This window comes from Coffea eugenioides, chromosome 9 (genome assembly GCF_003713205.1).
Source record: "Coffea eugenioides isolate CCC68of chromosome 9, Ceug_1.0, whole genome shotgun sequence".
NCBI lineage: Eukaryota > Viridiplantae > Streptophyta > Magnoliopsida > Gentianales > Rubiaceae > Coffea > Coffea eugenioides.
Genome location: NC_040043.1, coordinates 7,904,366 through 8,008,203, shown reverse-complemented (window position 1 = coordinate 8,008,203; position 103,838 = coordinate 7,904,366). Strand labels below are relative to the sequence as shown.

The window sequence follows — 103,838 nt, the reverse complement described above, 5'->3', positions numbered from 1 at the left end:
TAACTTGAAAGCTGAATTTCAGGTGAGCTGCAAAGATAATTGGGGGAAAAAAAAGATCACAACCTAAAAAGGTAAATCTATCTCTTCTTGTGGATTTTTCTTGCGTTTTCCCTCAATCTACTAAACAGAAATCAAAATATGACATAAATGGAAAATAAGACTATTAGCAGCAGCAAAACTAAATAACTAAACAAGAAATTAAAACATATAATCTTCAATGGAAAAGCCAAAAAAAAAAAAGAAGGAAGCAGAAACTTGAAGGTCTAGTTTAGCGTAAAATAAAATTAGAAAAATGGCTGGAAAATAAACTACAGAAAAATTCAAACCTTGAAAAGCTAAATCTTTTTTTCTTCTTCTTGTCGACTTTTTTTCCATTTTTCCCTCAATCTATTAGAAGAAAAACGAGATCCCTATCTATCCAATATATAGTAGAAATGAGATCATTAACAGCAGCAAAACTAAAGCACTAAACAAGAGATCAGAAATCAGAAACTTTTCTTACAAAAATTTGAAGGTACAATCTAGAGTAAAAATGGAAAAAAGATTGAAAAATAAATTAAAGAAAATAGCACAACCTGGAAAGTTGATTCTTTTTCTCCTTCTCGTGGACTTTCAATCCATTGTCCTCAATCTATGAGAAGCAAAATGTGATTGTGAGTAACTGCAAGTTCAAGAAAACAAAGAAAGAAACAAAAACTAAACAAAAAACATCAAAATAAGCAAAATATCGAACCCATTTCGGAGAAAATATGAAGAAGAGGAAGAGAGGATGAGGGCTTTCTAAATAAAGAAGCAGAGGATGGGCGAGAGATTGAGAAAGGGGAAAGGACGGTTCTGTGAAGCATTGAACCCAACGGAAGTCTCACCAACTCTGAGTCTCTGACAGTATGTCCATCTGTTGCACGTGGAAGGAAACAAATGCAAGGAAAGGAAAGCGTAAAGGCCAAGGGAAACAGCCTGAGGGTGTGGACGAAAAGGGAAAAAGAAGCGGGCAGAAAGCAACACAGCAGTAGCAAAAACAAGCGAAAGGAAAGACGAACGAAGAAGAGAACAGTGGGAAAATCAGGTGCGACCAAGATAAAATTTGGAGTGGAAACAACACCAATATGTGGCGGAGAAAAAAAGAAAGAAGCAAGTTGGAGTTGGTAGAGAGGAGCCTGAACAGCGGGCAGAGAGGCAGCTGACGACCCCAACCGAACACCTGCAGACAAAAACAGTAGCACTAAACAGGCGGAAGGAAAGACAGGACGAGGAACGAAGGGGAGAAAAAATCAGGTGCAACAAGCACACTTGGCAACCAATCACTTCGCGCCACGTCACCATCCAGCCAATCCCGCCTCGCCACGGGGAGGACGACCACGTCTGACGTGGATACCGGGCTTCCGTCCTTAGTCTATATGGTTAATGAGTTAACCAAAGGGCATTGATGTCCTTTTATTGCACCAATGAAGGTTCCTAGAACTACGTAAATTTTAAGAAAAACTCAATAAAATTGTTAGAAATCTCAAAGAGATTTTTGAGAATATGCCGTTAGTAAAGAGAATGCGCCGTTAGTAAAGAGGCTCAAACGATCAACTTGGAACAACTTTATGAACAGATGACTAAATTGAGAATTTTTCAATTTAAGAGATCAAATTGGGAGTTTGTGCTACTTTGGAAGATCAAAATGATTTTTGTTTAGTCTGAGGGCCAAATTGACTTGTTTGCTACTTTGGAGGTGAGATTTTTTTTCAATTAAAGGGATCCAAATTGAGATTTTGAATTAGTTTGAAGGACCAAAAATGAAATAAACCTTTAACTACTCAGGGGAGAGACAGGCCAGGTGATTGAGGGAGAAAGTGCAAGTGAGAGATTTCGAATACGAACCCTCTTGCTTACACTTAAAAGAAAATCCCTCAACTACTCAAATTTGAAGGACAATATGAATTGCACATTGCACAACTTCTAGGTATATAAAGCATTGAGTAGTATATAAACGGTCTCATCGAACAGGATAAGAATTTTTATTTTGGAGAAAAAGAAGCATCTCCAGACTGTTAAATCCTCACTAATAAGAGCTTTCAGATTAAAATCGAGATGTTATTGTGCAACCCTTTTGCAAGTAATATATGTAATTTTTCAAATATATAATGTTATACAACTAATCTAACGGATCCAAATTGCTCGTTATCGTAACATTAAACTCCAAATATGTGTGTAATTAATCAGATGGATCCAAATGTTTTTCTATTATGGAACATTTTCTCATCATTCGGTTGATTTGTTGATTTGGACAATCAAATGGTGAAATCCATCCTTCATTGCGTGCTATGTGATGTCGCCCTCCAGACTCCAGTCTCCATCCCTAAACTATTGAATTTCACCATAGACATGCCCTTAATTTGTTCAAACAATTAATTCCCTCGGCAAAGACAGCGTGGGAAACTTCACCCCAGACATCAAGGTTTCCTGTTTATCTTGCCCTCTTCTAAGCTTGCTTCTCTTTTTCAAGAATTCAAGCAACAAAAAGAAATTAAGCACCATGCTGATGCTTATCTCCAATCCGCCTTTCCCCATTATCTCTTTCTTATGTTCTTGATTAGAGGACCAAGGTTCAAATGCACAAACAGATGAAACGACTACAAGTATCCCTGTGTAAAACCGAACTCCCAACCAATACTGTCAAATATCTGCTACTATCTTCATCAAGCAGTTTATATTGATCTACGTATCAAAATCATGTCAATAATAGTCATTTTTTACTAATTCGGGCAACCTGATGCAAAGATATATGATCAATAAACTAAAGCTAAAGGTATGCGGTCCAATTTTGTGTTTGTCATCATCAACTGCACAACTTGCTCTTGTACCTCCTGCTGTTGAATAATTGCACCCCTAAATAATGCTTAATTTTCTTTGCATCAAAGTTACTCTCACTACTTTTTGTTTTGGAAGACTCAATTATTTCCCCTTTACATTGATTAGGTCTAACTTGGCTCCATTCGTAAAAGCCACCCATCATAATGAGCACACTACTTAATTATTTCCTCAAAAGATGTTCTTTCACCTTTCAACATTGGAACATATTCCCATTGCTGCATATCAAGCATGAGCTTAATGTTTCACAGTTATGCCTGAAAAGTCAGCATATTCGGGTTCTAACACCTTGCATGTTTCAGAAAATTACCATTTTATCATACACTAGATATATCATAAGGGTAGGATCAACTGATCATTATTTTAGGAGATTGACTTGACACTTTTCCAAACATAGATCACTAATACAAAGCAAAATTAGCTAGTCTCCAAGCGAGACAAACATCAAACATAACAACTGACACACATACCAATAAATAATAAGGGGGTAAGAAGTATTAATCCACAAATAGCAGTGGTACACTAGGCAAAAGCTTGGGTGGTGGGACGGGGGCTAAGACAGTGATGTATTTCTGCCGTTGCTGAAGATTAATATAAGCATTTTGCTTACACTTGCATACGTTGATGTTTTTCTATCAAGGGTTGGTACCTAACTAAGCACCCCATTAAGCCTGCACGGTTCCTTGAATCCATCACGCCAAGCCTAATCTTACCTGCCCTACCCAATAGTTTACAAATTGGGCGCAGGAATGGTTGTTTAGTGTCCTATTTTATCCGGTTATTGTGAGTGTTATGATTTTTGGTGTACAATTACATTATGTTGTTGTATCGAATATATGTAAACTTTTGTTGACATACATCCACTTTTCATAAACACAACAGTATAATGTGATTATACGCTAAACAATGTAGCAATTACAATAATCGCATAGAACCGTATGAAAGCACCACCATAATTGACGCAAATTTGTAGCTAAATGGAATATCGAGGAAGTTTGCAGGGTGTCGAGAGTCCAGTTTGCAAGTCCACGCTTAAAAATGAAGCATCCTGCAAAGGAAGGTGCTGTTCTGCTGCAGTCTCTGCTATAATCCCAAACCATGGCTGGTGACGGCATTCGTAGATACCACAAAACGTTTGGACAAAAAGCAGCAGCACCACAAACACAGGCCAAATTCGCCAAAGCAAGAACCCATTTCTTTATCCAGTTACAGGCCTTGACTGCTGGGTGATTATCGTAATCTTGATTCGTATATTTGCCAAAAGCATCGATGAATATGGACTTCTTACCTAGCTTTTCCATGGATGTCTTCATTGACTTGAATAGCTTGACTATATCTTCATCTTTCAATTGCGTTTCTATGACCTTGGCATCCTTCAGCAACTGCACATCTTTTACATTTCTTACAATAGCACACATTAGACCCATATGATCTCTAACTTCTGATGATGGTCACCTTGTAAACTCCACATATGATGCTTCAAACGCGACCAAATTTCTCAATATGACTTCTGAAAACTAATTCAGAGTCATGATTGGGAGGTAGACTTTTTTGTTAGTTTTGTCAAAATCAATGTTACCGAAACCACATCCGACTGGAAGGGCATGAATGGTTATGTTAGGAATATCGTGAAGTTCTGAAACAGAATGAACTTCATCGAATACAGTTTCCGGCTTCTTATGATCAGTGAAGCTCACAGCCTTCACAACACCTTGTACAGTCTTGTCCAACCATTCTGGCACTTAGAGACCTCCAGCTTTTGCAGCTGCGGTTGCAGAGTTTATTTCCCCAATTGCCTGGATGAAAAACTCTCTGGCTTGCTTCCCAGCGTGTATCAGAGATTCCCCTGTCTGCTGCAATAAGTTAGATCCTGTAGATTCAGGGCTTATTTCCCCGATCAATCCTGGGAGTTTATTACCATGTTGTGACATTGCAGCAAGCTTCCTGCCCACAACCAAATTATACATAAAACGCTGCAAATGTTGTGGAGGACCTCAGATCTTTCTCATATGTTCCCTGTCATCGTTGGTCAATTTCACTGGCGAAAATCTGCTAATGGAATTATAAGCAATGTCGAATAGAATGTTCACCACCTTAAAGAACCCCTTTTTCAGGATTACAATGCTGTAACACTGGTAGAATCATAGCGATTGGGATTTGGTTCTCCAGCATCATTAAATCAGGTATCATCAAACTAAATTCCTCCTGCACCTTCTTTGGACTTTCCTTGTAGCTCTCCAGATCTTGGAGGAGCTGAAGCAAGCATATGGAGTCAACAATCACAATCAGCATCAAGGTCTCCTCACAAAAATCAAGGTAGTTGCCATAACATGAGTAGATTCTCTCTTCAAAAGGCCTTTGGAAAACTTTTCAGAAATTTCACGATTTCGTCCACTTTGACATTGCGAGCAGCGAGTACTAAACGCTTTAACACCATCGACGACTCAGGTAAGTCGGGACGACAATGATGAATCGGTCCGAAGCCTAAACCTCGAGGAGTATAAGCCTCAGGTTTGGTGTCTTTCAGAATTTTGGAAATTTCTGAAATGCTTGGACTACTTGGCATTTCTTCAAGGGGAGTTTTGTAAGTTAGTGCCATGTACTTTCTCCAGTTCTTCTCACTCTCTTTCGAAGGGAAGAATCTACTGGACAACATCTTTGCCATGGTTCTGTACCTTGAAGCAAACTGATCATTGCCAGTCTTGCACTTCTCATAATGATGACGGAAAATGGAAGGATTTCATACGGTCCTGGAAGTCTTTCCTGAAATCTTCTTAATCCAGCCCATATGCATCAATAATGGAGTGCCGATGACAATTTTGTAATCAAAAGTATTTGGATGAACATGATTCAAAGATGGCGGCTTAATAACAAAAAATGATTCACATTGGTCAGTTGCTTTCTTTTGCATTTCATAGATTCCATACTCAATGACTTGGAGCTGGCTAAGTCATATACTACTAACCAACCACTGGCCTTAATTGTTTATGTTGTAGTAATTACTAATTTATTGGTTGTGATCTGTCTAGGTGATTTCGAGATCTGCATGATTAATATTTTTTTAAAAAAAAAAGTTGTTTATATCATTTGTTTAGGATAATGCTTTCTTTTTAATAAGATTTGGTTCCTATTGAAGTGATGGAGTATACAACTTGAAAATTACAAATGGAACAATGCTTTTTCGAAGACACCAATCTTTTTTTTTTCTTTTTTGCTATGGTGGGGTACTTTGGTTGGTGTAACAATCCCTCCATTGTCAAATACTTGAGTTAATTTAATTTTAAAAAAATAAAAAGCATAAAATTGGAACAAACAGGTACTTAATCATAAAATGTTCTTCATGACAAAAACTATTTTAGGAGTTTAACACTCTCAACCTGAGTATGTTAATTTATCTTAAATAGATGAGAATTCTGGAATTTGATTTTTCGTAAGTCGACCCTAAACTTTTCTGAAAAACAAAGCATCGAAGAGCAAGGAAATACTTTTGATTTATGGGTTAATTTAATTTGTTCATTCAAAGGGGTTCAAAATCTCAATTTGCTCCGTTAAACCAGAAAAATCTCACTACCAAAGTAGCAAAATATGTCAATTTGGTCCCTTAAACTAAAAAATCCCTCATTTGGGTCTTCCAAAGTAGCAAAAAAGCTCGATTTGATCCTTTAACCAAAAAATTCTCAACTTGGTCCAAGATGATCAATTAAGCCAATTTTAGTAAAAGCATTAAAAATTGGTTTTGTAAAATAATTTAATCGGCAAAAGAAGGAAAATAAACTAGTTTTATTAATTGTTCAACAAGAAATATTGTGAACTTAATTTTCCGATGACGAAGGGCAATCTTTTGTTGGTTACTTTTGATTCTGTCAAGCAGCAATTTAGGTTAGAGGTTTTGTAAAGGAAAAAAGTTACAGAGTCTCTACAAAAGAAGGTTATCTTTTGGGAAAAATACGTGGAACTTCATTGTGATTTGCAAGAAAGTCAAGCCACCTTCTATGGTTCGAAAATATCCACAGTAACTCCAATTCTTATTTTCCTTCTTCTATCGCATTTTGTAATCAAACATCGAGATGTCTTTGCTAGAACTATCAATTATTGTGCATCATTCGAAACCACAAGAGGGTCTTATGCATATTTTTGAACCATAGGGAAGTGGATTGACTTTTGCAAACCACATGGAGGTTTCACTTATATTATCCTAATTTTTTTAAATTGAAATAAGCAAAGCAAGAAAACTTTACTAGAATAATAAAATAATCATTCTTAGTTTTTATCTTTAATAGTTTGATGTCTCTGTCTTTATTTATAATAGGTTTGGAACTAAAACTATTTTCTTAAATTGAAGATCCAAAATGAGATTGTTTTGTTTTTTAAATTTGAGGGAGAAATTGAGGCTTTGTACTATTTTGGAGGACCAAAGTGAGGCTTCCTCAATTTGAGGGACCAAATGAATATAGTTTACCACTTTAAGGAACAAACTGAGAATTATTCATTTTGAGGACCAAAATCGGATTTTTGATCAACTTGGAGGACCAGAAATTGACCCTTAAGTAATTGATTGGTAGAACAAGTTCCCACTTGTTAGAATAAATAAGGATTAATTTCATTTTGGTCCTCCATAAAAATTTCAATTTTGTCCCTTATATTAAAAAGCTCTCAATTTGGTCCTTTGAAATACCCAAACATCTCAATTTCATCCCTCAAACAAAAAACCTCAATTTGATCCTCTTATTGAAAAAAATTATTCCAAATTGATCATCCTATAATATTAAAGGTATTAGAGGCTTGCTGATTATATGAAAAATTAAACTACAAGATAGGAAGTTGTTTTAATAGTTCTACAAGTCTAATAAGCATTTTGCAACCTAGTGTTTTGCTGACAATGATGCAATCTTTTGCAGGTTATTTATGATATAATATTGAACAATTTAGAGATTAAAAAAGTGTGCAAAAAATTAATTCAATAAAAGAAGGCACTTTTCATTGAATTTGGTAAAATTGGAAAAACTTTTTAATAGTGTAATAAATCTTTCTTAGTTTTGTTTATTACCACTTGATTCTTCGAGAGTTATTGAACCACTAATGTAATAATGGAGAACCAAGGTGGTACTTTCTCAATTTGGAAGACCAAATTGAGAATTTTTTTTATTTAAGAGACCATATTGAGATTTTGTGCTACTTTACTAAAATGAAACTTTTCTAGTTAGAGGTATCAAATTGAGACGTTTTGCTACTTTGGAGGACCAAATCAAGATCCTTTTAGCTAGAGAGAACAAATTGAGATATTTAACCACTTTAGAGGCCAAAATGATATTAACCCCATCTATAAGAACTTTTCTTCTTCTCTTTCAATACAATTACATCAATCCTACTCAGGCCATAGCTGTTAAATCCTCATTAAGAAGAGCTTTCAAGACTTAACGTCGAAATGTTATTGTCTAACCCTTCTACAAGTAATATGTAATTTTCCAAATATATAATATTCTACAACTAATCAAATGGATCCAAATTGCTCAATATAGTGACATTAAACTCCAAAAATGTGTACTAATCAAATGGATCCAAATGTTTTTATATTGTGGAACAGTTTCTCATCATTCTGTTGATTTGGAAAATGTACTGGTGAATCCATCCTCAATTGTGTGCAGTATACATCACCTCTATTCAAACAATTGATTCTCTCGTCAAAGACAGCGTGGAAAACTTCTCCCTGGACATCCAGGTTTCTTGTTTATCTTGCCCTCTTCTGAGCTTGTTTCTCTTGTGCTCATCTCCAATCTGTCTTTCCCCATTTTCTCTTCCTTCTGTTTCTTGAAAAATCGACAATGACTTAAAGTCCATTGGGACGTTGTAAATTAAGTGATCGTGAGATTCTCAGTTGAATTACAAACTTTTCTTTTGAACCAAAAAGAAGTAATGGAATAATTATTCTAGTATTTTTTATGACGTAATGTATGTGAAATAAAATAATAATTAGAAATATAGAAAGATGAATTAAAAAATACGTTTATGATGTAAATAAAATAATATTTCAAATAATTTTGTATCCGAACACATCTGGAATTAGCGTATTGATCAGCAGCATCGAGCTATGACTTTCCAAGGATTTTTGTTGACAGGTTTTATACTTTTCTCTAGAAGTTTATTCTTAGGAGAAATATATATGTTTCTCTTAGTCTTAGCGAACTTAAATGGAAAGACCCTTTAAGAATGATTTATTTAAGGGTCAATGAATTGAAGACATCATGCGTTCTCTTGGGATGGTTAGTTGATTAGTAAAAATGGTCTGTTTATGGTTTTTTCACCTTTTACATTTTCCCTATCAAATTTATGATTGCCAATCGGGAAGACAACTTGGCCCGTTTGAGACATTTGTGACAGGTTGTCGAGCCTGTGCAATAATAAATACCTACTCAAACAAAATATAATTTCTGTAGATAGTGATAAGCAGGGTCGAATCCATAGGGATTGAGGTTATTTGTCTCTTTTCAAATTCAAATTAACAAAGAGGGGTTTTTTGGTAATAATTAAATGGTTCAAATAAAAATAAATGGCCAACTAAAAATTAAATGACAAATTATTAAAACCAAATTAATAATAACTACGCTCTAATCAAGAAACAACCTTGGCAATGGTTTGTAGCCCACTTTGCAACGCTAGACGGCTCAAAGCCAATGTAGTGAGGAATTTGCGCCTTTTTATCACTTTTTGTTCCAACTCCTTGCGAACAGCACAAATTCCCAAAAGTAAATAAAATCTACTAGTTAACGCACATTTGGTAGTATAATGCGAAGGAATTAATTATAAAATATATAACAAAATTGCGACCTATCAATTTGTTTTCAAAAAAAAAAAAGAGAACTCTGTAAGGATGGGATTTTCCAGAAATTAGATTACTTGTTTCAGTCAAATATTTGCTATTTTTGCAGTTGTTTTGGGAGAGAAGATAAAAGTGATATTTTTGCCCGTGTAATTTTAAAAAAAAAATGGATGCCAAGAGAGAGAGAGAAGTGAGATTTAAAAAAAGAGGAAGAGGAAAGGAGATTTGAATCCAAGACTTTAGAGATCTCAACATAATTGATTTCTAGACTAAGACCTCCTTGACTTTTGCCCATATAATTATCTTCCTTTCTTTCTTTTGTTTATTTCTTTGGGTTAATCACAATTAAAAAACTTCACCTAGAAATGCAATTACAAATTCAAAATAAAATTTTCCGTTGAGATGGAGTTTTTATTGGAAATGATGGAAGTAAGAAGAAAGAGAAAAAATAAATAAAAGAGGGGAAAAAGGTGAAAGGGAAAAAGATAAATGAAAAATCAAACTAATGGAAAGGTAATTTTGTGCTACAGGAAGTTAAGTGACAAAAATTAAAAGTTAGGGGATAAAGCGAGAAATAGGGTACACCTTCAGTGGATTAATTGTAATTAACCTTTTTTTAATGTTTCACAAAAACTATATATGCATCAAACCTTTATTCTCTTGTGAAAAGTGTCCATGTAATAATTAACAAGCTAACTTGGAGTTAATCAAAATCGTATCTTGATTTGCAGACACTGCAACAATCAGATGAGAGTTGAACTAAACTTTTAATGATGAGTTTAAAATTAAACATTCATTTTTAATCACCATTTCACCATTTTTTTATTTATGCCAACAAGAGAGCATGAGGAAACATTAACCAAAAATTCTTGGCAAAGGAGACGAATTTCATTTTAAAAAAATGAAAACTGTAAATATGTTCAAGTCAAAAGAAAAAACAAAGGCAAGCTAACAACTAGCTAAGAGATCTGAAATTCTAGACCAAAAAACAAAAAACCCTGTCTAGTTTTCAGAAACCTACACCAAAGTAATACTTTATCAACTGAATAATCCCAAGAAGAATCTCCTGACACAAAAAAAAAGTTTAACAAAAGAATTAATTCATCTCTAAGTGTACCTTAAGCTTAATGGATCCAACATCTAATTTTTTTTTTTTAGAATTTAATTGTGTTCTGGTTCAACTAATACTTTTTTAATTTAAACTGTATGGAAAAAAATACAAAAACTATAGAAGTAGATCACAAAAAAAAAAAAGAAAAAGGGTTAGAAAAACTATGAAAGGACATATGCTTTTTAGCTGTGTTGCATTGACATGCAGGATTAAATAATCTAAATTCAGATATTTATACAAATATTTAATTAAGTGGTCCAATTAATGAATTAATTAATTAGATATTTAATTTACTCCTAATAGAATTTGGTACGTAATGGGACACCATGTCACACCCACTAAGACCACGTGAGTGCCAGTCCACTCGAATCTCCAGGTGATCTGTCTCCGATATTTCCGCGGAAATCGAGATATATTTTAATTTTTGTTTAATCGTTTCAAATGTCTGTCGTTTTCTGATTTACTGTTTGATTTATAATTTTGTCAGCAGAAATTGAAAGAAACTAAAATGTTATATTACAGCAGGTCCATATTTTGAGTAATAGCTGTTAAAGAAACTGTTAATCTTACTTCAACTGTTAAATTTTTAAACAAGTAAGATTAATTAGTTGTTGCTATATGTAAAAATTTAATGAGTAAAATGTAAAAGAAACTGTTAAATTTTTAAAAAAGTATGATTAATTAGGAAATCACTCATAAAAATGTACTTCAGTGTTAAATCAATATTATGACAACTAATATGACAATTTGAGTAATAGTTGTAATAACATAGTAGCACTAAACCGCGAACATAAGTTGATTCAATTGGTAAAAACGAATCACTTTCTCACAAAATTCCGTTGTTGATATGAAAGTTGTATTGGTGAGCGATTTGTAAGAGTATATGTGAATGATCTGTGATCCCAGAAACATATCCTTCCTCGTGATAGTGATAGTGATCGAAATCGAATTCATTTTAACTCTTTTTACAAAATATAAAAAGAAAAAAGAGTAGCATTAAACTTGATAATTCAAAACAAAAACTTTTAGATGAATGCCCATTGTTACCGTTGTAAATCTTTAGTTGGAACCTTTCTCCCCCGTTAAAAATGAAGGGTTATCCTAATATGTGTCCAACCTACCATGCATTTATACGCTTTTCTTAATTAATTTTACTTTTTAAAAAATTTATCAGTTGAAGTACATTTCAATGAGTGGCTAATGAGCACCTTTAACCTGACTCAAAAATGAAATAGGTGTTGCTATTTGTAATTTTTTAGAAAAAAGTGTTATTATGTTTCGATTCTAGTTGATAATATGATTCCCAACTTTAGATCACAATTTAACACATCATGGATCTATTTGTTTGTTCTCTTATATATGATTGGTTGAAAATTAACTATAGCTCTTAGGTATTCATGAAAACGTGATAGGTTTTCCTGTTTGATATCCCAACGCGAGTTACACCAAATCGTGTACACACAGTGGCTGATTTAAGGTGGGGGCACGGGCAATACTTGTAAAATTTTGATATAATTTTAAATATGTTTCCAAAGCTTTTTTTTATGACGGAAGTAAAAGAATTATGTGATTTTCTAAATTGGTTTATGAACTAATATTTTAAAAAAATATGTGGGTCACGAAATTCCATTTAAAGTAAACTGAAAAAAAGACTTTTTATTTCAACTTATTGGTGAATTTTTTTTTACTTAAAAAACTAAAAAATGAGTAGGTAAAAAATTTTAACGTTACTTTTACTCCTACCGACAACTTTTTCTGGCTCCGCAAGCCACTGTGTACACATAAAGAAAGAGGTAGATCCGTTGTTTAAAAATTCTAAGATTATCGCTACAGTTTTGAATTGCATTTTTTGATGAAAAAAGTGATACTGGACAATTTTTTTTGGTGCATCTTTTAAAACACTAAATAGAGAAACCCTTTTGTGACGTAGTATGATATGGCTCATAATGTACCAACCTTTTAGTCGTTCTCGATGGTTCCTGATGTTGACGTATCGTACTTTGACACGAAGAAGCCCAGTATGATGAATCAACGTTATGACTAGAATGTACCAATGGATGTCTGTTCCATCGTTGTTGTCATATTTTTATTTTATTAATATTTTAAAATTAACATATACTTTTTAATCATATCATTTAAAAAAGTAATTTTTAAAATTTTCAATACATATTTATTAAGAGAATATTTTAAATACAAAGGATATATATATCAATTTATCAATGCCACATCATCTAGATATCATATTTTTATAAAAAGTTGAATTTCTGAAAAACGGCTCTAATATTGGAACGGGGAAAATATATGAGTAGGGCACTTTTGATGCAATTGTTGGCAAAAGTTGGCCATCTGATTGAGAATTTTTGTTTTGGGTGTCAATAAAATTACCACTAAGTTCCTTCAAAAAAAAAAGTTACCACTAAGTGAAATGGATATGTACAAATAAATAATAGAGTAATTTTTTTACATTATTAGTGTATATATTTTTTAAAAGTAATAGATTTATATCATATCACATAATATGCATTTGAATTTAAAAGTTAAATCATGAAGATGTAGCATACATTTATAACTATTAACATAAAAAAAATTACTACACTATCAAACGTATAAAAAGTTTAATCCTAAATAATGTTCCAACAAACCTAAATTTAACCATAAAATAGAAAAATAAACACTAACGTATACTATAGTTCAACTGGATTCACATATAGTAAAAATGTGACAATTGTATTTTTTTTGGATTAATCTTGTATACACTGTCAGTGTATACACTATCACCGTTTGATATATGACATATGTGTAATATTTGAATTTGAATTTCAAATTTTGCTCATGTGTCAATTTTGCTCATGTGTTTTTCATTAAATCGTAGTAGTGTATATACTGACAGTGCATATAAGATTTACTTTTTTTTTTTTTTTTGGAAGAAGACAATTGTATTCAGTACCTCTATTTGTATCTCACAAAGAATTCACAGTCTAGCAGTGGTTATAGCTCAAAATGTATCCTTATCTTGAGCGAAGAACTCCTCCCTAGATGGCCGCGTTCTCCTTATGTACTTATTAATCTTCCTTCTGTATGACAATTTAACTAAAACGTGTAATACCAGTTAATGTCTTTTTAAAGTGTTAACTATTTCTTCCGCGGTGTCACTTCAAAAAAAAAAAAAAAAATCTACTACAATGTAATACTATCAATTGAAAAAATATACTATTTTCAAAAAATAAATGTAGTAAGTACTATTATTTCCATTAGCCTAATAATTGAGCTCTATCAATGTGCAACTAATGATTGATTTCTTGAATTAAAAGATGGGTTTAATGGGCACTCGTTAACATAATTAAAATTCACTTAACTTACCATATATATAGATATATACTGATAATTATTATTCTCTTTTATATTTATATACATATTTTAATGAATATTTGTTAACATATCTAATATTTTTACCTAACTTATCATCTATGTACACATATTAATAATTATTAGCCTCTTATATATATACATACTTTCTTTATTTAATTTTATCTAACATCTTTTATATCTATTTATTTTCTTTAATTAATCTTGTATAATTTTTTAATTTAATTTTATCTACTATCCCTTGTCTTTGCTATGTCAGCTTTAAGACAGACCCTTAAAAGATTAGGCAAGGACTCTAATTCAATTAATGCCTACACAAATATGTAAGATATTCTTCAAGCCCATATAACGGCCATATAGCCGCTTATATGGCAGTATAGCAGTCCCATGGGATTCTGAGTCTGACACCATCTTTTACAAAACTACCCCTTCTCCTCTTCAGCTCTCTATTATTTATGTTCGGCTTTTCCTGTCACTTTCAGCTTCAGCATTTGCTCGTCCTCTTACTCCTCTCCACTCTCCTCTCTGACTCTTGAGGTACCTCCCTCCAATCCCTGTTTCAGGAATTTTATATTATGCTTTCTTCTACATTGCTTTCTTGGTGCTTATTATGGATAATTATTCTGAATTTAATTGCTTCAAGAATCAATATTTCAAGGAATTTATGTTCTGGGCTTTTGATGTGTTGTTTTTCTTGAAGATTTCTGTTTTTTTTTTTTGGGTAGCAAGTTTTTTAGCTTTATCATTTGGGTTTTTGTGTATTCTGTTTTGCTTGCATGCATGGGCTGTTCTTTTGCAAAATTTTTTTCATTCTTGAGATTTAGACGTGTTCTGCACAATAGATCTGAAGATATACTAGGCCTTTAGTTTAATTTAATATCTTTAAGTGTACAATTGTTTGTTTTGGTTTGTAAAATCGTTTTACCTGTTAACTCTTTTTAGTCCGTGGTTTCTTTGACTCGTGTGTTTTCTGGATCTGTGAACTGAATTCTGCTTTTGGAGTAAAAATGTGAATGATTAGAATTGAGGGCTGAAAGCTTTTTTTTTTTTTTCTTTTCTTTTTTGGTAGTTCACAATGCATTTTCAAATCTGAAGTGAAGAACCCTTTTGATGGTAAAAGGGTGAAGTGGAATATACTGTAAGAAGAATGTGGTTGTCCTTGTTTGTGATCACTGACAAGTGAATGCTCATGTGATGTTTGCTTAGCAAAATAAGGGTAAAAAGCAAAACTTTTTAATGGATCTGTATAGAATTAGCTTCAGATTTTGATGCCCTCTTTTAGCTGTAAATATTAAAATAATACATGGCACCCATGAGAAAGATAAATAAAAGGATCAATATTGCGAAAACTTTTTGTTGCAAAGGCACGTGACTGTACAAAATTGAACAATTTCTGGTGATTGGGGCCCCGTGGTAGTTAAATCAGCGAATTTGTACCTGTTAGGTGATTTTTGAACGATCTTCTTATTTGTTTGGTACTAAATCATTACTGCAAAAAGAACACTTTGAAAACATTAGATATCATCCTGTAGGAACTGTGCTTTTACCGTCCTATGGTAGATTGTACAGATTCCATTCATTGATTGTCTCAATGTATTCTTCTGTGCGTGAATGGTGCAGAATCTATAAGTTCTAGGAGAACAAGTCAAGGTGTAAAATCTCTAAACGTCTGACTTCAGCACAGTCTCTCGTTTTCTTACTTCTGCATTTTTGTTTTTCATTGAGTTGCTATGTTAGAAACTGTTTTCAGACTTTTCATGCCTCTTGTGGCTAGTTAAAACAGTTTTAGGTAGGACAATGTGGTTCTGGCATGAAACAATTTTATGGCCATTTTTAAAATATATTTGGTGCTTACGGTTACATCTGTATCCTTTTGAGCTGTTTGTCACGATAGTTTCTTTGGAGTTATCATTTCTGACATATGTGAACTGGAATGTTGCTTGTCAATAAGTAATTAGCTGGCTATCTGGTAAAATGTCTCATTTGATAACTGCAAGTTTCTTCTGTTTATGCCATTGTAGCAGATTTTGAGTCTAAAGTGCATGGTGTATGTTTTATCTGTAAACTAAAGAATTCTGATTTTCATTTTTTTAGGGTGTAGCTATATACATTCATTCACCAATATGTCAGATCTTGAGGCCCCTCTTCGCCCCAAGAGGAAGAAGGGCTTGGTGGACTACTTTGTCCAGTTTCGGTGGATCATTGTTATCTTTGTTGTTTTGCCTATCTCATTCACGATGTACTTCCTGCACTATCTGGGGGATGTGCGGTCTGAGTGTAAATCCTTCAAGCAGCGTCAAAAAGAGCATGATGAAAATGTTAAGAAAGTTGTGAAGCGGCTCAAAGAAAGGAATCCATCAAAGGATGGTCTTGTTTGCACAGCGCGGAAGCCATGGATAGCTGTTGGAATGCGCAATGTTGACTATAAGCGTGCTCGGCATTTTGAGGTTGATCTTTCTGCTTTCAGAAACGTACTTGATGTTGACAAGGAGAGAATGATTGCTAGAGTTGAGCCTCTTGTCAATATGGGTCATATATCTAGGGTTACCGTCCCAATGAATCTAGCCATAGCAGTTGTTGCTGAGCTTGATGACCTGACTGTTGGTGGGCTCATTAATGGCTATGGGATTGAAGGGAGCTCCCATATTTATGGCCTATTCTCTGATACCGTCGTAGCCTATGAAATTATATTAGCAGATGGGCAGTTAGTTAGAGCTACCAAGGACAATGAATACTCTGACCTTTTCTATGCTATCCCATGGTCTCAGGGAACACTGGGGCTTCTCGTTGCTGCTGAGATCAAGCTTATTCCTGTCAAAGAGTATATGAGAGTAACTTACAAACCAGTTGTTGGCAATCTCCAAGAGCTTGCACAGGGATATATTGATTCTTTTTGCCCCAGGGATGGGGATCAGGATAATCCTAACAAGGTTCCAGATTTTGTAGAAACCATGATTTACTCTCCTACAGAAGCTGTTTGCATGACTGGTAGATATGCTTCAAAAGAAGAGGCCAAACAGAAGGGAAATAAGATTAACAGGGTTTGTTGGTGGTTCAAGACATGGTTTTATCAGCATGCTCAAACAGCTCTAAAGAAAGGTGAGTTTGTGGAGTACATCCCTACAAGGGAGTATTACCACAGACACACAAGGTGTTTGTATTGGGAAGGGAAGCTCATTCTTCCATTTGCTGATCAATGGTGGTTCAGGTTTCTCCTTGGTTGGATGATGCCACCCAAGGTATCTCTGCTTAAAGCTACTCAAGGTGACGCTATTAGGAACTATTATCATGAGATGCATGTCATTCAGGATATGCTTGTTCCTCTTTACAAGGTTGGAGATGCTCTCGAGTGGGTCCACCGTGAAATGGAGGTATGATGATAATTTCTTTTCTTCAAAACAACGGTACACATACCCGGAGCTTTGTTGCCGGTCCTTATTATCCATTTAAGTTGCTAATTAGAATTTACTGCTTGCCTTCCTATTATTATATATATATATATTCTGTTTGATCTCTGAATGGTTGTTTTATGTTTCTTTAGTTGTATCCAATTTGGATGTGCCCACACCGAATGTATAAACTACCAGTGAAAACCATGATTTATCCTGAGCCAGGATTTGAGCAACAGCACAGGCAGGGTGATACACATTATGCTCAGATGTACACTGATGTTGGAATCTACTATGCCCCTGGACCAGTCTTGAGAGGTGAGGTATTTGATGGGGCTGATGCTGTCCGTAGAATGGAGAACTGGTTGATTGAAAACCATGGATTCCAGCCACAGTATGCTGTGTCAGAGCTGACAGAGAAGAACTTCTGGAGGATGTTCGACGCTGACCTCTATGAGGAGTGCAGGAGGAAATACAGAGCTATTGGAACTTTCATGAGCGTGTACTACAAGTCAAAGAAGGGGAGGAAGACAGAGAAGGAAGTGCAGGAAGCTGAGCAAGCTATTCTTGAGACTCCTTATGCTGAAACTGCTTAACTTTTTTTTAGGTTGAAACTGAGATTTCTGTAGGACTGGATCCGTTTTACAATTCTTGCAGTTGTGTTGGTTGTATTGTCTTCATCAGGTGTTGTAGTTCATACTTTATTGGACATGCGAGTTTTCTTATTGAGCTGGTTTGGACCATGTTGCGCTCTAAATCGTCTATCTATTAGGATTGCAAATAGACCTGCTTAATATCTAAACTATATATAATAAAGAGAAAGGAAGGGTTTGGGGTAAACATCTTTATACTCACAAAAATTAAATTTTATCTTAACTATCCAATTCCAATTATATATAGGATTAATCTTTCCTACACTAGCAGTGTATACATTGTCAGCATTGAATGAATGATAATTATGTAAAATTTGAATTTGAAATTCAATTTTTACACACATGTCATGAATTTAACGGTGATAGTGTATATAAAATTATTCTTATATATAACCAACATAATTTTCATCGCAATTACCAATAGGTTTAAATATCCAAATTTTTTCGTATCAAACAAAAAGGTCTAACAACCAAGATAACTATCAATGGGCATAATTATCAAGATGGCTATCAATTCATTAAAGAAAATTTTATAAAAATTAACTTCTTCTTAAATTATACACACATGGGCGTGCCCTCAACATAGTTTTGTTTACCCGAGTGATGCATGCAAATGGAACAGGCCCTTTAACTCTTCATTTGATTTAGGACTGCGTTTTGTGTCATTTTGTTTTCTTTCTTCTTCCTTTTGTTGCTTACTGTTGCTTCATGAATTACCAGCATTAAGCAACAATACAAACACATTCACTGATATATACAGTCATCCAGAAACAAATCAATCCCAAATAAGCTTGATTTTAAGTCAAGTACAGAAATTACTATTAGTCAAGTACAGAAAAACTTAACTCGTTAGTTTGGGATACACTTGATTATATATATATATATATATGAAATTAAATATATATTTCTAATATTTTATTATTTGCTAAGAAAAATTACTATTTTATTTATTTTTTAAATAAAATAATTATTTTTTTAAACTAGAGTAGGCTCGCACTTGAGTTTGACTCAATTCGAATTTGAGGTCAATCTCGAGTTTTACATTAAGAGCTTGTCAAGTTTAGATTCAATAAAATTGAGTCAAAACTCGACTCAATAAGGTCAAAACCGAATTCGTCTGGCCCCGTTTTCAACCCTACTCACAAATCAATTAGATCTCACAAACTTATTAAATTATTAGGTTCTCTAACACTACGCCGTACTAAAGAGAAAGCACTGAATATTTGCAATCATGAAATAAATGACTCAGATTAGATTATATCATTGGTCTAATACGAGCTATTGCTTTCAATATAACAAAAAAAAAAAGTTGATATAAATGATCTAACTTGGACGAAAATGATATGACCAAATTAGAGTATTAATGGCAACGTACAACCATAAAGGTCCAAATAGATAGAGTACTGTTGTAAAATGGTACCAAATCAAAGTGGTACCGAAGGATTTAAATAGGTTAATTAATCAGGTGAAAGTGGTAGGTCCCAAAAAAGAAAGTGGTGAGCCTGGTAGGCATTGCTACATATTGTATTGCAAACAATTACGTGATGTGATATGCAATGAGGATGTCTCGACAAGCATCTAATTAAAAAGTTAAATACGAAGATGACAATTTGTACTTATTCATGGTACAACTCCTGCCTTGTAGGTGTTACAATTAGTAGTAGCCTTACAATTAGTAGTAATTTAGTAACACCTACAATTAGGTGTTACAATTACTAATAGTAGTACCTTTGAAATGGTGAGGTAAAAAAAAAGTGACGAGAGATGAAGATAAGGGTGTTGAGGGACATGTGAGAAATGAGAGAAGATACGCTACTACTGGTCTACTGCTACACCAATATACTTATTTCCCTTCTTTTCTTCAACATAGTCTCCTCATGTCCCTCTCTCCACTTTTGTCTTTACCTTTTTCCCACCACCTCCGACCTCCTCCCAGACCTCCTTCTCGTCTCCTCACTTTCACACTCACACATGCACTCACCTTCATCTCACTTTCGTCCCTCCGCATTTTTACTTGTCCCTACAACTTTTCCATTTTTAAAAATTTTTTAATATAAAAGTTCAAAAGATTTTTAAATTTTTTTAAGAATCTATAAGTAGTACAGTATTAATAGGACAAGTATTACGAAAAAAAGAAAAAAAAAACAAAAAGAAGAAGAAGCTACCGACTGCCACAGTACTACTCCGTCCCACCACTACTGATATTACAACCTGCATCTACATCAATGTTTTGAAACCGGACCGGACCGGCCGATTTGATCGGTTAAACCGCGAACCGGCCATGGCACCGGTCCGGTTCAATGCCATAGTTGACTTTGACAGAAAATCGGTCGAACCGTGAAACCCGCCATTGAACCGGATTGAACCGGTTTTCAACCTTCCCTTTTTTAAAAAAAAAAAAAAAATTTTGCAAAATGCAACTATCAAGATTCGAACTCAAAACCTTTGTAATAGAAGACCAATGTATTAACCGTTACACCATCACATCTTATTAATTTTTTTGGATAACTTATTTATATAAAACAAACACTCATATTTCTTTTTTCCATTTTTCTTACAAAATCTCATCCTCTCATGGCTCTTTCTTTTTAATTTTCAACTCTCTCTCTCTCTCTATCCTCTTTTCTTTTGTCACTCCCTTTTTAATCAAATCTCTTTATTTTTAATTTATTGATGTTTTCTTCCATCTTTTAATTTTGTTTTTATCCATTAAATTGAAAAAAGTTAAAAAAGAATTATTTTTTTAACCCAAATTATTTAATGCCACAACCACTCACTTTTATCTCATTTTTTGTTTCTTATCAAGTTTACATTTTTATTTTCGATTTTCTTGACTTCCTTCGAACTCCAAACTTCTTTTTTTAAATTGCAATCTCTAAATCTCAAAACGTAAATTAAAATTTAAGTTCACAATATCTAAATTCTCACAGACGTGAATTTTGTATAATTTCAAAATATTGTGATATTTTTGGGTTGGATTTAGATATAATTGAAATTGAGATGAAATTTATTTGTTTTAACTTATAATTTAAAAAATTTATTTTTAAAAATCGAAGTTATTAAAAAATAGTAAACTTTTCATCATATAAAGTATTAAATTAGTCCATTACATGTCTTATTTTGTACATATATATATTTATATAAATTATTTTTAAAAAAATTCATTGAACCGAGGTTGAACCGGTCCGACCGGTTGAATCTCGACCCTTTCATTTCACCGGTTCAATTAACGGTCTGATTTTTAAAACATTGATCTACATGTGAGTTTCTCGAAAAAAAAAAAAAAGGGGATGAATGTTTGTAGTTTGTACTCGGTTGTTTGCCATGCATTGGGCCCATTTTTTTTTCACTTTTGATGCCCGCCAGATTTTTTGGAAATTTATCATGGCTGCAGACTTACTTGAAGTTTTTTTTTTATATATTTTTAAAAGCTGTGTCAGCCCGACAGCCAAATATTTATCAAAAAAAAAAAAATTTCTCTCACTTGTAGTTTTGTACCAGAATTCCGTTAGAACATTATTGTTGCAATTTTTTTTCGGACAATAATCAGAGGAATTAGCCACTAATTAGCTCACAAACTACACTTCAACGGTCTAGGCCTTAATTCCATTTGACATCACTAATACTAGCAACTAGTTTGGGAGTTAAGATTTGACAAGAAAAGAAAATGAAGAGAGAGAAAGAGAGGTGGATTTTCAGCCATTTAGGAGATGCATTTTCAATATATAAAAAAAGGAATGATGTGTTAGGTGCTACATTAAAAAAATTTTCCACCCATACAGGGTGAAAAATGAAGAAAAGTCGGAAGCTCAATAAATTTTTTAAAAAATTGCCAATTTTTTTAAATGGCTATTGAATAAAGTTTTATCAACATACATATCTAAAATCATAACCATCTTTATCAAACTCTTAAGCAGCATGCATTTTTGGATTGCATTTTTTTGCAGAAATATTTTTTAGATTTCTCTAAGAATATTTCTTCTCACATTTTTAATTATCTTTTTACCTTATGTATCTCCTTTAAAAAAACAAAAACAAAGTGTGTATTTCTCTAAGAACTCTAAAAAAAATGCAATCCGAACGGAGTAATGCATAAGATTGCCAACAAACTGCATCCCGTATGTAATTTTTTTCCCTTAAAAAAAAAGGGGGACACATCATGTCCAAACGCCCAAATCACGTCCTTTTTCCAACGTTCATTTTTCTTGATGCCAGAGTGTCTCCACCTTGGTGGGTACAAGAAAAGTATCCGTTACAAACTTGAACGTTAAGCCCTGCCCTGCCAGGCTGCCCCATTAACATCCCCTTCCAATCTCAAGAACTTTCTCACATTGTTAACTAGAAAACCTGGAAACATCCAGCCAGGCATCAACCAAAGATCCATCCTATTAATTCTACCCCCACCACCACCTCCTCCAGCACAACCAAGGCTTCACAAATTCATCAATCAAAGTCCTAGAAGAAGAAAAAAAAAATGGGTATGGTGGTGGTGATCTCCCTTCCATTTATCTTGTTCTCAATTTTACTGGGATTTGGATGTTATTTCCTGGGAAGAGCTAAAGGGAGGCAAGATTTAAGGAACAATGCTCAGGTCTTCGGGGTCCCTGCTCCGCCACCTGGTTCTGGTACCGGTACTGCAGCATCTGGCGCAAATGCTGCAAATTCTTCTTATTTTTCTCCTCAGAGTACTCCTCCTCATCAACCATTTTCTTCAAAATCGGATAAATTGAGCGATATGGTCTGAGGAAGGTTGATTTGAAGATGGAATTGGGGATTCTCCTGGCTTGTGTTGGGCTTTGAAGTCTACAGAACTTTGCTATAGTTTTTTCTTGATTGCTTGTATATTACTTGTACAATGTGATTTAAGTGTTTATTTGGACTTGAGCTCTCATTCTTTGATACTTAATCATATAAGGATTGGCATGAAGAGATTGATTAATTTGTACGACTTGTATTATGAATTAATCAATAAAATTGATATGCACTATCCATATTTACTTCTATTTTCTTTACTCGGGAGTTGCTTGTTTCTAGGGGGTTACAATACCAAAGAAAAAACTTTTTATTTGTCATTCAAAAAATGAAAGGTACTGCTACATTTATCTTTATCCATGGCTAGAACAAGAAATGAAATTCTATCTGTCTGGAATCAGTTGCAACCTTAGTGGGTTTGGGTTGCACAGAACAAAATTCTTGATAAGAGCACTCAAAGCTACTGGCAAGCTGGGGACAAGTCTCTTGCAGTAAGTCAATACGAATCATTCAAGACTAAAAGGGCCTGGAGTTCAAAATGTTTTACAATGCAAAATGTTTTCCATTTTTGTATTTTTCCCCCCTTGTTTTCTGTTGGGGGTTTAGGTCCAGAGTAATTCTACGATAGATGTTCTTTGTTGCACACTTTGTGTAGGAAGTGTATTTTATATATATATATATATATAAAGCAAATGGGCATTCATAGGTAACATCAATGGATGCATTGGTGGAGCTCTCTCGGAACCTGCCTTCTTTTGGCTTCAGTAAGAAGAGATCCATCGACCTGATGGCTTAATCAAATTCGTCATAACGCTCATAATGATCAACTTCACGAAGATCCTATTATATTCCGAACACCATTTGTTGCTCAAACCGTAGCAAATGCTACTCGTACAGTAGTAGATCAAGGTATGCAATGAACAGAAGTCATGATAAAAGATTCCGGTTTCAGGAGAGACATAACGCTTCGAGCTATTCATAGAGATTAAGATTTTTTTTTTTTCACTACCTCAGAACCTCCTTTTCTCTTAAAACTAAAATAAAGCATTCATATATATATATATATATGTGTGCGCGCGCGCGCGTGCCTGAAGAGATTCATATATATACACACACATACCTGAAGAGATTATACAAATAGTGGGGAAGCTGGGAAAACAATTTTCAGTGGGAAAAAAAGTAACACTAAAATTGTTTATGTGTACCTTTTTATTTAAAAAATATAAAATATCAAAACTCACATAACTGGCAGAACTAATGCATTTATGATATGAAAAATGCAAAATATATATATATATATTCTACTATTAAATAGTCATTTTACTTGAAAAAGCATGTAAAGCCATTTTCAATTGCTTACAGCTGGTCTGCATGTTTCGACAATGATTTACAACCATTTCATTTAAAACTCCATGAAATATATATTTTTTTAATGTAACCAACTAAATAATCATTTATTCAAAATTTTTAAATGAATGAGTTACAAATTACACCAAGTTCCAAGAGAGCCATAAATTACAGCAACTTCCAAGAAAATCAAATGGCTAGACCATAAACTCTAGACTTAGAAATTTTTGGGTTATTTAGCATCCATTTTCATCAAACTACAAAAGCAGTCTCATGTATATTTCACTTCTTAACATTTTAGTGTGTACAAATAATAAAATTTCTCTAAATTAGCTAAGTACTAAGACAAAGTCTGGTGGACCCCAATGCCCCCACTTTGGATTCATCTCTAGATATTTTTTTTTTTTTTTTTTTGTGAATGAAAAGTTTGGATGAGTTTGGTTTTGATCACTACCACGAGACATAATATGCCTTCGGAACCATAGATCGCTTATAGAAGTTGTTACAGATTGTCCATCAACATAACCCTCGTATTGATATTGGGATTCGAACACATAATTTTTTGTAACGAAGTAGTCTGTCTTTGCCAACTGACCCAACTTGTATTGGTCTAGATAAAATTCTCTACAAGGTGGGATTTCAGGGAATGTGTAAATATGTAGCATACATCTTTTTGGCAAGTATAGGTCCTGGAGGATGGTTTTTCTAGATATTGTTTGGCAAATGTAATATAATGTGCATTTTTTTTTTGGGTCAAAAAAAGCCTTATGGTCATCACATTGCCATTACACATAAACAAGGGGGTGTAAATTAATCAAACTACTTAATTTGAGTTTGTGAGTAGTTCGGTCAAAGGCTTGACTCAAATTTAGCATTGATTGAGTTTGAGCAACTTGATAACGTAATCGAGTCAAGTTTGAATCGAAAAAACTCAAATTCGAGTACTCGTTAAGCCTTATCAAGTAGTATATTTATAATATAATTATAAATTATTTATTATAAAATTATGTATTTTACTGAAAAGTAAAAACTGAGTTTGAAAACTAAATCGAAGCAAAATGACTCCTACTTGTTGGTTCAAACTTATTTTAGCCAAGTAATTAGTGCAAGAATTATCTCTCGCCAATAATGGCATAGAGTAACGAGTACATTGCAACTCCCCAATCTTCCATTTCCAAATTGAAAAACTTGTATAAATCATACACCAACTCGAAAAGGAACATACAATTATGAGCACTCAATAATCATTCTCAGTATTCCCGAAATGGGCTGCTACGCTTGGGCTTGGGTCGTGTTAGAGGCTGGGGACTATTAGGATTAGACAAGTTCAGACCACGTGGAAAATTGCAGTCTAAATTCTGGGGACTCTGCTGTTGTGACAAAATTGATACTCCCTCCGACCCGTTTTGTTAGTCTTGTTTTCCTTTTTCGTCTGTCCCAAATTGTAGTCCACTTTTCCATTAAGAAATGTAGTAATCTTTCAAATTGTCTAAAATACCCTTATTAAATATCTTGTTATTAATACATTGTTATTAAATACTAACCCACTACATTGAATACATTGAGCTTTTCCAATACATAGATAAATGAAAAGTCTATCTTTGTTATTCTTTGAAATTTATTTATATCAGGAGGGAAACAAATAATGCCATCATTATTTACAAAATCATGAGTGAAAATTTGAAAAACCATCCATATTCTCACAATTGATATTTATTGGCACTATTGGCGGTAATTAAAACAATCAGGGTGCATTATTGGCGGTAACTGATATTTATTGGCACCATTAGCTGTAACTGATATTAATTGGCACTCTTCGTGATTAGCATAAGGGTATTTTAGGAAATTATTAATCTAAATTTATGTTTCCAACCAAATTAATTACACTTTCTTAATCTGTGTGAAAAAAAAACCAAGACTAACAAAATGGGACGAAGGGAGTATCATCGGTTATTTGAATATTTACCAATTGGCTGGACATGTAAGCTTTGTGGGTCCCCCTTAGGTTACCTCTTAGGTCCTCTTAGCTTTAACTCTCAGTCAAATTTAATTAGTTGGGTGTGTGTGTCTTATGTCGTATTCGATAAAAAAAAAAAAGGTTATTTGAATATTTGTTCTTAATGCTATACCCTTTTCTAACTCTCTTATTTCTTCTCACGTACTTGTCACTCCTAACTGTCAAGCGCAGTATTCAAACTCTCGACTTGTTAGCGGAAAAGATTCTAAAAGTCCTCCTTAATTACTTGGGTTTTCACCGCTATACAAAAGAAAGATTACAAAAGGAATGTATTGGGTAGAGTTTGGAAAGCACAAGCATTGCAATATGCAAGTAAGATTGTTAATTACTTAAATTTCTTCCAATAACACTATTATAATGTGATGATCAACCTCCCTGCAAATGTATCGACAGGTGATAATACTAGAACGAAAGAGTAGGAGCTAAAACAAATTTTTGATTTAAAAGGGGAAAAAAAACTTCGCTAAGTGAAGACTTGCTCTGGTTCCTATATTTTGAGCTTGCAATATTTTGTATCACCAACTAAAAATAATATGCAGGCGTAAAAAGATAAATAAATGTGAAAACCAAATATCAGTGGCCAAAAGTGACATCATTGGTAATACATATGTACAAATTTTTTTTAGAGATTCTCTAGCATAGTAAGAAAACCATGATGCATTTCAAGTAATGAGAACCAAGTAAAAGTTTTGTCGAATTCCACGTGTTTTCTTTTCGGACCAGGCCAAAAAGTTGTCAATAAAAAACGTTTAGGTCAGTTTTATTTCATTTCCGCGTGATGTAGCTTACTTTGTTTACGTATAACTCACTTTCGACAATTTGTAAATATATATAACAAAATTTTGTGAATTCAATACATGATATTAAACCAACTTCCTCTAGAGGAATTGGCCATCACATTAATTGTAGAGTGGGAGGTCAAAGTTCAAATCTTACCTCCCATCAATATGTCTCTATATAAGGATTTATTTTTTAGCTAGATCATGGTCATCAATCTTTGCGGATAGTGTTAACTACAACCGCGGTAGCAACCGTCCTTACCATAACTCCTTTTCCTAGTGTCACAAGCCACTTGTAGGCCTGGCAATGGTTCCGGACTCGGACCGGATCCATCAAATTATTCCGAGTATGGGTAGGGATTTAATTTCGTATCCGGATCCAGACCCCGGATCCGTTTTGCCAAAAAAAAAAGGATTGGATACGGAATATAGTATTCCGACCCGGATCCGGATATAAATGGATTAATAATTTAAAATATACATATTTATCAATATAATTTGATTAGGGTGATGTATTTGAGTAAGATCAATTTGATTTATTTTCTTATTTGGTTTTTTTTGTATTAGTTAGAAATTATTTTACAAATATATTTTTTTTTCTCATTTTTGTTAGAAATTGTAAGCTGTGATAGATTTTTTTCGGGTAGACCTGACCAGGCTCCGAGATCCGTCGGAACTGAATCCGGATCCGAAACATAGTGCAAAAGACCTGTCGAATAAATGGATCGGATCCAAATCCGATATAGTATGCTGGGTTTGGGTTCGGAATAATGAATTTCGTTCCAGATCCGGTCCGTTGACAGGCATACCACTTGTTCGATTGATAGAGCTCAAACATATGTCAGAAAAACCAAGCAAGTTCATCTTTATTCCCAGTACCATGTCGGTGAAAGTCATCATTTTGTCTAGTGTCAAGTTCACCTTTTATTAAGGTTGTTTGCCTAACCTCAAGTACCAATTTCAACCATACAAGTACATGAAATGAATCGTTACAGCTGTAATTCTTGGTGCCATAATGTTTTTGATGTCAATTCTTGCACTTATCTTTCTTGCCAGCCTTCTCAGCTTTAGATTAAAATTGGCATGTCAAGATCACGTGAAAAGATTCATTGCAACACAAAAAATTGTAACTGTTTATTGGTACTCAAAATGGGGTGAGCACAGTTGTTAGTACAATATTTTTCGTACGATATAACAATTCTTAAATACGTTATATAACTAATAGCAAAATGGATGTATACTTTTACATAAGTTAATTCTTAAATACATTATATAACAATTCTAGTAAGGTTTGTGTACCTGTTAACTTCAAATACAATCTCTTTAGGCTCTCTCTTCCTTGTAATTTATATAATAGATATATTATATAATAATTATCGTTTGAAAAAAATATATACTATATATTTTTACGACAAAAAATGTCAATACATGTAAATACTAGCCATGCGACCTTACATGTTTGTTATATTAGAGTTACTTGATGTCATCATTGTTCGAGGCAGTAGAGGGCCCGTAGGGACCCCACCTCCACTAAATGTTAAAAATCTTTCTTAACTACTATAAATGTTTATGATTTTTGTGTATAGTTCTTCTCTTTTCTCCCCACAATAATGATCTAATAGGAAAACCACCCCACCCCTTGTATTCAACATTTATATGTTACCCCCCCCCGGGCGCAAGCCAAGGAATTTCAACTTTATCAACCTATATAGTAAAAGCGCGAATGAGTTTTGGCAAAAGAGTGGTCGTCTGCTGATGTGTCAAGCTCTCATTGGTTCAAATGTGGTCGTCCTCCTCATGCCAAAATCACGTGCCCAGCTAGAAATATTGGAGAGTTTTCTTGTTCCCTTATCTGCTCCTTGGTTGGAACGACAAATGGGGTGGGCTCGAGATTCCTATTCCCATTAAGTGTCTCCCGTCTCCCATCAAGTGTTTCTCTCTCATCGTTGTTTTCTCCTCTCATACTCAAACCACCGGACCACCACGGCTACTGTACCCCTTGATAAGAGTTTATTTTACGTATTTTTTAGTGTGTTTTATTAGTTAATTTTGGTTTGATTATTTAGTTTTATAACTAGAATAACTAAGGTTTTGGTAAAAAACTACATTTTATGTTAAAGTGGCTAAACATTGCATTTTATGGATTTTTATGGTAAAAACTTCATATTTTGTAGGTTTAATGATTCAATCATCAAATGAAGTGCATTGAGAATATATTTGGATTATTGATGATGGATTAAAGTTGTGAAAATAAAATATGAAGTGTAAAAGGAAGAAATGCAATTTGAGGACAAAAATCAAGAAAAGTCAGCTTTCACAACTCAGACACATTTTCGTATTTTGACTATATCAGGAGCTACAATGATCGGATCAAGGTGATCTTGGTACCATTTTGAAGCTAAGAGATATATCTACATTTGGTATGAAGACATCAAAGTCCAATTCAGCCGTTTTCTTGGTCAAAAGGTCGAAACACAGAAACTTATCTGGATGGTCGAAAGCTGAAGCCAGAATTGACCAGTCTATGGTATTTTGACCATATCTCAGTCCACCGATCTCCAAATTAGATGATTCTTGAAGCATTGGAACTCTAATTCAAAGGGCTACAACTTTTGTGTTTTGCACAAAAGCCAGTTCGGCCTTCATCATGGAGAAAAATGCAGTTGAAGTGAGGTCAAAAGTAAAAACGTGTATGGCAGCCGAATTTCTGTAATTTGCTCAGCCATTTTTCTCATCTTCACACTACTTTCCAGCTAGAGTTGGAGAGAAAACGTAGGCTGCACATGCTTCAGAAGACATAAGGAAGAGATATAGCCAAGGTTCCAAGTCAAAAGCCATTATTTTTGACTCCCTTAACAAATCCAGATTTGGAGAATCAAAGTGGAGAGTCATAGCAGAAATTTATGACTGGTAAGGGAAGACTTTTCATCAGCTTATATGTAGAGACATTTGAGGTCTATGATAGGGAGGAATCATACGGAAAAAAGCTTGGAGTCTGCAAAAATGTAGCTTTTCCATTCTCTTATTGTTAGATTAGTTTAGTATAGAGTAGTAGTTCATCCTTCTTGTTTATTAGCTAGGCAAAGATGAAAAGGAGATGAAGAAGCAAGGAAAGAGCTCATGTGACAAGGGTTATTTTTCTTTCCAACTCTTTATCTTTTGTATTTGATTCCAAGTTTAGCTAATATACAAGTTCTGGATTTTATTTTTAATATGTGTTTTTAAAGTTTTATACCTTGGGTTTGGTTGAACTTCCTATGATTGTTAGTGTTTATTATTTGGCTATTTGATTGCTAGTATTGAGCAAGTTATTTAGCACTTGGGCTCTTGAAATCATGATTAATCTGGTACCATTAATTCTGATTATCTAAGGTGTTATTTCTGCAATGAAAATTAGATTTAACATTAGTTCAAGAAGTGCTAAACATAGGGAGTACACTCACGAAAGTAGAGGTGCACCTATGTGGTTTTTAGTGATTCATTTCATGTAATTTCACTGAAGAAATGAACTTGTAGCTAATTTCATAACCATGAGAATAGGTATGGATTAGTTATAAGTATAATTGATTCACTGCGAAAGTAGGATTCAAATGCATAAGGAAATTACACCATAATTAGCCTAGATGTAGTATTCAATGATCCAAATATAATACTTGCATGAGTAGTTAGGGATACCACAACCTAAGGAGCTTTTATTTGTTAATTTCTTGTATAAGTGCAGTAGGTTAAATTTCTTATTATTCATTGATAGTCTAAATAATAAAGAAACTTTAGTAATACCGGTAATTGTTCACTCTTCCTTGTGGGATCGACCCGATATATACCCTAAACTACTAGTTGATCTGTATACTTGCAGTGAACGGGTGTAATTCGGTAGTTTTTAGCTTGCACGTATGTAAAATACCCGTCACCCCTTGTTCTTTTTTTTCTGACGTATTCTGCCGAGATGGGACTAGCGCATGGCTCGATACATCACAATTAAGAAGGGTTCTCTTTCTCCCTTGTTCATCGCTATTCTCCTCTCTCTCTCTCTCTCTCTCTAAGACCATCTCTCTCTTTTCTTCTTCATTTTCCTCGACACCCCCAAATCCCTTCTATGGAGAAATGACAGCTGGCGGAGGCGACGACACTACGAGAGGAGGAGATGAAGGTACAGGGGGCGGGGATGATGTTGGAGTTGGAGTTGGAGGTGGATTGGTGGTAGGGGGAGGTGAAGCTGTGGGAGTAGGAGGAGCAGGGGGAGCTGTGGTGGGTGCAGTGGGAGTAGGAGGAGAGGGAGTAGTGGTGGGTGGGCTGGGCGGAGCTTGGCCACCGACGCCGGCGACGATAACGCAGATGAAACCTAAGAGGAGAACACCTCGTGGCTCCATGAAAACACGGTGAGGGAACGGCAAAATGGGAAATAAATTGTAGTGATGTTGTCTTGCGCACTTATATTCTCAGCAGAAGACCACCGCACTCCCACTGTGTGAGCATGCGAGATGGAAGGACAGTGATGCGAAGACAGGGGAAAGCCAAAGGCCAGGGACTGCTCTATATAGGCGGGTTTCGTTTTACATCACCATGCCCAGGTATTTTTTTTCGTTGCAATGGCGGTATATGGAGGCATGGCATATATAGCAGGTAATTTGAAGAAAGTTGGCAGGTCTGTATTGTCTCTTAAACCTTGCAAGTATTTGGCAGTTGTGTACTGGTTCTTTGATAGTGATGGACTAATAGTATAGTATTGTGTGATTTTATTTATGTGAGTACCAAACTGACGTTAGATCTCCGGTGGCTGTGTCTAGCGTCTGATTACGGAATGCCAGATATGTTGCATGTACATGTAGGATCCCACGGGATCTCTGTGTCTATAGTTAAGGATATCTCTCTTATTCTCCATGACCGGCAACATCAGGACCAAAACAGATGGTTGGTATTTTTTTCTTTCCCTCCCTGATTTTCTCTAGCCTTCTATTTTTCTTTTTTGGTTTAGTTGTCTGAACTAATCTAATTCGTATTTATTTGTGATATTGCAGGTGAAAATTTTGGAAACTCTTCCAGCATTCTTGTGAGACTCTGTAAGATTTTTTTCTCTGTTTTTAAAATTGTGTTCTAAAACACGTGGTTAGTTTTGCTCTTCCCCCCCCCTTTTGCCTGGTATTCTTCCTTCTCTTGCCGTATTTGTATCTCAATTTTGTTCTTGGCCAAAAAGTATTAAAAAGGATTTAACAAATCTGAGAAAGTTTTTTGGAACTTTTCCCGATCTAATGCCTTTATAAGAAATTTTTCCTGGTTTCTTTTTTCCTAATTTACGTTTTTTTTTTATATTTCATGTCAAAGTTTGGGAAAATTCTTCAATTCTTTTTCGAAATAATCTAGGTTATGTAGTGAGGGATTATTTTCCAGCCTTTTGTATGTAATAGTAAGCGAATATATATATATATATATATTTTGGGTAGGTTATAGTAAATGAATATTTGACTGTATCTATTTCATTGCCATTTGTACCCTAAACATCATCTTGCATTTTTTTTCCTTGCAGAAGAGGTTATCCTTGATTTTGTCACATTACAGGTTTTTTGCTCTGTCCTTTTGTAAATTTTTTTTTATTTTCCCTTGAATTGTTGATTTATTTATGATTATAACCTATTAGGTGTAAGTTTTGATATTGGTTATCATGGATTAGTTGGCCTTCAAAAGATTAGGTTGTGGCATGTTTCCTAAACCTTTGAAACATGAAAGTTGATATAATGTTACTAGAATTTGTAGTCATTTGAGTATTTTATAGATGTCATTTGAGAATTTTTTTAATTCTAAATTTCTGTAATAATGCAATGATATTTATATGAAATCAAGTGTTTGACAAAATGCCAAAACTATTAATTTGTTTGTAGTAGGTAAAACTGGAAAGCAAGAAAGTTTACATGGACCTAAAATCAGAATTTTGTATTTATCTTATTGAGTTTGTTGATTCCATAGAATATCTCCATTTCTGCATGAGAGAAAATATGAACTAGATGATTATTGACTCCACCGTGTTTCTATGCAACACAGCTGATGCTTAGCAATTACTAGGTAGACATGACAAAACCAAAAAAATTGAACATAGTCAGACCAAAGCTTCATAGTAACGTTTTAAATAGAGAGTATATTTCTAAGTTGTGTGAGATGGTTCTGTTCCCCCCTCCCCTCTCTCTCTCTCTCTCTCTCAGGCCTAAAAGGTATGGAATACTACTGTAGCACTATATATTATGATCCGAGTCTAACCAATTTTTTCTGTATTTTACGTGCAGTGGTTTAAGCTTATGCAATATTCTAGGGACTAAATATATGGGACTGCCAATGTCGTGATAGTAACTGGTGCTGGTCGTTGATAGATCATACAAACTTCATCTACCCAGCTTCCTCTTACCTTGTTCGGGAGAGATATCTTGCTGGCTCGAGGCAGTCGACGAACGATTAAGAACTAATGATAGTGAATGGGCTTTGTTCCGCATGATGCTGTCCACTGGCGGAAATGCAGTGGCTCGGAGAGGTGAAGACGAAGCCAAGGGTGCCTTCTTGTGTATGTGGTTCCGTCAGTCTGGTGGTTAGCATGAACCACCCCACGCAGTCTGGGCTTCGTGAGGCTCATTCAGAGTACTTGGGACTTCTGCAAATAGGAGACGGAAAGAGGATGTACCACACTTTCCTGGATGGACTCCTGACGTGTACGGTCATCGAGAAATTCCTGCCTCTATCTCTGAGGAGTCCTTTCGAAAATTAAAACATTTTAGGTTTCACATTGAGTCAGTCGTCGTCTAAGAGTTGCTATATGCACATCGAAGGCAATTAAGAAGTTCGATGCTACTGTCTCCTTGGAAGAAAAAAAAAGGCTGAATGGTTTTGTAGATGTGATTTCAATTTCTGTGTTCCAGATTAGTTCATAAGATTAACGGATAAGGATCACGTAAATTTGAAATGGTGAGAAGGGATAAGGATTAGCTAAACATGCATAGCAATTGGAAATCGAGAAAAGTTACCCATTTATTTGCTCACGCTTTCGCTTATTTAAAAGTTTAATCATTTTATAACGAAATAACTTAAATGCAATGCATCCAAATCATGATATCTCCACTTATGAATTTGGGCATTTTCTGGGCAACATGAAATTAACACCGCGCATCGCGCGGTGATTCCCTCCTAGTCTAACTAAGTCTAGCTAAGGCTCTATTTAATAATTCAATTCAACATTTAAATTTAATAGATTCAGATTTTAATATATTTAGATCATTTGCTAATTAAAAATTGAATATCTTAATTAATTAAGTAACATCGAATTTTCTAGGTAAAACTTGCTTCCGAAATTAAGTAATAAACTATTCACTTATCACTGAGTGTGATATGTGCTCAAATGTATTAGATTTAATACTTAACAATTCAATAACTTAATAGATTTAAACTTCAGATTTCAGTTTTTAGACTCAATTTTATTAAACGCACCCTAAGTACGATTAGAGTAGTTAGTTATCAAGAGAATTTCCTCAAAAAATTCACTAGCAAATGTAGAGGCACGCGTTTGATTTGATGGCAGTTCAATCCTTTCGGGACTCTCTATTGATTTTTTTAGATCCATCCTCTCTCTTTAATATAGGTGTAACATAAAAAGGATCGTGTCAAAACAAAAAAAACTTTGTCAACTCGTCTAGCCCATTTACCATTTGAACTGTCACTGCCGTAACAGACAGGTGGAGGCTGATAGAACGTGCCACAGTGTCTCACCCAAAAACAGAAGTACTCTCAAACCCTTGCGTCATAGCCGTTGGACTCACTCCCCGCAAAATTCCAAACCACCAAAGAATAATTTTAAATCCCACGGCAGATTTAGATTAGCTTGCGGGATTCTGCTGTCCCTCCGCTCCAAAATCAATCAAATCATACTCTCCTCTTTTCTAGATCTGTTTTCTCCTTATTTAGGGGCTTGTTTTTGTGTTTTGAGCTAAATTATTTAATGGCGTCGTCTTCCTCTCGACCGCCTCCTGGAAAAGTGGAAACCGGCGGATGCAGCAGCAGCGGCGGCGGAGGAGGAGGAGGGGAAACGTCTGAAGCTGTAGCTGCTGCTGCTACTGGTGCAGTGATGGTGGGACCCATACCGGGAGGAGGCGGCGCCGGCGATGAGCTGGCAATGTATAGAGGGCTGAAGAAAGCTAAGAAAGAGAGAGGATGTACTGCTAAAGAACGCATCAGCAAAATGCCCCCTTGCACAGCCGGCAAACGTAGCTCTATTTATCGCGGCGTGACTAGGTACTATGTAGTATCAACTAGTGTTGAGTTACTCCATGATGGTGTGTGTTCTATATCTGTATCTAGGGAAATGCTAGTTTTTATGGATTTTTTCGCTGTAGGTTTATATTTGAATTTGTAGAGCTTATTGTTAAGTTTGTTTGATTATAAGAAGTATAAAAAAAGGGTTATTTTTATTCTAGGAAGCTACTAAAGTCTCTGGAAATCTTTCTATTAGTAAAATAAAAAAAAAAAAAGTGACAGTTAGACAATTTTTGGTGGGGGGGGGGGGGGTGGAATAGGAATTTGTCGTGTTAACTAAAATTATTCGAGTTGGTTAAGATTTGATTTTGTAGATTTCAGAAACTTACCGGTAGTATTAATGACATAAGTAGTTAGTAGCCAACTAAGTCAATGACAGTGCAGTACTTTACCTTGTTGTAACTATTCTTTGGCTAAGGATGAGCTGAAAATGATATCAATCTCTGTGTTAAGTTTGTATGTCTATTTCCTGATGAGTAGTATGCGCTGTTGTTTAGCTTTTTGAGATGCATTTCACATAGAGAAGGTAGCTTGAAATTAAGCATTGTTAGAAAACAATTGGGCGCCAATCATGGGGTGATCTGACTCAAGCAGGTATTTGAAGTTAAAGAAAAAATGATGAAGCAATCTTGTGTAACTCCTACTTTAAGGAAGGAAACTTTCATCTCCTCTCTTTATTAACATCAAAAAGAAACCATGAATTCCTTACTTTAGCTGTAGGTGTGAATGCCGACTTTTTGTTTCCATACATCTGTATCTTAATGGAATATGAAGTAAATGGACAACAAATTCATATTCAATAATACTACTATAATTGAAAAAAACATAAATTTGGTGCAAGTGATCCATTATCTTTTAAACTTAGTTAAGTTCTTTTGACACCTAAATTAAAAAGAGAACTTCAGTAACCCACATATGATCTCATTTTCATGAGGTCCAGATAAGAATTTGGATTATAAATTTTCTATCTTTGTCTGGTTCTTCTTTCTCATCTCTCAATAGTACCTCAATGGCCCGTATACTCTTATCTCATTTCTAGTTTTTTCTGGCTCTCCTTTTTCATCTCTCCATTTAGTCCATTAAAACAATGATAAAGAGTTTGGATTGTGGAATCTTTTGGTAGGATTTGTAGTTGGAGATATGACATGAATCTATAGAGGGATGAAGCATGTGATTCAGCCTTAGCAAAAGTCTACAAACAGTTTTATAATTCAATTTAGTATTGAATGAAGTAATCTCATAATGTTGTACAATGATTTTATGATACAACATGTTTTATGTGGACAATAAAGGCACAGCTTGTTGGCAACCTAATATTGGAATATACTCTTTAATAAAAGCTTTGGTCAAAGGGAGCTATACATTTTCGTTTCTTGTAGCTTCCAGCATCTACTGTTGGCTACAAGTCTTTTAATGATCTTTGATATCTTTTGTTGAGTTTAGGATACTAAGGATGTTTTTGTAACTTTATTAAATAGGAATGTGAATAAGTTGTTTGAATCACCATATAGAATACCATGGCAGTGAGCATATGCATATATCTTGCATTTGAGTATTGCATTTTCCATGGGATCTACAGCTGGTTCAATGAACACAATCTATTTGCAGAAATTGCTTTTAGAATAGCCACAGCCAAAAGGCCACAGTGGATGCTCAGCATCTGTTAAGATAGCAGTTGGCTCCTTCCATAACTTGTTTTTGCCGTTGCCTATGACTGAGATGTGAGGGTGGGGAATATACGTCTTTTTGTTAGTGTAAAGTCTTGCCCATCTCGGAGGGGTTTATTATACACAATTTAGTAAATGGGCATCCTTGAAGATGTTGGGCAGTTTGAAGCATGTGCATTTGTGGTTACCACACCTTAAAGTAGACCAGATAACCAGGTTTGTCACAAGCTGTTAAACCTCATATGCCATTTTAATTTTCTATATGTTTGAAAAGCAATACTGTTGCCATTTCCACGATGCAATGTCAGTAGCATCTTATTCAGTGAGCACTCTGTTGGTACAATCCTTGGCACCGCATTTGCTAATCAATTTTTTCTATTTAAAATACAGAGTGGATCTTGCATATTGCGAATCATTAATTCATGTCTAAGATGATTGTGAGTTGACAAAATCTAGTAGCTTCATGCCTTTTCTGCACTATCTGGAGAGATTCTGTGGGAAATGGATGGGTGGAGTTGATCTCCTTATTGCATACGCATTCCCCCCCCTCCCCCCCCAAAAAAAAAACCAAAAAAAAAAAAAATTTTTTTTGAGCTCATACTGTTTCAAACCTTGGCTTATGGATGAAATTCTACACTTAACGAGTCAACTTTTCCTGAAAGCTAATATATTTAGTTTTTGTCTTTGTTATTTGGTGCATGTACGTGGATTTTTTCCAATCATGATGGCATTATGAATTAATCTAAAATCTTCAATAGAGGAACATGTTGTAGGTTTTGGATGTTAAAAATCAAAATATGCTGATATTGGATTGTTCAGCAAAAGTTATCTCAAGTAATAAACTTTACATTGAATAATACTGCTGTAATCATCCTAAAAGTTAGAATCCTCATGACAGTCTGCAAAAGCTCTGCAGGTGCAATTGTAGATTTTGTTCTCTCTTAGCTTTTCTGTTCTGAAGATCCTTGAATCAGTTGATTGTGTTTCTTTATTTATATTCTTACATTTGTGAGGTTGTCTTTGTTATTCTCATAGGCATAGATGGACAGGACGATATGAAGCTCATCTTTGGGATAAAAGCACCTGGAATCAAAACCAAAATAAAAAGGGAAAGCAAGGTTTTTATTTTCTGCTTATCTATATAGATGTACATGTAGATTTGTTTCTATTAGCATTTAAAAAATCACTATCTGAACCTCTCATTTAAATTCTGACCTGACCTTTTGTCCAACTCTTCTGTTGCATGGAAATATGGATACTGGTTGGTGATTGATTCTCATGGGCAGTTTACCTGGGTATGCAGTTTCACTGGTAGTCTTTGTCTTTTTAAAGTTCAAACTGAATGTGATATCCACCTCTATTAACTTTAACAAATATGATGCCTATAGGTGCATATGATGATGAGGAGGCAGCAGCCAGAGCATATGATCTTGCTGCCTTGAAATACTGGGGCCCTGGAACACTCATTAATTTTCCAGTATGATGCCACGGACTAGTTTTCTTATAAATGAATGTAAAAGGAAAATCCCCATCTCCCAAAAGAAAAGGAAGAATAGTTTTACTCTTCTTTTCCTGTCAAATCTGATAGTGTACATTTAGAGACCTTCATTTAAGAGCACAATATCATGTACTGCTGGAGTTATTCTTGTGAGAATCATTCCTATTCATATGCTGTATAGGTTACTGACTATACAAGGGACCTTGAAGAGATGCAAAATTTCTCAAGAGAAGACTATCTCGCATCCCTTCGAAGGTTTGTATACCTTGTATATGTTATACTAGAATAATTGTAATGTTCCTTATGACATGCTCCTTATGACATGCTTTTCTGCAGAAAGAGTAGTGGCTTCTCAAGAGGAGTCTCCAAATATCGTCCTCTTTCAAGGTACAAATGCATAAACTAGATTTTTGACATTGGCTTTTATTTAGTATTATGTGAGCCATAAGTTACTGTTTTTTAGCTTGAGGCAAATGTATTGTCTGAAAGCTTATGTTATCAGAGATTGCCATCATTGGTTTCTCAGTGGTGTATATAATATATATTTGTGTGTGTGTATTTACTCATGTTTGGATGTGTTTTTAATGTTGTTTTCCTTCTGTTTTATTGTTTGTTTGTGTATGCAGCCGATGGGATCCACAATTTGGTCAGTTTTCTGGGGCTGATTACTTCACCAGCATTCGATATGGTGACTAAATTTAGACATTGGAGAAAAAAATTTTCGGGTTACTAGGAAAAAATCTTCTACAGATCTATAGGTTTCATAGTGTTCTGCCTACCTAAACTTCTTAGGTTTTAGTTTGTGGTTTGGTTACCAAATTATTGGCATTCCTCTCCTCTATCAGGTGCAGCTGATGATGCAACAGCAGAAAATGAATATATTGGTGGCTTTTGCATTGATAGGAAGTTTGATTTGACCACTTATATCAAGTGGTGGGGGACCAATAAACCACGTCAAGTAGATCCACACGCTAAATCATCAGAGGAAACATCATATCGCCCTGGTGAAGACATGAGCAGTGAACTTAAATCTGTAGAACTGACAGCTAAGCCCACTGAACCCTATGAGATGCCACGATTGGGTGTGCCTCAAGAAGGAAAACACCGAAAAGGTGCTGTGTCTGCTATGAGCATTTTGTCACAATCCGCAGCATTTAAGAGCTTACAAGAAAAAGGATTGAAGAAGAAAGCAATAGATGAGAATGATGAAAATGAAGATAAAAATGTTATTAACAAAAAGGACTACGGCAAGGGGGTTGAAAAATGTAGTCATGATGGTGGAAATGAGAGAGTTGGAGCTGGACTTGGGATGACTGGAGGATTACCCGTTCCAAGAAATGTTTACCCACTAACTCCCTTACTGACTGCTCCACTTGTGACCAACTACAACTCTATTGATTCCTTAAATGATCCTGTTCTTTGGACCAGTCTTGTTTCAGTTCTTCCCTGTGGGATGGCTTCCAATTCAACTAGCACGCGCCTGAGGGTTGGTTTTCATTTGCTGGAAGGCTTTGCATCTTCTTTACATTCTAGAATATTGGGCGTGAGGTTACGTAAACTCCATGGTCTCAACCTGGGTTGTAGTTATAGTTGGGTTCCATTGCCCATATTCCAAATAGCGGTGTTTTTAATTTTTAACTTTTTGGTTTTGGATATGTGAAAAAGATTCTAATTAAAGCACTAAGGTTATGTAATGCAATTACAACAGAATACCTCTAGGTGAACTGCTGTATCCATAATTCTTTTTATGCCTGCCGGAGCGCGATGCCTCTTCAGCAAGGGAAACTAAACTGAAGAGGGAACCACACTGTGTGTGTAAAGTTTTGCTATTTGACTTCGATACACCAGTAACTGGAAATATAGCACTTGTTCCCACTTATGAAGATTAGGCAAGAACTTGGAAGAACTAGGCATTTTGAGGGCCGTTTACTTATTGAGTTGCAAGAACTAGGATTCTTTAGCAGCTTGTTTTTGAAAAACTTTTGGCTGTAGCAGAGGTTTTAGAGTATATTTTGGAATATTTTTTAGAAAATATTTTTGGGATATTTAAGCCGTAAGAAAGAATTTCCCTAGAATATATTTTGAGATATTTTTTAAAATTTTAAAAAATTTTAAACTAATTTTTAGATTACCTTTTAGAGTACTTTTTAAAAATTTTTATTGTATTTGAAAAACTAGTTTTTGAAAAACACTCCCATCCAAACAGAGCATAGGATTTTGAGGCAATTACTTATTTGAGTTGCACTTGACGTAATATATTTAGGGAAACAGTTCAGTTTTTGAAACACATTCCTTTTCTATAGAATGTTCATGTTTTATTAGACAATGAATAGAATGTGTGGGTTGTGTTTAGCTAGGCAAGTATCCTTTCTTAGCTTGATGACAATTCATACCTGATACAAAAGGTGGTTTAGCCTTAGAATTTAGGCTTACTAGCACTTTCTGCAGCATGCTTGAAATATTCATTTTTCTCATTCTATTTATCATTCAGGCTTGATCTTCATAAGAGTCAGACTCTAGAAATTAATTTTTCTTGAACCAGCATGGTAAAATCTCTTTCCATATGTATTTTGTTGGAAATCTGCACCCTGGCAGTTGTTGCTTATTGTGGTGACGAGCTAAAGGGGATCTTCTCCTGAATGGTTACTTGTAGGAAACAGTTTCAGGTTTACAATGGTTACAATTGTATACTGATAGCATCAGTGTGCTGCCTGTCTGAACCGTAGGATGTTCACTCAGTGCTTTTTTTTTTTTTGGTGGCTGAGGTATAAATTTCATTTGATTGTTTCCTGTTTATGTAAGCAAATGAGTTTATGTAAGCAAATGAAACTAAGGAAAATGCTTCTTTAATTCATTTAGCTAATCAAGGATGCATTAATGACATGCAGGTTGCAAAGAACGAGTCTAGCTCAGAATACAATTTGTTCCAGCAAGAAGGCTGAAATTTAATCTTGTCCTTGCAGCATTGTCAAAGCTGATGCCTTGGGGTCTCCAGTAATTTGCGGGTTTTCTGTGTACAGATATTTCAGTTAACTAACTGGGAGAAAAGAGGTATTTCTGATAGTTATAGTTATTAAGTAATTTGTAGTTTCATTTAAAAAAAAAAAACCACGTGTTTTCTGTACAGGTATACATAGTGTTGGATAGTTGAAGTGTGATAGGTTCTACACTAAAACGTGTATTTGTAAAAGAAATAGTTATTACTTTATTTTGAGTCTCTGCCTCTGTCTTTTGCGGTCTCTTTGATTGGAAAATGGAAGTCTATGGTGACCTTAATCTTTCTTAATAACAAGTTAAAACACAATTTTCTTAGCCAGTGAAGAAAAATTTTTACTTTGATGCAAATTGTCCCTGTTTGGCAAATAAGGGTTTTTGGGTATTTGTCTGAAACTTTACTGTAACTTACTGTAAAAGTTGTAGGAAAATTTTTTTAAGTGTGTAAATTTCTAGATATTTTGAAATGTGTAGTTTAAAAATTTTGATAAGTTTTTTGACATTATTATAGCTAAAGTTTTAAAAAAACTTGTAGTAGACAAATTTGGCTAAAAACTTATTTGCCAAACAGGCCTGAAGTTTGTCCATTTTGGTCTTTTGAGTGATGCCTGGCTGCTTGGAACTGACAATTAGGTGGAGTTCCGCGAATGGAACTGACAATTAGGTGGAGTTCCGCGAACAGGTCATAGACTAATAGTAGTTGTGCATTTCATTCATCACTGAAAATGAAGACACGTCACCAATTGTCATCAGAAAAAATGGACGAATGGAAATAAATTCCGTCAAGATTGAGACCACACAATTCAACACTTAAGGAGGGAAATCAGAATGGAGGAAGGGGGGAACGAATATGGTGAAGAAGAAGTAAAACTTCCCTTAAAATTCAATTGATTCATTTTGCAACTTTTTCAGTATTCGAGATCAGCCCCTTCTTGCAAATGCTTTCAAATTAGTTACATTTTCGGATAGGTGATTATTTGGATTTTTTTTTTTGAAACAATTAATGTAGTAAGTACATTTTGTGATGTGATATATTCGAAATTAAAAAAAAAAAAGATAGTTAAAGAGATAGAAAAAGGGATTGGAAAGCACTATCCAACCAAGCCATATACAGCATTTCAATGCTTCAATTATCCCTCTTCGAAAATAAATGGTCTAGTATTAAGAAACAGTAACAGGTGTTCCTACAAGGTACAATTCCTAAAACGTCGTATCACAACTTATTTGTAAATCAGTTTGGGGCAAAAGATAAAGAGATATTCTTATCGACCTATTTATAAAACAATTTGGGACAAAAGATAAACAAATATTCTTATCGAAGAATTTGGTTCTACATTTAAAATTTTTTTTACTCAATGCCATTGTTATTATACTTAAATCACACTTAACATAGTATCTATTATGTAAATGCATGCACCAACAATTGTTTTAGAGCATAAGATGGTTTTTTTTTCAAACAATAACAGCACTTTATTGATAAAAACTCAGAAAAAAAAACAATTACACAGTTGAAGCCACTGTTCCTACATCTTTCATGGATAAACTGCTTAGTCAAGCAAGAAAAGATTCTTTCCAATCTAAATCACCAATTAATGTTGTGGCAAATTTTGCCAAGTTCTGACTAACTACATTTTCATCCCTTCTAATGAAAGAAAATTGGCAACTGCTAAATTCCTTGCTCAGATTGGATTGGAAATGTTTTCCAGTAATGCGCCAATCATCGGATCCCCATTGTTTTCTTCAACCAGCTTCTCAACCAGATTCTTGCAATCAGATTGTATAATTATGCGTCTCCATCCCCTCTGCATTGGCTTCCTGAGAGCATTTCTTATAGCATTTGCTTTCTCAAACACTTCCAGCCCAGTCTCCTACCAAGTCACCATTTTCATTCCTATCAACTGCCCCCCAACTTGCTCTCCCCTTCTGAATATCCAGTGCAGCATCAGTGTTCACACAGGTAAAACCTTTAGGTGGTCTGGTCCCTTCATTCCTTCCCTTTACTTGATCATTTCCTGACATTTCTGTCCCCTTGTCCTTTGAGCATATCTCACTGTATTCCAGCCATTCCTTTACTGCTTTCTTGTTGGTTTTCCCAAGGCATTTCCTTTCTCCTTGAAACTGCATCTGGTTCCTTGACTTCCATATTTGCCATAATATGTTTATAGTCAGAGCCATGTGGTCTAACCCCTCAGTTCTACTTTTTGCCTTCATTATGCCATTCCACCATCACCAAAAATTGTTTCTGAACTCATTTAAATCATTCCACTGAATTGGGGGTGCTTTCCAAATCTGTTCTGCCTGTTCACAAAAGAAAAACATATGCTCTAATGTTTTAGTGCTCTCCCCACAGCAAACACATCTATCATCCCCCTTTTCAAATTTGCTTCTAACCACTGCATTTACGGGCAATATACCATGTAGACATTTCTAGATAAAGTGCTTGTGTTTAAGGTTCAGATTCTAGATGAATTTCCAAACTCCAGCATCACCACCTCTTTTACTACACTCCTCCTCTTTTGTTGAACTTTCATCTTCTCCTTCTGCATCTCTCTAGCAAGCATATATCCAGTTTTGACACTATACTCTCCTGTTGCAGAATATGGCCACACAAGCCTATCTTTACACCCCATTATACTGAGAGGAATATTTTTGATCCTCCTACAGTCCTCTGCAGTAAACATTGAGCTTAGTATTTCGGCATTCCACTTCCTATCATAAATCAACTCAGAAACTTTACTCACCTTACAGTTTGGTGATTTCCTAGTTCTAACCTTTCCAGCCCCTTGATCGTCAATCTACCTGTCCTTCCAAATATTAATGGTTTGCCAATCCCCTACTCTTTTTCTAACCCCTCTCTCTAACAAGTCCCTTGCACTTAAAATGTTTCTCCACATTCATGAATCCCCACTTTTCTGTCTCATGGTCCAAATGGACTCCCCTCTAAAATACTTTCCCCTAAAATCCTTACTCGCCATGAGATTTGCCTTGGTTATTGTCTCCACAGCTATTTAGCTAGCATAGCTGTATTGAAGTCTAACAAATCCTTGAATGCCAACCCCCCTTTACCTTTAATTTCAGACATTTTCTTCCATCCAAGCCAGTGAATCTTCTTTTTATCCTCATTGCTTCTCCACCAAAAATTTGCCATCTCTTTACATATATCCTTACACAGAGTCTTTGGCAATTTGCCACAAACCATTGCATAAGTAGGCATTGCTAATACCACTGATTTCAGAAGAACTTTCTTTCCAGCATTACTTAGAAATTTTTCTTTCCGCCCTCTTAGCTTGCTTGACATTTTTTCCCTGATATAATTAAACACTTATCTCTTTATCCTCTCAATTACCATAGGTAAGCCCAAATATTTGCTTTGTCTAACCTGATTCATCCCCCCTAGTATGCTCAGTATCTCACTCCTGCAGCCCTCCCCTGTGTTCTTGCTGAAAAAGATAGAAGATTTTTCTATATTAATAACCTGTCCAGACACTTTCCCATACCATTTCAATATCTACATGGCTGCACTTGCTTCCTCCTTGGTAGCTGTTGAAGATATGTGATCTGATATTATGGAAAGATTTGATATTGTAAATATTAGGAAAGATATGATTATAGTATCATATGATTATAGTATCATATATTAATTAGGTATCATATGATTATAGTATCATATATTAATTAAGTAGTAGATTGATTTAGATTAACATGATTTTAGGATCTAAATTAGGTTACACTTGTGTATATATATTTGTATATTGTGTAGTCCAAAAATATGAAAAAGAGTATTTTCTCTCCCGTTTTCTTAGTTTTCATGGTATCAGAGCTTCAGGCTCTGTTATCAGTTTATCTTTTGACGTGATCCTATTGAGTCACTTTTAGGTCTTTCTTGTGTGAATTATAATGGCAAATATGAAAGGTAATAGTAGAGAGATGAAAACAGTAATTTCTGATGTTATTCCTACAACATTAAAAATTACTAAACACAAATTGAGTGGAAAAATTTTTTGGATTGGAGTAAAATTATTCGAAAATATCTGCGCAGCATCGATAGAGATGATCATCTCACTGATGACCCACCCATTGATGGGGAAGAAAAGAAGGTTTGGCTAAGGGAAGATGCAAAACTATTTTTCAAGTGGAGAGAACAAAGCATATTGAAATTGATTGTCACTTTGTTCGTGAAAAAATCCAGCAAAACTTGATCTCAACCAGCCATATAAGAATTGGAGAACAGTTAGCTGATATTTTCACTAAACCTCTAAATTGTCCGAGAATTGATTACATTTGTGGCAAGATGGGCATGATTAACATTTATACTCCATCTTGAAGGGGAGTGTTGAAGATATGTGATCTGATATTATGGAAAGATTTGATATTGTAAATATTAGGAAAGATTTGATTATAGTATTATATGATTATAGTATCATATATTAATTAGGTATCATATGATTATAGTATCATATATTAATTAGGTAGTAGATTGATTTAGATTAGCATGATTTTAGGATCTAAATTAGGTTACACTTGTGTATACATATTTGTATATTGTGTAGTCCAAAAATATGAAGAAGAGTAGTTTCTCTCCCTTTTTCTTAGTTTACAGTAGCCTTACAAAAAATGAGAGTATCATTTGCAAAAAAACAGATGGGCAACAGCTAGACTAGAAGGGGCAATTTTAAGACCAAAAATTCTATGACCCTACATAGCCTTTCTAAAAAGGTTTGAAAGTGCATCAGACACCAGTAAGAACAGATAAGGGGACAAGGATCCCCTTGTCTAATCCTTCTAATAGGCTTGAGATAACCTCTTCTCTCCCTATTAATGTTAAAAGAATAAGACACTGAGGACATGCATTTGAAAATCCAGTGAATCCATTTCGTATGAAAACCCATTTTCTCCATGATGCTAGTCACAAAAGACCACTCAACTCTATCATAGGCCTTTGACATATCAAGTTTTAAAGCCATATAAGCATTAGATCCATTTCTTTTCCTACTTAAGCAATGCATAAATTCATGAGCAATCATAATATTATCCATGATTTGTCTTCCAGATATAAAGGCTGATTGGTTGGGACTTATGCAGTGTTTAAGCAAAGGTTGCAACCTGTTTGACAAGACTTTAGCAACGACTCTATACACCACATTACATAAATTTATGGGCCTGAATTGAAACACAAGAGTGGGGGATTCAATTTTAGGAATCAGAGTTATGATGGTCTTATTTGTAGCTTTGAGCAGGTTTCCAGAATGAATGAAACTAGAAATAACATCAGTCAAGTTTTTTTTTTAATAACATTCCAGAATCTTTGAAAGAAGATAGGGGTCATACCATAACTTCCTATGGCTTTGTCTGGATGCATTGAAAAAACAATCTTTCTGATATTCATTTCTATCACAGGTTTGATGAGCTTGGAATTCGTTTGTCTAGTAATAACTCGAGGAATACCATCTGTAGACACCAAATTTTTGGTTTCGAATTTTATTTTTTAAATTAGTTTAATTTTGGATTTATTTGTTCAATTTTAGATTTATTTTGGTTGATTCCTGTCTCGTGTCTCTTATTGTATTTTAATTAGTTGTTTTTATTCAAATTCAATGTTTTCTTAAAAAAAAGGGAAAAAATGAAAAATGATGAAAAATGAAAAATGATGAAAAGGAAAGAGAAAAAATGAAAAATTGCAATTTTGCTGTTTATCATTTCTAGTTTATTCATTTTTATCCGATGTTAATTAAATTATTGGTTTTTATTTAATTTTATTACCATTTTGTTAAATTACTTGAAAAAAAAAAAAAAAAAAGAGGGCCGCGGCATGCAAGCTGCATATTTTTGCAGCTTGCAAAGGACAATCACACATGCCCCATCGGAGGGCTGGATTCTAAGGCAAGGACAAGCCTTTCATCCTCACCATTGGGGTGAGGGTTTAGGAACCTTGGGTTCCATATAAAAGAGCAGCAGCCGCAAAGAGGAGAGGGGGAGACGGCTAAGAAAAGAAAAAACCAGAGATTGAGGGGCTAGTTGGGGCGGAAAAAGAAAACAGAAGGAGAGGGGATCCGGAAGATAGAAAACATCAAGGGGAGAAGTGAGTGACGGCTGGGGAAGGCTTTCTGGGAGAGCAAGAAACCAAACGAGGCCAAAAAGAAAACCAGCAAGAGGTTGACGGAGGGGAGACGGCTAGAGGAAAAAACAGCGGGAGAGCTGAGCGAAAGAAAACCAGAAGAGAGAAAGCTGAAAAGGACGGCTGAAATATACTGAATAAGATAGAAGGGGGCGGCGGTTAAAGGGATAGCAAGGAGGTAGAAGAAAACAGCAGCGAGAAAAAAAAAAAAGGAAAAGAGAGGGCTCGGCTGGAAAAGAAACAGTGGCGGCAGAGTTGGAGAAAAACGGAGGAAAAGAGGGGGAAGCCTGAGAAAGGGCGGCTAGGGTTTTAGATGAAAAAGGGGAAAAGACAGCGGCTAGAAGAACTGGAGAGCTTCGGCAAGGAGAGCAGAACGAAAACAAGAAAAACAGGGCTGGAAAAAGGAAAAATTGAAGGAAGAGGCTACGGGCTGGTGGCAGGTTCGGAGGAAGAAATGGCTGCTGAGAAGGGCGGTGAGCAGAGACTGGAGGAAACAAAAACAACAACGGGGGAGAGCAAGAAAATCCTGGTGGTGGTTAGGTTTTGAGGGTTGAGAGAAAGAAAAACGCATCTTTGAAGTGGAAGGAAGAAGACAACGGCTAGGGAAGGAAACCAGAGAGGAGGGCTTCAGCAAGAGCGGAGAGAAATCTGGAAATTGGAGGGGTTTCCTTCGGAGGATTCGAACGAAATCCATAGCAAGGAAAGGTCATAGCCACTACCACCACCAGAATTGTCCACCGCCACCACTGCAATTTGCCATCGCCGTCTGAAAAATCCTCGCCAAGGATGCACTATTGACTTCGCTGGTGCGGGTTCGAAGCCGCAACGGAGCAATCTCAGCAGCTCTTTCATGGCGGTTCTTGTCCTAATTTTGATTCAAAAAGCTCCCTCAGGTACCCTCTTAAACTGATGCTTCAGCTTTTTCCGTTCCCTTTGTTGCCGATCTATGTTTTTACATTAGTTTTTGTTTGTTTTTTTTTTTGTCTGTTTTGTCGCTGCCGCTGCTGATATTTGCTTGCTGTGTTATGTATTTTTCCTTGTCTCTGTTGCCTTAATCTAGCTTATGAAGTGTTTTATCATTATTAAGATGAGAGGTCGGAATTCTTGGTTGAATGAATCTGGAAAGTTGCTAGCTGTGTTTGGGTTGAGGTTTAAGCATGAAAGTTTGTTGCAATAGGGTCGAAACTCTCCGCCTTGTTTTAGCAGTGCGACCAGACTTTGTTTTTCTTTCTCTTAGGTGCATTTCTCTAGTTCGGGTCTTAGGCTATTAGGCTGTTTTCTTAGGTTGTTCAGGTTCGGGTCTTTGGCCGTTTTATTGATTGGTTTAGCTGTTGCCCTTCCTGATCAGAAGCTGATTGCGTTATTCTGTTCTCGCGTTTCTCATCTGGTTTTCTGTGTCTGATCTTCACTAGCTTGGTGTTCATGCTTGATTTGTGTTAATCCACATGCTCAGTTGTTAAGAGGTATTGAGTGATGGTTTCGCTGGCTGTTGTTTCGCACGAAACCTCTGCATCCGAATTGCAGACGCTTTGTGGCGGAAGAAGAAAGCTTCTTCTAAGTGATCTTGCATGCATGTTTCAAAGAAAAATTGCATTCCAACCTCTCAAGTCTCCCCTTGATTCACTAAGGCCCAATTACATTCCAATTTCTTGCAATTAAGTCCTAAATTGATTGCAACTTGAACCGTTATTTGGCCTCCTATTATTTTTGGGACTTTCGAGGTGCTTAAATGTTCTAATTGGACTCACATGACTGATTAATGTTTGCAATTGGATCCCTTTTATATGATAATTTACCTTGATATGTTTTCACGTGAATTGTGGACAAATTTCAATGGATTTCTAGGATAAAATCATGAAAGCTTAATAACTTGGAAGAATTTATAGTCTTGGTTTCGTTTGATTTAATTTTTCTTAGTTAATTTTGTTATTTAACCATAATAAATAATTTTCCATTCGTTTTTTGTGATTTTTGCATTTGATTGTGATGGATTCCACTTTGAGCCATTCAATTTAGTACTCCATTTTAGACTCTTGAAACTCTTTATCTGGGACCGAGTTTTGCCTACACATGCATGGTTTATTCCATATTTAATTTTCATTTCGTGCTTAATTTCCATTTTTGTGTTTAATTTTTGTTTCATGTGATTATTTGATGATTAAAGTGGTACCTTGACCTTTTTATTATTTTGGAGGGTAAATTAGTAAGTTCACTTCGTTAGGGCATCGATTCAAGGGAGGTACACTCTATCCCTTATTTTGACCTTATTTGACTCTATGTGATCCAATGTGCTAAGTGAAAATTGCATGTCTACTTCGCTTTCCTTGCCTTTCCTTAATTTCTTTCATTTACTTTTGCTTTTATTTAAGTTATTCTTTATGGGGTATGTGTACACCTCTTGGCTTGTAATAGATAGGGCCTGGCGAGCATTTTGTCCATTTTTCCCCTTCCCCTTTTGTTTTAGTTAGCAAATGTAATAGGTTTATTGCTTGCTTTTGTTGCTACGTGTTTAATCGCTTTATTAGGCCCTTGCATCTAGTCGAGCATGCTAAGTGTTATGTGCTACGTGTCTATAGATGATTTGCATGCCTACTTGCTTTCTATAGTCATAAATGAACTTGATGGATGAATGTACGTCCACACACTAGTCCAACGCTAGTTGTGGCTCATCGTCCCGTATTCCACTAGTCCAACGCTAGTAGGAATTCATAGAAAGGGCTAGTCCAATGCTAGACCCAATAGGCCGTCCCCCCTCGTTAGTTCATACTTGCACGTTTCACTACATTTCATGCATTTTTCTTAGCATTTGACATGACCCTCCAACCCTTCCCCCTTCATCTTAGGCTTTTGAATCTTCATGTTAGTTATAGGGTACATTTTGCTTGAGAGTCCCCTTTCGATAAGGGAAACGAGCGAGTGTGGCTACAAAATAGCCTTAGCACGCTAGTTCTTCCTTCTAATCAAAGGGAAAATTAAAGTCGTGAAATTAGGAGTCATTCCCGTACCCGACTTGATGCATTCCTCTAGGTTCATGCACCACCATTTGCATATCACTTTTCTCATTTTTATCTACATTTTACTTATATTTTTCGCAATCCACATGCCATGTCCACACACTTTCCCTCTCACTTATTTATTTTTCTACCTCACAAATTGCACCCAATTGCACTTATATGTATCTACTATCATATTTTCATCCATTTGCACACAAACACCTTTATTTTCTCAATTTGTACACATGCACTTGCCTTACATTTGCACACATGCACGCTTTCTTACATTTTCACACTTGCACTCATATTTGAGTCTTCGTTTGCATCATTCGCGACCTCTATGAGGACTTTCCTTATTGGCCACCACAACTCATGTGGTTGGGACCAAAAAGTCTCATACGAGACATTTTAGATTTAGGATTGCATCTTTTTTCATATCCATTAGTCATATCTAACATGCAAAACATACTTTGGGTAGAAAAATTAGGAGAAGAGGGGCTAAGTCACGCAACTAGCTTTGGCTAGGGTAAGGGAGTGCCTTAGGCTTTGCCTTTGCCTTCTCCCTTATCAAATGTGACCCCCGATCCCTTTTTTTGGTTACGTAGACCTAAAGTTCTTTAAAAAGGGTTTGTTTACTTTCCTTTCCAAAAATCACTTTTTGGGTGATTTGGTACACCCTAACTCTATACCAAGTGGCGACTCCATTTTCCCTTACAAAAACCCTTTTTGAACTTTGTTTGGCCAAATCGTCGCATTTTCAAGTCCCATGGCCTTTTATTTTCATTTGTGCACACGTTCACATACATATTCCACACACTTTCACAACACATCAAAAAGTGGGGCGCGACACCATCCAATATTTCTTCTGATAGCTTTGGATTTGTAGAAGTAAAAAGGACTTTGAAATAGCCACTTATAACCCCTTCTATTTCCTCCACTGACTTACACTAGCTTTCCTCTTTTTTTCATCAAAGTAGATATATTGTTCCTCTTCTTTCTCCTTTCCATACTAGCATGAAAAATTTTAGTATTGTTATCACCTTCCATCAACCACTTAATTCTTGACTTCTGAGCTTAAAACACCTCTTCCCTTTTATAAGCATCATTTAACTCCCTTTTTAACTTTGAGATTCTTTCAATTCTATCAGGTTAGTGACCCCCCTCCCCTCAAAATAATCTTCTCAATTTCAAGTTTCAAGTCCTTTATTTGTTTTCTCGCATTAGCCTTTATCCCCTTATTCCAATTTGATAGATTCACTTTGCATTCCTTCATTTTATGCTGCAGTTTGTATAGTCTAGATCCATCTGCTGTTTCCCCCAGGCCTTTGCTACAATGTCCCCCACCTCCCCAAAGTTCAGCAAATTCTTATCAAAATAGAACCTCTTTTTCCATCATTTCCCTCTAGGCTCAGTATCTAGCCATAACATACAGTGATCAGAAGCCTCATTTTGGATATGTATGCATTTTGCCTTATCATCTTCACTTCTCCATTCCGTATTGCAAAGAACTCTATTCAGTCTTTCTTTTACTTCCCCCTCTTTATCCCACTGATTACTATAAGTCCATGGAACTTCCTCAAACCCAATGTCAATAAGCTGATTATTCTCTACAAACTCTCTAAACACCTTAAAACTCTCCTCAGGTCTCCTTACCCCACCCCACTTTTCTCCATTAGATAAAATGTCATTCATGTCCCCTGCCAGCACCCAATTCTGTCCTCATATATTTTTCCTCCTCTCAATAATCTTGCATTGCTCTTCTCTGACTATGTCCTTTGAATTAGCATAGATACAAATACACCACCATTTAGTCTTCTTCTCCTGCTTGTCTATCAATAATTCTATAGTGAAGTCTGTATTCATAGTTCTGTAAATTTTAAGATCCTTCCTCCACAGCACTGCTAAACCCCCAGGTTTCCCCACTGGATCAACTACAACCATATTCTCATAACCCAAACTATTCCTAATCTTATTTACCACACATTCTTTATTTTTTGTTTCAGACAAGAAAACTAGTTCTGGGGAGTGGAATTTTATAGCCTTCTCAAGTGAGGGATCTATCAAGGGGCTCTCAACACCTCGACAGTTCCACCTTCAGTAGTTTTTCCAAAATATCATCCTCCTTCATAATCTTACATTTCTTGTTTTCTCCTTCAACAAGCTCTTAGCAGCTTCCATTCTCTTTATTGCAGTCTTGTTTCCTTTTTCCAGATTCTTTTGTCACCAGTCTATCCCTATTTACTTATGAGAAATGCACTCTTTTCCTCACTTCCTGAACCAATCCTTTCCATCCCCTACACCCTTTGTACTTCCCTCTACCTCTACCCTTATTCTTTTGGCTTCTTTTCTGCTTTTGACCTCCTTCATTAATTACCAACTTTTCATTCATACCTTCATCCCTCACCCCCTCATCCTTTTCACCAGAACTAGCAATCCACATAACATTCCATTCCTCTTTCTCACTCAACTCATCCATATTTCCATATTTCCCTCTCAGATCCCTATCTTTGCAATTATTTTCCTCAATAGTTATTTCCATATATGTAACTGTATTTTCCTTACTATTGTTCCCAACCTTTTCCCCATTCCCTTTATGAGAGCTCTCTGTGCTGAAACCTGATTCTCCTCTTTGCCCCATTGCCTTATTGTCCTCCCTAATGTCTTTATCCTTTCTCGCTCCATTACCATCTCTTATCTCCCTGGTACTCCATTCCGTATCATTCCAAGTTAACAAAAGTTGCTCTGTACCTACATCTCTCTACTGCATTTGTTGTTCCTCTTCCTTAGTAATCTCCTCCCTCTATTTAGTCATATTGTGTTTCTTAACAGGACTCCTAGAATTGCTTACTCTTAACCAGGCTCCATACTAAGTTTGTCTATTAAGGTTTGCTCCTTTACTCTGACAAGTTTTTTCATTATGCCCCATTAAGCCACAGCAATAATAGAAATCAGGACATTTCTCATAATGAAAATCAATCCATTTCATGATACCATTCATCTTAACCATAGTACTTTGTAACAATGATTGCTTCAAATCAATTTCCACCAAAATTTTAAGGTGTTTTCCATCTTTTCCTCCCCTCGTAGGAATAATCATTTCCTTTATTGCATTAAAAACTCCCCCAATTTTCTTCCCCGTATCCTTTGTTATCCAACGCATTGGTAAACTCTAGATCTGAACCTAGATCCAAGTTCTACTAAAAACATCCTCATCAGATTCAATTCCTTCTTTCTAAGGTAAGATAACAAAAGGCAAATTATCATAGATCCAAGGTCTTCCACTTAACAATCTATACCTATCATGTAGATTTGCAAATACAGTCTGAAACGTATTCATCCCTATCTCAATAACTTTGATATTCTTAGCAAAACCCCACATATTATTAACAAAACTCTTGATACCTACTATATGTGCAATTTTCTCGCCCATAACCTTGCCTATAATGCTCATCTTACATTCAGCTAGCTCCTGCAGCACATGTCTCCCCCATCGATCTGACACTTCCTTCTCTGATAGAGCGAACTTTCTCAGCATTTCCTCCAACTCCTTTGCCATGCAGATTAAAGGCCGAATAGATTCCTCAATGCTTTCTGGACAAATAAACTTTAGCTCCTCCTATTTCAGAACTCAAACTTAGAAGAACAATTTTCTCTACGATCCTGACCAAACTTAGTAGAAAACAGGAATTAGTAAGACTCAAAGACAAGTTACGAACACAAACAATGAAGAAAGGATAGAAAACAAATATGAAAAACAAATCAAAATGCAAGTTGAGCTAAATCAAGTCAATCTGAGCTAAACACTTTGAATGGAGAATGGTGAAGACCCTGTATGAATTCGAATGTTATATGCTTTATTCCATCTATATAGGCGAAGAATTTGATAATTGCTTGCTGAAATGAGTCAGATCTTTTGCTTTGATGGCCCTTTAAATTTTTGTTTAAATTTTGGAAAAGGTGAAAGAATGGGAAATTTGAAAAGTAGTTTCACGTACTCACACACACACGGAAAAAAGTAGGGAGGGGAATGGGAGCGGGCACTCGTCCCACAGGAGGTCATTGGGGCGGGGGTTGGGACAGGGATGGGGGGCATTTTTTTCCCGTTTGGAAAATATATATATATATATACATAATTATATATATAATGATATTATCAATTATACTACTAATTATATATGTCTATTAATAAAAATTATTAATTATTTATATTAAATTTATTAATACATTTATGTTAAATATCTAACTACACTTAATACAATAACACTTTTTTCTAAAAAAAAATAATAACAATTTAGTGATTGTATTTGTATCAAAAGTGAAAACTTGATTATTTTAGTTATATTTGTTTTATCATATTAGATTATATTCAAATAACCTTTGTTTAATTATTTTTATGAGTTTCAATTGTGAAGTTACAATGAATAATAATTTGATGATGTGTTGATATTTTAGTACTTGTTTATTTGCTTAAATTTAATTATATAATAAAATTTTTTTAACCCTACGGATGCTTTCACCGGAAAAGCTGAGCGGGACGAGGGCGGGGGGAATTAAAATGCAACGGGGCGAGGGTTGGGGGAGGTGTCCCCCGCCCCACCCTCGCCCCATTGCCACCACTAGGGAAAAGGTTCTCTATTTAGAGAGAAAAAAAACTCTCATGAGACAGAGATGCTGCGTAAGATGGTTTAGAAAATATAGAAATTATTTGCCCAAAAATATGAGCTTGCCATGTATTGAAATGGGGAATAAGAAAAAAAATATTTTAATTTACCTAAAGGAACAAAAAAATGAAAAAGAAACCAAAATGGCAAAAAAAAAAGAAAAAGAAAAGAAAAACTGAACTTCTTCTTCTTAGTTCTTACTTTCTTCCCCACTCTACCTTTCCTCTTCTAAAGCTACAAGTCAATCCAGCTTCCTACTGCTTCTCTTCATCTGCCATGGCCAACCCCAAATCCAAATCAAAACCCGAACCCAAGTACCGACCCGTAATTGAACCCGTCGCCCACTTCGTCTTCACCCCCACAACCACCCACCAACACGTCTTCCCAGCTCCCACCGCCATCAAAGCCCTCGCAATCTCAACCACTTCCTCCGACACTCGGCAGTCTTTAATCTACATCGGAACCCTCACCGGAGCTATCTACTTACTCTCCTTAAATCCCGCCGCCGACGAGAACGACCGTGTCTCGGTGATCAAACACACCCTCATCGGAAATGGGTCGGCGATAGTTTCCATCCTCGTGGTTGAAAATCTGAAAAGGATCATTGTCCTTTCTGGCGATGGTTTTTTGTATTTATTAGACTCGTTTTTGCTGGAAGCTCCAAAAAAAGTTAGTGTTATTAAAGGTGGAGTCACTGCTTTTGCCCGTAGATTTTTCAGTAAGAACTACAGTAATTCTGATAGAATTTTGCCGAAATTGAATGGTGTAAAAAGTAAAGAAGATGGTAGTTCTAGTATTAGCAGCAGCAGCAGTGGTGGTGGTAGTTTCTTCGTGGCTGCCACAGGTAAAAAGTTGGTGCTGGCGGAGTTGGTTTCGAGTGGTTCAGTTGTGCTTTTGAAGGAAATTTTGGGGGTTTTTGAGGGAATGATCAGGGATTTGGCATGGGTAGATGATTCGATAATATTTGGGAATAAAAGTGGGTATTTTTTGTATTCCTGTATTAGTGGGCAATGTGGGTTGATATTTTCGTTGCCCGAGTTGTCGGGGCAGCCGCAGTTGAAGTTGTTAGTGAGGGAATGTAGAGTGTTATTGCTGGTGGACAATGTGGGTGTGACTGTGGATACTGAAGGACAGCCGGTGGGAGGGAGCTTGGTGTTTCGGGGAGTTCCGGATTCGATTGGGGAGATAGGATCACATGTTGTTGCAGTGAAGAATGGGAAGATGGAATTGTATTATAAGAAATCAGGAAATTGCGTGCAAGTAGTGATGCTATCGAGTGATGCGGGCGGGGGAACGTGTGTCGTGGCAAGTCAGGAGGATGTAAGTGGGGAATTTGTAGCTGTCTCGATGAGTTCAAAGGTATACGGCATTGTCTTATATGTAAATATGTTTGGTTTTACCATATTACTCGTAAAGTGTGCTTATCTAATCAACTAACATCAAATGTTTGACGTCTTCTTTCTTCAGCTTTAGTAGTTCTAGTTATTTGTGCTTTAACATTATGTAGGACAAATATGCTCTGACTTTTTCATCTGTATAGGTGCTGCACTTGTAAATGTGGTATGTTTGAGTCATGATATTATTGCAAGGAAAGATATGCTTTTTCCTGCTGTTGAGCATGAGAAGTTTTTTCCTCTGTTGCTGTTCAAAGTAGGGAGAAGTAATGTACGTTAAGCTGAATAATTTTAGAACTTGGCTGAATGAATTTTTCCATCTAGATTGCATATGTTTTCCCTCATATTAAGTTCTAACAAATTGTCAAAATATTGGGTGTTAACAGAATGGTAACCTTTCCTAAATCAAGTGTCCTTGCATAGCTAAGCAATACATCAGCTGGCTGATTATATTTTTCCATATCAGAGAATGAACTTATATTGATTGAATTTTGAAGGAGTCTCTGCAATCCCTTCCATAATTAGTTTTTTTGGCCTAGGAGAAGTCAGGCTTGCAAAGAGCATTGTAAGTGATCGTGAAACAGTTTTAATAAATTAAGCATTTCAATGAATTTAGATTGGTCACCCCTAGAAGTGGATCTTAGATTAGCGCAGCTAAGGTAGTGCCTAAATGCCTATTTCTGTATAGAAGCCTTTTGAAAGTTTGTTTGTGTTTGTTTCTGAAACACCGGCAACCCCCACTGAAGTGTTATTCCTAGCTACGCTGAAGTTGAGTTTAATCATCAATGTCGCAAGGAGATGATGCTAGTAAAATACAGTAGATCATCGTCAACTAGGCTATGTTGCTGCAGTTGCTGATTGACAACATGAAGCAGAGATTGTTAGGATAGCCATCAGATTTTTACAGCTTTAAGGTTTCATTCTGAGTAGCATCGTTATGTCCAGCTTTCTCAGAAATGAGCCAGCAGAGCTGATTACTGAAGCTCTTAACTATAAATCTTGTCTAGAAAAGATAAAAAAGCAGTTATAAGATGATAAGATTTAACCTCATATAGCATCAAACTATTGAGAATCTATGAAGTACTTCACAAGTTGAAAATGTGTGTTCAACAGTTGCTTCCCCATTGCCAAGTAGGGTAAATTAGGCTACTTGAACAACTCTTTGGTGGAATGGGAAGTTTAGTGATCATTTTCTTCACTATTACTTGCGGAGTTGGAGTTGGAGTTGGAAATCGGTGCCGAGTCTTGATGCTTACTATTTGAGAGTGAAGTGGTTCCTAACTTGAGAATCGCTGTTATAGATAATTTAATGAGACTCTTGGTTGCTTTTATGCAATTTGTAGGTGATAGAATAGTGCACACTGGGTATCTAATGTCTTATTACTTAAACTTTATTTTTTAATGCAAGGTCATTAACTGCTATTAATGATCAATCTTTGGAGTTCTTAAGGTTTTTGTTTCAATGTCAGGTTATTTTCTATCGAAAAGTACCTTGGGAAGAACAAATTAAAGACCTACTACGGAAGAAATGCTTTAAAGAAGCCATCTCCTTGGTTGAAGAGCTTCAGAGTGAAGGTGAATTGACCAAGGAAACATTATCATTTATTCATGCTCAAGTAGGATTCCTCTTGCTGTTTGACTTGCAATTTGAGGAGGCAGTCAATCATTTCTTGCTTTCAGAAACAATGCAGCCTTCTGAACTTTTCCCTTTCATCATGCGGGACCCAAATCCCTGGTCACTTCTGGTATTAGCTGATACTTTTTGTTATGATGTTTTTGGTATATCATTGTACCTGTAATTCTGCTTAAGCCTTGAGAAGGCATTCCAGCTCCTTATGTAAACTGTTCTGAAAAACTGATTAGCGAAACTTGATGAGCGGACTAGATATCTTCTTAAGAATTTGTATAGCCATTGTTTAGATAGAGGAGATAGCATGTGGGCAATCCACTTTGAATATAACAATGCCTGCTGGTGGGAATGCCTCGGGTTGTCTTCATCAAGGGGTTGGATTGAAGAAATTTCTGCAAAATTATTATCTGGACTAAACTTATTGGCATGGAACTTTGGGAAGAGAAGAAACAATGATAAATAGTGTTAGTTGTTTATGAATTTGTTTATAAAAGCCCACTTTCTGAAGATCTAGCTGGAAAAGCTGATGTTGGGTTAGATAGCAGATAGTTTTGGTGATGATTCTGGTGTTTTGAGAGCATGACTGGTTAGGTGATCCTAGTTTGGATGGTCCAAGAACATACTTGACTATACTTTTCAATTGGTAAAAATTGTCTTACGTAATTCGTTAAATGAATATCAGAAAGATTAACTACCTTTGGTGTAAACTAAGATTTTGATTCTTAACATATTGATAGCAATGATGGTTGTTATACTTAAAAGGGCATGTCACATGTTTTGGTGTGCATATGATACTTTCTTCGTCTTTGTAATTCAGTTAGTCAGTGTATGTTGAGTGAACGGATAAAATACAGATCTTAGTACTGTCGACTTGGTGCAGCTTGTTGCACAAGTTTCTACTGCTATGTTCAGAGAAATTTTTTTTCCTTGCAGGTTCCAAGGAACCGGTATTGGGGCCTGCATCCTCCACCAACACCTCTTGAAAATGTTGTTGATGATGGATTAAAGACTATTCAAAGAGCTATATTTCTAAAAAAAGCAGGCATTGAGACTGCAGTAGATGATGAGTTTATTGTAAATCCACCAACTAGAGCTGACTTATTGGAGGCTGCAATTGAAAACTTCATCAGGTGTTCATGATTTTCTGTTGGTAATTACTTTTCATTTCCATTACTTGATTTCTTGTTTATGTGGATAAGATTACACTTGCCTATCTGTGGGCTTTTGTTTGAGAGGTTTATGTGGATGTTATATCATGGCTCAGGTTGTCTATAATTCCTGTTAGACCTATTGCTTCACCAAGAAATATTGTAACTTCTTGTGAGTTTGTTATTAAAGATAGTCTCACTTTCTTAACTACCATAGGTATATGCAAGCGTCTCGTCATAAAGATTTGACTCCTTCAGTGAGGGAGGGAGTTGACACTCTCTTGATGTACCTATATAGAGCCCTCAATCATGTCGATGATATGGAAAGGCTTGCATCTTCTGAGAACAGCTGTATAGTGGTATTTATGCTTCGAACCATTTGGCTCCTTTGTGCTTTTGTTATCGTGCATTATGATGAATGGAATCTTAACAGTATTTGTGAAGGGATTTAGCTAAGAGTTGAGGTATCATAGCATCATTGGATCATGCAGTTGCGATTCTTTTGTGGTTTCAAACTTCGAGCTTCTGTATAAAGCTAATTGATTTAGCAGTTTCTATCTCTGGCTTTATTCTTTGGACAATCACATCATGGGCAAAAGAGGAAACAGGAAAACATGAAAGCAGAAATCACAAATCATATAAAATATTAGAGGCATTTTAAATGCATTTTTACTGTTAGAAGGCATCTCTATCACCTTCCAGGCGTATTATGACTTAATTTTGGTGATTTAATGGATCCTGCATTAGTGTTTAGGGTAGGGCTGGGATGCCCTAGAGTATTGGTGCTTGTCTTGCAATGGATTGTACATATAGTCAGCAGTTATCAGACAATCAACCTTAATGCTGATAATTGTAAATTCTCCAGACTAGATTTGGAGGTTTCAGAAATGTTTGATGGGCTGAACCTAGAGATTAAAACAATGCTGGTTCCTTCTTTTGCTGAAATTGAGCAGGATTTTAAGTGCTTGTATAGATCACTTTTTTCTGCTAAACGGTATTTGAGGAAGCAAGGATTTGACTGGAATTTGGAGTTAAATGAGATGTAGACTTGATGCTTTCATAATTTACACAGCCTTTATGAGTTTTGGTTTTGTAAATTAACTGTTTTAATCATGAGTAACTTGACTATCTTTGGAGTGTTTCATGTCTGACATTTATGGTGGAGAATGTCACCCCAACAGTAAGTTGTTGGAGATGTCGCTCCGGTCAAGTTATTTTAGGCTGAAGCTGTGCTTAGGGTTCCACATGCAAAATTTGATGGTGGTCTGAGCTTTACATTCTCTGGCTGGGTTTTGCGTTAAAAATGTTGTAGTTGTTTCTTCAGCTAAATTTGGCATGCTTGTGCTGATAAGTTCTTGTGGACTGGAAACTTTTCAAGTATCTTTTAGGCCTTGGGCCCATTTAAAGGTTGAACATGCTATTTTGATTGGCAGTGCAGGAGGAATTAGAGATGTTATTGAATGACTCTGGGCATCTACGTACACTTGCATTTCTTTATGCTAGTAAGGGAATGAGCTCTAAAGCTCTTGCTATTTGGCGTGTATTGGCGAAGGTTACCTCTGGTCAGGAAACTGCTGTCGCAGAGGCTTCAAATATTCTTGAAGAGTCATCTGACCAGGATTTGGTATTACAGCATCTGGGATGGGTATGTAGATATATTATTGCATGTCTTATGCTCAACGTATCTTTTTATTAATGGCTTTTACTTTTGGTATTAGATTGCAGACATCAACCCGGTGCTTGCTGTTCAAGTTTTAATATCTGATAAAAGAAGCAATGTGCTCCCTCCAGGTAAGCTGTGATATGATCATAAGTTTTTGCACTACAATTTGTTATTTGCTTCTATGCATATTTAATTTCTAAAGCAAGCGGGTCTTAGAATTTCTCAGACTTTGAAGGGGAGGATGTCTATTTTTGTAAATAAACTTTGTGTTCTGGAAAAGAGGAAGAGTTGATTCTTACCTTGGTTAATAATTTAATGGAAGGAAAAGAGAGAGAAATTAAAAAGGAATAAAGGAAGAATAAAAAAAGAAATCAAGTTGGTACACGATTGTCTTAGGGAATGTGAAATTTTAGTTCACAAGTGTTGCAGATCCCAATTTTTCAATGTTGAAACTGTTCCATTGCAAATAAAGGCTGCTTTGATGAAACATTTTGGATGATATTCTTGACTTCCTCCCCGCCCCTTCCCTCCCCACCCCCCACCCCCTTCAAAAAAAAAAACCAAAGAAACAACTATGCATGCACACAAACTAACTCATGCAAATAGTGTTCTTGAATGCTTTATTTCCAGAATGTTTTTAGTTTATTCCAATTCCAGTTGACGGTTTGTTGTTATTGTAGAGCTAGCTTGCATGTTGTGGTGCATAATAGTTGTAAAATGTTATACTGAGACTCATCTCCTTTTGTTGGATTGATGGGTTGCTAGTTTTTATTGGAGTATAAGTTCTGTCCTTAGATGTCTCTCTCTGACACTAAACCTTCTTTTCACAGATGAGGTAATAGCAGCAATTGATCCCAAAAAAGTGGATATTCTTCAAAGGTACTCTTTTATTTTTCTGATATTGCATTAAGCTCGGTGAATATAAGGTCTTCAAAAATTTAAAAGTTTCCTGTAGTCATTTTAATTCACTGTTCCTAATCTTTGTTGGAATCATCTCTTTCCCTTCCTCTTTTTTTTTGGATATTATGCTACATGTTTGCTTCTCTCTTGTTATGTTTCTGTATCTGACATTCCATTTCATGTATTGAATTTCTGCCATTCTCTCTCTCAAATGTATGTGATCTGTGCTTGATTACAATTTGTCTTGTAAGTTGTTTCTTCACGCATAATATTCAAATGTTGGTTACTGGAGATTTAGAAATCTAGCAGTCATTGAGACAAAGGCTTAGGACCAGGATCAGGAGGCTTAGGAAGCGAGACCAGATATGGACTATTCTATTAAGATGATAGAAGTTGATTCTAAGAAACATCCACTTAATTCACACAGTTGCAAGTAGTTTGATTTGTGCATATTTTTATTGAAGATAAGCTTCAATTCGAACTGAACAAGACTCAGTTTCTCTGTTTAGTGCTTTTTATGTGTTTATTGGGAAACGGATTTTATTGTTGGATGAGTAATTGTCTTCATTTTCAGAAAAATATTGTCCTTTGAGCTACCCTCTTGGGCATCCATATCCTAGTTGTGCACTATCCTGTTCTTTTTTTATTTGCCTCAAGCAAAGCCAATGACAAAATCATTATTCATGAAAGAATTGATCGCGAAAAGAAATTATTTTGCTAAATTATCTGAATTCATCAGCAACATGTATAATATACGCTACAACTTCCTCCTTTCTTGAGTTTCCTCTGTATCCTATCTTTGGCTGATGCTGCATGATAATTTTACGCAATAATGCTTGCCTTATCCATGACAGATATCTCCAATGGTTGATAGAGGATCAAGATTCTGATGACATTCAGTTCCATACAATGTATGCACTCTTGCTTGCTAAGTCAGCGCTGGAAAGTTATGAAATTGAACATGGATCTCAAAATTCAGAAGCTGGAACTTCAAAGGAGCTGAATGTTTCTCATCATGGATCAAATTCAATATTTGACAGCCCTCTTAGAGAAAGATTGCAGATCTTTTTGCAGTCTTCAGACTTGTATGACCCAGAAGAGGTCCTTGACTTGATTGAAGGATCCGAATTGTGGCTGGAAAAGGTCTTAGAATACTTCTTTTGATGCTTAAGTTCTTCCCTCTTACAAAGCATACTAAGTCTTGCTGGGAATCTCGGAGTTATTGTACTTTTCCTTTTTGGAGAGTATTCTGTTCAGCAAGTGATGTGTTTCTAGTGTTTCAACCATTTGCTCTGTATGTATCTCTTACATCTGATCGTGTTTTTGTGGTTTCTTACTCAGGCTATTCTTTACAGGAAGCTTGGTCAAGAAACATTAGTGCTCCAAATATTGGCCTTGTGAGTTGATAGTTCTGTATATTACAATACATATTTACGACCTTGTGTGGGGAAAGAAGGGGGGGGGGGGGTTGGGGAATGGCTGCCTTGTGATGATTTCTTCAATTCCAAACTGCACCTCAATTTTCTGATTGCATTATTCATGCCCTGCAATCCTTTGTGAACTGGGCAACTTCGTTTCTGAGATGCTCTCAGCAATGTGCTAAGAAATCAGTTTTACCATTGGTAGAAACTACTAAAATTTCTTATCACAAATATCGTGGTGTCAGTAATTAATTAAATTCTATGAATATATTGTCATCCTTAAATCTTTCTTGAACTCTGATACATATGTTGATTGGTTGTATATAAACTGTTCAAAGACATGTCTGGTAGTAAATTGTCATTTTTTAATGGGGTTAAGGTTGTATATCTAATGCAGTTCAATTTCTTTTTTCAAACTGTTAAGTATACCTATTCAATCTATTCAATTGATTGCTTTCTTTAATGTAAATTTTAAACATGAACAGGGGCTTTTAGGACTTTGGCAAGGAGAAGATTTAGGGTTGATTTGTGATTAAAGGAAAGTTTAAGAGGGCTAAAATGGATGTAATCCAAGGGACAGTTAAGTGTGTTTGGATAATAAGTTATTTGAGAATTTTTTTGGTTGAAACACGGTTTCCAATCAACTTTTTATATTTTCAACCACCTTTTTATCTTACATTCATTACATCGCAAAAAGTGGGACAGTAATATTTAAAAAATTTTTTCCAAATATTCTTCAATCCAAAACAGACGCTATAATATTTCGTATGTAGCTTTATTTCTAGGATGTGCTGATATTTTGACACTGAAATCATCAGTCTTTTGTTTGTATTATGTGTTAATAGTGAAGTGTATTAGGTCATTTGAATTATGTGCAGTAGGCTGAGCTTCTTGATACGAACTTTCAGTTTACATTCTGTAGAAATGAAATTCTACAGAAATATCTGCAGGTGTAACATACCAGACCAAATTACATGTTTAATTAGTACTTAGCTATGAAAAATGTTGGTTATAAGTTCCTAATTGTTGAATGAAAACTTTAAGGTGATTTATTCTCTGATTCTGGTCCTTAAATATGTATTGTGTAATTTCCTGGCGGTTCAGGAAGCTGGAGGACTGTGAAGCTGCAGAACAATATTGTGCAGAAATTGGTAGACCAGATGCCTACATGCAGTAAGTCTTACTTTGTCTCACTTAAGAGTCTCAAGTTAACTTCCTTTAGTTTTCTCAAATCTGGCCTTTCTCCTAGACTGCTTGAGATGTATTTGGATCCGAAGGATGGCAAAGAGCCCATGTTTAAGGCTGCTGTCCGCCTTCTCCACAATCATGGAGAAGCACTTGACCCTTTACAAGTCTTGGAGGTATTTCCTCTTGAGTATATGCAATCTGCGTGTCTATACTAACATTTCATTTGAGCATGCTTTTGGATTTCAACGTGTCATTTATGGAGTCTAATAGACCTCAAGTAGTGAGGAAATATGGAGATAGATGAGGAACCATTTTCCAATTTTCTGCTCTTTGATACTGTAATTTTGAACACTTGCTATTGTGTTGAGGTCTCGCTAAATGTAAGGTACCTTGCATGTTTTCTGTTATATGTCTGCTTTCTCTCTCTATCCTAATTAAAGAAGGGAGGGACTGTATTTCATGTAGATTATATACCAACATTGTCCTTTTGTGGGACCCTCCCTACTTTCTTTTTATGTCATAAAACCAAGAGAAAAAGGGGCCTGGGGAAAGAGAGAGAGGGGGGGGGGGAGGGTTGGGGGCATGTGGAGGGATTCTTCACATGGATTTAGGAGTTGCATCAGAGAATTGAAACTTGTGTATTTTGTTCTACTTCTGTAATAGCAGCTGTAAAAGGAAACTGTTGTTCGCTGACATGATATTTGGTGATTAATTTGTGACAAATATCACAAAGGTTCCACGGACCTAAGATACTGTTGCATCATTATCTTTTTTTTTTGAACCTCTCTGTTGTTGTTAGGAGTGTTATTGATTCAGTAATCACGAGTCTTTCGCCTGTTGCATAGCTGGGCATTTCTCCAGGTAAACCCAATTTCAAGAAGTTGGAACATAAAAATATAGGTCTTAGTTAGAAACTGATAGTTGAAAGTTGCTTGAGATGAGTTCTAAATAATGGGTCTAATATCATCTAGTTCCACAGAGGGTAATGCCTCTGATCCTCTTTATGCCTTTTGCTATATCTGATGCTGAAATAGGGTTCTTTTTTTCCCTCCTTTTTGTAGAGGTTGTCCCCTGACATGCCCCTCCAGCTTGCTTCGGATACTATATTGAGAATGCTGAGGGCGCGGCTTCATCATCATTGGCAAGGGCAAGTAAGTTGATGCTTGATTGATGAAAATCAGATATGACTTTTATCAAAAATTTGTTTCTGTACCATTTCATTTCCTGAGTGTCAAGAAACAATGTATTAGACTGTTAGTTTTGGGTTGTTCTTGAAGTCTTTTGATGATCAGATATCTGGGTAGAGAGAGAGAGAGAGAGAGATTTGTGCCAGTTACCAAAGGCCATGGGAAGCTAAATGTGGGTTGTCCTGCTTGCAGCTTTGTTGCATTATTATCAGTCTCATGAGATTTATATCCTTCCACTGTGATCTTGATTAGTATGTGCAGACTAAAACTGGAGTTGTAGATATTGGTGTGGAAGATGACAAATTTGAGTCTCCACTGAAGCATATTGCATTATTCAAGCTGTTACCCTTGAGGCCTTTGTATCTTGTTCTCCTTGGAAGCCTATTATCTTGACATGGATGAATAAATATGAACTCTGTGTATTGTTGATGCATGGATTTTACAAATTATTGCATGAAGTGGTCTCTTAAGTTATCTATTGCTTTTGGGCCATAAAAAATTTATTGTTGATGTCAACCAAAATCAAACGCAAGCTTTCTCCCACCCCATGGAAAAAGGAGTTGGGATTGAATAGTCTCCAATCTGCCTACTAGTTTAACTTCAGTATGAACCATTTCTTATTGGTTGTTTCCAAACATACATGTGATCTTACATTGACCACTACCAATGGCCAAGATAAGCTTGTTTGCTTTCTTTTGTGCTGGCTTGACCAGTTTTAAAGTTTGCAGTTTCATTGTTTGTTCTGTACATGAATCTTTCCCTCCTGGGTGTGAGACATGATAATCTGGTAACTTTCTTCAGATTGTCCATAATCTATCCCGTGCTTTAGATGTCGATGCGAGCTTGGCACGATTGGAGGAAAGGTCACGCCACGTGCTGATCAATGATGAGAGTGTTTGTGATTCTTGTCATGCTCGGCTTGGAACCAAATTATTTGCAATGTACCCAGATGACACAATTGTCTGCTATAAGGTGAGTAATTTGGCTTTCTCCTTTTATTTGTTTAGTTTTTAGTAAGTTTTAAATTTGTCTCCTATGCCTTATTGGCATACCATCAAGCCACTTAGTATTTAACTTTCTATGGTCATAGGAGCATTCCTCATTCTCTAAGCATTTTCCGCATCCTTACCCACCGAAACCAACCCAAGGTTCTAGCAAATGTAGTTGTGATTTCAAACATATCCTCCATTCAGAATCTAAGGTACCATAGCTGTGCCCCCGTATTATTAGATATCTGGCACATGTGCATGTACGTCACTCAGCATTGGCACCCAAGTCCATGTAACATAGTTATATATGCTTTGACCTGTGGGAGTGCTCAGGTGAAGTAATATGCTCCAAAACGTAGTTGGGAACATAGCATATGCTGATAATTGTCTAACATAATATATGTCGCCTTGTAAAAAGTCCATATGAGGTCTAAATATTCAAGAGACTGAGCATGATCCCACAAAACATGTAATGATTGAACAAGAGCTTGGATTTGAGATGTTAATTCATCACTTGGTACAGCGAGCTGTCAGAGAGATCTAAGGCTAGGCGCCTGACACGTTAAATAAGTTGGCTGGAATTGAGCTAATATCCATATTATGGTTCAAAAAAAAAAAGTCTTATTTGAAGAGTTAATCACCATAGCATATAGAATGAATGGTATATATTGTATCATTGCAGTGAAGGATAAGCCTTTCAGATTGTTGGTTTCTGTTGGGATTGGGAGATAGTAATTGCATCTATTGCCTAGATAGAGGGTTTAAAATATTTTCAGTTTGTTGAACTGGCAGTAACTAATCAAGAATAATATTCTATACAGTGTTTTCGTCGTCAAGGTGAATCCACCTCTGTCACAGGTCGTAATTTCAAGGAAGATGTTTTATATAAACCAGGCTGGTTGGTAACACGGTGACCATGGAAAAGCAGATGATCTTCTATGTCTTGAGCTGGCTGCATGGCATGATCAAGAACTCCGGTTGCATATGCAATTGCCAAAGAGGCCACCTAATGGGTCAAATGTTGTTTCATTCCATATTGCAGTCAGGTAATTTTTGGCACAATGCCCTCTGGCCTTTCAAAGGAGAATACTGCTTTCTTTGGAGTAGCATGCTCCCTGTTGATAGGACGTAATTTATTTACTTGGGTTGAAGAAGACTCCAGAGTAAGGGCAAAATCTTGCCGAGACTTATTTGTGTAGCAGGACTCCAGAAGAGGGCTCTAGTATTCTTTGGTTAAATCTGAACAGAAAGGTGGAAGTGTAGGTAACTCTTGCTGGCGGCTAAAGTTTTGTCTGATTGTAATGTATCAAATTCTTGTAACCATATTAATAGGTGTTCAGAATGGAAATTTTATATAGATGGCATTCTTTTCTCCTTCAATGCAATTTTTTCTTCTGTTGAAAATAAAGTTTACCTTTAAAATTGGTGTTCAATCTACTGAATGGATTTCTGCAGATTGTTATGCATGATTCAGTTTTCACGTTGAAATGAATGTTCGTGGAAGAATAGGAAACCAGCCATGTGTCTGAATGTCGATTATGTTTTCCCTACTGTGCATTATTTTCACTTCTTAGCATGAAAGATAACAGGATGCATGATTTTGATGGGAAATTGCAAATATCATTCGTGAAGTATATGAAAATCTTAAGTTAGTCTGACGAATCAGATGTCATCCGGTTAATGTAACAACCAAGTTGAAACGTTTGGCCCTGTTGCCATTCCAATTCTCTGCCCTGATTTGAACGTTCCATTCAAGAGAATCATGTGCCCATTTCTGTAACCTTCATCAAGATTCAAGCTCTAAGAATGATGAAAGTACAATCCATCACAAACTTCAAGTGGCAATAAAGAAAATGATTCACCGGAAAGTAACATGTTGGATATCTGGGATATGGAAATTTGTCTGATTTTCGTTTTGAGATTGTCATTCTCACGTCCTTCACCTATTTCATATCCCAGTAATGTCTCCACATCCCAATTCACCATAAATAGAACTTCTTGTTACGTTGAAAACCAGGCAACAACAGCAGCCCTTGTGTTTGAAGTTCACTAGTAGATTGAGCCCAGTAAACCTTAGGAGGAACTTCTATTTATTTTTTTTTAAATTTATTTTGGTAAGTATTGATATCGCAAAATACAATTCATGCAAGTTTCATGGCTGAGACTAAACAGAAAAATCCTAAGTATTTACAAATAGTTCAAGTATACTATACCACACTCAATTCTAGTGAAGATGCATTAATCAAATTCCCCCGAGACCACACTAATTTGCCAATTCAGCCGAGTATTGGGCATCTATCTCCAGCCAGCAAAAGACTGTTTTTCTTCATAAAAATCCTCTGACTCCTCTCGTTCTAGAGCAGGTATAGAGCTACTCCAACGGTAGCAAGCTTCCTGATCAATTGATTTACAAAGTCACCTTGCTCAAGGTAAATTCCAACCAGGCCTAAAAAGTTGGGATTACTCGCCGAGAAACTCTTAGATTTCTTGATGATGAACAGCCATGCGCTTGCAGATGGGGCAGACATTCTTCACTTGCAACCATCTCTTGATACAATCTGCATGAAACTCGTGTCTGCAGCCTAGAGTTCCCAACATCTCTCCACTTTTGAATTCATCCTGGCATATTACACAAAGTTCATCAACCTCATCTTCATCTTCATCTTGCTTAGCAAGTTTTTGATACTTCAGAGTTTGCAGATGTTCCGCGATTATTTCTTGGGACAGATTACTTCGTTGGTCCAATAATACATCAAAACCTAGAATTACAGCGAGTTCATTCCCAAACGTGACGATCTCCCCATTCAGTTCGGCCAGTTCTCCAAGTATATCAACAAACTCATCATCAGATTCACCATCGTCATCGTACTCATCATATACTTGAGGAATGTCCCAGTGGCCACCATATTGAATGCTGTTCGGTGGCGGAATATTTTCCGGCTGATCCTCATCCTCCTCCCAAGATTCTTGAATGCTTTGAGGTTGATACTGGTCCTCCGGACCTGGGATGAAGTTTTCCGGGTGATCTTCGTCATCCCAAGGCGAAACAAAGTTTGCCGGTAGAGCTATTGCTTGCATATATTGTTGTTGTGACTCCATAAGATCACTGCTGTTAAAAGGGTCCGCAGCTGTGTCAACGAAACTATAAACTGCTGCCATTCCGACGATCTTAAATTCTTATGGGCTTGCTCTGGTTTCTTGAAGATGATCTTACTTTTTTTTTCTCTCTTGAAGATGGATGACTACGAATGAGATTGCAGTGGTTGTATGCACTTATATAGGTTTGGAGATATCCAAGTTTGGAAAGGAAAAGATTCAAGATTTTGGTAATAATGTAGCTGAGTTCAGGTAGGACACAAGTTCGATAGATTTCTGTTGTTTTGGTAACAATGTGATAAAACGGTGTTACAAATATGGTAAATTTAAAAAATAAATCAAAGAGCTCTACAGTATTTATTAGACTATGAAAATTATTTTTGATTGTTTACTGGGATATTAATTCCTTGGCTTTGGAAATGGTCTGCATTGACTATGTTCCTAATTATTTATGTGAATATTATTTCTGTCTTTTCCTCTTTTTTGGTTTTATATTATTATCTCATAAATTGACTAATTCTTTATATTACATTTCTACGTATTTTTTCGTCGTACTAATATTAACTCACATGGTTTCCACATAATTATATCCTTACAAAATATAACAATTAAATACTAAAATGTATGATTTAAAAATAACCACATAATCTCTTTTACTGTCACGCAAAGTCAAAAGTGAAAAAATGAAAAAAAATGCACATATCATTCCAAAAAAAAAACTAAAGAAGTAAGTAAAGGTAGCGTTATTATGCATACCATTTGAAATATTGATGCTTATGTCAATGCTTTTAGTATTGTTGTCAAAAAATTTTTTTTTTTGGTGAATTGCTAATTTTACTGGGAAGTCCATCATGAATCTACTTTCAAATTGACGAAAACATATTCTGACTCAGGCAAGTTAATGATTTTGTAAACCAAATTTGAGGGTAGGGGAAGGAGGGGATTGGTCTATTAGGATAACAAAATGACTTGAAAGGGTAGAAACAGAATAAGAGAATTCATTTATCCTAATACCACTCTAAAATGTGATAATACATCTTACACCTTGACTTTACTAATTTTAATTGATAAATTTTATTTGTTGCTCCCACTTTTGACAAGTACATTTATTTTTTCGCTTAATAACATGATAGGTTGAAATTTTATCATTAATTTTATGATTATTTTCCTATTTTATTTTACTAAACATTGCGTTAATTGGTGGATTCTACTTATTTTTGGTAATTATGATTGGTTATAGGGATTTGGAGCAAAAAGGGATTAAAGACGTGATTTTCATTGAATTTTTATGCTAATCAGCGTGGTCACGTCAAATTCAAAACTTAGCACGTTCAAGAGTTAGAGAGTTGAAGTGTGATATGTAGCTACGAAGTGAAGTCTCAAGAGTGGGGTCACAATGTTTTACCAGAAGATTGTTGTTGGTTTTTCCTTTTCGGATAGGTTGGAATTCGTTGGACAATTCGATTTGAAATAGTAGTAGTAATTTAGAAGTAATAGGAGACTAGTCAATAGTGTAATTTCCTTTCTTTTCGGCCAGAGAGACTAGTCAAGTAGTCAATAGGTTTTCTTATCTTTTCTTCGCCGGCCGTAAGAGACTAGTAGTCATTGGATATCTCTTCTTAGGAGCCGCGTGTCTTTGGCTCTTTTCCATAACATCGCGTTGGGATTTTTCTCAACAATGAAGAACTAATTTCCTTTTCTAATCGAAGGTTAACTTGAAGATACGGTTTCAAATATCTGTGAGATCGAATTAGTTTACTTATTTCTTTTATTTATTAGTATTCGTATGTTTTCTAGTTTAACTTCTTTGATTATTGTGTTATTTGAATATCACGGGCCCGATATTTGAATTAACCTAATAATCTATTGTCAGATTAATTGATTGAATCCGTAATTATTTGATCGATTAATACTAGTAGCGACTAGCGTGATTGATCCCATGTTAGAGAAACGTATGATCTAATTTAAATAAATTCTCATAGCGAGTTTGTTGGTTAGGGTTGAACTTTTTTAATTCTTAATGCAATTGAGGAATTAAATCCACGATCGCACCTAGGGTTGTTTCATGGTTAGGGGAATAGTTGACGGTCGTACCTTGACTATCGATAAAGTAAGGAAAAGTTGATTGTCGGAACATGTTGATGACTATAATTAATCTATTAGTGGGTAATTGAATTATCTTTACATCAATGATCAGCTGAGTGATCCGTATCTGAAAAGTTGTACCTTTGGCTAGAATCATATTTGTTATTGATTTAATTCCTATTTATTTCCGTTAGTTATTTTATTAGTTGGTTAATTAGTTATTTTTGTATTTTCCAAAAATCCCCCAAGACTTTGAATTCTAAAAGAAACGAATTTTTTCCAATCCCTGTGGATTCGACCCTACTCACTGTTATATACAAAATTTATATTTTAATGGAGTAGGTATTTATTTTTGCACAGGTTCGACACCTGTTATAACATTTGTTTGGATAGGTATTATTTGTAATAATTACTGTAACACTTTTTATGATGTGATGTATATGAGATAAAAAGATGGTTGGGAATATAAAAAGATGGGTTGAAAAATGTGTCGAAATATTATTTGAAATCATAAGATATCCAAACAAAAATATTGATGTATATACAAAATTTCAATGTGATGATTTAAATATACAATATACTGAATACACAACAACTTTAGTAAAACATGATATTATCAAACATTGATGTGTTATACTTTGAGTTATATATTATCTAAATGGCTAAAAAGAAAGTTCATATAATGGTTACACTTTTTATGATGTGATGTATGTGAGATAAAAAGGTGGTTGGGAATATAAAAAAATGGGTTAAAAAACATGTTTATGATGCAAGCGAAATATTATTTGAAATCATGAGATATCCAAACAAAAATATTGATGTATTTACAAAATTTCAATGTGATGATCTAAATATACAATATACTGAATACACAACAACTTTAGTAAAACATCATATTATCAAACATTGATGTGTTATACTTTGAGTTATATATTATCTAAATAGCTAAAAAGAAAGTTCATACAATGGTTGCCTTATGATTTCAAATTAATCCTCATGGAAATGTTAACCACGTAGGTTGCTTTCAGTCTCTTTCTATTTAAAATATTGTTTTTAAAAACAACTGGTTAAAAAATATGGAACTATATAATACTATAACCGCGTGCAAAGTACGTGACCGTCTAATACTTCTCATTAATCGTGGGCATTTCATAAAATTCGACAAAGAACAAATAGAAATTTCCAATTGTCAACAAAGGGTATTATTGATTGGATCCGATTGATTAAGCTTATATTGATTAACGGACTTGATAGAAAACAGCTGCTGGATATCTCACTCAAACCATACTCTATTTGGATGATCTGTTTTTTGGACGTAGGTATAAAACTTTACTGTAACTTACCATAGAATTTGAAGAAAAACTTTTGTAATTTTCTTTTCCTTTTTTTCCTCTCTTCTTCCTTCTTCTTGTCACTGCTGCTACCCCAAGCACCGGTTAAGCGATCTGAAATCTAGACCAGCTGAATTTGGCCTAGATCTGGTAAGGGAGGAGGGGCAGGGGTGGTCAAAAAGGATAGAGGGAGGGGGACGAGGAAGGAGGAGAAGGGGGAGGAGAAGTGGAAGTGGTGGGACGAGGGGGGAGGGTAGGAAGGAGGAGGATGGGAGGAGAGGAGAGGAGGAGGGAGGGTAATAGATTTGGTTTAGATCTGGCAGGGGAGGAGAGGCGGAGTAACAGGGGATGGATGGGAAGGGGGAAAGGGAGGGAGAGGGAGAGAGAGAGAGAGAAGAGAGAAGTGGAAGCCGGCGGTGTTGGACGGTAATGGACTGATGTGGGGCAACAGTCATGGAAGTGGAAATGGTTTGAGCGTGATGATAGAAGAGAGAAATGAGTGTATAGTTTTATGTATTTTGATATTTGTATTTTAAAATTTTATAGTGTTTTTGAGAGTTACTATTGATATATTTTTTTTTAACTTGACGTAAGATCTCCTACTTATAATTTCTCATATCTTACCAACTTATGCAATCCTTTCCCTGTGGACAAAATAGTTAAAAAACTTATCTAATAAAAACATGCCAAAAAACTGGGGTGCCAAGCTAGCAAACACTACACATTGAACATTCGTCCTTTTGGGAACATATTTATCATTTGATGTTGTAACGTACTAAGGTTCTTTTGCTAATCAAGGAAGTGATATACTAAGATTCTTGGTTTAGAAAATATGAGATCATGTTGAAAATTTTAAAATCATGTAGTACGCAATATTTTTAGGCCAAATAAACAAACAAAGATTTTGAAATTTTAAAACAAAAAATTATATAAAATAAAGCCTTGATATTTGTTTCTTTATTCTTCTTCAAAGAATCCAATAATGTTTGGATTTTATACCAAATGTAATGGATTTCATGATTGGAAATGAATCAACATTTTGGCCAATAATTTTTGAATTTTTTTAATGTTGGACATGATAGTTAAGAAATGAACTGGCATATAGAAAATGTAATTTGGTTTAGATCTATTAAAATCTAACATGACATGTTTTATGTGTTATACCGCATTTGTTTCCTGTAATGCGTGTTTACGCTAATTAGATGGTAGCTAAAAATTGTTTAATATTTCAAAGGCTAAGTTTTTATTTATTAAATTTCTGTGTTATATATTTCTATAACTATTTATTTATTTTTTTCATAACATTCTTCATAGCCGTGCTATGCACGGGCTTTTAGACTAGTCCATATAAATTGCACAAGGTGTTTTTTAGTCTGGTGAAGTTATAACACTTCCAACTCCCCATCTTTTTTTCCCTTGGAATTTTGATTTTTTTTAATTTTTAGAAATCCATTCAGGCCTTATGATTAGTTAGTTTTCAATGATTTTGAATTTTTTAAAAAAAAGTAAGAAATGGTTCCACTAATAAAGCCTAAATTTTAGGATTGATCATGCAAGAGCGTGTAAATGCATACCGCAAATATAACACCATTATCATAACCCTTAAATTTAAAGAGGAAAGGAGGACGAGGATGAAGGAGAGGAGAGAGGGAAGAAGGAGAGAGGGAAGAGAAGATAGGGAGGAGGAGAGGGTGGGAGAGAGAGAGAGAGAGAGAGAGAGAGAGAGAGAGGAGGCAGCCGACTGGGGATGACGGAAGTGGATGCTGGCATTAGCGATAGTGAGGAAAGAGGGAGGAGGAAGAGCAAGTGTAGGAAGGACGAAGAAAGAGAAAAGAAAGGGAAAAAAAAAGAAAGAAAGAAAAAAAAAGGAAAAAAGAAGAAACCTTATTTTTTAAATTTTTTAAATCATAAATATACAAATTTTTTCTACAATTTCTACAGTAAGTTACAGTAAAATTTTATATAAACACCTAAAAGACACATCTTTCAAATGGACTCTCAATTTTAATTCGTCATTATGTGCACTACACGTGCATATTTCTAGTATTTAATTTTAATTCATGTTTGATCAGCACTACATCTGATTTTCTATCCTTTTAATCAATGAGCTCAATTTCTTCTTTAAAGCATCTAAACTTTAAATGCCAAATCACGAAAGTTAACAATTTCTACATACTGCATGACCTACATACACAGGAGAAAGATAAAGCATAGAAGTGTTACAGTAGAACTAAGAAGCTTTCAAATGTTATGGAAAATCAGGTCCTACTAACCTTTTTTAGAACTAAATTCCAGTTTCTGAAACAACTCAAACACTCCCAAGCCATTTAATTTAGGCTCTCTTTTATCTAATTTACTAATTTATTGTCTCATTTTCTAATTTGCAATTTATTGTTTAAAAAATAGAGAAACAAAAACCGAAAACAAAAACAAATAAATAGATACAAAAAAGGAAAAAAATAAAGAAACAAGATTGAATAAAATTAATGAAAAAAAGGGCAAGAACTTGCATGAGAATTTCAAATGTGGACGTCAATCTTGAAGACTTGACCAGATGTTGCCAGCATTGAATAGTTTGGAGTCGTCGGCGGCAAAGATTGACTGTAAAGATCTGCGGCAAAAAGGTGTAAATGGAGGCGGAGCGAGAGATTTAGGTTGGAGTAAACCGATGGACTCTGGAAGGTCGAAACTGGAAAACATCAATTGAATTGGATGAATGTGAAATTGGGAATCGGTGAACAAAAGGTCAGCAAAAGCCAAATTGAAAAAACTCAGTTCTCATTGGTTCTGGTAGTTCATGGCTCAACCCAAATTTTGAATAAATTTGACCGAATTTTGAAGAGAAAGGGTTTTTAAGACAACTAGGATTGGATGAATGACTGGTTCCGATTTGACATGATTTGACCGATTAAATCGATCGATCTGATCCGAGTTTAACAATATTAAGCAGAGGTATGTATGTTCTAAAGTATGTCATTTGTCTATTAATTCTATGCTATGAATTATGCCAAACAATTAGTTTTTCTAAGGTATATCATTTTGTGAAGATATAAACATAACCTATTCTGTTTGACAAATGTAAAATGTATGTTACTGGCAGAATGACAAGTACATATGATACATCTTAAAAAAAAAAAAAAGCAATATGCCTCCATCAAGAAAGGAACTCCTAATCATTGTTTAATTACTTTTTTCTTTTTAAATGTAATTCATTGTTTCATGTAAGTTTAGAAGTAAAACAAAGTCTATTTAACATTTAATAATCTCATTTTCACTCTTGGTACAAGTGTTTCTTCTTTTATATATTTGCTTAATATGCCCATAATTAGTCGACAAAGGAACAACTAATTATTACAATTTCAATTTTATATAGACCCTATCAAAGTCATCAGTCTAAGACCAGACCATTCATAGAGGAAACTTAAGGTCTGCTTGGGAAGGGTGATATTTAGGGTGCTTTTAATAGTTTTTTTTTAAAAATAAATTTGTCTATAGGAATCTCTAAAATTATCCCAAAATTTTAAACTAAACACTCCAAAATATCCAAAAACATAATAAAGTTTTTTCTTATTTGTCCTTTTTCTTCTTTCTTCTCCTCACCTCACCCAACTGGCGTTTCTGTCGACATCTCTTCTGGTGCTGGCATCACCTTCTTGTCCTTTCTTCCCTTTATTTTTCCTTCTCCCTGCCTCTTTCTCTTCTTGTTCTCTCTCCTTCTTTCTCCTCTACTCCCCCTGCACTCGCCACATTCTCTCCCTTTACCCTAAACCTCTTCTCCCTCCTCTGCGACAAATGGTCGCATGATCGCCTTTGGTCGCAAGGATGGGGAAAGGGAGGGGGACTTGGGTGAAGGGAGAAGGTGGAAGGGGTGGCAAGGGAAGGTGGGAAGGAGAGAGAGAGAGAGAGAGAGGCCGTCGACCGGTGGTGACGAAAGTAAGGGTTGGCAATGGCGATAGTGAGGAAAGGGAGAGGAGGAAGAGCAAGTGTGGGGAGGAAGAAGAAAGAGGAAAGAAAGGAGAAAAAAAAGAATGAAAAAAGGAAAGGAAAAATGAAGAAACTTTTTTAAAAAAAATGTTTTCTAAACTATAAATATACAAAAAAATTTCTATGTTTTTTTACAGTAAATTATAGTAAAATTTTATACAATTATCCAAAAAAACACATCTTCCAAATGGACTCTCAATTTTAATTCGTCATTACGTGCGCTCTCAATTTTAATTCGTCATTACGTGCAGCGCACGTGCATATTTCTAGTATTTATAATGTGCAGCTATGTAATTCGATTTTGGATGGCTACATTGGTGTTATAAATGCTAATTTTGGATTTTGTACTTGCTTTTATCTCTACATTTTGATTTTCGTTTCTGTACCATGCCAACTTAAATTTCAAGCTTGAGATGGAATCGAATTGATGGATTGCCAAGATATCGAAGGATTTATGATCAAGTTGGTTTAATGCAATAACGCCACCTAGAAAAATGCTTACTGATGATTTGAAAAAGACATAATTATACATTTTATATTAACCAAACTAGAATTTACATCTGAAGAAAGTGAGATGTATCCTTGGGACTTGAAAAACTAGAGAACTCAGGAATTTAAAAAAAAAAAAACAATTCAAACTACGCACCTAGGAAGGTGACAAGATATTTATTTAGATTTAGCAATAAAATCAAAAGAATGAGGTATTACAAAAGGAAATTGTGCACCTGGATCTTGTTATTTTTTGTTTGTGGGGAGTTCTAGGCTCCTGTTTGATGAGAGAACCTGGGGCGCAACTGTGTCACGTATGCTTTTTTTTTTTTTAATAATTGATAGCTCGGAGGAAGAGCCATTAATATTGAGACTTTAAGCTTCTGAATCCTACTGGGTTTTAGACTTGCAAGCCTTTGTTTCACAATCATATTGCTATTTGATTTACATAAATTATAGGGGCTTTATCAGGAGACTGGTTTTAGTTTTAATTTTGACATGATCTATTTCCAGGGAGCTGGTGATGAGTGGAACTTGGAATGAAGTAGAGACTTATTTGTCAAGCTTTGTTTGAATTGTGTCTTGATTTTGCTTTGGCTCTAGATATCGTTTTGAAAGATATAAACTTGGACAACTTCAAGGTTCTTTGTTCTATGTAGCAAATCTGTATCCCAACAGCAGACTTTGGAATAATATTCAATAACCTGAGTCATTTGTGAATATTGAGCACCGGCTGATTGTTGGATGATGAGAGCTTTTCTAACATAAGAGATCTACCCTAATGAGGCAGTTTATCCAGATGGGGAGCATCTCGACTAGAGAATAAAAATTGTCATGTTGCTGAGGAGGTGTTGGTGCAAATTGGGAGCTTCAGCAACTCCAGGTGCAATATGCGATGGACCATTCAATCGGAAGATCAAAATCATTTCATAATGATAAAGTTGAATCAAGCACTATATATTATTTCTGCTGCTAATACTACTAGAATGCTACAAAATGCACAAGTAATGCACATGTTTTATGTCAAATATCTATATCTTTCCATTATGGAGCATTTCTCCATCGTTAATTCATTTTTTAATTAGTAATTAGATAGAATTAACTTTTAGTGTATAGCTCTAATAGATTAAAGAACAATTGGTCAGGACTGATTCATCTGTCTTTACATAGCTATGCCTATGCCCTTAACATAAGAAAAAAAAAAGGAGAGGGGGGGGGATAGATCTACTCTATGTGCTAATCAACTTTTTCTTCTCAACCAATACCAGGTAATTTTAGTGTATAGTTTCAAAAAAGAAAATTTTACTAATTAGAAGTAATTCAAGTGCTCGTTCATTTTCCTAGTATATTAGGAATTACTTGCTCTGGCAAGAAAAGGTTCATGGAGCTTAATTGTCATTTGTATTAAAATGTATAGCTTTTTTTTTTAAAAAAAAAAATTTATAGTTGTTGGTATTTGGGGAAAATAAATAGCAAATCCAAAACATATGTGCAAAACATTTAACGTAAACAAATTTTTATAGTTGTTGGAATTTCAGGAAAATTCCTGTTATTTTCTAGTATCTGATCTAATGGAAAGAAAAAGCAGCAGCGTTTGTCAATTGAGCTTGATTAGATGACCTATTTGCGTGAACTCTTGCAAAGATATAGATTTGTTTGCGTGCATTATTTGTGCATTATCGTGTGGAATTCTAATATTATTAGTGGCAGAAGTAATTTATAGTGCTTCATTCTACTTATGTAGTCACCAAGTGCTAGAGTTTAATTAAATAGGTCATTTAATCAAGCTCAATCGACACACATCGATGCTTTTTCATTCCATCAGATCAGATACAAGATAATAACAGGTTTTTTTTCGAGACTCTAATCAAGTTCCTTACCTCAAAATGGTGATCGGGGAGGCGAAATATTTTACTTTTCTCCTTTAATGTTTATCGAACTGAATTTGAAAATTTATTTGGTATTTCTTGAAGGGGTGGATAACAATGAAGACAAACCCTATTTTAGAAGAGAATGCCAAACACAATGAGATATGTTGACTAATACTTGGAATGAAATAGTGTCCAGGAACAATCTATGAGAAACTTAGATTGTGCAACTGTAGGCAGTTCAAGTTAGGGGAATTTTATCATTTTAAGAATATTATATGTACTTTAACTTTTTTTTTTTCCAAAACTCCATTTTGCACTTCTATCTTCCACCTTAATCCAAAATGACTAAAATGGATGTTTTTGTTAAATTTATTTTTTGTTGTGGACAAAGCGATTTACCTAGTTGTATATGAATTATAAAGAAATTCAACAAATTTTTCCTTTTCTGTCCTCTATCTCCTAAGGTTCAGCAATTCATCTTTGCTATCTCAATCACAATTGTTCGAGATGAGTGTGTTAGTATTCTTTCTTTTTTTTTGTCATAAATATTTCTAAGCATAACTTTTTGTTCAGTGGACATCTCATCCATTGCACGAGGATAGAGCTAGTTAGAACTAATAAACGTGGGATTGAGATCCTCTCCATTACTTTTCTCTCTATTTATTTATTTATTTATCTATTTTTATTATATTTATGTGTGAGAACCCGTATTTTTCCTTAATGTTTTTCCTAGGGTTTTTCCCCTTTAATTTCATGTTTTCTGCATTTTCTGGCTTAGGAATATTTTCTTGGTGGATTTTATGGGTACTTATAGTTTTGAGATGATTTTTCTAGCATTGGGTAGTTTTTGAAAAATTACGGATATAGAAAGGACGTGGGACCCACTAGTGGAAAAAAATTCGGCCAATAAGGTTAAGTTTCGGATACTGTGAAAAATTTATCGGGTGTTAAGAGATAAGTAGAGTGTGTGAAATGATTGATGTGAGAGAGAAAAGAAAGATAAGAATGCATTTATGGAGGTGACAAGTGTCACCTTCTCATTGGGTGGACTTTAAGAATTACTATTCACTTTCTTGACTTTTTGACCAAAGGATTAAATATCTCAAAAATTCACAAAATTCACCATTTTTCTCCTCCTTGTGGCCGGCTCTCTCCCTTGCAAAGAAGAAGGAAATTCTTCAACTCTCAAGCTTCCATTTCACTCAATCTTCCACAACCAATTCCATAGACTAGATTTCACTCCATAAAAACCTTTCTTCAAGTGCTAGTAAGTGTTGTAGTGAAGCTTGTTTGAAGAGTTAAGGTGTCCATCATCTCCCTCTCTCTTGATTTCTTGGTAAGTGATGCTTGAACACCCTACTACACCTAATGATGTTTATGTTATGCTTAGAAGTAGCTTGAGTGATGGTATATGTGATTTATTTCTTGATTTGAAGAGTTTTGGTGAAGTTTTCCATTTTATGATGAATTTTCTGGTTTCATATGATCTTGATGGTGTGGTTGTTTTGATGATTTGTAACAAGGGGCTTTGACTCTAGTAGGTGTGAATTGATGATAAATGCAATCAATTTTGGATTTGGAATGAAATGTGAAAAGTTAGGGTTCATGAACCCCTAATCTGTCCGAAATTTTAGGTCATAGATAAAGGCCGAATTGGACTTTGCTCAAAACATGAAAGTTGTAGGTATTGATGAGTTTGTAGTGCCTACAAAATTTCAGGACATTTGGAGTTGTGTAGAGTGAGTTATGCCGTTTTTACTGTTGCTGTTTTTGGTGAACAGAATGTCTGAACTGCGATAGTAATTGTCTGTTTTGACTGGAATTGGTTTGGATTTTGAAGTTGGTGTCTTCTGATGAAATGTTTCTGGATGTCTTAGCTAACATATTCCTTTGGAATTTCGGCATTTGGACTTGTATAGACTGATTTCTAGTAATTACAGTTTTGTGTGTTTTGCAAACCTGTTTTGGGAATTCTGGTATAGTATTTTGCATATTTGACCTAGTTGTGTTAGGAACTGGATTGAGTGACCTTCTACATTGTTGTATCTCTGTTTCTTGGCTTCGAAATGGTGGGTCTTACACCCCCATCCGATAATTGTAGTGAGAGTTGTGCCATTACCGCATTATGAGGTCAAATCCGGTTTTCTTATCAAGGCTTTAGTTAAAGCCCTCTCTTAATTTCTGGTTTGCTATCATGCTTGTATATGTTTATAAAACCCTATTGGGGTTGTGAATTGGTGTTGTCTATGGCTCGGTATGGAGTCTTATTATATGTGTTACATGTTCTAGGGCGTGACGGTAGCTCACGACGTCTTGGTGATCGTGGTGCATGAAACACCATTTACTTGGTTGGTGAGTATACTACTCACTTATTTGTTACAATGTGACTTCGTGCTATGTGAATTGTTGCCTTGAAGGCTTAATTGGTTATTGGAAATGATTGAGGTGGGGGTGTACTTGACTGCCCTCACCCCTTGTAATTTCCTTTATAGCTATTTACCGTTTTACTGAAATACTGCATTTGTTATATGAGATACTGAATTCCATGTATGGAAACTGAATTGGTGTCGTTTGGGACGATTGTCCAACGGCTTTACTGTAGTCAATTGGATCGAGCCGGCGAGGGCTTGGTCGTGACAATTGTCATGCCACGGGGACTGTACTGAGGAACCTTGTAGTAATGAGACTCTTGGTTCCGGTATACTCGAGTATTACCAAAAGCTACTGAAATGGAGTGCGGGCCCGGTTGGGGTATGTTGGGTGGAAGGATTGGAAGTAAAGGATGATCTACGGTTTGGTACTTTTAACATTGACGGAGAGTCAATGAGGTTGGATCAAGATTGCGAGCGTGGAAATGGGCTCTTGAGAGCCGACCGTATCCTTTTACCGTTTTGCTTCATTGCTCATTTGTGTACTTTAAGTGATTGGTTATGCTAGATGCTATTGGTTGCTAATGTAGTAGTATACCACTGGGCTTTAGCTCATTCCGTGTTATTTGTTTTCCTTACAGGAGAATGAACATTTTTGGAAAGATTGTGATAGTTGGATGACAAGTTGAGCTTTGTACATGTATTTTGAATAGCTCCTTGAGGGTGAAAACCCTAAGTGTTTTGATTCCACCAATGTTTGGTGTGTAATTGGCTAGTGATATTTGTATGAACTAGATGGATATTTTGGTATGCCGATTTGGCTTGGAATTGTTGGATTTCAATGTGTATATGTTAAATTGATGTTTGGATGAACTTCGGATCGATTCGGCTTTCAAACGGCAAAAGGAAAATTTTGAACGAAAAGGCTCTGGACTGAATCCGGCCAGGCCAGAAACTGGCCGGATTGCCGGCCGGATTGTGGAGAGTTTTGGAAAAAATTTGTTTTGCTCTCGGCCTAGTATCCGGCCCAGAATCCGGCCGCAAATCCGGCCAGATTCCGGCCGGATTCTGGCGTGGCCTGCACTATTCATCTTCGGTGCGAATTTTCGTTTTTTTTATTTTGTGATTTTGACTTGTTTGCGTGCAATGGTATGTTCCGGAACGTGATAGATCGACGTAAACTGTACCGTTAGTCCTGGCGAGAGCTGGGCAGGCAGTCCGCTAACCCCTTTGGTTCGCCTTAGGGGAAGGTGGGGCTGTTACATTATGCAATTAAATATTTTCACAATAATCTGTTTGTGTCAATAATTTTAGTTTATGAGTAGATCAACATACTCAAAACTCATGCTCACCTATAATATCTACAAAACTTTATTCATATGTTCTGGTTTGAGGTGTTTTTAAAATTTTAAATTTTTTGGGATGTTCTTAAGAATTTTGAAGATTATACTCTTCCTTCCCCTTCCTCCACTCCTTTCCTCCTCCTTCCCTATCGGCCACTTTTCCCCTCCTCTTCCCTCCTTCCGACTTCTCCCATCCTTTCTTCTCTTCCTTGCTATCTTTTCTCCCTCCCACCCTGTTTCTCCCTATTTTCCCTAGATTCCATCATAATCATATCTAGTTGTGACCAAATCATCATAACTTGATTTGGAAAGGAGGAAATGAGGGGGTGGAGCAGAGAAGGAGGGAAGGGACGAGGAATAGAAGAGGAAAGGGAAGAGAACAGAGGAGAGAAAAGGGAAGAAAGAGGTGGTTGATGTTTCCAGAGTGCAGTAGAAATGGAAAGAGTGATAAAGGGAGAGGGTAAAAAATGGGTGGTCAAGAGAGATCAGTTTTTTTTTTAATTTACTTTTTGGTTTACTTGTTTGGTTTTTTTATTTATTATTTTATTTACTTTTTGGTTTTTTTGATAATTTTTGTTTGTTATGAGATGCATTTGAAATAGTTTTGGGTGTTTTTTTAAGTGTGTTACTGAAGATTTATAATTAAAAAATTTATTTGCATAAAAAACTTGAATCCATACAAAATCCGTACCTTTACTTTGACATCGCATACACTGTATTTAATTTGTTAAGTCTTTATTTATAATTTTTCAAAGAAAACATAGGATCTGCTTAGGAGGTGTTTTCTAGGGAGTTTTTAATAGACAATTTTTTAAAAATAATTTTGTCTACAGGAATCCTCTAGAAACACCCCAAAATTTTAAAATACACACTTCAAAATATCCTTAAACACAATAAAATTTTTTCTTGTTTGCCTTTGTTCTTCTTCCTCCCTACCTCACCCTACGACACATCCATCGACATCTCTTTTGGCACCGATGCCAACCTCTCCTCCCATCTTTCCTTTTTTTCTGCTCTCCATTCCTCTCATCCTCCCTTTCGCTTCCTCCTTTATCCCTCTCTCTCACGCGTTCTTCCTTCTTCTTTCCCCTTCCTCTCTCCTATCACCCCATCCCCTATTCTCTCCTACCCTTGTAATCTCTAGTTGCACGATTAGCTTCTGCAAATCGTGCAACCAGATTTGGTCACGCAACCACCTCTGGTTACAAGGGTGAGGGAGGGAATGTGATGGATATACAGGGGGAAAGGAGGAAGAGGAAGAAAGGGAGGAGAAGATGGAGGGAGGTAGAGAGAAGAAAAAAAAAGAGGCGGCAGCCAGCCGACGGTGGCGGAGGTGGTGGCTGGCGGTTGTGGTAGTGGGGAAGGATGAAGGAGGAAGAGCAGGTCTGGGGAGCAAAAGGAAAGAGGAAAGAAAGAAAAGGAATAAAAAAAAGAAATGGAAACAACTTTTTTAATTTTTTTTCAAATCCTAAATATAAAAAATTTTCTACAATTTTTATAGTAAGTTACAGTATAATTTCATACAAACATCAAAAAACACACCTTTCAAATGGACCCTTAGTTTTAATTCGTCATTACGTGCGGTTAGGGCTGCAAACGAGCCGAGTCGAGTCGAGTTTTGAGCTAATCGAGCCGAGCCTCGACTAAATTTTACCAAGCTCGAGCTCGAGCTCGAGCTCGACGAGCCGGCAAATTTCGAGCTCGAGCTCGACTCGAATCAAGTCGAGCCGAGGTCGAGCTCGAAAAAAAATAAAAAATAATTATTTTATTTTAAAAAAATAAATAAAATAATATTTTTTTCTTAATAAATAATAAAATATTAAGGATATATACGTAATTTTACTATAAAAATAAAAAATAAAAAAAATATATATAATATACGTAATTTTATTATTAAATAAAAATAAAAAAAAAAATATATATATATATATATACCCAAGCTCGCGAGCCGGCTCGCGAGCTAACGAGCTTAATATTATGAGCTCGAGCTCGAGCTCGAATTTGACTCGAGCCGGCTCGAGCTCGACTCGAGCTCGATTAATAACGAGCTCGACTCGAGCTTGACTCGCGAGCGGCTCGATTCGTTTGCAGGCCTACGTGCGGTGCACGTACATATTTCTGGTATTTATAATGTACAGCTATGTAATTCGATTTTGGTGTTATAAATGCTAATTTTGGATTTTGTTGTTGCTTTTATCTCTATATTCTGATGTTTCGTTTCTATACCATTCCAGTTTAAAATTCAAGTTTAAGATGGAATCGAAATGAAGGATTGCCAAGATATCGAATGACTTGTGATGTTAAGTTGATTTAATGCAATAACACCACCTAGAAAAACAATTACGCATAATTTGAAAAAGATATAATTGCAGCCGAAGAGAAATTGGGACATACATTTTAAATTAATCAAACTAGAATTTACGTCTGAAGAAACTGAGCTATTGCAATATCCGTGGGACTTGAAAAACTAGAGAACTCATGAATTTTAAAAAATAAATAAATCAAACTATGCATCTAGGAAGATGACAATATATTTATTCAGATTTAGCAATAAAATCAAAAGAATGAGGTAGTGCAAAAGGAAATTGTGCACCTAGATCTCGTTATTAACATTAAGACTTTAAGCTTCTGAATCCTACTGGCTTTTAGACTTGCAAGCCTTTGTTTTATAACCATATTGCTATTTGATTTACGCAAATTGTATAGGCTTTAGCAGGAGACTGGTTTTAATTTTGACATGATCTATTTCCAGGGAGCTGGCGATGAGTGGAACTTGGAATGAAGTAGAGACTTATTTGTCAAGCTTTGTTTGAATGAGTGGAACTTGGGAGCGAAGTAGGGACTTATTTGTCAAGCTTTGTTTGAATTGTGTCTTGATTTGTCTTTGGCTCTAGATATCGATTTGAAAGATCTAAACTTGGACAACTTCAAGGTTCTTTGTTCTATGTTGCAAATTTGTATCCCAGCAACAGACTTGGAATACTATTTAAAAACCCAAGTGATTACTGAATATTGCGCACTTGCAGATTGTTGGATGATGATTGTACTGCCGCTAGAGCTTCTCTAATATAAGCTGATCTACCCTAATGAGGCAATTTTTCCAGATGAGGAGCATAATAATTGTCATGTTGCTGAGGAGGTGCTGGCGCAAATTGGGAGCTCCAGTAACTCCAGGTGCAATTTCCAGGCTGTCTAGTTACTCCAGGTGCAATATGCGATGGACCATTCAATCGGTAGATCAAAATCATTTCACGATGATAAAGTTGAATCAAGCACTATATATTATTTCTGCCGCTAATACTACTAGAATGCTACACAATGCACAAGTAATGCACATGTTTTTTGTCAAATATCTATATCTTTCCATTATGGAGCATTTCTCCATCGTTAATTCATTTTTTAATTAGTAATTAGATAGAATTAACTTTTAGTGTGTAGCTCTAATAGATTAAAGAACAATTGGTCAGGACTGATTCACCTGTCTTTACATAGCTATGCCTATGCCCTTAACATAAGAAAAAAAAAGGGGGGGGATAGATCTACTCTATGTGCTAATCAACTTTTCCTTCTCAACCAGTACCAGGTAATTTTAGTTTATAGTTTCAGAAAAGAAAATTTTACTAATTAGAAGTAATTCAAGTGCTCGTCTCTTTTCCTAGAAAAGTTTCATGGAGCTTAATTGTCATTTGTATTAAAATGTATAGCTTTTTTTTTAATATTTATAGTTGTTGGCATTTGGGGAAAATAAATAGCAAATCCAAACATGTGCAAAACATTTAACGTAGACAAATTTTTTTAGTTGTTGGCATTTGGGGAATATTCCTGTTATTTTCTAGTATCTGATCTGATAGAATGAAAAAGCAGCAGTGTTTGTCGATTGAGCTTGATTAGATGACCGGTTTGCCTGAATTCTTGCAAAGTTTGACCTAAAACACGTGCATTATTGTGTAGAATTCTTGTATTATTAGTGGCAACAGAAATAATTTATAGTGCTTGATTCTACTTATATAGTCACCAAATGCAAGAGTTTAATTAAATGGGTTGTTTAATCAAGCTCAATTGACACACATCGATGCTTTTTCAATCCATCAGATTAGATACAAGATAATAACAGGAATTTTTCAAGATTCTAATCAAGTTGCTTACCTCAAAATGGTGATCGGGGAGGCGAAACATTTTAGATTTCTCCTTAACAATGAAGACAAACCCTATTTTAGAAGAGAATGCCAAACACGATGAGATGTGTTGACTAATACTTGAAATGAAATAATGTCCAGGAACAATCTAAGAGAAAAACACATTGTGCAATTGTAGGCAGTCTAGGTTAGGGGAATTTTATCATTTTAAGAAATTTATATGTTCTTTTAACTTATTTTTTTTCAAAACTCCATTTTACACTCTTGTCTTCCACCTTAATCCAAAATTACTAAAAGGGATGATTACGTTAAATTTATTTTTTTTTGTGGACTAAACGATTTACCTAGCTGTATATGAATTATAAAGAAATTCAACAAATTTGTCCTATTCTATCCTCTGTCTCCTAAGGTTCAACAATTCACCTCTACTATCTCAATCACTATTGTTCAAGATTGGTGTGTTAGTATTCTTTCTTTTTTTTTCCTTGTGCCATAAATTGCTCTAAGCATAACTTTTTTGTTCAGTGGACATTTCATGCATTGCACGAGGATAGAGCTAGTTAGAACTAATAAACGTGGGATTGAGATCCTCTCCGTTGCTTTTCTCTCTAATAAACGTGCAGAGACAGCTCAAGAGAAGGAATTGCAAGAATTTTAAAGGGAATTCCAAACGCGAAATTCTTCAGAAGAGTGAATAACTCTCTGCATAAGCTGACACTCATGTTCAGCAATTGATGAAACATAATAAGAATAATAAAAAGCAAACGTGTACAATGCACGTGCTTTGTTCTAGTAAATTTAGGTGCACCAAACTGATTAAGTACTAAGAATCCCCTTTTTACCTTATAATTATTGTTAATTCTAATATAAACTAGTTATAATTAATACTTTGCAACCCTTCCCCCCTCCCCCCAACAACAAAACTACAAGAAATATATATTGCATCCCTCCTCAAATAAACTAACAGGGTACTTAATAATAAAAGTTAAATCTATCTTCTCATGGAGTATTATGCTTTCATAATGATGAATATAGGAGCAATTAGCAACCAAAAGCAAAAGTACGAATTCCTCAAGTTCCAAAAAACTATATTGACTCTATACGAATTAAGTATTTCTTGGGTTGCTTTTTAAAAAATTTACTGTAAATGTATTTGTACAAAAACATCTATGAAACTTTATTTATATGCTATATTTTGAAGTGTACATAAAATTTATTTTTTTTGGATGTTCATAAGAATTTTGAATATTATATTCTTCCTTCCCCTTCCTTGTCGGTCACTTTTTTCCTTCTCTTTTCTCCTTTTTCCTCTCTCTCTGATCCCTTCTTCTCCTCCCTCCAATCTTTCCTCTCTCTCTTTTTCTTCCTTCCATCCCACTCCTCTCTACTTTCTGCAGATCTGATCCTAATTAGATCTTGTTGTGACTAGATCATCATAATTTGATCTGGGAAGGAGATGAGCAGGATGGAGTAGAGGAGGTGGGAGGGGAAGAGGAGAAGGGAGAAGAGTCGGGAGGAAAGAGGAGAGAGGAGAGAGGAGAGAAGGGGCAAGGAAGAGACGGTTAATGTTTGGAGAGAGTGGTAGGAATGGGAAGGATGGTGAAGGAAGAGAGTAGTTTTTTTAATTTACTTTTTGGTTTACTTGTTTGGTTATTTTTTTGGTTTATTGTCATTTTTTTTTTGGATTTTTGATAATTTTTTTTGAAATATTTTTGGGTGTTTTTAAAGTGTGTTATCAAAAATTTATAATTGAAAACCTTATTTTTATCAAAAACTTGAATCCATACTTAATTCATACCTTTATTTTGACACTGCATAACTGTGTTTAATTTGCTAAGTTTTTATCTATAATTTTTCAGAGAAAACATAAGGTCTGCTTGGGAAGGGTGATTTTTAGTGGGTTTCAATAGACAATTTTTTTAATAACTTTGTCTATAAGAATTCTCTAAAACTATCCCAACTAATTAAACTAAATATTTCAAAATATCCAAAAACACAATAATGGTTTTTTTTTTACCTTTCTTCTTCATCCTTCTCCCCATCTCATCCTGTTGGCACTTCTGTCGACATCTCTTCCGGTGCTGGCGTCACCTTCTCTTCCTTTCTCCCATTTATTTTTTCTTTTCCTTCCTCTTTCTCTTCCACTTCTCCTTTCCCTACCACCCTTTACCCCAACCGCTTCTCCCTTCCCTCTTCCACCTCGACGACCTCTGGTCACATGACCGCCTCTGGTACAAGGATGGGGAAGGGGTTGGGTAAAGGAAAAGGGGGGAAAGGGGTGGCAAAGGAATAGGGAGGCAAGGGAATGAGGGAAGGAGGAGAAGAGAGGGAGAAAAAGAGGAAAGAGGGAGGAGAAGAGGGAGGGAGAGAGGGCGAGAGAGAGATAGAAAAAAGAGGAGGCGGCTAGCCAACGGCGACGAAAGTGGGGGTTAGCAATAATGGTAGTGAGGAAAGAGGGAGGAGGGAGAATAGGCGTAGGGAGGGAGAAAGGGGGAAAAAAGAAGGAAGAAAAAGAAAAGGAAAAAAGAAGAAACTTTTTTTTAGAAAAACTTTTTTAAACCATATGTTTGGTTTGTGGGTCAGCCCATTTGTGGGTCAAGCTACAAAACAAAGTCATAGGTTTTCATTCTTAGAAAGTAGAAAAAGTGTCAGCCGTTACTTCTGTTTTGCTAGGCAGAAAAAATAAGAGAGAGAAAGAGTAAAGAAACTAGAGAGAGAGAAATTTCAAGATCTTGATTGGAGGGTGATTTGAAACCCAATTGAGAAGAAATTTTACACACACGATTTTCTCGTCAAGCTCTACTCATCTACTGGTTCAAATTTTGGATTTCCTCTTCGTTTGATAATATTTTTCTAAACCCACTTCTTTGACAGTTGTAGTTTTTTAAGGTGATTTTGTAGCGATTTAATTTGGTTGATATTGGTGATATTATTATCATTCGAATATTTTGGGTAAATCCGTGTATTCCCATTATTGTGATAGTAGAGATTTTTTACTAGATTAGGTCCCATAATTTTTTTCAATTTGAATTTTTCACGTAAAAATCTTGGTATCCTGTGCTATTTATTTTTCTTCCATTTTATTATTACTGTTGGCATTGCTACTTGGTAATTTGGTTTATTCCTATTTTAACTGATACTTGGAAAAAGAAAAATTTGTCTTGGGTTAATTCTGATATTATGTGCCTGTACTAGTACCTTTTTCAAACAAAATGGTATCAGATCAGCCAAGTTGGACTGCTCAATTGTACTAGTTAAAAATGGATTATTCGGATAGTGATTTTATGATAAAATTAAATGCAACTAATTATTCGATTTGAAAGTCTAAAATGAAAGACTACCTGTATTGTAGAGATTTGTTTGAACTTGTTCTAGGGAATAAAGGCAAACCAAGTGATATGAGTGAGGAAAAATGAGTTGTTATATATAGAAAAACTGTTGGTAATATTAGAAAATAGATTGATCAAAATATTTTTCAGCACTTTTCTAATGATACTAGACCTGATGTATTGTGAAAAAAGCTTGAGAGCATGTATGAACAGAATACCGGTTTGAACAAGGCTAGTTGTCTGAAGCAGATTACTCGGATGAGATATAAAGATGAGGAAGTTATAACTAAACACCTAAGTAACTTTCAGGAATTGATAAACCAGGTAACTACGTTAAATTTGAATTTGGATGATGAAGTACCGGCTCTATTATTATTCAGTTCACTATTGGATAGTTGAAAAACTATGGTGGTCTCCGTCTGTAATTCAGCTTCTAATGGTGTGTTGACCATGACTATTGCAAAAGAAGTCGTGATGAATAAAAAGTTCAAGAGGAAGGAACAAGACATTGTGTATGAGTCCCAGGTCCTGGTGACATAAAAGAAAAAATGAAGAGGGAGAAGCAAAAGTAGAGGACCCCACAACAAGAATGACAAATCAAGAGGCAAGTCTGAGTCACAAAAAAATATTACATGTTATTATTGTAAAAAGAATAGGCATTATATGAAGGATTGCAGAGTTTTAAAATGGGAACAAGCTAAGAAAAAAGTTAAGGAGAAGGAAAAAAGTGATGAAGAGACTACAACAATTATGGCAGCTCATGATGATATGTTTGTGTTCTGTGATGATGGTTAGGTGAATATTATTTGTTATGACAGTAATTAGATAGTTTATTCGGGTGCATCCTATCATGTTACTCCACACAGGCATTTCTTCTCAACCTACACCAAAGGAGATTTTGGTTATATTAGCATGAAAAATGAAGTTTCATGCAAAGTTGTTAGCATGGGAGACATATATTTTGACATAGATACCAGGTGCCAGCTGATCTTGAGAAATGCTCAACATGTTTTTGATATTTACCTTAATCTTATTTTTACAGAAAACCTTGATGATAAGAATACCTTGATGGAAACTCAGCAAAGAAAATCTTGTTATTGTCAAAGGAAAGAAGCAGAATATCCTCTACTTGATGCAAGTCAAGTTAGGGAAGGGAGAAATGAATACAGTTAATGATTCTTCAATTGACCTTTGGCATAGGCGACTTGAACACATGGGTGAAAAAGGGATTCAGATACTTGTTCGCAAGCAACTCCTACCTGAAATAAGAGGTAATGCACTTAAACCTTGTGTTGACCGCATTTATGGAAAACAACAAAGAATTGCATGTCAATACTTTTCTTCATCAAAAAATTGAATCCGTCAGATTTGGTGCACACTGATATTTGCTATATGAAAGATAAGTCTCTTGGTGGTGCTATTTATTTTGTAACATTTATTAATGATTTTGCTAGAAATGTTTGGTGTTTTGATTTGAAATCCAAAGGTCATATTTTGGATGTATTTAAAGATTTTCATAATAAAGTTGAAAGAGAAATTGACAAACAGTTAAAGTATATTCGTGCTAACAATGATAGTAAGTACAGAGAACCGTTTGAAAGTTACTGCAAATCTCGTGGGATCAGACTAGAAAAAATAGTACCAAAAACTCCTAAAGAAAATGGAGTGGTAGAGAGAATGAACAGATTCATCACTGTGCGAATCAGAGGCATGCTATCCAATGCAAAACTGTCAAAATCCTTTTGGGGGTGAGGCAATGAGGACTGCAGTTAATTTGATAAATCTTTCCCCATCAGTTCCTTTACATGGTGATATCCCAGAGAGAGTATGGACGGAACAAGATGTGTCCTTTAAACATTTGAGAGTATTTGGTTGCCGGATATTTGTTCATATTTTCAAATATGAGAGATCAAAACCTAATGTAAAATCAAAACAGTGTACTTTCTTGAGTTATGAACATGAAGATTTTGGCTATAGACTGTATAATCCAGTTGAAAAAAAGGTGATTAGGAAAATAGATGTTATTTTTTTTTAAGATCAAACCATAGACATTGATAAATGTGACAATCCAAAATCCTTAGATGACATTCCTGCTAGTTCAAATCTAGATCCAGATTCAATTCCAATACCTGTTGATTTTAATCAAGGGAGAGTTAAGACAGAACAGAGAGAGGATGTTGATGATGGTGATAATCCTACTGCTAATGAACCTGAGCATGAGGTGCCATCTACTCCATCTCTGTCAGCACAAGATGAACTTGGGAGATCTACTAGAGAGAGGAAACCTTCTAGCAGATATAATCCCCATGAATATGTGTTGTTGATAGATGGAGGAAAGCCAGAGTCTTTCTGTGAGACTCTAAAGCATGAAAATAAAGAAAATTGGTTGTGAGCCATGTAAGAAAAGAAGGCGTTTCTATATGAGAATCACACTTATGATTTAGTAAAATTACCTATGAGCAAAAGAGTTCTGAAAAACAAATAGATCAACAATTTAAAAAACTCAAGAGTATAGTTCACAATCAAAGTACAAAGCAAGATTGGTTGTGAAACGATTTAGTCAAAAGAAGGGTGTAGATTTTGAAGAATTTTTCTCTCTTGTGGTAAAGATGTCGTCAATTCGAGTTGTTCTAGGTATTGCAGCTAGTTTAAATTTGGACATCGAGCAACTTGATGTGAAAACAACCTTCTTGCATGGTGACTTGGAAGAGAAGATCTACATGGAGCAATCGGAGGGGTTCAAAGAAAGTGGCAAGAAAAATCTTGTATGCCGTCTCAAGAAAAGGTTATATGGGTTGAAACAGGCACCGAGATAGTGATATAAGAAATTTGACTCCTTCATGATAGACCACGAGTACCACAGGATTCCATCTGATCACTGTGTTTATGTGAAAAACTTTTCAGATTATGATTTTATTATTCTCTTACTATATATTGATAACATGTTAATTGTTAGTTGTGATATTATGAAGATTGACAAGCTAAAAAAGGAACTAAGTAAATCCTTTGCAATGAAGGATTTGGGTCTGGCTAGATAAATTCTTGGGATGAAAATCTCCCGAGACAGACAAAATGGAAGCTTTGGTTGTCTCCGGAAAAATACATTGAGAGGGTGCTTAACAGGTTTAACATTAGTAAAGTTAAGAAAATCTCTACTCCACTTGCAGGTCACTTTAATTGAGTATCAAACAGTGTCCTACAAGTGAAAAAGATAAAGAATACATGAAAAAGATTCCTTATGCCTCGACTATTGGTAGTTTGATGTATGCTATAATTTGTACCAGGCCAGATATTGCTCATGCAATTGGAGTAGTCAGTCGGTATCTTTCCAATCCTGGTAAGAAGCATTAGAATGCTGTCAAATGCATTCTCAGGTATCTCAAGGGAACTTCCAAATTGTGCTTGTGTTTCGACAATGGTAAAACCATACTGGATAGGTACACCGATGCAGGTATGACAGGTGATCTTGATAATAGGAAGTTCGCATCTGGGTACTCGATAATTTTTGCAAAGGGAGCAGTATCATGACAAAGTAAGTTACAGAAGTGTATAACCCTTTCCAGTAAAGAGACAGAGTATATTGCAACCACTGAGACATGCAAGAAGACTCTTTGGTTGCAAAAATTCCTTCAGGAGTTGGGTATGAAGCAAGAGAAGTACAACCTTTATTGTGACAGTCAAAGTACTATTCATTTGTGTAAAAATTCTATATTTCACTCTCAGTCCAAACACATTGATGTGAGATATCATTGAATTTGGGAACTATTGGATTCCAAGTTATTGACATTTGAAAAAATTCACACTAATGACAATGGTGTAATATGCTAACCAAGGTGTTGCCTAAGGAGAAACTCTTGTTTTGCAGACAGGAAGCAAGTTTGACTATACCCTTCAAATGAGTTGGAGAGGGAGATTATTGGGTTTGTGGGTCAACCCATTTGTGAACCAAGCCACAAAACAAAGTCATTGGTTTCCATTCTTAGAAAGTAGAAAAAATGTCAGCCGTCACTTTTGTTTTGCTAGGGAGAAAACGGAAACAGAGAAAGAGTAAAGAAGCTAAAGAGAGAGAAACTTCAAGATCTTGATTGGAGGGTGATTCGAAATCCAATTGAGACGAAATTTTACACACGCGATCTTCTCGTCAAGCTCTACTCATCTATTGGTTCAGATTTTGGATTTCCTCTTCGTTTGGTAACATCTGTCCAAACCCACTTCTTTGACAGTTGTAGTTTTTGGGGATGATTTTGTAGCGATTTGATTTGGTTGATATTAATGATATTATTGTCATTCGAATATTTTGGGTAGATCTGTGTATTTCCATTATTGTGATAGTAAAGATTTTTTATTGGACTAGATCCCGTGATTTTTCTCAATTTGAATTTTTCACATAAAAATTTTGGTATCCTGTGCCATTTATTTTTCCTGCATTTTATTATTACTGTTGGTATTGTTATTTGATGATTTGGTTTATTCCTATTTTAACTGGTATTTAGGGAAAGTGAAATTTGTCCTAAACTAACTCTGATATTATATGCCTGTACTAGTACCCTTAGATATATACAAAAAATTTTCTACAATTTCTACAGTAATTCAAAGGAAAATTTTATACAAATACCCGAAAATCACACCAACCAAATGGACTCTCAATTTTAATTCGCCATTGCGTGCAACACACGTGCATATTTCTAGTATTTATAATGTGCAGCTATGTAATTCGATTTTGGATGGCTACATTGGTGTTATAAATGCTAATTTTCAATTTTGTACTTGCTTTTATCTCTACATTGTGATTTTCGTTTCTATAGCATGCCAACCTAAATTTCAAGCTTGAGATGGAATTGAAATGATGAACTGCCAAGATATCGAAGGATTTATGATGTGAAGTTGATTTAATGCAACAACACCACCTAGAAAAACACTTACTCATGATTTGGAAAAAACATAATTGCAGCCGAAGAGAAATTGGGACATACATTTTAAATATACCAAACTAGAATTTACATCTGAAGAAAGTGAGGTATATCCTTGGAACTTGAAAAACTAGAGAGTTCATGAATTTCAGAAAAAAAAAATAATCAAACTATGCACCTAGGGAAATGACAAGATATTTATTCAGATCTAGCAATAAAATCAAAAGAATAAGGTATTGCAAAAGGAAATTGCGCACCTGGATCTTGTTATATTTTTTATTTTTCCTTTTTTTTGGGGAATTCCAGGCTCCTGTTTGATGAGAGAACTTGGGGCCCATCTGTGGCACATATTTTTTTTAATTGATAGTTCAAAGGAAGAGGCATTAACAAGCATAATAGAAATAAACACATGGACAAAAGCAGATATATTAAACAAACACACACATATATACATATATGTTCTCTCTTTCTCTCCTCATCTCTCTCTAAAAATATATGGACAATAATAATATTTTTAAATATATCAAGATGGCTACTAGCGAGCCGCTATTAAGTACTTATTTATTTACCCTATAATTAATTGTGTATATATAGTATAATAATTTGCTATATATTATATTTTATTAAAGCCTATTTAGTATTACATGCAATTCAGTTCCAGGGGTAGTTGCCATTGAAGATCCCTGGATCACTCATAGCAACCTAAAAAGGGGAAGCAGGGTGAGCTTAATTGTCATTTCTATTAAAATGTAAGCTTTTTTTATTTTAATAATTGTTGGCATTTGGGGAAAGTAATAGCAAATCGAAAACATGTGCAAAACATTTAACGTAAACAAATTTTTAGAGTTGTTGGCAATTGGAGAAATTTCCTATTATTTTCTAGTATCTAATCTGATGGAATGAAAAAGCAGTAGTGTTCATCGATTGAGCATGATTAAATGACTTATTTGCGTAAACCCTTACAAAGATATAGATTAGTTTGGCCTAAAACATGTGCATTACATGTGCATTATTTTGTAGAATTCTAATATTATTAGTGGCAGAAATAATTTATAGTGCTTGATTCTACTTATATAGTCACCAAATGCAAGAGTTTAATTAAATAGGTCGTTTAATCAAGTTCAATCGACACACATTAATGCTTTTTCATTCCATCAGATCAAATACAAGATAATAATAAGAATTTTTCGAGACTCTAATCAAGTTGCTTACCTCAAAATAGTGATTGGGGAGGCGAAACATTTTACTTTTCTCCTTTAATGTTTATCAAACCAACCTGAAATTTATTTGATTTTTCTTGAAGGGGTGGATAACTATGAAGATGAACCCTATTTTAGAAGAGAACGCCTCACACGATGAGATGTGTTGACTGATACTTTGAATGAAATAGCGTCTAGGAACAATCTTAGAGAGAAATAGATTGTGCAACTATAGGCAGTCCAGGTTAGGGGAATTTTATCATTTTAAGAAAATTATATGTACTTCTAACTTTTTTTTTCCAAAATGACTAAAATGGATGTTTACGTTAAATTTATTTTTTTGTTGTGGACAAAGCGATTTACCTAGTTGTATATGAATTATAAAGAAATTCAACAAATTTCTCATTTTCTGTCATATGTCTCCTTAGGTCCACGAAATCATCTCTGCTCTCTCGATCACTATTGTTCAAGATGGGTATGTTAGTATTCTTCTTTTTTTTTGGTCGTAAATAGCTTTAACTATAACTTTTCGTTCAGTGGACATCTCATGCATCGCACGAGGATAGAGCTAGTTAGAACTAATAAATGTGGGATTGAGATCCACTCCATTACTTTTCTCTCTATTTATCTATCTATTTTTATTATATTTATATAATTTAATTTTTTTCACAATAATCTGTTTATGTCAATAATTTTATTTTCATAAGTAGATCAACATACTAAAAAAATCAAACTCATTTATGAATATTTTGCCATTCAATTTGGAAAGCTTGATCTAAAAGTAAAATTTAATCTGGGATGTGGGTTAAGTTGGGTGATAAAGTAGGAGGAATGGTAAGTAAGAGACTCAAAGTTCAAAACCTCCCAATTAAAAAAAACTAGAGAAATATAATATGGATGGTTTTGATTTTCAAAAGTAATATTATGATTATGTTTGTTTAAGTGTGATGGAGAGAAAATCCTATCCAATTAATGGAGAGGAGTCTTTCATATTCGGAAACTTAATTTAAAAAATTAAATTCATCGGTTTGCTAATTTCCTATAAGAAATTGATACTAGTCAAGTTTCTTACATAACTCCAGAAACATTAGGGAAATTTTACAGTTGACTGAAATTCCTTGAGGATTAACTTGAAATCATAAATCAAATATTTTTTGAACTTTCCTTTTAGTGCAACCTTATAAATTACTTTATTACTCCATTACCATCAATAAAACAAAAAGATGCATGTTATATATATATATATATATATATATATATATATATATGGTAGTGCAACCTTATCACTGGTGCATATTGATCTGCACATTAGTTCTTGCATTATAATGGGAGATAATAACACCAGCATAGTTCCAACCAACTATAAAATTATTAATCCCGAACAAACACATACTTAAGTACTTTTTACGGTGCAGTTTTGTTTTCCTTTTTAGAAATTAACAAAATTACTGTAAATCATTTCCTAATATGATACTATTTCTACATCCTTTTTTCTCTTTTAGTTTCCTTTTGTTTTCTAAATTAACATCACCATAATAAATCCTCTTCCTAAAATAAAACTCCAACAATGATTTCCTTGTATGTATAACTTTTGGTGATACTCAATCAAATAACTTATTGCTTCATATTCATAAAAAATTTTATTATATAAACTACATCAAAGTATTAAAATAAGCTTAAGTTCATTCCAAATCTAATTTTATTTGATTAGGGGAATTCAATGCAATGAACCCACTTCCTTAAATAAGAGCTCAACATTAACATTTCGCAAATATCATCAATAATCATTAACATAATATTCAATTTGGGCACATACATTGTCCTTATTGGAGATAATTGTATTTTTGGTCTCAAATGTTTGGGTAATGAGCAAATTTAGTACCTAAAGTTTGGATGAAAGTAAATGTAGTTCTAAATGTTTTAATTTCTAAACATATTTATTCCTATTGACTGTTTCAATTGTTGCCAAAATCCCATCATGTGTCTCCTCATGTTAACAACTAATTTTCTGAAAATTTAAAAAAAATGAAAAAAATTGTAGCCATGTTCTGTAATAAAAGAGGACTAAATATTCGCATGCCAATCATGTGAGCAATTAGTCTTTAGTACAAAACAAAAAATTTGGAATGACAATAAAAAATTCTAAGTAGAAGAATAATTACTCGCGTGATCCCCATGCAGGTGATAGTCATCTTTTGTTACATATTATGCCAAAAAAATTTTCAATTTTTTAAAAATCTTTTCAAAAATTAATCAATTGAACGAAATATGCTTAGAAATCAAAATATTTGGTATTACATTTGCTTTATTCAGACTTTAAAGAAACGGCTTATATCCCAAATATTTGGGATCAAAACTACAATTGGCTCCCTAAATTAATAGAAGTGCACTATTTGTTCATTTCATAGTGGAAAACATTGGAAGAATGATATATTTTTGTGACTTGTATTACAAGTTTATACACGATGTCCTAGATTGGAAATGAGATCCAACGGTGAATGGTCGTAGCTACATCAGATCAGATTGCATGATTTGAGCTACATCAAATCACTAAATGCTATTACAAATATTACAATCAAGATAAATATCTTAACATGCCACAATACAGCCCCTCAAGCTAGAGAGTGAGGTGGATCCAAAGTTCCCAGCTTGCGACAGAGACCAAGAAAAGCATCAGATCCTATCACGGGTGCAATTTTGGCATATAGTTTTTCAGCCGGAAGTTCGATCTCGAAGTCTCCAAAGAAACCTACTATTATCATCCTCAACAATCAACAATCAACAATCATGTAATCAAGTTCGAACTGGAGTTTCTCTCATTGTCGTCTTCAATAAAAACCTTAAGGAAGTTTTCCATCAAAAGATTTGTGGTAAATGAGTTCCATAAAAGGAAATATATTTGCCCAACAAATCAACCCGTTACAATCCCTTACATAAGAAACATACCTATAACGTCATTGGCCACAAATTCAACATCAATATCATCAATAGCATGTTCATTAATTCTTCAATACTGATAATAATAACCTGTGACAGGTTGTCGATGCCTGTGCAATAATAAAAATAAACCTAATTGCCAATTAAAGTAGTTGTAATCCAATTCTAAGTACTGGAGTAGGGACTCTGGATGTGCAATAGGTTACTTGATTCACCATGTTTTCGAAGAGTTTGCTTAATCCAATATACCAGAATGGGATTGCTTATTCACAAGGAATTATTGATTTGTATAAAGGGCAAGTAAGGTCGTCTTCTCAGGGACTGGGGATATTTGTCCCTTTTGAAATTCAAAGTAACAAGAGGGGTGATTTTATATAACCGATGACAATTAAAATAGTTCAAATGGAAACAAATAGCTAGCTAAAAAATAAATGGCAATTTACTAAAATCAAATTAATAATAACTAAAGATCTAGCCAAGAAATAACTTCAGCAATGGTTCACCTAATTGATCCTCGATGCAAAGGTAATTCCAACCATTTACTAATAAATAGGTTATAACTGCCAAGTAGGCAAAGATAGTCAACCCCTCCTTACTGTGTCGGTGATTAAGGTACGCCCGTTAATCACTGCTCTAATTGAGAAATAATCCTAGGTACACCTGTAAGATTTAATTCCCCAATTGCTTTACGTATTAGAGGAGCCATATTCTAATCAAATAACGCATTACCAGGGTTATTTTAAATTAGTCTGCGTATTCTCGTAACACAAATCCAATCATGCCAGTTGTCACTATTTCAGAGCAATTAGACAATTACGATTTAATGCTCCAATTGACAATAGGTTACTAAATCAATTCATTATCCGGATCTAAGATAATCAATTAATTAAACAACCATAAGCACTGTAATCAGAGAATATGCAAATACCCAATAAATAAGAGAAATAGATAAAATTAATTCGATCTTATAATTTTTAGACGAACCAAAGCTTCCGTAGTTTCTTGACTAGAAAAAGAGATTTAGTTCATCTTTATGGAGAAAATCCCATGCGAAAATTCAGAAGTAATTGTCGAAGACATTCTTCTCTATATAATGAAGAAATCCGAATAATTAAGAATGAGAGGAAAAGTGCAAAGTCAAAAGGAATGGCTAATGTCTTCTCTCTAACCTCTGCCAGAGTCTCACAGGGATAATGATAAGGTAAAGAACAACAACCCATAAGCTAAGTCTGTTTCGGCTTCGAATCTTCTGTCCCCAAATTAGTCTCTATCCCCTCTGTCCCTTCTTTGTATAGCTGCCACGTGTCTCTAACTTTTTGATAACCTAAACTCAAATAAATCGATAATAATTGATTGACAAGTTTACTCAAAACCAATTAAAACAGATAACTCAAAACTTTTTTTTTATTTTTATTTTAACAAAAAAGAGCCTTGTTGGTCATAAACGTAGAAATCAACTAAATCTCTTCTTTATTTTTTATCCCAAATCATTTTTTTCTTAAATCCTAACAAGTACTTTAATTTGAGTTATCTGTTTTAATTGGTTTTGAGTAAACTTGTCAATCAATTATTATCGGTTTGTTTGAGTTTGGATTATCAAAAAGTTAAGAGACACGTGGTAGCTGTACAAAGAAGGAACAGAGGAGATAGAAACTAATTTGGGGACAGAAGATTCGAAGCCGTCTGTTTTCTTTTTCTACCTTGCGGCCGGCCCTACTCCAAAAGCACTAGAATTAGAGTCCTAATCAAACTTTGACTTTTTTTCCTATTGAGCCGCCACACAAAAATAAGGAAACTTGTCAAAAACTTTGACTTTTCTTTCCTATTAGTAAGTTTCCTTTCTATGCTACAACTTCTCCAGTTAATTCAAATCAAATAACCAACTAATGGAATAATTGCGGCTCCCATGTTGCAAGTAAGTTTCCTTTCTATGCTACAACTTCTCCTGTTAATTCAAATCAAATAACCAACTAATGGAATAATTGCGACTCCCATGTTGCACTTCCAATTGGCGGTTGGTATCACATGTCTTTCCCGCACCTTCTGGACATGTTAAGACTTAAGACCTGAGTTCACGCGACCACGCCAAACAGCATTTGTAGTACGAAATTTGCACCTATTTACCACACTTTGCTTCAACTCCCTGCGATAAGCATAAATGCCAAAAATGAGTAGAATCTGACAATTAATCCACATTTGGTAAGGTAATAGGGGAAATTGATTATAAAATAACTAACAAAATTGCGGCCTATCAACCTGCAAAAGTGCTCCACATTACCAATTGTAGGTTGGCTCTAGAACTGTTGATTTTGAATGGGTTTTGATAAAATGAGGTCTTGAAACTAAGAAAAGGTACAACTAAATTCAAAGACACTTGAATCTCAAAAGGGATTGGACTAGAAGGCTCCACAGATTTCTAATAATATTTCACCCAAGAAATCTATAGCCATTATGGCGATTACTAGGTCTAAATATTGGATTTTCTCTCTGGTTCTTTACTTTTTTGTTAATATAATAAGTTTTTCTCCCCTAAAAATTTTATTTTAGGAAATTTTATTTAGAGTTTCATCTCTCTTAAAATAAAATTTTTTGGTAAGAGTTTTCAATCGCCTTGGATATTCCTTGGTAGAGTTTTCTTTGTTTTTTATTTTTCTTGTTCAGTGTGGGGTTTTCTCCTTTATATTTTACCAAATTTGGAATTTGTGATATTTATCCAGTCAGATCTAATTATAGGGTTGCACATGTCAGAGGTCGCCTTAAGTTCAGTGTTGCGAACTCAAGCGGCTTGTTTTCGTAAGCGAGTCGATCTCGAGTAAGTCTATCTCTATCTCGATAGCTCGTCATACTACTCGACTAATAGTGAAGTTATAGAAATATCCCTCTACATTTTTACCCTTAATAGAATTCATATCCCTTATTTCTCTAATTCTCCCAAATCACCAATCACTCATCCCTCAGTCGAACCTCTGAAACCCTAGCTCACCACTACCACCACCATCACCATTCACCAATCATCAACCTTCAATCGCTCCACGTCTATCTGCCAGCTGTACCAGTATGTTTGTCAACCCTCACTCAGTCCTCACTCCTCAGTCACGACAAGTCGGCAGTCCAAGAATAGTTCCAATGGTCTTCCTCCGATGTCCGATCATCATCCTCCTCTAGTTGCAAGTAACAACAACCCTCTGGAAGTCTATAGGTAACAAATTCTCAATTATTGATTCTCAGTCACTTTTTCATTTGTTATTTTTTTGTTTGCGAAACTAAATAAGATTTTTTAGTTTCTTGATAAGTTGTATTTTTGCCATTAATTCTATGATTATTTTCCTTTTTTATTATACCAAATATTATTTTAATTGATTGATTCTACTTATATTTGGTATTTGGTACTAATTGTAGGAAGGTGGAGCAAAAAGAGATTAAAAGATGTGATTTTTCAAGAGTTTTCCAATTCAAAATGGAGTCTACATGGATTATTGACGGAAGATTAGGAGGGAAGTATTACACTCCTAGTAGGTCTGCTTGGCTTGGCAAGTATTTCGTTTGGCTTTGAATGCTTTGTAAGCAATTAGAAGACAAAAAGGCCACAATTGTTGACCGTGGGAAATGGCTTTTTCATCCTTGGTTGACCGAAGATAGGAAACAAAAAGAAACATTCTCTCGTAAGCTTTGGAGGAGACTTATTTTGGGAGTCTTAGTAGTTTTCTTCTCCTATTAGGTATCTATCATGTGGGCCGCGAAGGCCATAGCAGGGAACATTTAATTATCCCTTTGGCTTGGTAGTTCGGGAGAGTTCTAATTCCATCGGGTTTTCTTCCTTCGAATGGGGAGAAGAATGCCGTCAGCTATTATCTTTATTCTTGTAAAGCTGGTTCTCAATTCTAGTTAAGGGGACAACTGAAGATTTGGTTCAACAATTACTGTGAGATCTAATTTAT

General features: G+C 35.2%; 5 protein-coding genes across 8 annotated transcripts; 4 read left to right on the top strand and 1 right to left on the bottom strand.

Annotated features, from left to right (window-relative positions):
* The first annotated feature begins 14,577 nt into the window (after window positions 1-14,577).
* LOC113782805 (delta(24)-sterol reductase) lies at window positions 14,578-18,296 on the top strand. Its single transcript, XM_027328729.1, has 3 exons — window positions 14,578-14,687; window positions 16,245-17,521; window positions 17,692-18,296. The coding sequence occupies exons 2-3, from the start codon at window positions 16,274-16,276 to the stop codon at window positions 18,133-18,135; spliced, it is 1,692 nt and encodes a 563-aa protein (XP_027184530.1). The 5' UTR covers window positions 14,578-14,687; window positions 16,245-16,273; the 3' UTR covers window positions 18,136-18,296.
* A 4,070-nt stretch (window positions 18,297-22,366) lies between these two features.
* On the top strand, window positions 22,367-23,195 carry LOC113783317. The gene has a single exon (XM_027329412.1). The coding sequence runs from the start codon at window positions 22,667-22,669 to the stop codon at window positions 22,934-22,936; it is 270 nt and encodes an 89-aa protein (XP_027185213.1). The 5' UTR covers window positions 22,367-22,666; the 3' UTR covers window positions 22,937-23,195.
* An 11,623-nt stretch (window positions 23,196-34,818) lies between these two features.
* On the top strand, window positions 34,819-40,198 carry LOC113782119 (AP2-like ethylene-responsive transcription factor At2g41710). The gene is made up of 8 exons (XM_027328029.1): window positions 34,819-35,352; window positions 38,076-38,158; window positions 38,327-38,335; window positions 38,429-38,517; window positions 38,720-38,793; window positions 38,875-38,925; window positions 39,165-39,226; window positions 39,384-40,198. Exons 1-8 carry the CDS (start codon window positions 35,060-35,062, stop codon window positions 40,196-40,198), a joined length of 1,476 nt encoding a protein of 491 aa, XP_027183830.1. The 5' UTR covers window positions 34,819-35,059.
* A 15,332-nt stretch (window positions 40,199-55,530) lies between these two features.
* LOC113783781 (vacuolar sorting protein 3) lies at window positions 55,531-68,229 on the top strand. Of its 4 annotated transcripts, none has more exons than XR_003469977.1 (15): window positions 55,531-56,660; window positions 58,165-58,440; window positions 59,259-59,455; window positions 59,691-59,832; window positions 60,912-61,118; window positions 61,192-61,264; window positions 61,967-62,015; window positions 62,891-63,179; window positions 63,378-63,433; window positions 64,562-64,630; window positions 64,707-64,818; window positions 65,707-65,796; window positions 66,634-66,804; window positions 67,643-67,867; window positions 68,024-68,229. XR_003469977.1 is itself a non-coding variant. In XM_027329989.1 (15 exons), the coding sequence occupies exons 1-15, from the start codon at window positions 55,578-55,580 to the stop codon at window positions 67,733-67,735; spliced, it is 2,802 nt and encodes a 933-aa protein (XP_027185790.1). In that variant the 5' UTR covers window positions 55,531-55,577; the 3' UTR covers window positions 67,736-68,229. The 4 variants fall into 4 exon arrangements, 2 of the variants coding, with proteins under 2 accessions (XP_027185790.1, XP_027185789.1); XM_027329989.1 differs by having other exon boundaries at window positions 58,165-58,270; window positions 58,376-58,440; window positions 67,643-68,229; XM_027329988.1 differs by having other exon boundaries at window positions 67,643-68,229.
* Window positions 68,230-69,299: 1,070 nt separating this feature from the next.
* Window positions 69,300-69,980, bottom strand: LOC113782118 (E3 ubiquitin ligase BIG BROTHER-related-like). The gene has a single exon (XM_027328028.1). It carries the CDS (start codon window positions 69,978-69,980, stop codon window positions 69,300-69,302), a length of 681 nt encoding a protein of 226 aa, XP_027183829.1.
* Window positions 69,981-103,838: the final 33,858 nt, after the last annotated feature.

Excerpts from the sequence above, each read along its gene's own strand:
- LOC113782805 (XM_027328729.1), top strand. The coding sequence starts at position 16,274 with ATGTCAGATCTTGAGGCCCCTCTTCGCCCCAAGAGGAAGAAGGGCTTG. Across the intron at positions 17,522-17,691 it reads GGGTCCACCGTGAAATGGAG|TTGTATCCAATTTGGATGTG; the intron begins GTATGATGATAA and ends ATGTTTCTTTAG.
- LOC113783317 (XM_027329412.1), top strand. The coding sequence starts at position 22,667 with ATGGGTATGGTGGTGGTGATCTCCCTTCCATTTATCTTGTTCTCAATT.
- LOC113782119 (XM_027328029.1), top strand. The coding sequence starts at position 35,060 with ATGGCGTCGTCTTCCTCTCGACCGCCTCCTGGAAAAGTGGAAACCGGC. Across the intron at positions 38,794-38,874 it reads TATCTCGCATCCCTTCGAAG|AAAGAGTAGTGGCTTCTCAA; the intron begins GTTTGTATACCT and ends GCTTTTCTGCAG. Across the intron at positions 39,227-39,383 it reads CTTCACCAGCATTCGATATG|GTGCAGCTGATGATGCAACA; the intron begins GTGACTAAATTT and ends CTCCTCTATCAG.
- LOC113783781 (XM_027329988.1), top strand. The coding sequence starts at position 55,578 with ATGGCCAACCCCAAATCCAAATCAAAACCCGAACCCAAGTACCGACCC. Across the intron at positions 58,441-59,258 it reads CAAATCCCTGGTCACTTCTG|GTTCCAAGGAACCGGTATTG; the intron begins GTATTAGCTGAT and ends TTTTCCTTGCAG. Across the intron at positions 66,805-67,642 it reads ACACAATTGTCTGCTATAAG|TGTTTTCGTCGTCAAGGTGA; the intron begins GTGAGTAATTTG and ends TATTCTATACAG.
- LOC113782118 (XM_027328028.1), bottom strand. The coding sequence starts at position 69,980 with ATGGCAGCAGTTTATAGTTTCGTTGACACAGCTGCGGACCCTTTTAAC.